Source organism: Oenanthe melanoleuca, chromosome 2 (assembly GCF_029582105.1).
Source record: "Oenanthe melanoleuca isolate GR-GAL-2019-014 chromosome 2, OMel1.0, whole genome shotgun sequence".
Lineage (NCBI taxonomy): Eukaryota > Metazoa > Chordata > Aves > Passeriformes > Muscicapidae > Oenanthe > Oenanthe melanoleuca.
This window is the reverse complement of record NC_079335.1, coordinates 133,765,591-133,908,997: the sequence shown is the minus strand read 5'-3', so window position 1 is coordinate 133,908,997 and position 143,407 is coordinate 133,765,591. Positions and strand designations below refer to the sequence as shown.

At 45.4% G+C, this 143,407-nt stretch overlaps 2 protein-coding genes across 6 annotated transcripts; one reads left to right on the top strand and one right to left on the bottom strand.

Annotated features, from left to right (window-relative positions):
* Nucleotides 1-35,259: 35,259 nt before the first annotated feature.
* On the top strand, nt 35,260-43,452 carry LOC130249363 (serine/arginine-rich splicing factor 4-like). 3 transcript variants are annotated; one of them, XM_056484080.1, is made up of 5 exons: nt 35,274-35,405; nt 36,017-37,302; nt 39,173-39,232; nt 41,436-41,546; nt 41,713-43,452. In XM_056484080.1, the coding sequence occupies exon 5, from the start codon at nt 41,797-41,799 to the stop codon at nt 42,661-42,663; it is 867 nt and encodes a 288-aa protein (XP_056340055.1). In that variant the 5' UTR covers nt 35,274-35,405; nt 36,017-37,302; nt 39,173-39,232; nt 41,436-41,546; nt 41,713-41,796; the 3' UTR covers nt 42,664-43,452. The 3 variants fall into 3 exon arrangements, 2 of the variants coding, with proteins under 2 accessions (XP_056340056.1, XP_056340055.1); XM_056484081.1 differs by lacking the exon at nt 36,017-37,302 and having other exon boundaries at nt 35,260-35,405; XR_008839783.1 differs by lacking the exons at nt 39,173-39,232; nt 41,436-41,546; nt 41,713-43,452 and having other exon boundaries at nt 35,271-35,712; nt 36,017-36,361.
* Nucleotides 43,453-43,922: 470 nt separating this feature from the next.
* Nucleotides 43,923-102,834, bottom strand: JCAD (junctional cadherin 5 associated). 3 transcript variants are annotated; one of them, XM_056484079.1, is made up of 4 exons: nt 72,064-72,316; nt 59,720-60,081; nt 49,799-53,454; nt 43,923-45,826 (listed from the first exon to the last, which is right to left on the bottom strand). In XM_056484079.1, the coding sequence occupies exons 2-4, from the start codon at nt 60,019-60,021 to the stop codon at nt 45,792-45,794; spliced, it is 3,993 nt and encodes a 1,330-aa protein (XP_056340054.1). In that variant the 5' UTR covers nt 60,022-60,081; nt 72,064-72,316; the 3' UTR covers nt 43,923-45,791. The 3 variants fall into 3 exon arrangements, with proteins under 3 accessions (XP_056340054.1, XP_056340053.1, XP_056340052.1); XM_056484078.1 differs by lacking the exons at nt 43,923-45,826; nt 72,064-72,316 and adding an exon at nt 102,684-102,834 and having other exon boundaries at nt 49,704-53,454; XM_056484077.1 differs by lacking the exon at nt 43,923-45,826 and having other exon boundaries at nt 49,704-53,454.
* Nucleotides 102,835-143,407: the final 40,573 nt, after the last annotated feature.

Genomic DNA, 143,407 nt, shown 5'->3' with positions numbered 1-143,407 from the left:
TGAACAGGGTTTTGTCCTTCTTAAAACTGCAGGCTGGCATTTCCAAACCTCCTCTTAGATGCCAAAAAAGGTAGCTACAGGCTCATCAGAGCTTAGATCCTGTGTGCTGTCCATGTGTAAGGATCATGATGGGAAAATGCTCCTTGCCAGTTTCTGAATAACGATCTTATTTCTATTGCTACTTTTGAATGTTTCACCCACACAAATACATGGTCAGAAGAAAGAGGAAATGGGAGGTGGAGGGAGGTGCGAAGAGGAGAGAAAAGATTAATTTCTTCTCCCTAACACAATTCTTTGATCTCTGAATATGGGTTCTTACCTCAGCATCAGGATTTGGATTGAAGGTTTGCAGGAAAGTAATGTTCAACCCTTCCCCTGTTCTGAGGAAACACTGCATGAGTGGAAATAAAAACAAATATTCAACTGGGACATAAGATGCTTACCAAGGCCACCCAGTGAGTTGGCCTTTATTCTGGACCAGCTCTCTGCTCTGTATTTGTGAATGTCTTTCGTTGTGGGATCCTTGGCTCCAAGAGATACCACAACCCACCACTGCTAACTGGTGGCAAATTAAGGCCTCCTGTGCTTCATGTGCTGAGCTGTGCTGCACTCCCCTAACCAAGCCTCCTCCACAAACAGGAGGCACCTCAGGGTGGAAAACATAGGGCAGGAGAGTTCTTTGGCAGGACTGATTCCTGAACGCAGCTGATGGACTTCGTCTCACTCAGCACAAGCTCCTGGAAATAACTGCTGGGGAACAAGTCCTTCTCATTTCTATTGTCACTAGAGCAAGTGAAGGAAAATGGAAGTGCCCAGGGTCTTCATGTCCTGGAAGGTGAAACGAATTCCACTTTCTGGAGTTTTGCAGGTTTTGGTCTTGTTTGCTGAGAGCAGGAATTCGCTGCCACCCTTTGTCTCTCAATTTGTTCTTCAAACCTGGACTTGCCTTTTGGGAGCTCCCCAAGCTAACATCATCTGGGTTTTACTCTCAAAATGGGAGTCAGTACAGGAGGGCTGGTTATTCCTAATTCCTGGTGGTTTGAGACCAGCTGGCCCAGCTTTACAGGAGCAAGTGCTGAGTGCCCTCCCAGGATCACTGTGCGAGACATGCAGCTCCCCAGTTCAGGTGCAGACATGGAGCTCCCCAGTTCAGCTGCAGACATGGAGCTCCCAGTTCAGCTGCAGACATGGAGCTCCCAGTTCAGCTGCAGACACATGGAGCTCCCAGTGCAGCTGCAGACATGGAGCTCCCAGTGCAGCTGCAGACACATGGAGCTCCCAGTTCAGCTGCAGACATGGAGCTCCCAGTGCAGCTGCAGACACATGGAGCTCCCAGTTCAGCTGCAGACATGGAGCTCCCAGTTCAGCTGCAGACATGGAGCTCCCAGTTCAGCTGCAGACACATGGAGCTCCCAGTTCAGCTGCAGACATGGAGCTCCCAGTTCAGCTGCAGACACATGGAGCTCCCAGTGCAGCTGCAGACATGGAGCTCCCAGTTCAGCTGCAGACACATGGAGCTCCCAGTTCAGCTGCAGACACATGGAGCTCCCAGTTCAGCTGCAGACACATGGAGCTCCCAGTTCAGCTGCAGACACATGGAGCTCCCACTTCAGCTGCAGACATGGAGCTCCCAGTTCAGCTGCAGACACATGGAGCTCCCAGTGCAGCTGCAGACATGGAGCTCCCACTTCAGCTGCAGACACATGGAGCTCCCAGTGCAGCTGCAGACACATGGAGCTCCCAGTGCAGCTGGAGACATGGAGCTCCCAGTTCAGCTGCAGACACATGGAGCTCCCAGTGCAGCTGCAGACATGGAGCTCCCAGTGCAGCTGCAGACACATGGAGCTCCCAGTTCAGCTGCAGACACATGGAGCTCCCAGTTCAGCTGCAGACACATGGAGCTCCCAGTGCAGCTGGAGACATGGAGCTCCCAGTTCAGCTGCAGGCACATGGAGCTCCCAGTTCAGCTGCAGACACATGGAGCTCCCAGTGCAGCTGCAGACATGGAGCTCCCAGTGCAGCTGCAGACACATGGAGCTCCCAGTTCAGCTGCAGACACATGGAGCTCCCAGTGCAGCTGCAGAGACATGGAGCTCCCAGTGCAGCTGCAGACACATGGAGCTCCCAGTTCAGCTGCAGACATGGAGCTCCCAGTGCAGCTGCAGACACATGGAGCTCCCAGTTCAGCTGCAGACACATGGAGCTCCCAGTTCAGCTGCAGACACATGGAGCTCCCAGTGCAGCTGGAGACATGGAGCTCCCAGTTCAGCTGCAGGCACATGGAGCTCCCAGTTCAGCTGCAGACACATGGAGCTCCCAGTGCAGCTGCAGACATGGAGCTCCCAGTTCAGCTGCAGACACATGGAGCTCCCAGTTCAGCTGCAGGCACATGGAGCTCCCAGTTCAGCTGCAGACACATGGAGCTCCCAGTGCAGCTGGAGACATGGAGCTCCCAGTTCAGCTGCAGGCACATGGAGCTCCCAGTGCAGCTGGAGACATGGAGCTCCCAGTTCAGCTGCAGACACATGGAGCTCCCAGTGCAGCTGCAGGCACATGGAGCTCCCAGTGCAGCTGCAGACATGGAGCTCCCCAGTTCAGCTGCAGACACATGGAGCTCCCAGTTCAGCTGCAGACATGGAGCTCCCAGTGCAGCTGCAGACACATGGAGCTCCCAGTTCAGCTGCAGACATGGAGCTCCCAGTGCAGCTGCAGAGACATGGAGAGGCAGGAGCACTCCTAGTGCTGCACAGAGTAGATGCAAGTTACAGGACAGTTTCTGTCTGCAGGAACTCACAGTCCATACTGAGAGGTGTCATGACCACTGGGGACAGGGAGAAAGGAGGCTGGCAAACAGGAACTTTCCTTCCATGCTGGCCTTTTAGCACACTGTCCTTTGTTTAAAGCAAACTTTCCTTTTTTCTGTAGTGATCTCCCAGCACATCCCACTTCACTCCTGTTTATCTCTGTCAATATCTGGTGCTTATATTGCATTTCTAGATACATAATTCATCAGCTTCACATGTGGCTTTAATAAGCAGTGGGTATCTGCACAGAGTGGTTGCAAGAGCATCTGACTGATTGCATTGCAGAAGGATGCCTGGAACTGGGGTTGTTTTCCCAGATCAACATAGGCAGGACATATTTGAGACAATTTTTTTCTCCACTCCTTCTCATCACATGCATATTTTCAGGACTCAAAGTCTGGACAAGCAGAACATCACAATGTCAACCAAGGGAAGATGTAAATCTCCTTAAGTAATTTTTAATGAAAAAAAATATTGAGTTTCTCTGAGTGCCATAGTTTCTGGGTGGCTGGTTTTAACTTTAGCAACCCACACTTAAAGGGAAATTTTACAGTCTTAATATATTCCAGATGCTCTCCTAGTCCCAGATGAAGGCTCTGTCATCGTTTACTGCTAATATTTTTGTCAGCAGTAGAATTTTATTGTAATACCCTATCTTATTTGTAGTCACTATTAGTCATGAGAGAAACTTCCTCTACAAGTAATCCTTGGGTCACTCCTTGAGTGTCCTGTCTCACTCTATTTAATTAAAAAACATTAACTGCTTGTTGTGTCCAGGACCTGTCTATATAATGCTGTATACTATGACTTTTTACCTGATGAAAACCATTTGCTTCTAGTAGTTGGACTAAAAAAATAAAGTTATACTCTGCAATAACATTAGCTGGCTTTATAACAGCTCTCTGGTGAAAGGAAAACAAGAGATTTGCTTTGAAAATAAACCTCCCTGAACTTGGATGGACAACAAGGGACATGCAGGTTTACTGCAAAAACAAGAAACGTATTTCATGCTGTTAATCTTTGATCAGATGGTAGTTTCTCACAAGAAGAATAGTATTTAAATGTGGCAATTTTGATCCTTTGTAGTGACTGATGGTCTGATTACAAAGGGAAGGAGATTTGGGGAAACAGTAGGGCAGATTATCAAAACACAAGTCTTCTGGATGGAAATCTGAGGACCTTCATTATTAGATGAGGAGCAGCTAGAGTAAAAAAATGTCACTACATGATGAGCTCCACATGATATTTAGTTTTATGCAAGTTGGAAGCCATTTTGCTATTTTTTTCTTACTGCCTCTGAAGATTACCCTGGATTTTGAGAAATCAAGTCCTGTTGCTCCTGCTCTCACTCCCTTCCTTCCCTGAAGGCTGAGGTGCCATGGGGGTGCATGCTCTTCCCAGCTCCTGGGCCAGCAGCTCAGCACCAGCAGCAGGGATCTGCTCTTTGGAAAAGGAGTCTTGTGCAGTCTGTTGGCAGCTCAGGGTGCCTTTTTTAACAGAAGTTTCTTTTCAAGTTTACAAACATGGTGACAGCAAGATTAAAGTGCAAGCTAAAACATTATCAGGAGATAATTATTATCCAGAGACAGCAACTCAAATGACACCAATAATGAGATAAGGATTTGTCATGTTTCTTCTGTCCTGTAGCTGCAGTTGTGGTTGTATCCTCATGAAGTGGTGAGCAAAAAATCAGTCTCAGTGCAGCTGAGCTCTTCCCTGTGTGAAGCTCTTCACAAAAGCACAATGGAAAAGATGGGAAGAGGTGATGTTCTGTAGCTGTAGTGGATGTAATGAGCCTGAATATCATAGAGGCTAGAAGAGGTCACCACTCATGTGACTGTCATTGAGACACCCATGCACTGCTTCTGAATTTCCTTTGTACAGTGGTACTGAGCACTGCTGGCAATGTCAGTGACCACATCTAATTACAGACAGTGTGGCTGCATCTGCAGGTGTTCAGCAGCTGAGTGAATTTCACAGACTTATACTGGAAGGAAATAGACCTCATTAAGTGGATTATACCTTGTATAGATCTCCTCCTTTCACTTTGGCATCGTTACCATCACCCATGGGCTCTTATCACACGAGCACAAAATCTCCTGCAATGCCTGCGCTGAGAGATGAATGATAGCCAACAACACCTAACAGGCATGGCAGTCATTTATGAAGCTCTGCTGCACTGAAATTGCACATCAGTGTTGCTACTGACTTAAAATCCAGCAGACCACTGAGCTATCCTCTGACAATGAACAGGTGACATCACTGGATATTATGTACTGAACCATCTTTGGACCCTCCATGGCTTGAGTAGCTCTGGTATTTTTGAAGAGAGAAGCATTCTAGGTAGTTGAAACCTGTATGCTAACCTGTCTTTTCTTTGTTCCTTTTGGCAAGCCCCATGTCTGTGAGCCACAGGCTGATAGCCACGATGTGCTTGGCACTGCAGCTGTCACACATTGTGGGCTGCACTGTATCAGGAGTGAGCCAGGAGAAATATCAGATTTTGCTGGATGCAGTTCAGCTAATGGGCTGAATTGCACATGATCTGGTGGTTAGCATCACCTCATGGTACATTCAGGGACCATTACTCAGCAACCCATATACCATATTTCTCTTGTGGTCTCAATTCATTTTTATTCCCTCATATTTCCCTTTTTGAATTTTATTCTTTCTACCATGCCAGCCACCAACCTGCAGACCACCACCCCAAGCCCCTCACTTTTTACTTGTGTTCCCCATATTCAGGCTGGGGTGATGGAGTCTTTCAGCAAGTAAATAAGTTTTGTATCTTCTGTAGGAATTCCCATTTGGCAACAACGCAGTGGTTAGTACCACAGCCTGTATTGGTTGGATATAAGGCACAAATGTGGAACAACTCTTTGTTCAATGGGATAGTCAGAGGCACTATATCTCCATTAGAGATGATTCATTTCCTTCTTAAGTATACACTGCTACTGCCCTTCAATATAATTCAGGTTTTTTGAAGACATTACTTATAGACAATTTTAGTCTCTGATGGATTTTTTTCCTATTCATAAAACTCTGTCTTTAGAGCTCTGTTGCAGCTTGTTTATACAAAGAAAATATTATTTCTGTTTCTGCACATGAAGAGAGAAAGGGCATAAAAAACTCAAAATATTTTAATAAATTGAAGAATATGACTGAAAATAGAGCTTAGACCAGTCTTTAGTACAATTTTCCTTAAACATGGACAAGCTGCTTGGTAATTTGCTTTCAATCTTTTCTCAGTAATTTTTCCATGAAAGTGGTTGAAATTATTAATGAAATTTTGTTTGCTGCAATAAAAATGTGAAGACAGGCATTTAAAAACTATTATATATGTGGAATGATGCTGCTTTACACCTTTCCTGCCTTGCCATTATAATTTTAAAGTACAACTGGAAGACTAAACAATTTGCTATTTTTGTTCTCTCTTCCTTCTACAAGTTGTGTGAAATGTGCAAGTTCACTAAGAGCTCTCCAAGAGCCTCTCCTGTAATGTTTACAGTAAGCCAAATAACAATTGTTACTACCCTCAATTATCCACACAAAATGTTTTTTTTCTCTTGCTTTCAGCAGTGCAAAGTTCTTTTGTCTATCTTTGAGGGTGTATCTCTTGACAGGACAAGAATGTTATCCCAGCATCCACTGTCATAAAAGCAATTTACCTGAGAGGTAACTTGAGTGACCCAAAGTGCTCAGACCTGGTTTTAGCTGTGCAGCTCTTTCCTCTGCACTGCCTGGGTGGCATCACAGGCCCAGGTGCCTGCTCCAGACTCCCTTTGGCTTTGGAGTTTGGGACACCAAGATGTTCCCATGCTGCCCACAGTGAAAAGAAATCCCCCTCCATATAGGACTAATTGAACCTTTGCAAGAAAATCTCTCATCAAATACAGGAGGTAATATTTGCTTTTTATATACCCAGCTAGAAATTTTCTTCCATGAATGCCATTCTTCTACCTGCCTTCTCTCTAAAAACAAAGGTCTGCAATTATAATCATGTTGTAACTAGCAGAGCCTCAAGCCCCAGTGATTCTCATTTCAGGTGTGAAAAATGTGATGAAAAATGGAGATCCTCATTTTGTGTTTTATTTGCTCTGCAATCAAATGTAAAAATGCTGTGATTTTCTCTCTGTTGAACTCTAACACAGAAAATCCAGCTTAATCAGCAGTTGAGCAGCCTGGTGTCACCATGTGAATTCTTCCTTTCCTTCTCATGACCCATGAATGAAAGAAATGTTTTCTGGTGTCCCCCTGCACAGATAGTCATGAACTGCTCTGCCAGTAAGTGATCTAACTGGGCTGGGTCACAGCTGAACACCCACTGGGGGCTTTTCCCCAGGGCAGGCACTGACCTGGCTCTTAGTCCTTTGAGCAGCCACCAGGTCTCATGTGACAGGGACCCTCATCCTGTTCCAACCCATCTGAGCTGGCACACAAGCTGGAAAGGTGCTGGCTGGAGGACAGGAAGGGAGTCTGACAGAGTGCAACCTCACCAGCATCATTTCCTTTGGAGAGCAGGCTTGTCAAAAAGTGTGCAAGCCTTCTTTTTCTAGAAGGATTTCTTTCTGCAGCTGCTAGAAGCCTCAGGAAATCTTCATCCTCTTGGATTCTTTCATTTTACCATATGGGCAGTATGTGGCCTTTATTTGTCCTGTTATGCATTGGCATAAGTCATGGGCTGCACTGGGAGCTGGGACACACGTGTGGGACTGTGCAGTGCCAGGAGAGCTGTGCAGATCTGTGTGCAGCAGTGGGCTCCCTCCTCATGACTGCAGCAGCCTCTGGGCACCCCAGCCTGGGCTGTGCTCAGGGGCCAGCCAGCCCTCCTGCCATGGAGAAACACTCCTGCTCCAAGAGAAAACTGAGGGTGGCTGCCACAAGGGTAAGGCACACTGCTGGCAAAAGCCCCTGCCAGAGAAGCCAGGGAGAGGGGACCATGTAGTGCTTTTAATTCAAAATTATTTTTATTCATATGTGTGCAAGAAGAAGACAGAAACTTGCTGTTATTTTTAACCCAGGTCGACTTTAAGCTGTACAGAGTGGGTACAGCACACACAGCACAAGCCCACAGGCCATGTAACACTTAGGTAATTAAGGCTGTGGGACTGAATCAGAGGTGCAGAGAGGTGGTGCCACTGCAGATGGGGTGAGCAGTGAGCCTTGGTGGGCTCAGAGCTGAAGCTGCCTGAGGAGCTGCACAGATTTCACATCCAGCAGGGCTGCCCACCCAGCTCTGCCAAGCAGCACAGCAAAGGGTCCAGGTGGACTCTGCAGAACTTCTCTCATTTTTCCCTTGCCCAGTAGACCCATTCTATTTCTGTGCCAACCACAGACAATGTGGAGTTTCAGCACAAGCTTTTTGGTGAAATGAAGCCAATCACCTCGAGTTTGTGGCATGCAGTACACTCTCCCTGCCAAAGTGGAACACAGCTTTGGAAGGGCAGAACCTTATCACAAAACAAGCTATTGTCTTCTGTGTTTGAGTACAAGCAGATTAGTGATGAATCAGCTTTTTATGAATGCCCCTTTTCATCCCTTCTCTATCTCTCACCTGTGTCTGGCTTTCAAGACAGATGGTGCAACTTGCTTTGCAGCTTCAGTTCCCATTGCTCACTTCTCATCTTGCCACTGGGGAGCACTCCCAGGTAGGGCAGCTCGTAAATAAGATTTTTCTTACAATTTCTCAGTGACTTGTGCAGCCTATAAACAATCTTGCCATGTTGAATAAGGGCCTAATTCAAGCTGGTGACCCTTAAGCATGAACAGAATATGCTGAATAAAAACAGCTGGGTTATAGGTTCTGCTAATTTTGTAAAACATGCTTTATATTAAAATAAATATACTAAATATGAACTTAGATATGATCCAAAACAAAACCAATGCAAAGTACAAGTATGAATTGCCAGACACACAAAACTATCAGCCAGCTGTATAAATGGGTAAGTAAATCAATGTGCAATTGTCATTTCAAGTTTAAAATGTACAGTGTAATGAAACTAGATGCATTACAGAAGATTCTGCTTCAGTCTTACTCTGTTTCAAATTCATTGTTCTGAAATAGTTCAAAGTTTCTTTATCTGAAAGTAAAGACTAGTGTGATTAGCAATATGTTTCTGCAAAGGGCATATGCAGTTCCTCAGCAGTTGCATCATTAGGGTTGTGTTAAAAAAGCCTGGATACTGCAGAGTAAGGACTTTTTTTTTACAGAATGGAACCCTATTAAAAGACAAATATTTTTCCCCCCTGAAGGTCATGGGAACTGTTTCCCATAGAGCTTTGCCCAGGAGTTTCTAGTTAAATGACAGCCATTTTATTAAAATGTCTGTTTTCTGTCAAGGAAACTTAGCACATCTTTAACTGTCAGAAAAGGCTATACTGTAGCAAAACACAGAATCCATATACATTTGATAATAGCATGCTCTGAATTCACTGATAAAGACAAGTTTATCAAGTCCTGCAGTTACCCACTGACACCATTAAGAAGCCTTGCACTTGCCCAGAGCTGAAGACCAGGAAGAAATACTGCAGGAATAATGTTATCTCTACCCTCACCTTGGGGCTGAACTGTGGCAAATGACATTGTGATATTGTTAATGTCTTATTTTGAATAGTGCCTGTTATGGTAGGAAGAAAGGGAGTTTCTTAATTGCAAAAACTGATCAAGCAAAGAGCCTGGAGTCAGACCTTGTGAGTCAGCCCCTTCCTACATCAGTACAGTCACTTCTTCATCCTGGCAAGCCACTCAGCTGCTCCATCCTTCCCACACTGAAACTCATACACTCCATCAACACATGGAGCTCCTTCCTGAGCTCCCCACTGGGATTAGCTGCTCACCTGCTTGCTCTCTTTTACTCTTGCTTCCAGAATATACAATTATTTGAATTTTCTAACAACACACACATGGTATTATATGTTTAAAAGAAGGTAACATCAAAGAAACAGAGTTTATACTGAGGGCAGAAGGTGATGAGGTATTTCCTGGGGAAGTTCATGCTACGGTCTTAGAGCTGTAAGATATTGTTGTTTTGGGGAGTTAAATCTTTGGTAACCTTAGTGGTTTATGTAAGTTCATGTAATGTGTGATGTTCTTTAACCAGTGCTTAGTATGCAGTTTGAGTTATTTGGCTGGGATTTGTATGGCAACACAGTGACAGGAGAGCAGAACACAGGCTGCAAATTTATGGTACACACAAGTTTTTCAAGTTCCCACTTGAAAAGACAGGTTTCTTCAGCACAGCAGAGACACCCTTTGATACACCTGCCTGAGGCACTGCTGAACCCACCTTCAGCAGCTTTTGCTGTCTGGCCAAAGATTGCTTCCCTTTGAGCTTGTGCAATAACTCAGTAATAACTGAATACCAGTTAAAATGCTGATACAATATAAATATTTACTGCTGTTACTGGGTTTGAGAGACACGTATTGAATTCACAGCTATGGATAGCTGGAACAGGAAGATGTTCTGTGACTGCTGAGAGGTCCAAGAAGTGGCAGAAGAGAAGGCAGGAAAGATAGGAGAGATCTGGTCTTCAGCAGAGGTCTGGAGAGAAGGAAGTCACTTGGTTTGTACAAACTGCCAAGAGCCAGGACCTGGCCAAGAGACACAGGATTAATGAACAGGCAGAGGAAGGGAGGTCAGGCTCAAAGCATGGAAAATACTGTGGAGAAGAGAAAGAGAGGAAGGAGTAGGTAGAAGCAAAGCTGATGCAATACTGAAGCAAAGAGCACTCAAGCATTGTCCTATAAATGGACAGTTTCCAGGTACTTCCTTTATTCCAGGATGAAGGCATCTGTGAGGAGGGATATGCAGAGGTGTACAGCTTGAGGTGGAGTGAGTAGTTTAACACCACAGCAGGGAGAGCTTTGTAATCCTGCAAGAAATTTCATATATAAGGGCCATATAACACTCCCTTTCTTGTTATTGCAAACAATAAGAGAGCTGTGCAGTGCCTGTATGCTCCTACCTGCACACTGTGAGGGACGCACGGGGAAAGCATGAAACAGAATTAGCACTAGAAGGAGCCAGAGGGAGCTGCCTTGTTAGAGAGCAGAAAGAAGGAGCCCTAAGAATAACACAGGGAGAAAGCAAAAGGAAGCAGAAAGCCAGGAGGAGTTGGAGGTCCCATCCAAACTGGGATGCAGAGAGCTTGGAGAGCAAGCAGAGTGCTGGTAGCTGCCATGTAGCTGAATGACTCATCACCAGGTCTGGGATATTTCCATGTTCCCATTATTTCTTCTGGGGGGGACCAAGGAGCTGCTGCTCTGGATCACACTCACAGCCAACACCTCCTGTGGAATGACAGCTCTGGACTGAGGAAGGAGCAGTGGGGAAGGGGACATTAGGGAAAAGGTGTTGCAAGGAAAGGTTTCCCCAGGAGAGAGGTGCCATGCTGCTCTATGGCCTCAAAGTTTAGATCCATTCCATTGTTCAACCCTAGAATATAAGTGGCCATTACTTGTTTTCAAACATTGGTTTGAAAAATACCTTTGAAAAGGTAGTTTTGAAACATCTTTAATAGAGCATTCCCTCTAATCTCTAATTCCAAAATATAGAAACTACTAAGTATTTTTTCTGTGCCAGGAATTCTTACTTTCCCCCTGGTTTCTCATTGCAAAGTTGTATTGTTTTAGCTGAAGAAGAAGTTATTTAAGGATTAGCTGTGAGAAATATCTGAGATGATCCCTGATTGAGCCATAACCCAGTCCTGTTTACACAGAATTTCCTACTGACTTTACATGTCATGCTTTCCTTTTATTATTTAAAATATTTTCTTTTTCTAGAAAAAGAAAGAAGAAACATTCTTACATTTTATGCTGAAATTCAGTTTTCCTGGAGATACTTTGCTAATGCTCTGCATGGAGATTTTTGATTCTTCTAATTCTCTAGGATGATTTTAATCTGTAGTTATTATTTTTGTTTTATTTGACATCTACATTTGGGAAAGAGCCAAGAGAGGAAGTGACAAATCCATCAACTTAAGACGGGAAACACTGATTTCAGGGCTGTGCATATCTCCTTAGAAGCTCCTTTTCCCTTTGGCTATTTTTTATTAACATCCTTTCATGGGATAGTTTCTGCATTCACATCATTAAAATGTACCATCACAATATTTATTCATCAAAAACTGACTGGAATAAGTCTAATCTTGCCTGTTTTATATCTCACCATGTTTACACATCACCCAAGACAGCCAGCCTGCATGGGACATGGGGCATGACTGTGGATTAAACACGACACAGTAATACAGCCTTACAAAAAGAATGAATCATTTGTTTAATTGCTATCCTGCTTATAAACTATTTTGCCTGGAAGACACTAAGTCATTCACAAATACCACCTTGTCTGTGTGTGTTTCTAATATATTTCTGTAGGATCCTTCCTCTTTTGCCTGAGGCACAGTGGAAACAAACAGCAGTCACTCACTCCAGCACCATCCTCGTGAAAAACCTATTTCAGCATTGGAGAAGGGGAAGTTTTCAGTTTGCTTCCCTTAGTAGCAACTGTCAGTGTCTCAAGAGCCTTATTACAGAAGAAAATCAAGTGAGAATAACAGCATTAAGTTATTAAGTTGTGCCTAGCAAAACGGAGACTCAGAATAACAATAAAAGCATTGCAAAACAATATAAATACCAGTGTGATTAAAAAGTCTCCCTCTAAAGCAAACAAGTCAGAGCACACAGGAGGAGTGTCACATCTAAGAGCTGCCCTGAGTTGCACAATCTCTAACATCTCTGCCTAGAGCTCTCACCATGCCCCAAACAGCTCCCACCAGCACAGGCGTTTTGGTCCCAGTGAGGGTCCCAGGAGGGCTCCGTGTGTGTCTCCTGAGCCTTCCTGCTGCTTTGCAGCCCTGGCAGGGCAGCCACAGGGCTGGGGGTGCTCAGCAGCAAAGCCTGGAGCGAGGCTGTCAGAAAGAAGAGGAAGATTAGGAGGAGAGCTGCCTTGAACCAGAGCCAGCAGTCCAACCATGGTCCTCAGGCAGTAAATAACCGCGATGACAACTTTGCTCACCTTTCAGCACTTGCCCCTTTTAAACAATTCTGTAATATCTTCTGCCCCACTATTAACAACGTATCATTGTGGGTGTTGACATTTAACCTGTTTGTCAACAGATCCATTTACATCTCATTTTGCTGGCACCCCATGCAAGAGGCAGTAAGTGAAGAGCATTTTAGCACAAGTGATGAAAGATGTCATTGCTGGTGCCCTTTTGGGCTGCCTGCACTGCCGTGAAGTATGGCAACCATTAGTAACAGGGATTTGAGTGTAATGTCTACTTTCACCCAGCAAGGTCAAAAATTTATGGTTCTGACCTTTTCTCTCTCCTCTGATGCTGGAGTGGGCTTGGGTCATGTTTACAAGAAATGACATAAAATCAAATGGAGTTGATGCAGGTTCAGTGTGAAGTGATGCAGAGAAAGGATTCCACCTTTCCCTCACGAAAATGACTTCAATACCTTTAATAATGAGGGCCATGAAGTTCCAGGAAATTTACAGAAAAGTTTGTAAGGGTGTTAAGTGTTTCAAAGGTGCACACAAGGTAATTATTCCAAGGAAATCTACATTTATTCTTACTCTATAGTTTCTCAGATGTTTTGCTCAAGGTCTCAAATATTTGTTTCAAGAAAAGCAAGTTTTGTTATGGCATAAAGATCTGCGTTAATTAAACCAGCCTGACTTCTGAGCAGGCTATAAACCACTTTGATTTGTTTGGGTTGGTCACTTCACACACACAAGCTAGAGAGACCCAGGAGCCCTCCTGCTGCATTCCCCTGATCTGAGCAAGCTGGCTCGGCCAGATGCTGCCTCTTGAACCTTGGGGGTTCAATGGACTTCTCGTGCTTTTCCCTCATTCTTATTTTCAAGGCCAACCAGAGTTGACTAGTCAGTAGAGTCCCTGTCCAGCTCCAGAGTGCTGTGATGGGCACAGCTGCTGAACAGCCCCCAGCACTCTCCTCTCACCCTGGCACCAGCAGCCCGGCATGCGAGGAGCAGGAGCGCTGCTCACACAGCTCACAGCTGCCCGGCCAGGGGAGAAAAGGGAGTTTAGGGACTCCTGGCTCCTGTCTCACTGAGCATGACAGACAGGAGTCACAAAGTTCAGCCAAGATCAATCCTGCTAGTGCTTATGACTGGGGATTAGCTCAGCCCATTGCAGACACAGCGGCTCAGTGAGAAACCGACTTCCAAACAACGAGTTGCTCTGCGGTCTCGTTATCTGGAATGGGCTTTTTCCTTCCCCTCTCCCCCCTCCTTTGGTGAGCTTTTTGGTTGGTTTTGGTTTTTTTTTTTTTTTTTTCTGCAAAGAAGGTCAATGCCAGTCCAGCTGCTTCAGACACACACATCACAGCTATGCAGAGATTCAAACTGTAGTACAGCTGACAATTAATTTTGGTACAGCTTGGTTTACTCATCATTTATTTTCTAGCTCTTCTCCACAACACTGAGACTCCACTTTGACAAGTAACGATTTAAAGCAGTTCTGGACACTCATAAAACACATTTATATGAGAGAGCTGCAGATTTCCTGAAATTTTGTGTGCTGGTAGTTATATGGCTTTGGATCTGTAGATGCTCCCCCTGGCTGCAGTACCGATAGCCAAAGCAAAAGTAGCCTTCCTTGAAGATAATCTTTCCCAAACTTTCTGCTAAGGATGCATAACTCCACCAATTTCCCAAGTTTTAGATCTGAGTTTGGGACTTCTGTTAGAAAATATAATGTCTATTTAGGTACAAGCTATCCATTTAAATGTGCATACCAGCTGTCCTTGCTGTCAGAGACTCCAGCAAGCACTGTTGTTTAACAGTGTCTTTGGAAATATCAAGTCATACGTAAGCTATGAAATAGATTGTTATAGTTATATAAATATTTCTAACACATTTGAGCACTAAGCAATTAATACAAACACATTCTGTCTCCTGTTAGCTAAATCCCTTGGTATCCCATGTTCCCTCTGTGATTCTTGTAGTCTGACACAAGATACAATTTGTACCAGCCTGCCCAGGGCAAGGAAGCAAGAAATAAGTTCAACGTTGCATATCTTTCCTTGTTGCTGGTTACTTCTACAGAGATCTTTCTCCCTGCTGTGCAATTTCACATCCAAATTTCCTCCCCAACACCACAGGATGCTGCAAGAGCTAGCTAAAAGAAATGCAGGGATAAACACAAAGAGAGGAGATAAATAGGGGTTAGCAAGGATAACAAGACAAATGGGAAGAGATGTTACAACAGGGGCTCTAAGACCACTAGGAAACGATATTATATCCAGTAATGTTCCTTGTCAAATCTAATGGATTATACCTACCTCAGCTTCTCCTTATATAGATACTTCAAATTCACTTTGTGCAGCCAAGAGACAGATACACTGAACACCTACCCCGGCCATCTGACCGTCCTTGCTGAGCTCGTGACCTGCCGTGCATTCCGCTGGGATCCTCTGTGTCCATACTCAGCCCTTCCTCTCTGGCCAGGAATGCAGAGGCATGGAAACCCTCCTAACTATGGGGCACATTCAGCTCTGCAGGTACACCCCCAGGACTGGCTCACCAGCATGTTCTTTTTGTTGCTATAGGTGGCCAACATTTTTCCAGGCAGTCTAACTCCTCTGTGAAAACTGCATTTTTAGTGCCACTCAGTTTTCAGAGTGTTGGCTTTATATGGACTCCTAGAAACCATAAGAAACCAGAATCTTTTAAGTTTTACCATTCCTAAATTACCACTGGATTGAGCTCCATGTTTCTCTTCCTCCTTGGGCTTAGGGGACACCTGGGACACCATGTGAGGCTTAGTCTGGCATGGGAGCTGCACCCCAGCAGTGGAATGAGCCTGTGAACCACTGCTGTGAAATATATTTACTCCAATACCTGGCTTTCAGCAAAAGTAAGGATCAATTTTGGTTAGTTTTTCATGAATTTCTATTCCATGTAAAAAAAAAAAAAAAAAAAAAAAAAAAAAAAAAAAAAAAAAAAGTAGTTTTTACATCATTCTGTAGTTCTTTACCTGCCTGCTGGATATCAGCATGGCAAACCTCAGCACTACAGGAGCTGCAGGACATTACCACTCATTTCAGAATGTTACACAATGCTCAAAAATACAATATTTAAAGCATGGGTTACCCCACTGAATATTTGATGCTTTTTGTTTTGCTTTTTGCTTAGAAATTAGAAAGTGCCCTTTGTTTGTGTTTCAACAGAATTATTGTAGTAAGACATGCTACCAAAAAAGGCAAGAAAGGAGCTTTAATGCTAGTCAAGGGTTCTCTTTTTAATTTTCTAACTATGACAGAGTCACAAAATAGGACTATTTCAGAGGCAGGCAGTCTGGAGTTTGGTTAATCAGGAATGAACAAAAAATCTACAAGTGATAACTTGTTTTTGTAACAAAGATTACCTCAAAGCCAGGAAATATTACACAGTAAACTTCTCCTTGTTTGCATTTCAGAACATTTGCTAAAGTATTGCTTCTCTGTACTTGAAAATAACCAGGGCATGTCTTCCTCTCCTCCATCCTCAGCATGGCTTCAACAACAGATCAGTTTCCCTGGCTTAGACCTGAGCTGCCATGCATGTTTGTCAGTGTTGTTGGTCTGGAAAGGAAAGGTGGGAGAGCTGGGAGAAGCCAGCTCCCTCCCACTGCCCCAGCAGAGCCCCAGGGCAGGCCACTTTCTCGTCACTGCATGACTAATACAACCACAGGCTCTTGAAGTGCATGGGAAATTTTCCAGCCAGTGCTCAGAGCAACCTTTCTTCTGGGGAGGGTGTTATGATGTATTTTCTATTTTTTTTTCCTTTCAGTGAAGAGCTGGCTGACACCATCGGTGCAGCACGACGGGCCCCAAATCTGGCACCAGTGGAAAATGACTCTTCTTGAATCTACCTTGAATTTCCCACCAAACAGGCTACATTAATGACAGTGACAGTCCATGCATTTCTGCATTTTCTCAGACATGTTCTCTAGTCAAGCTTTGCCAAAAATGGGAGGACTGATCATTTCAGGGTTGCTGCACAAGAGCTCCCAAGACAGACAGAAGCCTTGCTAGGCTGTGCAACACATGCCACAGCACAGTACCAGCAGCATGTGGTGGCAGCCTACGAGGTTGGAAAGAGCCATTTTAACTTTTACATGTGCTGACACTGCATTTTCAGGTTCTCCTCTGGTTAGCCAGGAGCCTGCAAGCCCCTGAGCAGGGTTAACTAGCTCCCTGCTGGGACCCTCATTAGGAGCAGATGAGGCATTGCTGTTTCTTCTGTGCCTCTTTTTACATCTGTTTCTATGTTTCTGAGAAGCCTTGCCAAGAACCCCCCAATTTATTTAGCTCTCACATCTGATTTGATTTGAAGCTTCTCAGCCCCTCACTCTTGGGTCTGGCCAGATCACTGGAGCAGAAGTCACAAGATTTCTTAAAAAGAAAACAGTGATAAAAAAGCTGATTAGACAAAACTGCTGAAAATCTTCAAGAATTAATTTACAGACTGTATGTGATTGCTTCCCAGAATGGCATCATTCCAACTGCAGTGTCCCTATCACTCCAGTCAATGATGGGACAGATTAGGCACTGAATTCCTGACAGCTGATACATTGGAGCATTTATATTTATGAGAAATGTTGCCATTTGGTAGGTTTTGACCATTCCTTAGAAGTTTGGAACTTCATATTACCTGTCAAGTTTGCACCTCAGTGAACAGCTGGGTGCTGTTCAAGATCTACATGACCCCAGCAATGAGACCTTTTATTTATAAATGTGACCCATGTGTGCTTCAACAACACAAGCTTGATAAAAATCCTATCCCAACCACAAAAACTGAACAGTGAATTAATTACTAACGTTGTCTCAAATGAGTTCTAAATAAAGGACACTGTGGTTGTCTTCAAGGCTGGTATTTTTGGTGTGAAATTCAGTTTCATGTTGGACATCCTCCACTCTGTGGGGCCAGACAGGCTGCTGGCACACAGCCTTGCCAGCCAGTGGGAATTCAATTCTGCAGATACCTCTGAATGATGCTACCAGCACCAGCCCACAGCTGATGTCTGCATGCAGGGAGCATCACTGGCTGCTCTGTAGGATAAATATGTCAGTGAGCTTTACAGAAACACTGCAAAGTATCAGCAGGATAGAGTGGCAGCGTGTGGCTACAAACCCAGTACTGGTTGGTAAGGACATGGGCCAAAATCAGTCCTTATACTTTTGAAATAAGGGGAATTTGTATTTAAGCTTTGAGGCCTAATTCCTGCAGACTTATTTTCTAACTAGCTCCACAATGTCCAGTCCATGTTAGGAAAAAAAGAAAAGGTATTCGATGACTGAGGAAAAAAATTCTTGTGCCTGACTCTCCAAGTTTTGCAGAACAACTTAGGAAAATTACAGTCAGTAATTGTTCAGATTGTAAACTGAACCTTTGATTCAGTTTGTAAGTGGATCCCTGGTATTAAAATACAGACTTAGGACCAAACTTGCAATAGAAGAGATTGTTTTGTTTGACTTGTTTCCTACAGAGGTCAAAGACGGGTGGCTATTTTTCATGCAAATCTAAATATGTATCGAGCGATGGTTAAAACAGGAAAACAGCCCAGGATCTCTGACCTCTCTGCAAAGGTGCAAATCTGTGATTCACCTCACTCACAGCGGAGCTATATTAACCTGAGCGCAGGTCAGCAGGCGGCAGCAAGGGCAGAGCGGGGCAGGAGCAGAGTCGGGTTAAACCCGGGCTTGGACCGGGGTCTCTGCCCGCCGCTGTTCAAAGCTGCGCTCTCTAAACCAGGGCCTTGCGCATCGATTTATTTTGGAAAGTCCAGGGCACAGTCACTGGGCAGCCTAAATATAGCCCCACCGAAACGGGAGAACGATCCGAGCGCAGTCGCAGCCGCTCGGGGCGGCTCGGGGCAGCGGGACGGACAGACCGACAGCAGCCGCAGACACACCTACAGCCTGCAAAGCGAGCTGCTCCTACGGCAGCACCGTAAAGACAGAAATAAAAAAATAAATCTGTAGATAAAGCAAATGGTAATTGCATGTTTCTAGAGCTCCCATTCTCCAAAAAACTCGCTCTGAAGCAAGATGAGGAGGAAATATGGTTTTTACTTGTGTAAGCAGTTCTTAGGCAAATGTTTTCTCTTCCCTCCCCCTTCACTACTTCGCTACAAATCCCTTTCCTTACTCCACACAAACAAGGCTGTTGCCATAGAAGTCGTCTTGACTCGGCTAAAAAGCGATTCAAGAGGATCACCCGGCGGCTGAGCGGGCTTGTGCTGGGAGCAAGGCAGGAGGGAGCAGGATCTCGGGCTCTCACCTTACAGCTTGCCAATCCTGCTCTCTGCTTTTGCTCAAAAAGCGAAGCTGAACAGGAAATTATTGTGCTGCATGACACAGAGAAGTACATTATGGAGTATTAGGAAGATTATGTTTATAAAACATTATTTTTCCACTTTAACAGTTAAAACCTTTGGACTTGTTTTCTTAACATCATTTTCATTTTCTGCAGTTATTTATGCTTTAATGCTCTCTTCCTCCAAGGGAGAGGATCCCCTCCTCTTCACTAATGCATAACCTGTGTCTCCAGCAGCCCTGGGGCTGAGGGAGGGGAAGGCAGGTCCTGACACAGGCCAGGCATGTGGGGGAACCATCCCCCTGTTCCTCTTCCCTCCTGAACCCATGCCAGAGCAGAGAGGCTTCGTGGACCCAGCACAAGGAGCAGGTGGGGAGGTTGTAAAGCAAGGGGCCAAGTGAGCCCTTCCTCCAGTGGGTGCAAATGTGCTCTCACCTCCTTCATCTTCCAGAAATGATCTGTGGCAAAGTGCTGGTATTATACGAGGCCCTGTGACACTGAGAGTGCAGTTTAAAGCAGTTCATTCATTTCCAAGAGTAAGGCTGAAATAAAATACACATTGCCCAGCCCACAGTAAATATTAACAGCCTCCTTTGTAGCCTCTGATGAGCCTCCTCCAGCTACCCCTGTGCTGCAGCAGTGGTTTGGCTTTGCCATTACAGAGAACATTCCCTGAGTGAAGGGCCGCTCTTGCCTCAGAGAACTTGCACTTCCCACGTGCTTTACAGAGACAGAAGCTGCCCAGCTCTCAGGTGCCCCAGCAGTGAGCTGGCCCCACTGCCCTTTGTTCTGCATGGCACTGGCCCAGACATGTGCCACCAGAAGCCACGTTCCTGCTGCTGCAGGCACTGAGCAGCTCTGGGCTGCCCCAGGGTCCCCCTGTGCTGGGCACACGCTCCCTCACGGGGCCCCAAATGTCCCTTTGCCAACAGAGTGACAAGGGACAGGGTTCAGCATCCTGCCTTTAGCTGGAACTAAAGGACAGAGGAGCCAGAGGGGTCTGCCCAAAGGGAGAAGGGAAGGATGACAAAGAGGAAGGAGCTGTTCTGTTGGGGTGGATGGGATATCTGGAGAAGGCAGAGGACACACAGCTCTGCTGGGTGCTGACAACTGCTGAGCTCCAGCTGTGGGGCCTGGGCCTGAGCTCTGACCCTGCCCTAGCCACAGGAGCCAAGGTCTGGATTACCTATGAGGAACAGGATGAAACCCACCTCTTGATTAGCTGTTGGTTAATTAGGCTGCTGTACCCCGGGTGGGACAGAGGTCCTACAGGAGATGGAGCACCTGGCTGTGAAGGATGTGACACAAGGCACACAGGAGGGGTGGGTACTGGCCTCTCCTAGCCCAGGGGCTTCATTTGGTAGCTTCAATACTTAGCTGACATATTTTTGTGTTATTTAAAAACACACCCTGAAGTTCAGCATAAACCACTGTCACAGGCCTGGAGCTGAAAGGCAAGGCAGGGCTCATGGTGTATCCTGTGTGCATGTGGATCTAATTATCGGGGAGGCATTAACAAAATAATCTTTGCCAAGGCTTATAGAACACCCAAGACATCATCTGAGAGAAAATCTGACATTTTTAGAGTGTTAAGGCTATGGATTTTCATATTTTTTAGGGCTAAACATGTGGAATGCATACAATATATTTCTCCATCCTAATTAGCATTTTCATTGGCTAAACTGTGCCTGGCCCTAATAGTTCTGAGACCCACTGATTCCACACTCCAGAAGGGCCCAAGGAAAACAGATACACAAATACAATGCAGTTATGCAGGATTTTAAGCAGCTTCCACCATTGAGTGGTGTAATACTAGTGTAAAAGCATAACCAGCCTTTGAAGTAGAATTTGACTGCTGAAAAAGGGAGACAGAGAGAGGAAGAGGGAGAAGAAAAAGCCCAGAACAGACTGTACAGACTGGGACTGCATTAAAAACTGCTGATCAAACATTAGTTGAGTGCCATAATTTGAACTGAAGGAGAGCTGAACCTCTGTTGGAAAGCTGTTTCCTTCCCAGATGCAAACTCAAAAGATCACCTATCTGCTTGGTATTTAATTTGCAATATTGATGTGCCAAGCTGCTCCCACACAGAGTAAATCAAGGAGCAAGGAGCTGAAGATAACTGCCAGCCCACACAGACAGTGACCTGCTTCATTTATTTATTACCCAAGGAAGTGTGTCCATTTTGCAAACAGAAATGGCATTTTCCTTGCTCAGTGGCACTAGGCATCTTATTACAGCAGGACTGTCAGGGTCAGAGATCTATTTGACAGCTTGGGATAAAAGTTCCCAGTGCCCCATGGTTCTAACTCAGTGAAAGCCAGACTGATGCAGATGTGGACATTCATAAAGACATAAAGAACAGAATATACTGCAGTGATGCCAGAAGTTCTTAGATGCTATTTATCTTTGAAACAATGTGTCTGAAAGTGAAAAGAAAATAATTTTGACATGCTGCCCATGCCAAATGTGAAGTGTTTTGCTGCCTTTTGGAAGTAAGCAGGGTAGTCCTGAGGATGGGCACCTTCCCAGGCCTGCTGAGATACAGCTGGGTTGTCATACCCAGCCTTTGCCTCTGCTAAGACAGGCCAGAAGCTCAAGAGCTGAAGAGCAGGAGATACCTGCTCCATCACCCACAGCAGCACTTCCCCACCAGCAGCTGTTGAACAGCTAAGTGGAAAAAGCAAGAACAAACTGCTCTAACACTTGAAACTGCTTTCATGTGTCACTGTCATCCATCCTCTCATGCTCCGGTGCCTGCAGTCTTATTTTCATGTAAGGCACTGGAAAAATTATTGTCTGTGAAGCTGAGCAGGGCATCATGTGATGAGGTAGCCCTGCAGTGCAGCACTGATTTTCTCAGGCCAGAAGCCTTGCACTGGATTTCAAAATACTCAGGACTGAGATTTTCAGGCTCTGCTCTCTCTGAACTCTTCTTGATCTGCTTGCAGGTTTGTTTCACTTTGTTTTGCTTCATTTAGATGTGGCAGTAAGTTCTTGACGTGACCACATGTACAAAGTTAGTTTGTTTTACTTTTGCACATCTTCGCCTGTTATGGCCATAGTTTTACAGAGACTGTACTTATTCTATGCAGAGTAAGCTATTTTTGCTCAGTACAATAATGCAGTGTAGGGGTGGACAGTCAGCCACAACATCTATGGAGAAGTGGATATACAGGATGCAGCACAGAGGAGCACAGGCATGGGATGGCAGAGATGTGGCACGGGCAGGCACTGCTGATCCCACAGCTAGAAATATCTCTCCCTCCAATAAAATTCAAGTCGAGTTAGTTCAATGAAGTGTGGAACTGGACAAACCTGGTTTTAGAGTAAAATAATAATAAGAAATAGTATTAAATGTATGTAAAAGGCACTACATATAGTAAAGTCCAGAACAACATGGAGCTGCGGACCAGTGCAGAAAGAGAAAGGTGTGAAAAAAGCTAGTGTGAAAACTTATGAAAACGACTCCAAGGGGATCCTAGATCAAGAAAGGGAACACCAACCTCCTTGCAAAACATTCTGGATATCCCTGACTCGCTGCAATGCCCCAGCCCTACCAGACTGAGACCACCCAGCTCAGGGCATGGAGGAGCAGCCTGACACCAGGAAAAGGGGCAGAAACCAGGTGTGTGTGAAAGAATTTTAACTGCACTATTATTCTTTCTTTCTCTCTAACAATCAAATCTAGACTAGCAGTAATTTTCAAATTACTGTTCAGGTTTTCAATAGTATATAGTGAGTTTCTCCTTCACCTGTAAATGAGATTTTTAACAAAAGAATTTCTGGAATTAATTAAATGTGGAAACATTAAAATGATAGAGAGGCCATGGATAGGGAAGGGTCTACTGATCTCTGACCTTCTGTGGGTTTTCTCTGGCTGTCAAAATTCCCATGACTGAGATGTGGTATGGGGTGATTACTGGAGGTCAGAGGAGGCATGGGTGGGAGCTGCACAGCACAGCATGTTCCTGGGTGGGGAGACTATTTCAGCAGAGAGTGGCAAGCTTTCATTCACCACTAGGAAGTTATTGCCTTTCCCAGGAAGGGGAACATGAATTTCCTCAGATCCCACAGAGGAAACAAAAATCCTGGGATAGATAAACTGCAACACACATTATTAGTGTTAGAGACTGAAGACCAGGCCAGAAAATGCTATGGCCAAATTGATTTGTAAGGGCTAAGCTGGATTCATGAGAGGGAGGCCAGCAGAGGAGGGCATGTGTACAATTTGTAGCTTAATCCAGTGAGAAAAAGACACTAGCTGTCAAATCCTTTGTGGATGCATAGAAAATATTTAACATTATTTAACAGGACTTTTTGAATTAAGTAATCTTGAAGTTTATTTTTCACAAGACCTTTACTGATAGTGTTTTCTTTATGGACCTTCCCATGTCAAATTGTTGCCAAAACTCAGCAGGATGCAATTTCTTCTCCATGTTCCCTGGAAAATGAAAACCACTGCAGTTCCGTGGGTCTAATCTAATATTAGCAGGTATCTAACAGTCTTTAATCAAGTCCCTGTAAATGAGGAAAGAGGTATTTGCAGTTTCTGAGTTAAGGCACTTAGGAAACAGCAAGTGCAAAAACCCCAGAGGCTTGGGAGATGTGGGGGCCAGTTATGATACAAACTGTACTGACTACAAATTCTGTAATCAGAGCTTTTATGAGCTCCAGGAGCTGCAGTGTGCTTTTAAAACCTAGTTTCTGGATAGATATACCTGGATGCCAGATCCAAGTTAGCCTAACCAGCTCAGGGGAATTAAACATATGGATATCATCCAGCTTCAATAGAAGCACAAGTCTGTGGCAACTCTTCAAATGTGCAAACATTTTTGAAGGCCATTGCCAGTTTTTCAATTCATAGTTTTTAGTCTAATGCTCAGACCTATTCCACCTGCTTTACAGATACACAGAAACTTTGGTCTTGGCTCCAAAGACTTTATCTTCTGTACATGTGGATATCATGTAGGCAAGTCTGATGCTAGAACTAATAGTCTACTAATCATGTTAGCTTTTACTTTTCAGCATATGCTGATGCCATATTTCTGCAGCCAAGTTATCCATAACATGATGGATAATTTTGTCTGCTTTTAGTTTTCAAGTAATACTGGGAACATTTTAGATTTAATCAAAATAACCTGACATTATTCTATGGTTTTGTTCTTGGCATTGCTTTCGTAGTTCAAAAACATTCCCAGTGCCCAGCTTTCAAACTCTTAATAGAGATTGGTTTGGGTTTGGGTGTACCCAAAATTTCCTCTCCATCATTATGTGTCAGCCTCACTCAAGGGATGAGCTGGTTTCCCATTATTTGCTGCAGAGCTGGACCTTCTGTGCTGCCAACCCAGCACCAGGGTTGCTCTCACATTGTCCAAAACTGCTGCCCTGGACAGGGGCTACTGGGGATGAGAGAGGAAGAGGGAATATCCCTCAGTGAGTCTTTCTGGGAAGCAGACTAACTGTAGGAGGCACTGCATTGCTGAACTGCCCTCCCACAGCAGCTGTGTTGAGGAGGGCAGGCAGAGCAGCTGGCAGGTGCAGCATCCTGTGGCACTGCCATGGTCCTTGTACAAGTTGGACTGTGTGCTGCCAAAGGAAAGTGCTGCAGGATGATTTGTGGTGGTATGTTCCCCCTCCCATCCTGGCCATGCAAGTCACAGAGCAGGGGGAGTTTATAAAGTTCCATCTTTGTTGATCCAAGCAAGACAGAATCAACTAAGAATGGTTTTATTTGACTGGAAAGGGCTGAACAGCAGCTAATATTAAACATCACTCATGTGAAGCAGGGACATTGGTACTGAAAGAATTATAATTTAATGTGAACAGTAATAAAGTGTTCATGAATAATACATTTTAAATTATTACCTAGATATTGGCTAGCTGGAGCTCCAACCTTAGCCCATATTTCTCTGGCAGTATTTAACCTTGTCACTAATTTAGGGAATTAGAGGCACTTGAAATCCTAGCTGGAGGGGAAATATGGGTAGACTTCAAATACAATCCTTGTCCCATTCACTCACTGTTTTCCTTTAACTCATATAAAGAAGAGCAGCAGATAAAATGAGATCTCTGAAAGAAGTCCATAAAATTAAGTCTGGACTGAGTCTATGGACTCTCCACACATTGAGATGGGCCTTCCACCAGCCCAGGCTGTGCTGTGCCCACAGGAGCTCATCAGAAGTGCAGGAGCTGCTTTCCTGTGATGCTGCAAGTACCTACAGCAGCATTTCTGCACTTCATTGTGTCCAATGCAGCAGACAGAAAATTCAGCCCATGTCCTTTTAACTGTGAGAGTTTAGATTGGGATCCACATAGAAAACATCCCAATATCCAGAATTTTCCAGGAAATGGATAGAGGAGGCAGATAACACTGTAATACATAGGCATATCCCTTTTCCCATTGACAGCACAAATAGCTGTATCTATTTCCAGCACCCTGTGCACTTCCCAGGTACATCCTGCAAAGCTGCTTCTTGCAACACTGCATCTCTAACAAGTGCTTTAGTAACACAGGGCACAGCTACAGATATTTCTGAATGAAGTGGAGGTGTGGATTTACAGTGTCAGTGTAGCTGCTCACGGCAACTTCTTCCTCTTGCCTTGAAGCAAATTTCTCTTTATGGTTAGGGAGCTTTCACTTACCATAGGCTGTGAATGGGATCTTGCTGTGGAAAACTTGATGTGATGTACATGCATGTCCCCACAGTCACTTGTTTGTATAGCTGTACCTTTAGAAATAAGAGCTGCAACCCTAGAAGGGTTTGAAAAGAGTCCTGCTGCTGCCCAAACAATATTTTCAAAGGACTTTCAAACAGTGTGTCATGAGGGATTTGTAATTTGTTTTGCCATACAAACTGCTGTGGCACCCCTTTCAGCCTGGGTTTGAAGCAGAGTTTGTAGTTAAAAACACTGTGCAGCTGTAGTACAATAACAAAGCAGTTCCTCTGACTAAAACTGGCCACAGTCCTAGGGTCTTTTCTCTTGCTTTCTCAGCCACACCCTTCCCTGCAATCTCCTTCTGGGCTATGCAGCTGACCCCAAGTCCATGGGGTTAGTCTATACCAGAAAAATTATTTTCCAGAACATGTACAGTTTGATATCTAGATAAGGAGTGACTCATTTTTGACTCATGAGTAATGCCTGACCTTACTGATGTGCCCCCAGCTGGTTTTCAGAAACTGTGCTATCAGGGGAAATACTCATCCTCAAATTCTCAAGCACCATAGATGTCACTTGGCTGTCACCAGAATGACAAAAGCACACCCACACATCCCTCCTCTGCCATACCCCAACATGCTGTGGCCCTTCAGGAGCTGAAACATCTGCAGCCTTTCTCCTGAGCTTGGGTACACACACAGGTGACAGCTGTTATCTTTCTTCCAGCAGCTGTACACTGTTTTTTTAATAAGAAAACCACAAATTCTGCAGCTAAATATTCCCCAACATTTTTGACATTTCTCCCAAACTGAAACTGCTCTACAAACCAGGCACTTTCACAGAAACAAAAGCAATAGCAAAGTTGGATCATTAGCCTTTTGCAGAAGCCCAGTTTCAAATGAATTTGTTGTAAATGTTCATACTTTCAATATCTTTTCCTCCTTAATAATAAGGAATAAACCATGTAACTTAAGGAAAGAAGATGGAACAACAGATGGTACAATATGGAAAATTTTTGATAGTTCTCCTCACTCTCAGAGATCTCTTTAGCAAACTTGCAGTCCACCTTGCAGTCCACAAGAATGCCTATGTGCTGCAGTATGTCTACTAGATCAGCATCCACTCCAAGTGATGGAAATCCACAGAAACAGGTGTCTCTTGGCCAAGCATTCATGTACGTAAAATTTATTGTTTTAATATTCCCTTCTCCCATTTCTCAACCAAGGGATCTTCCATCACTAAATCAACATGACCCAGACTGATGCAGGAGGACAGAGAACAGGAAAAGTGCAGACTTTCAAATATTAAAATGGAGTCAAAGAGGTCCTCTGCAATACTGAGTTTTGCTGTGGTACCAAGACTCGAGAGAGCTGCCCTGGGAGAACAGCAGAAGGAGGTAGCAAGAAAAGCTTGCTACTGGTATCAATATGACAAGAACAGATGAAAATCTTCCTAGACCTGAGGCAATCTGATCCCTCCTCCCCATGCCTTTATCATCACACTGGTCACAGATGAAGGTAGGAGGGTTTGAGGGTGAGCACTTGTTTTGTGCTTTGCTGCTTTCTCTGTTCCCAAGGCCAGAAGGATTAGAGCATCACCTATCATGTGTCAGTCCACTGGCAATTTCTCAATGGTAAATAAAAAACTGAGCTTGGCAACACCTTCTCTTATGGATGGCCCAAATTTATTTCCCAAGGGAGAGGATAGAAATAGCACCTTTATCCTTCCCACATCACCTGTGAGAGCCACTAGATCTGCCCCTCTCTGTAAGCGACCCATCCAACTCCTACAGGATACCTGAAAGTGCTTTATTCCCACTAATGTTGAAGGACAGTAGCATCTTATGGTATGCACTGCACAGAAATGGCGTAAAAAAAAAAGATCCAGAGGGTTTACAATTAATTAAAGGGTTTAATTCTTTACATACACTGTAAAACTGAAAATCCAGGCTAGGTGCACTTGAAAACAAAGCAAACCAGATAAATGTGAGCTGTTTCACACTAGACTATGGGTGTATTTATTGAAAGACTGAACAAATAAATTCATGGGTTTTTTCTTATAATGTAAATACTCCCAAGAACACTGGAGATCCCAGCAAAGTCATCTGGATGGGGATATAATGCAGTGCAGATGTGAAAGTGCTTGAAGGGAAAGAGGGACCATCCAAGCCTTTCCCAAGACTCTCCTAACACCCTTATGACAGTGATCTGCCTCAGTGTTGTTGTTGGCATGGCTCACTCAGCAGACTTCACATCCCAGATTCATAATTGAAGCTACAGGCCCAATTCATTAAAACAAGATTTACTGGTGTTTGGAGGGTTTTGTCACAGATCTTGTTTTCATAAATGAGGCTCTATAGTGCATGTGATTTACAGAGGAAAGAAAAATCTGAATTATGGGGAGAAGTGCATGTGAGCAAGGTTCTTGGAATGAGAATAGTTTAGTATGGAAATGCAACAGAGATCTGGAGAAGGAATTCAATCCCCCCTCTTACCTGCTGACATCCCAGGAGATGTCTCAGCAAGACGAAACCACACTGGGGTTGTTGTGGTCCTATGTACATCACTCTGCTCCTACTCTCCTGAGTTCTCCAGCAGCTCTAGGGGAGTTGCAAGGAACGAGGGAGCCCCAGGTCCCACTGCTCACTGCCTCCCCAGTGCAGCTCTCCTGTCTCAGAGAAACACACAGATAAATGCTGAGGCCCTGTAGACATCTTTTACACTTGGAGTGACTTCCCAGCCAGACTTGCAAGTACAGCCCAGCAAGATTAGAAAGGAGCTGCAGCTCGGGTGTGAGTGGCTGTGTGAGCTACAGTGCAAGAGACATGCACAACATCTGGGTATGGCATAATAAATAATAATGGCAATAATAAATAATGGCATCATAAATAATAATACAAGCAGGGACCTGGTCAGTGTGAGCAGTGGAGACTTGAGCATGTGTCATCCTAAATGTGTGTCTAAACCAACAGGTTCTCCAACAACCCCCATCTTTTCATTGCCTACCAAAGGAGCCAGGGTGCTGATTGGACCCAGATGAGGTGAAGAGTCTCCACAGGTCCTGATTCAAGCCTACTTGCAACCTTCAAGTCACAGCTACCCACGAGGCAGAATACAAACAGCACAGCTATGTACAGTGCTGTCTGTATTGGCAGAAGCAAAACAACGACTGGATGCAGATGGGGAAATCCTGAGGATAGACCAAAACTCTTCTAGTCTCCTTCCCTCTTCCCTCTCCTCTAAAAACAGTTTATGCCTGTTAGCCTTTATGTCTAGAGTGCGAAACAATTGAGTAAACCTTCATGTCCTTTCACTGAACCCTTTATATTTGTTATTTAAAAAAATTATTTCATCCAAAAAATGGGGAAGTTTCTAATTTTTTATGAGATTTTTCTCTCAAAATTCATGAAAGGCTATAATGTATTTAACAAAGCCAATGAGTAGTGTACAGCTTAGTATCAGACATGTTTGAGCTGGTCAAAATCCATGACAGCCAGGAGTTAACAGACCATAGAAGTGAACAAGAGAAACTGTTACTTGTTTTGATTATGATGTGATGTTATAAGTATTTTGCTCTTGCAGATTTAATATGCTGCAGTGACCTACATGTGACACACAGCTCTTCCAGAGGATGTCCTGTATACAACCAAGCAATTTCCCTGGCCACATCTTGTATGTACAAATGATTTTCTGGAAACATTCTTTCACATCTTTACTTAGGGATATCATATAGGCCAAAAAAGTTTATTGGCTTTTTAATAAAAAGGAAGTGTGAAGTGAAGCATTTACTGCCTTTAAGTTGTTCATACTTGTCCAGCAATCAGGAGCTGTTTTCCAGAGGCCCTGCAGGTGTCCGAGTGCACATTGAATTTGACAGCATCTATTGTTTATGCCAAGCAGTAGATTTTTAAGGAACATTTGGTAACATTCACAGAAAAGGGAAATTATGGACTTGTGCAGTGGGAGTGATCTTGCACAAAACCTGAAGCTAAATTTTACTTGCCCAATGGTAGAACAAGATGCAAAACCACCCTTATGAGTCATTAATTCATTCAACTCACTCAGTGTCTAAATAGTGCATATTAGATATAGGTTGCTCTTAAATTGCTTTTGACCAGGAGTAATCCTGGGTAATTTTGATTAAGCAAAAATGTTGTAAATAGTCATAACTTGCTTGTGGTCAATTCAAACACACACACACACACACACACACACACACACACACACAAAGTTAAACTGCCCAAAGATTATCTTTATTCCAAAAAGCTTATTCTGTTCTAATCACATGGCAACATTCAGATGTGTCTAGTTAAACCCCACTGGCAAGCCATCAGCAATAGAACACCAGGAAAATCAGCCTTGATTCTTCAAATCCATGTTTTTAATTTGCAAAGCAAGGAGCGTGTAGTAGAGGGGAGGAACCTGGATTTCAAATGCAAGCTAACTGACAACAAGCAGTTACCTTGGACAAACTCCACTGCAGTTGTTCCAGGGATCTGATGACTGAAAACTGTAGTTTTAGATCAATCATATTTCATAACCCAGTCTCAGGCTGGGCTTTTTCTGTCTTGGAACAGTAAAACTAGAAAGAGATTAAGAAGCCTGCCTAATAATTAGCATTCCAGCCTGTAGGAGTCATATTATGGCACATAAAACTTCGATTAGATGAACAATCCAAAGGTTGCCAAGATAAGGATTCAAAAGCCAGGCAATACCAGAAATAAGGTCATTATGCTCAGTTTCAGAACTTTGAATGGGGGAGTCATCACTGTCCTCCACAGAAAACACATGGTCTGTGCAATTAGTATCTCCATGAATGAAGATCCCATCTGTACTCACCAATATAAATCAAGACAGCTGGAGCCTGCCAGAAAATTGATTTTTTTGTTTGTCCCTGATTTTTCAGGATTTTTAAGCCTGGCACCTCACCTGCCCAAAGTAGAGCTACCACTGGATTTCAGTGGTACCACCCCCTCTTCAAAGACTGTGTGAATGAAGTGCCCTGCATCACCTGGGACAGAGGGACAGAGACAGTCCCTTTTTTGGGCAATACTATCCTTTCTATTCCTGTCCTTCCTGGCTGCAATATGTGCTTCCCTTCTGCTTGTGCTCAGAGAAGATGGACTCTGTGAGGTTCTAAAATCACAGTCTAAATGTTCCTTGAAAACTGCTCTGGTCTTTAAAAGGCTGCTCTTTTTCTCCATGCTCTGCACTATAGTCAGTTTTTTTGCCACATTGTGAGCTCTTTCCAAAGAATGGAAGACCTGTCAGTCATCCCACTGCCCATACGAGAAAGACCACTCAAGAATTTCAGGCCATGAAAAAACAGCATTTTTTGATCCTTAACTTGGATCTTGAAAGTAGCTTAAGCTGGATGTCATGGAAAATCTCCTGCTGAAACATTTTTAAAAGTTTAAAAAGTTTTAAAAGTTTGTGTTTGTCAAAACCACAAACACAAAGACTGGAGATTTATAAAAGAGAAAACTCTTCAACCAAAATAATGAGTGGGCTTGCTAGATCTCTCCAAAATATCACTTCATGTAAGACCTCAAAAGCATTTCTCCACATAGGGTTCAAAGCTAATAAGCTAAGGACTGGTGTATTTCAAAGACGTGGAAGGATTGCAGCGAATGCTCTACGTCTTCCTCTAGACATTCACTGAGATTAGACTGACACCAAGAGTTGTACTGAACTAAATCCACAGCCAAAAAGTGATAGTGTCTCTTGCTTAATGTGAGTAGCAAGTCTCTTCAGACTGAATTGCTAGATTTCTGTTCTACACTAACAACCTGTAGGACTAATTCACAGACCATAACTGATCACTTATTAGATCAAGGTGAAAACAAATACTTGTATAAATCACCTTCTTTCTTCCTACAGATGATTTCTTCAAAATGTTACTGTTAATTTGTAGAAAGCCCTGTTTGGAAGAGAAAGGAAAAGCATTATTTTGACACTGTCTGTATGAGCGTTGCCTCTCAGTACCTATTTTCCTGTGGGCTAAAATGTGGGCATGAAACAGGAACTCCAAAAAGGTTCTGATTTAGATACCTAATGTAAGATATACTTGAATATTTATCATTCCAATTTATGTTTCAGGATTTTGGCTTTATGCTCATGTCTATTATTTCAAATTTACTTTTCACTGATACATGTTTTCCCTAAAGCCTCTTGCACTGCAGGAAAGAAGAGTCCCCCAAAGCTGGTTTGTGTAGATTTTTAAAACTGGCTTGCATGCTAAGCAACACACACACCTGCAATAAAGGGCACCAGGCTTTTGATCTTAAAAAAACCAAAAAAGTATCTGAGTTTAAAGAACACTCATTTTATGCAAATAAAACTGTGCAGAAAAACAGTGTGAGAAAAATCTGTGCCCTTTAGAGACCCGAGAAAGCAGCTGGCTCGGCTCTGCAGGAAGCAGCCTGCAGGTGCTGGGAAGTGGCCAGAGGGTCAGATTTGCAGCTGCTGGACTCAGACCTGGCCCTTAGTACAGTGGGAGCAGGAAGATGAGCCTGAGGAAGCAGTGGTTGTTCCTGAAAAGGTTTCATCCCTTCCTGACTCCAAGCAGAAGGGGGCTGCTTGACTCTTTCCATCACATGCAGATTTCTATCAGGCTGGATTTTGTGTTTTTCCTGTAAAAAAAGGGACTTAATTTGGCAAATATTTATTTGGAAGTTGTGTCTGGCAGGCACTTCCCTCTAGCCTGTGCTGTGATTTTGGTCAGTTCAATAGAAAAAGTCTGATAAATGCTTCTGGCGATCTGCAGAGGAGAGACTGATACATTACTCATTTGAAACAAGAGTGGCTTCTTTTCGCAGGACTTGTCATTTTCCTGTTTGTTTTTTTGTTTTTTTTCTCTGCTATCATGACTGTGGATTTCCTCCCTCTTCAGTATCTTTCATAAGAATATCCTACCTTATCAAAGGCAGTATTAGAAGCTGAGGGGAGAAGGGGAGACAAAAGAAGTGAAGTTGCCATGTGTTTCTTCCCACCCAGGTAGATCTGGCTTGCTTGCACTTCATTGTTTTATTCCATAACTCCAAAGGGATCAGCATAGATAAAAAATTTTATACCATGCTGTGTGACTTGCTGTATGAATTCCAAGGACTTTGTATCAAGCCAAGGCTGACACAGTGCAGACAATGTGATGGCACTGCCTGCCTTTTGTGTCACTACAGAGAAGGAGGTGGAGCAAGGCATTTGCACATCTCCCAGGAAAGTGAAGATGGGTAGACAGCTGGAAAAGCAAACATTTTAAGAAAACCAGATGAGAAACAACAAAGAACACAGTCATAAATATGTAGTGCTAGTACAATATTTTTTCACCTTCAGATCTCAAAATGCTTCACCACTTTATAAGATGGGAAGAACACAAAACCCATTGCCATGTTCACCAAAAATGTTTATATGAGAATCAAGGGTGAAAAATTACCTCCATGCTACTGCACTCTTGAAATATTAATTTTTCTTTGTCCCAACTCATCCTGTGACATGTTTCAACATAAATGTTCCTGTCCTCATAACTGAGGTTCTCTGAGTTCAAAGGTGGAGAAAAATCTAAGTTAGACTTGGAATTGAGATGGATTTCAGGAAAAAATGGTGTTGATCTGGCAACAGCTCTTTCAAACTTTGAGAAAAAATGTGTAAGTGATGTGTGAGCTTAATGAGCAGCTGAACATTAATTATTCCATTCAGTGGGTGTTCCCAGCCACCCTGGAATGCAACTACCCATGAAAGAAATGCCAAGACACAGCTTTCCTCATCCAGCATGAAGCTAACATGCCTATTCCCTTCCCAATCATTCTTCAGCCATCTCCACCCAATCAACAATGAAGAACAACGCCAACCTCCACAGACTTTTTAGCCTTCAAGCTATTTTCCATACAAATGTGAAATGTCAAATTTGCCTTTGCTGAGTCTGAAACCACAGGATTGGGATGGGACAATTCAGTTGTGGTATCAAAGTTAAATGAGTTACATGTTTGAGACTGGAATATAGGATGGTTGGCATGAAAAGAGCTATGGAACTCTGGTTGCTAGGGTTTGGCAAGTGGGAAGAAACTGTGCTTAATGCAGTTTTGAAAAGAGTATCATATTGCTCTGCTTCCATGAAAACCATCATTGGAATAAACCCCATGTCTTTTGAAATATTCATTAAAAATAAAGATTCTCCCTTGCCAGAAGAGTGCAGTAGCCTGGAGTACCTAAGTCCAACCTTATAATTTGGTTTTGTACCAGACAGAGAAGAGTGTGGCTCCCATGCATTGGCTTTTATTCCTTTTAATTAAAATTTCAGGGAATGTCTCTGTCTTTCCCTCTAGAAGAATCCAATTTTGTATTTTAAAAATTGATATTCAGTAAGACTAGGACAGTGTGTCAGTATAGACTATTAGTTGGTGTAGATGGATGACTGATTACTGGCATTCCAGTTTAAAAAGAGGAAAGAGTTTAAAACCAAGGGTTTTGGCCAGAGTGCAAGGTGTAAATGAGATCAAGCCAGGCATGACACCAAGGGCAGGGAGGATGGCTATGGGAGGGATGGCAGGTAGGATGCTCTTAAGGGGTTTACTGAAGAGTCAAATGTTGGTGATGTGGTTTTGGCAGAAGTGAGAGTAGAGGTGTTTTGTTCAGAACCAAGAGCACACGCCAGCGAAGCAGACAGAAAAGTTTTCAAAGTGCAGTGGTAGCTGGTGAATGTGGTGGCACTGCTGAGTAATTTCATCCATGTTGTGATCAATTCCTAATCCTGGGAAACCCTCTTACAGCGAAGTTGCAGGTGCCCCTGCCTTTGGGGAATCTGCTGAAGCACAGCCCGTGTGTCTCAGGGATGCTGAGGGTGATTTGGCTGGTGGCAGTGATTGGGCTGGGCACCTAGAAGCACAACAAGGGGCTGTAATGGGTGCCTGCAGTCAGGAACGTCACCCCAGGCAGTCCTACCCCAAGGAGGGTTAAAATGGAAGTGCTTCAGGACAGGCATGGCTCATGGTGTGCTGCTTGGGGTGGTCCTGTGCAAGGCCAGGAGACAGACTGCAACGATTCCTGTGAGTCCCTTACAACTCAGGGTGTATTCTACGATTCTATGACACATGCCTTGCAGGTAAACCCAAGGAAGTGTGAGCTCGATTGAAAGGTTTCTGAATGTTTTGTCCTCATCCAGGTCTGTCAAGCAATGCTTCTAACAGTGTGTCACAGCTGGACCAACAAGACAGCACACCTTACATGCCTCCCTCCATACCCGCCCCTCAGCTCACCAGCTTTTTCTGCCCTTTCCAAGCTCCAGTCCAACAGGGCTTGGACCCAACAGCTCCTGCCTTTCCCACCTGGCTGCCACCCTTCCCACGCTATCCCTGAAAGCTAAACTCTCCTGTCTCAGCCTGTTTCGGTGCCAGCTGTCCCCTCGGCCCGTGTCCCCTCTCCGGCCGCTCCCTGAGGGCCGCGGGCCGCGCCCCCGGCTCCATTTCCCATTTCCCGGCCCGCAGGTGGCGCTGCCGCGCCGGGCCCGAGCGGCCTGAGGGGCGAGAGCCGCTCGCCTTTTGCTGGGAGAGAGCGCCAATATGAGCAAAACAAAAGCGAAGTAACTTTCCAGTGACTTTTTCTGCGGAAAAGAAGCAAGCAGGTAGGCAGGCGCGGTGGCAACCTTCCCCCAGAGGAGCGGGCGGCACCGCCGGCTGCGGGACACACGGGCTTTTCCCCCGGGCTGTGGCTTAGGGTCCGGGTCAGCGGCCCATGACAAAGATGAGACGAAGTTAAGACAGACAGACATCACAGCCGTGACTTTTGTCGCTGCTAACGTGGGGAGGATGGAAGAAGGAGGAGGACGTGGGGAAGGAGATGTGCTGTTTCTGCTGAGGAGCCCCGTCGCACCCGGCTCCATAGGGACAGTCTCAGTGCGAGGGGGACACACAAGCAACAGCCACACTCGGGTGGGTTTGATGGCAGACCCGAGCTCAGCTGCAGCCAAGGTGCTCTCCTGAAAGCCTTTTTTTTTTTTTTTTTTTTTTTTTTTTTTTAACTACCCTGCCTGCACATAATTGAGGTTTTTTACTCCCATCTCAGCTCGATCTCTTTGCATCTCCACCCCACAGCTATTATGAACTTCTTCATTATTTATATGATTCAAGTATACCGACACTGCCTAAAATAATCCTCAGGGCAGAGTTTTAGGAAATTGGTCAGAAATCTTAGAAACTGAGTCATGTGGCTGAACTCTGCTTTTTTCCCCTCCAGCTGCCTGCTGTGTGTTTGTCAGATAGGGATGGAGCTGAGAAAGGGTCCTGGAGTTCAAACGCCTTCCCCGCTGCAGCGAGGTGGAGCACGGCACAGGATGCAGCTTATCACCGACACAACAGCTGTGTGTTCCAGGGGATCGCTTCCCTCTCCCATGCTGTTTGCTCGGCTCCCCGCCTCTCCCGTGCCCGCTGTGGGACAGGGAATGGATTTCAGACCCATTAACAGCTTCCAGCCAGCTGAAATCAGTGTCATGGGGTTCATCCTGCTGATTCAGCAGCAGAGGGCAGTTCCTATCTCAGGGGGAGGGAGAATAAAAAAGAAATAAATCTCCTTTGCCTCAGGAGCCGTGAGTTGCACCTTTCAACCCTGTCTGGGTGAAATGTGGACTTACATTACAAAACTATATTGCTTCACTTGCATAGCTAAAGCAGTGTAATTTCTAAGCCATTAACATACTGTACAGATATAAATGCAGTCCCTAATATTTACCAACCACTGAACTTTAGCTGGAATAGACACTCCATAGGGCTGTGGTCCACACCAGGATTTGGTGGTTTGAAAGGCTGAGGGTGGGGGAATATTCAGGTACTCAGATCAAAGCCATTAATAACTACTTTTGGGGTAGAGGGAAAAGGGGGTGTGCAAAGACCATTTCTAAAGGTTTGCAATCAATCCACCACTGTTTTTTTATTTCTGCTCCTCTCCAATACTCTTTCTAAATCTTTCCAAAAACATTATCCCAGGATTATTTAAACACCAGTGAAATAGCCAATAATATTTTGATATTAAAACTGCAGTAAAAGGCACAATGTTCTCAATGAACATCCTCTTACTGCATGACTTGACAAAATTCCTGAATTCTGTTTTTAACTTCTCCAGGAGAACAAAGAATGAGTTTTACATAAATACTGTTTCTGTTTAAAATCTGTCCCAGGAACCTGGTGGCCTCTGACTGTCCTGACTCACCTCCCTGCTGTGCCTGTGACTCTTGGTAGCAGGGGAAAGGGCTCTGTATTTTTGGCACGGTGCTGATATCCTTCAGGGGACTGTTGGCTGAAGTGTCAGAATTGTAAGGAGGAGATTGCAGGAACATGGAGGCGTGTCTGCAGTGAGAGGGAAAATGAGCTGAAAAGTAAAGCAGAAGGCAAAAAATGGTTTGTGGATACTTTTCAACTCCAGGCACTCAGGAGGAGGCTGAGAAGGGAAGGAAATAAGAAAAGCAGCATATCATGAACTGAAGAAAGCGGTGACATTTTACAGCAGCCGAAGATCTCCTCCACAGTGTTTGTACTCCTTTCATGTGGTGTTATCAGAGCTCTTTGCAAGAGTTTATTATCTGTTCCCCCAGACAGCAAGCAGACAGCCATCCTGTGACCCACATCCTGAGTTTTACAGCCCTCCTTGTCCTGTGCCGTCTGGGGTATTTATAGTGTGACCCACCACTGGGAGAGCAGAGGACTTCCTTTATACTCTAAACATTACACTACAATAATAATGAGAAAATGGGACAAATGACAGGCTTTCCTGCCCAAAAAATGTCATAACCCTCTGCCACTTCAGGTGACACGAGCTGGCCAGGTCACCCCGCTCATGGCTTTGTGGGTTTCAAGGTGGTGTTGTTACTATGCTGAAAGAGTAAAGGCTGTACCTTGGGCAGTACATAGAAGGAAAGTCTAAACACAGACTAAACACTGCAGACTAAATCATGCAGGGAAGGGATAAGAGGAGAAGCTGAAGCTCCCTGGTTAGGACAACATCTGCCCACCCCTTCCCAAGGATGGCAAAGTCCAAAGGAGCTACAGCAGGCCTGTAAATACACTGCTACAGAGCACAGTATAGCACCTCCAGATTTTAAGGTTTTTTCCTTTTTTTTCCCCCCAGGAATTTTCCTTGATCTTAATATTGTTACAATAATTGATCTTCTTTTAAGGTTTAGAAGGAAGGAGTTGGCTTCCTTCCTTACTGCATCATCTGCTGAGATATCACACTTATTCAGGCTGGTGTTAGCACTCACTGCATAAATGGTGCAAAGGGATTCCCCAGGGGGGCTGTTTTTCTTTTCCCCAAGAAAGGGATGATTTTGAGAGATAAAACAGCTTTAATTGAACATGGTAACATACTATTGTTGCCCAGAAAGGTCAAACAAAGGGGCTGTGAGAGCTCAGTGGGAAAGATAAAGAAGATGAGATGTGTGTAGAGTAAGATAAGAGCTGAGAGTCTTATGGATTATCAAGGGTCAGGCATGTGTGGGCTAGAGTGGCAAAGGATGAGTGACCTGGTTGCTCTCACAATCAATGCTGGAGAGGGGGAGAAGGGACACTCTGCATCTGGAAGGGTTTTTGATTAACTTAGCAAGGAAACTTCTGGGTGAGAGCTGAGCAACCTCTGCTCATCCTTATCCAACACTACACTTTCCCACTGATGTGCTTTGCAGGCCAGGGTGGCCTGAGCACTGACAGATTTGCTTGGGGGGAGCACAGACTGTTGGCCAGCCCCAGTCCCTGTCTGGTAGCTGCCAGCAGAACCTGTGCCCCCTGAAGCATGGCATGAGAATGCTGGCCAGGTGACATCCAAGAGCAAAAGTGAGAGATGCTCCCTGCTGGAGAGGCTGGCACCAGCCTTGGTACAGCAGGGAGGGTGGGTGGTAGTGTCAGAAAGGTCTCTGTTCTTATTCTTTCACCTCTCCTATGGGGCTGTGTGTGGGTTCCCCAATATATGGCCAGCTCCTTTCTTCAAAACGTTGGGTCTTAATGTAACAGGAGAGTTTGGACCCAGGGGACTTCTGCCTTTTGTAGCTGATAGTAAATGGGCCCATTCTGTTATGTGTTTCTGCAAAAAGTAATGAACAACATGCTTGAATTGATTCAGGGATCAAAACTAGGTAAAGAGTAGAAACAAAACCCCCCACATATCAGCAATTGAAAAGAACTGAATGCCTGCATACTCCTACGTGCAGAAAAAAATTGGTATCTAGTCTCAAATTTGGGTGAAAGGTGGGATTATGCTGGACTAGAGATTTTTATACTTCAAGCAGGTGAGGAAAGAGAGGGTATAGTGAGATCAGGTTGACTGAATGATGAAGAGGAGAGCAAAACTGCCACAATGATTTCTATCTTCAGCCTCCCCAGATCTGTTGGGTCTTTTGTTCCACAGGTTTGTTGGTGACACGTGAGAGGTCCTGGATGAATCCACTGCTTCTACACAGCAATACATGTGAGTGTGACAGTAACGTCTAACCTGCTTGTGAGCCAGTGACAAAAGACAGAGCTGCACGTTCTAGCCATGAGCAACCTACACTTTTGCCTGGGGGGAAAAGAAATTGTATTAACTTGATAACTTAGCTCTCTTGAAGTCCTATCAGCACAGATACAGAACATGCCATTCTTTGCTGCAACACAGCCAAAGTAAACTATCCCAGTGCCATATCAACTTTTGCAAAGGGAGGGGAAAGCACTGACAAGAGTGGAAAATGCTCTGGCAATGTAGATTTGGCCGGTGCACATGGCTGGTTGCCAGGCAGTAAAGGAGGAATCCTTTACTTGAACAGAGGCAGAACACACCCTGCAGGTAGCAAACAATCAGAACACAACCTCGAAATGGCTGTCTGTGCTGGTCTGAGACGTGTGGATGTGGAAAGAAATTCTTTAAAGTAAAAAAAAATTCTGTACCTCATGCTGCAGACACCAGGTTTGGAAGCAGAAGACCCCTGGAGAATACTGCAGCCTTTTAACACTTCACCAATACATTTACCTTTCTTGAAGGCAGTGCAAAAATCAGAGCACATGCTCCATTTTAGCTCATGATAACAACATCAACAACATCATTGAGTAGCATACTCATGCAAAAATCTTTATTTGTAAAATGTCTTGTCTTGAATAACAGCACCCCTCTGGTTTACATGTAAGCCTAGAAACAGTATTTGCATTGTGCAGGAAAAAAATACAAAGAAAACTGTTAAAACACATTCATCTTCTGATACCATATAAATAGTATTATAATTGATTACGTCTATTTCCTCTATTTTTATCCTACTAAATCTGCCTGTGGACTAGTGAGAGAAGAGAACCAAGGCAATGACATAGTATTAGTTTTGGAGAAAGGCCACAGTATCTTAAAAGTCAGTGTGGAAAATTAGCTGTATTGTATAAAGACAAAGACACATGGATAATGATTCACTGTCTAGTATATATATCTCCTTGTTTTCTTTCCAGGTCAGGAATGGCTTTCGGAATGGTTCTGATTATTTTCTCTGCTAGTTCAGAGCTCTAAAGAAAGCTGAGATTATGGCTGTTAAGGGTAGAAAGTTCCTCCTTCATTTTATAATATGTATGTTATTGTGGTTTCTCTTGGCTGGGAAATTTCATTTCTATTTCTAATCTCAGCCATGTGTCGGTCAATTCTGATTTAAGTTCCCTTCACCCTCTCCCTGCTGTACAGCTCTGCATGCCATATTGCAAACATATTTTTCAGCATGGGTGGGAGGTAACATTGTAGCTTGGGCTTTGCTATTGATATCAGGATTTCCCTTTTTCTCTGTTAAAATATATTTTTTTCTTTGAAAATAGAATTGAGGGTAAACAGGTTTCATTTAGTCCACAGGGGAGGGACAGTAAACATTTTCATGCAAATTTGAATAAGAAATCACAATTTTCCAACTTTTCTAATTAATTCAGTGATATACTTGTCATCACATGAAATCTTCAGCTTGAACCTGTATTTGGATTATGCAGAAGAAAAGAAGTTTAAATTTTGTAGACTCCACTTGTAATTAAAACCCACTCCAGTAAATTAGGGCTGCAGCACCGTGGCTTATTGCCAGTGGAGGGAAATTAGGGGATTGTTTGATCCTCAACCAAGAAAATACCAATGTCTTCCAAAAGGACAGCTTTACACAAAACATTCAAAAGTCTGACAAGCTGTCACTTCTCTCCATTCCTTTTAGCACTGTTTTGTCTATCTTCTTTCAGCTGAAGGCTCCTGCCAAGTAGAGATTCATTTCTCACATATACTTGCCTCTATCAGATTTTGAAGCTGGACAAAAGGACCCACTTTGCAATTGCAAGAACTTTTGTCATTCAAAATGCAAGAACATTTGATTTCTGCATTTTTCCCAATCACTCCACTGTTGTTTTTTTTTCCTTTGAAAGGAGGCAGTGAAGAAGATATCAACATTTTAACCCAAAGAGAAAGTTGAGCACTATAAAGCTAACATTCCACTGGCTATGTGGCAAAGGCAATAGAATGTTGACTCTAGATATTTATTTTGATTTGTGATACTAAACAGAAATATTTTACAAAATTTCGATATTTATCCTTAAATAAGCTGATTAAATAAGGACTGATTATTTTCTAAGGGTGAGAGGTTAGTTCTGTGACTTTACCATTTTAAGCATTGATGTCCTTCCTTTTTTCGCAGAGTCATTGGATATTTCAGTACAAAGACGCGCTCCCATATCAGGAGCTGAGTCACGGAAACTTGATGGCTTTGATACACGATGCTGGTGTTTTCGATAAAGACAAACCTGTGGTATGAAACACAACAGCCCTTCTTATGCCTGGGGAAGGCTTCCTGAGTGAATATCTGACGAGCAATGCTTGGTCAGGTGTATTGTGTCACTGGGCATTTCTGTCACTGGAGCTCTCAAGTCATTCAGAGGCATTTTCCTCCTTTGCCTTCCCATCCCCTCCTTTAGCTGGGCTGCTGGTGGCATTGCAAACACTCAAGAGCTCTGCTCAGACCGCACTTTGACTAGTTCCAGACGACTCTAGCAAGGAGGATGGCGTGGGGCCCGCAAACAGCGGTTCTTCAGGGAAACCAACCTCCTGCTGGCGCTCGGGAGCCGCAGGAGGGAGCGCGCTGCCCTGCCCAGATGCCCAGAGCCGCCCGCTCCCAGTCCGGACCCCGCTCCCAGCCCCGCTCCCAGTCCGGATCCCGCTCCCAGCCCCGATCCCAGTCCCGCTCCCGCTCCCAGCCCCGATCCCGCTCCCAGTCCGGACCCCGCTCCCAGCCCCGCTCCCAGTCCGGACCCCGCTCCCAGCTCCGCTCCCAGTCCGGATCCCGCTCCCAGTCCCGCTCCCGCTCCCAGTCCCGCTCCCGCTCCCAGCCCCGATCCCGCTCCCAGTCCGGACCCCGCTCCCAGTCCGGATCCCGCTCCCAGTCCGGATCCCGCTCCCAGTCCCGCTCCCGCTCCCAGTCCCGCTCCCGCTCCCAGTCCCGCTCCCGCTCCCAGCCCCGATCCCGCTCCCAGTCCGGACCCCGCTCCCAGCCCCGCTCCCAGTCCGGATCCCGCTCCCAGTCCGGATCCCGCTCCCAGTACCGATCCCGCTCCCAGCCCCGCTCCCAGTCCGGATCCCGCTCCCAGTCCCGATCCTGCTCCCAGCCCCGCTCCCAGTCCGGATCCCGCTCCCAGTCCGGATCCCGCTCCCAGTCCCGATCCCGCTCCCAGCCCCGCTCCCGCTGCCCGCCTCTGCCGCACCGGGAGAGGCCGTCCTGCCCTGCCCGCGGGGCTCGGGCCGTTCAGCAGCCCCGGAGTTCACGGGTGGCTTCTCTTCCTCAGATAGGAGATAGCAGCCTGGAATGTCGTGTTCGTTTTTATCTCCCTGCCACCACCCGCTGTTACTGGCACCAGCCCCTCAGGATGTGACTGTCCCTTCTGGATTTCAACAGGGTAAAGGGAAGGAGATGGCAGGTCTCCTCTTTAGCCATCCAGGTCCCGAGTATTCCCATTAAACATCTTTTAAAATGTATGAATCAGTGAAGTTTGTGGGGTTTTTGCATGAATTTCTGAGAACGCCTATGAAATCAGTATCTTCCACCGACCTCACCTTCCCCAGCTACAACAGCTTTAGCAGCAGCATGAGCTGGATCCACAGCACGTTGCTCACTTTTCACTGTGCTTGCATTGCAAGAGGCACTGGAAGCAGCCTGCTGCATCGTCCACCTCTGCACCCGCTCAGCCCTGAGCTCCTGCTGTTGCCATTACCAGTGACAGCTGTTGCCAAGGCAGTTTTATGTACCCATTGAGACAGGCACTGGCAGGCACCATTTTCTGGTTTTTAACCATGTCTGGTGAAAAAGGGGCTCCCTGTTGACTGCAAACTGGCAAAAGGTTTCTGGAAAGCTAGTTCAGCTACAATACCATCCAGTCCGTTCCAAGAGCTGATCCATGGCATCGACACTGTAGAAACACTGAGGCAAAATTGTTCAGAAAACTATGGATTTCTCAGTTGTCTGTACCATAGTATCAAATGAAACTACTAGTGCTGTTAGAGGAACACACCATTTCTAAAAGAGTACTAACTCTGCTCCTTCATCCACTAGTCAGTCACATACTACTGCAAAACAAAGCTTATCCACTATTAAGGTTTTAAATTTTTTGGTTTTGGCCAATAAAACTTTCCCTGCAATATTGTTGCCTTTTTTTTTTTTCTTTTTTTTTTTTTTTTTGTTAGCTCTTGGCTGTTTATGTGCTTTGGAAAAGTAATTACTTGAAATGACTGATGAAACAGACACGCTGCAGAATCAATTAACCTATTCCTATCAGAAGAAAATAGCATGCACAGAAAAGTTTTGTTCCATGGAGACCTAAACAGAAGGCAACACAGGAATGTTTATATGGGACAATTTAAAGTTCTTCAGCAAACAAGTTTAAATTAAAACTTTCAATTAATTGCTACACATCTCAGCTTCACTGGTAAGTGGGAAGATGAGAGTTGATGAAGTTCTTTAAGAACTGTTTTTTATGGGCAGGATTCAGGTGGAGAGGCACTGGTGGGGGGGGATCATGTTTTGTAGCTATTTACAAGTCCCCAGATATCCTAAATGGTGATGAAGAGAGGTGAATATAGTAAGAGTGGTAGGAACAGTTTGTCAACAAGTATTGCTACACAGCATGCACAAGAGTTAATAAAATAAATTATACACCACATTTTCTTTTCAAGCAAGCTTTAAATAGTCCATATGTAACAGAATCATGTGTTACAGACAAGAAAGTCTTGCTGCCAAAACACAGGATGAGTGTTTTTCCCGATTGTTCTTTCCAAATTACAGACTTCAGAAAAATATTTCAAGAAATTACAAGATTTTAAAAAATAAAATTATGCTAAAACCCAGAAAAGGCCAATAGAACAGACTGGTGAAGTAAATGAACAAGTCATCAGAAGATTGTTAGTACACAGGTACTTACAAAAAACATACAAGAATGGACATAAAGGCTTTTAAGCCACAGATACTAAGCAGGCTAATTCAGGATCAAAGGGCAGAATGCATAGGCTTTATTATAAATTCTGTAATTCATGCATTTGTGTGTGCAGATAAAATATATTTAAAGCCATGTATTTAAATGCCATCAAAAAGACACCTGAACTTCTCCGAGAAACAGCTGGTGACTTCAGGGAAGAGTCCAGTTTTGCTTATTTTTGTGCACTGGCCTAATCCAAACTCATAATCTGCAAAAATGAACAAAGTATAAGAAAGCAAGCAGGTATTTTATCTGAGCCACTCAGCAACACTGGGACAAAGATCCAAACCCATTTTTTGGTAATCAGCGTCCCTGGAATGAAATGGCAGCAGCACCAGCCTGGAGAATTCTCAGTGTGTTTCAGAAAGTGGCTCCAAGGGTTGAGTGGAAAAAATTAGAAATTAATCCTATAGTAGATAGATAGATAGATAGATAGATAGATAGATAGATAGATAGATAGATAGATAGATAAAGGGTTTGTTGTTTTTTTTTCAGAGCAAAATAAGGTAGCACTACTGAGTTAAGTGGCAATATGGTATGTGCATTAAGATATACAAGTGAAATCTGCTTGGGGCACCTTTACTCGGAGGAATAAGTCTTCTTAAAATATAATAATAATTATAATAATAATAATAATACTTCTTTATACTTGCCACTTGTTAGCAATTGTTTACATCGTAGAAAAATAGATAGTATTCTGTAACAAGAAATATAGTTACTTTGTTAAAACGGGCTATTTTAAACCAGCTACTATTCTTTCATATAAAGAATTTCTAAACAGCAAAACAAAAATAGGTAATACTGAGTGCAAAACAGCCAGTGGTATACTTTGCATTGGTTTGAAACATAGTTGCCAGCTACTATAATTACATGTTCTGTACACTGTACTACAAAAGTCTTCCATCTTTTAGAAGCTTTGGGTTTTGTTTTTCTTCTTTCTAGGTGGCAAGTAAGTATTTAATCCAAGTAAATTCAAACTCTGGAAGTCAGAGATTATTTCACAATCAGTCTCTGCTACCATTCTTTCACATTCCTTTCCCCACACAGTGCAGCAGCACTTTCTACTTATGGCAAAAAATCCCTTAAGTTAAACAAAGTTTAGAATGTAGATACTTAGAAGTTTAGCTTATAGATTCACATTCTTTTAAAAATAATTTCACTCATTTCCCACGTTTACATTTACACCAATGTAACACCTCACTTGATGCATTTCATCATCCTTGCTAAAGACTGAAATAAAGTTCAGAAGAAAATTCTTTGCAAATGGTAGGTATTGTCTTAAACACTAGAAAGCCAGACGGTTCCAACGTAGAAATCAGATTTTTCTGTGGTCTCCACAACAGCTTCAGACATGAAAAGCTAATTCCTAGTGGCAGTGGTAAAGGCATTATCAGTACATCATGAACATCACAAATGGAGACAATTTCCAAACATTAAAGAACAAAAACCAAACAAAAAGCACCCAGAAAATAAAAAATCAGTGAAACATTCTTAGTAGAGCAGAAATTTCTCTATTCTTCTCTTCATTAATCTCACACCTTTTCAACTTTGGTGGGGTCATATGTATCTGGAAAAAACAAGAAAACACTATTAATAATGTATTGTGAAATCTATTCAATATTGCTAGCTGTGGAAATGACACATATTTTCCTAGTTTTTATTTAAAAAAAGAAAAGCTGATAATGGACTTGCTGCATTAAAGATACATATCGCATTCCTAACACAAATTCTGTATTTTTACCAGTATAATTCAGGAACAACTGTGATCAAATGCATGAAGATAGAATTTGGGAAGGCCTTGGGTAGGTAGGAACAAGCACACTGAACGCTAAGTGATTACTTCCAGTTTTCAGGTGCTTTGACAGGAAGAAAAAGACATGAGATTTGTTCCCCTTGATACTGAACACGAAGGATCAGTAAAAGCTTTAAACATTCTAGCAGGGTGTGTAAGGCTAGCTGAAGGAGTGGTTATGCCATGAAGCCATCAGGGACTTTTCATTTGATTGCAAATCCTTCATTTCAGATTAATTCAACAGAAAAGAGGAAAGCACAGCTGTGTTACATCACTATGGTTAGCCTGTCTCGCTTCAGTCTGCAAATTGCAGCTCATGTTTCAGCCTTTTTCACTAAAGCACTGGACTGGATTATTAACACTCTTCTTCACTTCTAGCCTCCCTCCTGCCAGTTCACAGGATGCACCACAGGTTGGTTTTCCCTCTCCCAAATCCCTGAGGACACTCTTCTATGAGATTTTTTAATTGGACGATCCCACTGCTGGCCATGAAGTGAGCAGACATGAGCCTTTTCCTTCACCCTGGTCACTGTGGGACAGGATTGCCATGGAAAGGGTTTGCCCTGTGAGGTCTGCCTGCCCAGTGCCATCATGCAGACACCTGGCTCGCCCTTGGGGTGCACTGTCCTGGTGCAGGGCTGCCTAGGGAGGAGCGTGCAGGCGCAGAGGGGCCCGGCCAAAGCGGCTCTGCAGCCGCGCTGCCGCGTGCTGCTCCTGCTCTTACGCAAGCTGAGGATCTGCGCTAACCTCAAACGTCCCTCCGTGGGCTGCACTCCCACAGCTCGCCTTCCAACAGCTCAGCATGAAAATAGCTCCACACAGAAATATCACACTTTGGAGTAAAACCTTCATCCGCAGGACTTTCGCGCTGATGTGAGTGAATGTCTTCATTCAAACATAAAAAGCATAAAAATCCTCCAGGGAGATTTTTGCTCCTACGTGCAAGTGTCCATCTGCGACATCCACACTCACGTCAAGGGGGAACTGGCTAACAAAGGACTTCTGGATTTGGCCCCAGTGGGTGGATCTGTGGTGCAGAATCTTTTATCACTTCTCTTGCCCACCCTCCCCAAGCTGCTAGTCCAGCCAAGAAAGGAGTCTGTGCCAGCAACACCTATGATTTCTGCTAAGCCTTTTCTTGTATTTCCAAATAGACACCACATGAATGTAAAAAACCAACAGGAATAAAGTTTTTGAGGGCTAGTGTGCTTTAGGATAATGCAGCACCTTTTTAAGCTTAATGCACTGATGGTGTATGAAGATGCCTCTAAAGCAGTAACGTTTTTTTGATTGTAAATATTTTGCCATGTAAACTGTTAGAACATAAAATTCTGAAGTATTCTGTGTTAGGCTGACCTAAGAATAAAAATTGATTTGCATTTCAGAAACCTGATTTTCCTAAGGCCAGACACATTAACAGAATTCCCCACAAAATTTCAGGTGCTCACTGTTTCAGGGAGTGGCAGGACAGGGTGGGGAGGATGGGAGAAAACCAGGCCACAAGACAGGGAACCTCTGCATGGCTCAATGTATTTCCCTGACAGCTTACCCATGCCCTCAGCACCTAAACCAAGGACACAAAAGTGCCAGACTGACAGGCCAGGTCACCCTTTTGAGGGGGACAGACATTGGAGCTCTAACACTGATACAGAAATGTTTATTCAACATCTGGTTAAGCTCGTTCAAAATGCTCTCTACAGAAACAAAGCCAGATTAGCAGCCTCATCTCTTCAACAGCAAAGGAGAAAAGACATCCAATGCATTTGGGAACACTTGGAGATGTTCTCCTAATGGCAGTATTTGCATAGTAAGATGAGCTTCTTGCACTCAGTTTTGGCAAGGCTCTTACTCTGAGATGACTGTTCGTCTGCCAAGCTACATTATACATGTGAAAGCCTGTTTCTGCTAAGGGCTGCAGCCTCTGTGACAGGCCCAGCCTGCAATTATAAGACTAACATCACCCTACCTTGCTCCAAATAAAGTGGCCTTTTAGAATGGAATATTTGCTCTTTGAAAGCAACAAATACAATGTTTTCCCAGGATTAATTCTCAGTTGGGCTTTCAGTGGTAGCAATGAGCTATTGTGAAAATTGGAGTGAGACTTAACAGAGGAAGACACAACATCAGGCCTTTTTACAAACATGAATCTACAGTCCCTCTGTAATTTGAAGCTTTTGGGGCCATCAACAAATCAGGGTCTCTTTGGATAGGAAAAGCCCAGTGGAGGAGCCACCTGCCCAGCCCATGTGTGTCACCCTGCGGTGCTGGACAGTGCAGCAGGAAGGGACGTTCATGCCACCCAGACATGGGGAGGGCTGTTATGGCTGAGAGGGAACTGCTGCAGTGGGAACACGCTGCAGAATACAAGGCTGGCATTGTCAGCAAGAGGGATAAATTTAGACCTAATTTACTGCAGAATAACTCTCCAATAAAATGCACACAATCTGTTTTGATACATCCCTGAAGTCATGTCACCACAACAGTTATTTTCTTCACTCCAGCAGAAACCCCAAGGGAGGAAAGCATATGAAATGCATGTGGGACATACGAGACCTGATGGGTACAAGAAAGCTGAGTCAGCCTGTTTGAAAAATCTGGTCTGGAGAAATACAGTTCAGAGCAGAAAGAGACAAATATGTGGGATACAGAAAAAGACATGGAGAAAAAGGCTGCAAGGCTGCAGGAGTCAATACTTAGAACTCATACAAGCATTTCTTTTCAGTTGGAAATGCATAAATCCAGTTTAAAGTGTCCTCCATTTAATTTCAGTCCCTCTGTACTGAAAAACTGTGAACAGATTTATATCAATCAGGTAAATGAATAACCTGTGCAGATTTCAAGATAAAGTGTCAACTGTAACAGAAAGGATGGAAAAAGGAAGGAGATTAATACTAATTTAACAACTTTCACACTGTATGTTTGCTCACTCCAATCTATTTAATGGACTAGGCAGGTAGCCTGAGAGATTTATCCCTTTAAACAGGTCTGTAGGAACAACTGATTTTCAGTTGTTCAACAAAATGCTAAATGAAAAATGTTTTAGAGAGGGAACAGCTCATGTTACTTTAGGGATGCATATGGACTACACAAGTTTATATGTTTTAGACAGATCAGAAATACCAAAAAATAGGAAAAAAAAAAAAAGGTGTTCACTGAAAAAGTCAACTTTCCATTTGTCCTGGGGTTAACAGTTATTCTCAACATCTGATCTGGAAAATATTCATGAGAGAGAGAGAAAGAGAATTTCCAGGCCCCTATATGCAGCCATTTCCCAGAAGCTTCACAGAAGAACATTAGATATTTATTTTTAGTTTCTTCTGAACTATGATATAGTATGTGTCTACTTAAGTATTAGAGAAGGAAAAAAATTGGCATTCAAGGAACAGCTATGATTCAATCACCACATGTTCCCAAACACTGGCATTAGAGTGACTGTCTTTGAACTCCACTGTTTTAGCCTGGCCATTCCCTGAAACAATTAGACAGAGATAAGACCTAAGGGAGCACTCCAGTCTCTGTGAATGAATCTCCATATCACAAGTGAGTTTTACAGTAACTATTCCTAAAATGGGACCAGAGAACACTCATCTTTTCCACAAGGAGAGCATAGTGGGTGGCTCCCAGATGAGGATAGTACCACCTACAGCCTGTTACTATTTGAGCAGCATTACGTGGGCATAAGCAAACTGATCATGCCATTACATAAGGAATGAGTACCCATCTGAATCTCCCATAACAGGATCTTACCTAAAGAAAAATCTCTGTCGATCTTCTTCTTGTCCATTCCTCCTAAACATCCATTTTCACTGAGAGAGATAACACGCTTGGAAACAGCCCCTGAGCTTGCCAGTTTGCTTCCTCTCTCCTCTGGTACCTTTGACAGCTTCTCCTCATCCACCTCCTCCCCCGAGTCTGCGCTCTTAATGCTCAGACGCCTCATCCGCGACACGGAGTCAACTTCCTTCATCCGCACCAGGCGATCCATGGCAGTCCGGCTGGGGGGAGACGTGAGCTTGCCTTGGAGGGTCTCTATCACTTTCGAGGTGCTCCTCACTCTCTTTTCTGAATGCTGATAAGCAGCTGACTTGCAAACCGAGTTTTGGTCCTCACCTTGGCTGGGACTTGCAGGTTGTTCAAGAATTTGCTCGGTTACCAGTGGTTTAGCTCTGGCTTCCTGGGGAGTGGCCTGGCACTCATCAGGGTATAAAGATCGTCCTGCTGCTCTGACAAAGAGAGCACTCTCTGTCCAGCCACACTTTCGTCTGCCTTCATAAGAATCTTCTTTTTTTCCTTCTTTGTTACTTACTGTGCTCCCTATCGTTGATGACTCAAAGTCCTGAGCACCATTGGAAGGGCTGGTGCCTGGGTGGGGCCCAGCATGGTCATCTGGAAGGAGAGACTCCACTGCTATATCTATACCTAAAATTCTTGCAGCTCTTGCCTGCAATGACTCATTCACAGGGATTTCCACTGCATTTGCATCTGAAGAGTGATCAGAGTTGTTAGCACCAAGTTCTGGGGCCACATCAAGTCCCACTGACCTCAAATCTGGCTCAGAACACCTTTGGTTCCTCTTGGTTAGTGACAAGCGTACTACTGACCCTCTCTCCAATACACTATCATTTGTGGGAGTTGCACATTTGCTCAGTTTAACAAAGTCTAGGTAATTTTGGTCTTCGCTCATCTCCTGCAAGACAGGGTTATTAAAAGGATTACTGTGACATGAACTACTTGGGCTACTGGACAAAACTCTTTTGACAGGGCCCACATGAACTGGCTGTTTGCTTGTTCTGCTCTTGGCTTCCCCCATCCCCATTTCTGCTATCAGATTTCCACCTGCTGGCCTGACTCCTTCACTGCTCCCTCCTGGCTTTGAGGAGCCTTGGGAGCCAACACATCTTGGCTCGCCACCATGCTCTGTCCCCATGCTCCAACTTTCAGACTTACTTTTAACCCTTCCTGACCTAAATACAGGCACCTCTGGCACAACCATTTCTGATTTCCCACCATGTTTTGGCTCCTGGCTTGCTTTCTCATTTCTGAACTCCCTCCTCTGCATAAAGACACCTGCCTGCAGAGGAGCTGCAGCACTTTCCAAATCTTCTTCACTGCTTGTGCTCTCCTCCTGCCCTTGCAGCTCCTTGTTAAAACTTTCTAGCTCACTTATTGCATCCCAGGGACGGCGACTTACAGGTTTCAACAGGAACTGCCCAAATGGTTCTTTACTGTTGCAGGAAGCACCTGCTTCTCCCTTAACTACATCTCCTTTGGAAAGAAGGCCGTTTTCCCTCTCTTGGACAGGCACAGGCTGGCTCTGGTGGGCTTTTGGGGAGGGAGACTGAAGGACTGAGGTTCCAGTCCTGGAAAATGCACTGTTGCTAGACTGGCTGAGGTGTGTCTGGCCCTTCATACCATAAGCACTCTGCCTGTAGCCTGTCTCATCAGAAGGAGACCCTGTCTGCTTTGCCCCCATCGTGGATGCTGTACATCCTGGGAGTTTTGGAGATAGTGGTTTACTATTATAAGGCTTCCCAGGCTTTGTACCATGGAAAAACTCTGGGCTCTCAGGTTCTTCAGAGAAACTGGTCTGTGTCTGCTGGTCTTTGTACTGATCACCTGGCCAGGAGCCAGAATATTTGAGCTCTCTGTGTTTTGTAGGCTGAATAAATCTGAGGTCATTCATTTGTTTGAACTCTTCTGGTCTCCACAGCTCTTGTTTTTGTAACTCATTTTTATTGGTCATGCTTCCTGTAAGCGCTTGTAACTCCAAGTCTGTTGAAGACATACTTAAGAGACTTTGTTCTTGTAAAGCCCCATTGTTATCAAACCTATTCTTATCAGGGCTCTGAGTTATGTTGTTGTTCCTATCTGTATCTGGCAGATTGGATTCTGATTTAACTGGGATGGAGACCAAACAAAATATAGTTTCATTCATTTTTTTCTTTGAACTCTTTTTGCTCTGCATCCCAGTTCCAGGTTCAAACTTTTTCACTTTTGTAACAGTCTCACAGGTGTTGTCCATATGTGAATTTCTAACAGAAAGTTTGCCTTTCGTGTACTCTGTGCTGGCTTTGTTGCGGGGGCTGTGATTAGTTGCACTACAATTGTCTCTTTGGTCCGTCAAGGCACAATTTTCCTGATCTCGGATGGATGGTGCCAACCATCTGTTGCTATGGGTGGAGCTGTCGGAAGTTCTTTCTCCCTTTGCAGAACAGGACAAGTTTGATGCATCCACAAAGGCACTGTTGTACTGTACTTCAAGATTTCTCTCTTGCAAAGCACCAGAACTGGGACTACGTGCATTTTCAGTGTGGTTAGAGCTGCCCTGCAGACCTTCCAGTGGTGCAATTTTAATATGTCGTATGCGAGGGTCATCAAAGGGAATGTACTGAACGGAACGCAGGTGGTCAGCAGGGCGCCTTGCATGGCTTTGCTTCCCATGAGGAAAATGGTTGTCTTTGCAAGGGTCACCCCCCACTTCAAAAGTACTCATGGCTGGTCGCTGGCAGGGGACAGCCCGCTCTGCAGGACCCTGCGGATCGCTGCTGGCGCACGTGTTGGTGTTAGGCACTTCACTGGGGGAATGTGGGGCCACGTGTTGGTGAGGTGGGGATTTGTAAGAAGGAGGAGGTACGTACACTGGGGGCTCCAAACCAGAGTCTGGAATGCCAGCATCTTGCCTGGGCTCACTGACTTTGGCTAAGTAGGAGACAGGCTCTTCTTTCTGGTAGTGGTCCTGGAAGCCCACATTTTCTGCAGGTGCCCTGGTCTGCCGCTGCAGTTCATAGGATGGAGGCTTGAGAGGTCTCCCGTACTTGGGCTTCACCAGGGGAAGGACATGGCCTCCCGTTCCCTGGTGCTTGGCTGGTTCCACACTCAGTCTGTGTGGGGGATAGGAGGGGGTTTTGGTGGCGCTGAGCGAGTTGTTACTGTTGGTCAGGGAGGGCATTTCCACGCACCTCATGCTCTCGGGGGAAAGGACCCTCGGCAACGACTGCGACTTGCCCCTGCTGTGGGTGCTGAGTGCGTTGTCTCCCATGGTCAGCGAATACAGCTCTTGAAGCAGCTTCTCCCTGTCACCCTCAGACATTTGCCTGCCAACCTTTTTTGGCTGGCTCCAGCTTTCTACCTCCAGGCTTCGCCATTTGCAGTCGCTGGGCACTTCACAGCTTTCCTGCAATCCGCTTCTTCTGACAAACCCTGCACCTGTCCCCACCTTCAGCTGACTCTCCTTGGGGTGCCGGGGTGCCCCTGGGGCTGCAGCCAGGCCTTTCATCTCCACACTGGCCTTCTGGGAATAGCCCAGCAGCACACTGAAGTCCTGCCCCCGTCTTCTCCAGTAGGCGAGATCTTTGTCAGTCTTGGGCTGGGAAGACCATGCTAAATGAGGCCTGTCATAAGCCCTGGAAGAAAAAGCAGTGTCAGAGGCAATGTGCACAGGTGCTTGTTTTTTCCACCATGGATAAGGTCATTAGGAGATCAAATGATGAGTTATGCCAATGGGGTTTTGTGTAATCAGATGACAATTTTAATGATAGGATTTAAAAGTTAGTAAATTAACAAGGGTAAAGGAAGGGACAGAAGAACTTTTGACATGTTGTTAGCTATGCAGAGATGTTAGAAAGAGAGACAAATGCACACAGTTACCTGCTGTGCAAACATGCACAGCTCTCCTTGATGGACATTAGAAAACTCCCTGCTCACAGCAGGGGGCTTGGAACTAGAAGATCTTAAAGGTCTCTTCTAACCCAGACCACCCTCTGATTTTAAGATGCCATTCTAAAACCAGAAATGACTGCCTTGAATTACTTCTGTATCCTGCTAAACCAAAATCTATAGATGCCAAGGAGACTACTGCAGTATTCAAGTATAATAGGATTCCAAGAAGCAGAGGTAGGGAGAACAGGTAGATGTCTATATCATAAGATTTCATAAGATATAGTCTGTAAGAAACATGATTTGCATTCTGGTAAAAGTGCTGAAATTAAACATGTCAGTTTCAGAACTGATTCTTGTTCATCTTTCTGAGGGAACAAATTTCTTCAGGGTGCTTTGGAATAAATGACACATGTCACAACAATGGTGATGTATAAACACAGTTCTGAATAAGATGGAACCAATATTTAAAATGTAAAATACTTCAAAAGAAGTGTAAAATTCTAAAATAAAAGAATATATTAGTGAAATATGAAAGACATTAGACATTGCAGATCAGAAACTCAGAACACAGATTTACATTAACAGAATAGGCTCTCTGTCTGTTCTGAGCAGTGTAAACTGTTTTATACATTCCTGCAGAACAAAATTGGTATCCTTCTATATAAAAAATTAATTTTCTACTTGACTTGCATTCTTCCATTCTAGTACCTAAGGTGTCCAACAATATAACTGCTTTTACACTATGTGGCTGCCACCAGCATAAGACTGGAAAGAAAGATCAAAATTGACAGAAATAGGACAAGTATGTAGATAGAACCCAATAATTTCTTCCTCTTCCCTCCACCCCAAGGTATATAAACAGCGTCATCGGGCTCTTTTTTACTAAAAACAATGATCTGTTTAAATAGGACTTCGTGAAGACATAATACAAGTCAAAATTCAGAATGAAAATTAAGCCATCCAGATCCACAGCAATTTTATTTTATGTATATTACCTTCATCCTATGAGACTAAAAGTTTAAAAACCAGACTGGGATATGGAGCATCTCGTTCATATTAATTCAATTGGATTAAGATTGAACTTCTGAACAAAATGTTCTGCCTCTGAAGCATGAATAGAGTTTGATTGCTGAAGCCCAGGAAGGAACAGATGTCTTCATTAATCAATGAAACATAACAGGACACCTCCTATATCAGAATCTGATTGTAGCAACAACCAACACTTCCACATGGAAACACACAGCTGAACAAATGCTGTCTTCTACCTTTTCGTCTAATCCCCATACTGCTGTGGCACCATTTGTATCTGTGCTTACAAAATGAGGTAGGAAACAGGGTACAGCAAGAATGAGGAGGAAATGGACAGGTTGTTCTTTCTGACTGATTTTATCCATCACTGTAAAAGGGCGTACAGAAATTGCAGGAAGTACATTCGTAGATTCCAAGATCAGAAGAGACTATTACAATTATTTAGTTTGACATCTTGCTCAGCAGCACAGACCATCAGACATCTTTGTGATGATTCCTGCCTAAGTGGTTGCACATCTTAGAAAAGCACCTAAAATTCTGATTTTTAAATTTCCAGTGATATTGCAAAGCTTAATTCACCATTTAAAAAACCCTACAAAGTAACCCAAAACTCTTCTCAAAAGAAAGACCCTGCATTTATTAAAAGCTGTTTAAAAGATTATATTTATTTTTAAAGGTTAATACCTAGCTTCCAGTAATGAACTTTAGAACATGATATAATCCACCATGTAAACTATACTATGTGATCATTGCAACAAGAGTGTAAAAAAGACATTTAAAAGGAGGCATTTAGAGCATTTTAAACCTGATCCTTTCTAAGATCTGCTCATAGGACAGACAGTATCTGTCTCTCTAAGTCCTGGCTAAGGCACTAGAAGTGGTTATGCAGCCAGCTTCTATCAGAGACCCTGTAGACTTCTGAAGATGACAGTGCACTGTGCAGTGGGAAGAGGATGCCCCAAGGACCCTCCAGTACAGCTCCATCCTGCAGTCTCCTCTGCTGTCACTGATGGAGAGCAGCTCCTGCACACCTGCATGCAGGCGTGGCAGGCAGCAGGCAGTGGGGCAGCACAGCACAGCCACACTGCCTGTGGACACAGCTGCAGCAGTGTGCCTCCTTCCAGGGCATGTGGCACTTCTGGCTCTTGCAGTCAATAAAGTGGTGCAAGGGGAAACTTCCAAGAGCCACTCCAAGTTTAAAATGCTTCACTGCAGCCTCAGCAATGCTAGATCTCTGAATGATGAGTACCAGCCATGGTGCAATCTTTCATGCCCAAGACATCACCAAAGGGAATTCACAGCCCCTCTGTGCAGCCACTCATCTCTGACTAACATAACTCTGTGTCTCTCCACGATGTGCTGGTGCTGATGCACAAAGAAATGCACACCTGGACACAAGTGCCTGACAGCTGGGAGGAGGATGGAGCCAAGGATGGAGCAGTACCATGGGACCAACTGTGGAGATTTAAGTTCCAGGGGCAGAGTGGTCCCAAGGGATCAAGGAGGGGGATTTTAACATTATGAACTCTTTTCGAACAGGCCTGCTTCTCACGACTATCACTCATAAAGTGCTCTGAATTGATTCTATATAAAGCTAACTTAATTTAAATGGTTTTAAACCCCTAAAACTATTTCTAGCTTTCTGTGAATCTTAAGCCTTTACCAGAAATGAGGCCATCAGTCTACCCTCCCCTGGCAGCACGACCACATTTCACTGGGCTGTCTTGCTCAGAGCTGTGGGTTGAAGCTGCCCATTTCCCCTAGGGTGACACTGGACCAGCAGGACCTCACATGGTGCAGATAATGGGGCCAAAAGCTAAGGAGTGTGGCAAAGGCATTGAAGTCCAAACCCTGCAGAATTAGGCCACTGCAGAGCTGTGTAGGGAATGTCTGTCCCTGTTGCCAGCATGCAAGTGGAAGGTGTTGGGCACTCAGTAGCTCATCCTGCATGAGGTGCAGGCACTGCCACAGACTATGTGCCCCACAGAAAGCACTTTTAAGAAAGTCAGCAATGTGGAAAAATTTTCTGATGACTGTTCTGGATTCTGGCAGCTTCTGTTCTATTTTGAGATCCTATCTTCACACACACTCTTCTGAGACCCAGCACTGGAAAACACCAGTATACTTTTCTAATTGTTCCAGCAGGTGATCTCATTATTATAGTATCTATTTATCACTAACTTTGCTAGCTACTAACATAGTTCCTCCCACACAAACAACTAAGCAAAATGCCTCTTCTCTCTACTTAGAACAGAATCAGGAGGGAGTTCTCCTGCAAAGAGAGAACTCTCATCTATACCCATAGGATCAGCTTTCCCATTTTCTTTGACTTTTCTCCTCTTCCAAACCTTTACTGTGTGGCCTCCAAATGCTCAGTTAAGCAGGACAGGCAGGACAGCCCTCCCACCATCTGCTCCCTCACACTTTGCCTGAAGAACAACAGGATGGAGCCAAACACCACTTCCCCATTCCACCAGGGAATCACTCTCCCCTCACAAGCAGCAGGAGCAGTGCTATGAAGTCTCTACCCTTCACAGCAAGGTTTGATTAGCAGCACAACCTTAATAAGCAGAGACAACAGTGTCATCCTCTGGTCATCATCCCCTTGGTCATCACAAAACGCCACAAGCCCTGCAAACCTCCCTGCAAAGGCAGCTATGAGGCTGGCAACATCACTCACTTCCATGGTGTATGGGAGGTGATTAGTTCTTCTACATCAGTTGTGTATAAACAAGAGTATGGTGCAGATAATTCCCTGGACAAGGAGCCTAAGCCATGCTCTGAGTTGCTGTGGAGCTGTCACCATCTGTGAAGGGCACATGGCCTGTTCATGCCCTCTCCTGCTCTGTGCTGACTGGGAAAGAAGCCCTAGGAAATGGTGGCAGGAAGCCTGTGATGCCCAGAGAGTATCTTGCTGGATGATCATCTTCTCTTTGGGCTCAAATTATCCTCAGGTCTCTGCAGAGTGCAGTACTTTCCCAGCCTAGGAACCAGCAGCTGGTTTCCCATAGCAGTCCAGAATCCAAGCAGAGATATCAAAATGTCTGGGGGAGTTCACCACAGCTCACCTGGCCCAAGCACTCCCAGCTGGGCCAACACAGGTATCTGCTGTTCAGTTTTAGAGCAGCTCACACACAGCAGCCTCATGGCTTGGGAGTGGCTCTGGAGGGGGACTGTCACCTGGGCTCAGGAGCTGACACAGGTGCTGCAGTGCAGCAGCTGCAGCTGTCCCAGATCCAGCCTGGAGAGCTCCCTCCTCCCCTCCTGGACCAGCCAGGCCGTGCTCCACACCAGAGGCACTCCACACTGCCAGGTGTGGCAAGGAAGGGATGACACAAAGGTTTTCCCAGCTGCTAGTGCCTTGTGAGAGCTCCCAGTAGGCTCACTGGGAATCAGAGTTTGCTGAAACAGTAATAGCATGAAAATATTTCTATTTTTATGAAAGTGTGACAAAACCATTTCCAGGGTTGTATTCCCTATTTTATGTGGAAAAGCCACTTTTAAAAACCAGGATATAATATTTAACTATGCTGTAGACTGGCAGGTCCCACCCTTTGCACTTAGAAAGAGATGTTTAAACTGTTAGAGAGCATTATTTGGTATTTAGCCAAGGCCAGCAATTACAGGTATCTCTGCCATATCCAAGATGTGAGCCCCTGCAGATGCACCCAGAGGGATGGGAAGCAAGGAGGCAGCAGCTCTCCCAAGCCCCTGTGAATCTACACAGGCTCTGACTAACAGGGTGCAGGAGCAGCGGCACTGTGGTAGCTTCCAGCCTTGCACAGCCAGACTTTCTCCACAACAGTATTTCTATTTCTCCACACTGTTAACTCAGCACCACTCCCTTGCTTCAAAACCTTTTTCTCTTTCTTTGTTTTTCAGTATCTTTCCTCACTTCTTTTGTTGTCCAGTTTACTTCATCCAAAACACACCAGAAAGGATCCTCCCAATTCTATCCTTCCTTCTCTAGAATGAACAGTTCCACCTGGAGACCTTCACTAGCACTTGCTGTCCTGTGACTGCTTTAGAGGGCTCACATCTCTTCCTGCCCATTATCCTAACTGGCAACCTGCAGCCACTCCTGCTCCAGGCAGACTTGCAAGGGGAAAAGACGTGAAGGGAAAGAGCAGATGAGCCCAGGAGTAAGGGGACACATGGCTTTGGCACGTGTTACTGAAGGTCTTTGCAAGAGGACAAGCTCCCAAGGCGATGTGTTCTGCCCTGCTTTCAGTTTCAAGCCCGCTCAGCCAGAGGAAGGGGCTTTTCCTTGCAAACCATCGTCATTCTTGGGCTGGCTTCCAGTCCTGCTCGAGCCCCTTCCTTTGTTCGTCGGCAGCACTCAAATAGCAGCAGAACAATGGCCAAGCCCCGGTGTGTACACACAGCTCTTCCTGCCCCGCCGCGCACGTACGCGGGGCTGGGCCGGCCTGGCTCTGCCAGCACAGCCACCAAGCAGCTCCCACTGCCCTGCGGCCGCGCTGAAAGAGAGCAGGCTCCTTCTCGTGCTCACTCCTCTTGTCAGGAGAACAAGCAAGCCCTCAGGGCATGTAGGAGCACCCACCAAGAGCTGCACGGGGCTGAACCCACAGTAGAACCCAGGTGTGTAAGTGGTAGAAAAAATGGGTGCAGTTTTAAAACTGAAGAAAAGGAAGACCTTTTTCCCCCTTATTTTTCCCCTGTGCTAGAGCTAAGCTTTCCTAAGTCCATCAGAAAGGCCTTTCTCATACAGACCACATTAATAAAACATACTTTCCCACACTCTGCCGCTTCCCATTATCCCAGGACTCCCAGAGGCCTTTCTCCAGCAGAAGCTGAATGGATGTGTCACTGGACATGGACATCCAGAGAACGGAAACGTTACTAGGATGGGAGCAGGAAAGGATCACAGGAAGATGGTGTTAAGGGTTAGAGTCATGATTAGTTATCTGTCAAGACCAAAAGAAAGAGAAAGCAAAGCCATGGCATGATGCTGAAACTTACCCCCCTTCTGAAGTATGAAAAGTGGACAAACCCTGAAGGTCATGGTGGTAACCAGGACCTGCTTGCCTCCCTTGGCTCCCGTGGCTGCTTTCAGTGCTGCTTGAGCTGGTTTTCACCAGAGGTCTCTTGCTGAAGGCCCCAGCTCTGGATTCTGTTTCAATCCCGTTCAGTGCTGTTCTCTGAGCAGATCTGTCCCCCGCGATCTCGTGCCGGTATCCATCATACCTGCTCTCGTATGGAACAGGGGGATTTTTTGACAATTTGTATCCATGAGAAATCAGGAGGTCTTCGACACTGAACATGTTGTGCTGGTTTCACTCACAGCTGTGCCATCAGAAAGCTCCTCCCAGATGGACCCATCACTACAAAACACAACCAAGACCAAGCAGAAGGCCACGTTAGACAAGGAAAGATACCTTTGATCAGCCAGTAAACCACTGAAGCTAAAAGCCTCATCTCCTGTACTCAGTTTTTCACCCTCTTAATAAAATAGATGAAGCAAAGTACACGCAGATGCTGATGAATCATGTGGTGTCCTTCCCTAGACAATACACCTCCCTGCATTCAGCCAAGCAGCAGATGCTGTGCTGCTGCTGCTGACTCAGTCCCTTTCACTCAAGAATTCACTGGTGATTGCAGCTTTCAGATTTCACTAAGGCAATCTCAAAAACTTTGCACTGGAGGTAAGCCCACAACTTGAGCAGGCCCTTCCTTAGAAAACTATTTTTCTTCAGTCATGGAAAGGTGTGCTCTGTATTATGCTTTAAGCTGCTACAGGAGGAGGGGGTGGATTACAGAGCAATAAGCCTCTCCCTACAGCTCTGCATATTCCAATTAAAAAAATGTTCACATGAACAAGGACAAAATATGCATAAGAACAAAAATGAATTATGCAACCACATGAGAAACCCAGGTAATATCATGCAATACCCCAGCTACAGAGTCCTTTTTACAGATTATTTTCTTTTCTCCTTGCATTAGCCTGCTGCAATCCTCACCTAGAATAACACAAAAACTAATATTTCAAGCATGCTGTTTTTACAGCACACTTCCATTGTGTAACATGACTGGAAACAACACGTGATGCCCATGTGTATTGCATCTCAAGAATCTGCAAGACACAGGATGGAAGATTTTTTTTCCCCATGACAGCCCTCAATTCTGCACTGACTGAAGCAAAGATCCAGCAAACTGAAAACAGTCTCTACTATCTATATCACTCTTACAGCTTATAATGGCAATTAGAGAATGCCCATTCTTCCAGAGTTTTAAAATGTTTGGAAGGTAATGTTCTGTTATGAAGGTTGTAGCAAACAATGGACCCATCTTCATATATTCCTCCCTGTTTGAACTGTGTTACCAAAAGAAATTTTTAAAAGATGGATAAAAGGTAAAGCACACAGAAATAGATTTATGTAAAATATAAACCATAAGATTATTATCCCTGATTTAACACACCTAGTGAGTACTGCAAGTCCTTAGTAGTAGCAGGTCCACCTGAGGATCATGAACCCTGTACAGGCAGCTGCTTAAAAGGAGGCTGTCTCTGCAAAGATCATGACAAAAAAGTGCATTTTTTAAACTGGTCTCTACTGCTCTTCTTGGGCATGAAGGAAGAGAGAGGTCTGTTCACTACTGTTCAGGATTTACTTCAAGTGGAGCAACTACTGAGATGGTTGTTGCATGTTTGTTAGTACTAAATCTCTCAGCTACACATACACAGAGGTGGATGGCTTGGCATGCTATATAAACCAGTTTCTGTGCTGCAGCACCCTATGTGTTATGGCCACCTTTTGCCTATCCAGTGCCCCATCCATTTTCTGTCCTGCCTTGACTCCAGGCTGCTGTGCCAGCTGTGGAGCCAGTCTGGCCAGCTGCTCTGGTGTGCAGCCCCCAGGCATCCAGGGACCCTCCAGCTGCCTCCACCTGCACTGCCCACAGTGGCCATGACACTTGCCTGAGGAGAGCTCACAGTGTAGAAAAACAGGCATGATTTCTATGCCACAATTTATCCTGCAACACCACAAAAGTGGATTTCCAGCCTGAGAGCCTCCTGAACGCCTAAACCGGTTTGTCCCTAGAGCTTAATGAATCTCCTCCCTCTTCACACATGTAACACTACACATCCTTTAAAAACACAGAAATAAAGTTCTGTGCTGAAGATATTAGCCCCTGATAGAACAGAACTCCAAATTCCCAGTAAGAGCTCTGAGTCGGTGAGCCAGCAGACAGCAGGGAGGAGAGGGACCCTTCCCTCATGGAAGGAAGGGAAGGCTTTGTGGGTTATTTTTGAATGCTGACCTAAAAAGCTGATTTTCCATCCACCCCCTGCCCAGACTGTGCAAGGAGCCAGGTATGAGCAGAGCAAAGGGAACAGCTGGCTGCTAGAACTGCTCAGCTTCTAACAGGAGAAAGATCCAATGCGACTACCATAACAGCAGAAAGCCCATCGAAGCGCTCACAGGTGCAAGGAAGAAATGTGCTTTTCCTGCTATTATCAGGCTGGCTTGGAGAAGAGTTTAACCCTCTCTCTGCCACCCACTGCAGCCATCAGAGAGGCAAAGGTGCGTGGGTGAGAAACCTCCAGCCCATGGGCTTTACTCTGATCCTTCTTTTGGCACCAGTGGTGAGGAGCAACAAGTGGAAGTGTGCCATGAGGAACTGGTACAACTGTCTCTACCTGCTCTGCAAACTCACCATGTGCACAAGGGGAAACCCCATGGTGTTATGTGTGGTGGGAGAAGGATGCTATCATTATGCCCATCACAACTCTAATAGGAACAACTGAGGGGGAGAATCCTGCTCCATGCTCATGGCACAAGCTCCAAGGAGCCAGCAGCAATGGTGGCAGATGGCCACTAGTCAGGACATTGTCAGGACACAGCCTCAAAGGGCAGTGCAGAGGTCGTGGGGAAGTAGCATCTCCTGCCCTGGACCTGAACAGGGGCAGGGAAGCTGAAAGTCCTGCCTGATCAAAGCTTGCAGGACATCAACCATGTCAGCACCCATCATCTGCAAGGCTGCTGGCCAGCTTTCTAAATCTGGCTAGAGTTCTGGGACACTCATCCCACCCTCCCTTAAATAAATAAACCTAAAAAAAAAAAAAAAAAAAATCAAAGTAATTGGATTGGCAGGAGTAACAAAACCATTGCCATGTAAATAATCTGTCAGACTGGACTGCAGAGTAAAGGCTGTGCAGAGCTTCTAACTTGAGGGAAGATCAACGGTGCTGCAAAACAGTTTGTTTTTTCAGCACTCATTTGTTTTGTTTGCAATGACATCAGTGCTTTCTGATAGGGTTTGCTTCCTGAGGATGCCTGCTATCTTGCCAGTGTTTCCGACTTGTCCCCGGTACAACTCCGCACTACCCTGGAAACAGGGGCCAAGCTTTTCTCTGGAAACTTCTCAACAGCACTGTCAGATGCAGAGAAACAGGCGTGAACAGCGGAAATCAGCATCAGCCCCATGTAGACAGACACAATGGAGACCCAGAGCCTGGGCAAGCAGGACACAATGGGATCAGCAGATGGAAACGTCATCAGAGCACCTCAGCTTGGGGTGCTCTGCTCACGAGCACACATCTCACCTCCGGCCTGAGGAAAGCCCAAAGCTCTCCTGAAAAACACTGAAGAAATTTGGTGCTAGTTTCCTCTGAGCTGCTTCTGGAACTCATTCTCAGTGGGGGAAACACATTGTTCTCTATTTATGATCTGCCTTTGTCTATAGCTTTTTTCAGTGGCAGGGGTTCCCAAGCCTTGTTGTTTTGGGGGGGCACCACCACCATCTGTATGATGACCAGTACCAGAGAGGATGAATGCCAGCACTTGCAGCAGTGGCAGAAGCAGGTCCTACCTCCATGCTCTGAAATGACTTGCATGGCATTGATGATCCCTTCATGGTGCTCTGAGCAGCCCCTTGGCAGGCTCCTTCCTTTAGCCCAAGTTCCAGAGAGTGTCCTGGCACATACTGGGTGGGAGACCAGAAATGACAGAGGATTTGGTTCTGGCTGCCCTCTGTAACACCTCTCCTGCCCTCCACTATTTGAAATGTAGGGGAGGTGGTAACCCTTTAACTGGCTGAATACAACCCCTGAAGTCCTTCCTGGGCATGATTTTCCCTGCCCACCTCTGCAGAACTATTTATAACCATAATGTAAATCATTTTGTACAACTTTCAAGAAAAGAAAACATCGAAGGAACATGATTCAAACTGCAAAATGAAGCACACAACATCAAGAATTGCCAAAATCAAGGCGCCCTGCATGGACACACAATTTGCCGCAGTTTCTAATTACATGACTTGAGGCTACTGAATTCTGCAGGACTCTGGCCTCAATTGGTGTGCAGGCTAGGTGATGGTAGCTCTTCCTGGGCTGTATCTACAGCAGCTATTCAAACACTGCTCTGAAGATATAGTTACTAACAGATATTTGAATTACAAAGTGTATTATCTAGATGGGTCACACATTAAACTAGCTTATCTTCACTCATGTCTGGGTGACATTATTCCCATTTCATATCAGACATGTGCCAGACAGAATATTTATGCAGACAGACTAAAGTGAAAACAGCCCTCTCCACTCTAGGCACCCAGTCTGAAGTGCTTACAACCTGATTTTTTGAGGGACTCAGCTTTAAAAGTGAACTAGGTACATTCAAAGCAACTGCTGCAAGAATCTAGTGCCTCTGCAAATGAACCTAAGTGTGGCAAATAGCTGTTCCCATCCTTCCTCCTGCACCCCTCACAGCTTCTTCTGGCCAGTCCTCAGTTGGTATCCATCACCCCAATTTCTCCCTTCCCCTCCTGATGAACACCTACTCTCCTGTCTACACTTCCAGCAGAAGCACCTCTGTGCCTGCTCTCTGCTCCCAGACTTGAGACCCCATCTCACCTATACCTGGAGGAAGCAGGAGCTGTCATTACAGGGATGATGCCACTCCAGCAGCACAGCCCTGGGCTGGGATTACACAGGCATGCTCTGCTGGCACATCCCTGGAGCAGAGAGGGAATGAGCACAGGGCTGGGTCACCAGTGGGCTGCTCAGCACCAGAGGCTGGGGTGTGCTGATGGATGGGGAGAAAAGTCTTCAGAAAATGGAATAACTCAAAACAGAGATGAGTATGCCAAGAACATGCACAGATGTCTCCAAGCCTTGTCACCATCGATCATGTTCCTGAGCATGATGGCACCACAGCTCTCAATCAAAAAGCTGGAGGATTTATTTTCTTTCCCTTTTCTAATGTGGGCAAAACGACATTCTTTCTCTCCTTCCCCCTAGTTCTTCTTGGAAATGGTTGGTTTAGCTGACAGTATTAAAATAAACCTAGCCTGAGAGAGAGACACAACCTGAAAGTCTCAGATCAAGTGATAAAAGCCTGACAGACTAGAGCAATGGAAAACAGGTTCTTATGGTTTTAATACTAGATGGTGCTACTTGTTCCATCTAAATATAACCCTGAGCTACATCCCAGGAGAATATCTAAGGCTTTGGACATTTTAATTGCTCCTGTTTTCTCACTCTGGCTTTGCATGTGTGCGTATAAAACAGCCTATCAAAAGCACATTAAACAAGGCTTTTACCTTGCTAATTTCATCTTTTGCAGGACAATAAAGTCAGATAACCAGCAGGCTGCAGTGGTGCTGTGCAGGCAGCCACCCCAGAATGCCATGCCCCTGCCCTCTGCTATGGAAACAATCAGCACCACATCCACTCTCTTGTAGACACACGCTCCATCGGGAAAGATAACATTAGTGTGTTTGAAGAGCCTTCCACAATAATGTTCTCTATCAAATGTTAGCTATTCATGCAAAGATACATGGGAGAAAGAGATGGGAGAACATTAATGCAAGTTGGATGTATCCAACTCAGTGGGGCTTAGGAGTAAGGAAAGAGTAGGGAACTAATCAGGGCTGCCTCCAAGCCATGAGTAAATACTTTCTAGAAATTCTCAAAGGAAGAGTGAAGGGCAAATATATTATCTAACTTCAAACAAAAGGGAGAAGGAGACAGATCTGGGGTATCATAGACCAAACAGCCTTGCTTTGATATCAAATCAGACAAATTATCATTCAATTCCCTTGTAAATACTTATAACAAGTGGTGATTTATCGTGGAGCAGGAGGGAGCAAGTGTGTGATCCAAGAAGTTTCCATCTCCCTGCTTGCCGCCTTGTACTGCAGCTGCATCCACTCCCACATGATAAAGCCATGAGAAAACAGAAAATACAGACTTGTCAAGAACAAATTAAGCCTAATCTATTTAATTTTCTTCTTTGACAGAGCTGGGAGCATAGTGACTAGGGAGGAAAAAACAGTAGAAGTCACACATTGGAATGAGGAAAGCTTTGATGAATGCATGTGATAGTCCTATATGCAAACCAGGTGAATACAATTGAGGTATAATTTACTGTGGGCAGGCATACAAATGCTTCAAATCTGTACTCAAGGAACAGTTGCAAGTCCAATGTCAACCTGAAAAGATACACAAGGGCTGTGCCTGGGGTCTTGTTCTATTCGGTATTTCCATTAATGACTTGTAAATTAGGAGGAAGATTACAATTACAAATCTCTGGGGAATGCTGTAAGCATTTTCAGGGATTAAAATTAGAATAAAATCTTAATAAATCAAAGACTCAGTCTGAAATGAATGATTGAGATTCAATGCAGGCAGGTGTAAAAAAACATGTTGAAGAAGAAGGATGTCATGCAAAACAAAATGGAGCAGTACAGAAAAGAGTCTCTGGGGCTAGAGTCACAAAGAGGGAAGACATAATTTGATCCAGTGATCTTAGAAACCTTTCCCAAGTTCAACAATTCTGTGGTTTCAGGATAAGAGCAGTATAGGGCTTGGTACACACAAGTTCTTTGAGACACATCAAGAGGAGCATCACACATCAGGCTCTTTACTCCTCTCAGCCCTCTACCCAGTTTGGGTCCCACCTCAAGCAAGATGCTCACAGCAATGATAAAAAACTGAGCCAAGTGTGACCCCTACAGAAGAGGGTACAAGAAGTGGGCTTGTTTATTTTGAAGAAAAGTGTGGAAGAATGAGGGTGAGAGAACAAGAGATGATGACAAGTTTTAAATATGTCAGGCTGCTAAAAGGCTGTGATAACCTTGTCCTGCTCCCTGCAGATGTGGATAACCAAAGGGACTGACTCAGGAGGCAGCAAGGGTGATTTAGATTAGATATTAAGAGGAACTGTCTAGCCATAATGATAGTTATCCTCTGTTGATGCTGGCAGGCTGTGAATCAATACAGGTTTTCAAGAACAGACAGAATGAACATCTATCAGAAGTGGTGCAGATGAAGCAGTCCTGCCTCAGAAATACGGGATGTGGGATAGAAGTGAAACTTTTTAATATTCTTCCTCTACCTTTCCCTCCCCAAAATTACTGTTTTGTTGGCATGCTCCACACATTTCCAAGAAAATCAAAACTCTTTTGTCCAAATCTCTGTGTTACAAATGGCCACTCACCTCAAACACAATGTGACCTTTCCCTCTATCCCCAGCCCTCCTTTCCTGACATCTCTGCATTGCAGGAAGAGTGAGGGGGGCTAAGGGGAAGCAGGTCTGGCACAGGGGTAGAAAAAGAAACTTTGCTTCTCCTTCAGGGATGGGAGGGACAGGGAGGCTGAGACACACTGTGGGCTGAAGGCTCCTGAGCAGAGAAGAGGCAGCAGATGAGAGGAGGCACAGAATGGGGTCCTGACCAAAGGACTCTTATCAGATCATGGATATGCACCAGGCAAAGCTTCGAGAAAGTTCCCATTGCAGTCCATGCTGCTCTGAAGGCTTCAAAGCCACCAGTGCTACATGCATAATCATCTCTGCAGACTACACGAGGAAGATGTGCCAAAGCCATTGCTGGAAGATAAACCAACTTTATGTTGGCTCTGCATGTCTTCCCAGGCCAGTCCCTCCCATTCACCTCAAAGAAATTAAAAAGAAATACGTGAATTTTTGTGTTCAACTCTCATTACCTGCAGGCAGGAGAGTTCACGTTTTTTCCGTAACACAAAGATTCACAGACAGTGAAAATTACAGCTCACATCCTCTTTGCATTCTTTGAGCAAAAAAGACCTCACTGAAATCCTGGAGGAACTGTGCCAGAGAACAATTTAATGATACAATATGTCTCCAATAAAATTAGGAAGTGGGGAGGATGAGAGGAGCAATCTTAAAGAGTTTATTTAACTATGAGAAGGTAGTTATTCCTGTCCTGTATCTGCAAACCCACCATGGCATGAGAGAGTGCACAGCATCTCCTGGGGCAGATCCCAACGAGTGACAGCTGCTCTGCAGGTGTTGCAGTTTGTTAGGAGGTTTCAGATACTGCTTTCTCACATTTGTCAAGAAAAAATGGTAGGGAAAGGGATTTTTATTTTTTTTTAAGTAATGTGAGTGTTTGAGTATTGGGTTCACACAATGCTGAAAAACATTCTGACTGTGCATGGATGGGAGATGGTATCTGAAATAGGTTTGATCTTTAAATTTGCCAGTCCAGGACCAATCCAGGCCTGACTGAGCATTGATAGGCTGCGGCTCTTAAGCATCCAAATAGATGTAAATGCATAACAGGGAGAGAGGATTTGTCCAAGCATGCACAGATACCATTGTTTGTATTAGCTGGTTTTCAAAATGTCAACAGCTTGCTTTCACTGATGATAGCACATTAGTCCACTGAAATTGGCCCAGATTTTTTTCAGAGAAGGAGCAATTGTTAGAGAGGACTCACTGATACTCTGGGCTCCAGATATAACCAGTCCTTACACCAATTGGCAGCATATGGTGTATTTCCTCAAATGACAGCTTTTGTCTGTCACAACAGGAGAGCAAAATAGTACATTTATTACACAAAGCATAATTAGTCAATTCTTTGCCACCCAAAAAGGAACTGCAGAAGAGGATATTTTTTAGGACTCAGATGAACATTTCCATGCTGTTTACAGTTTTGTATGGAGCAGTCCACTCTGTTGGAACAAAGCACAGGGAATCACATTTGTTGCTCACATCTTAAAACCAAGATATTACAGGCTAATCATCCCACCTAAAATATCTATGGACAAAGTCCTAATAAGCTACTCCCACATTAGGACTTCAGAAATAAGTATTATTTTTTGTATTTTTTTAATAGAAAAGCTTTCCATCTGCACAAGACAAAAGAAAAGAAAAAGGAAACAAGGGTCTCAATAATAACTTTCTTTATTAAATCTTTCAAAGCAGAAATTTTTAATAAGGGATCTATCACATGGCTGAACTTCTTTGAGGTGACAGTGACATGACTTATAGAGCCTGGGTTCTGTGATCAAAAGGATTACACACATTAGCATCCTACTAATCACAGCAGGACAGGCCAGCCCATCAGGCCAGGACTCAAGGAGGAGGGATCCATAAACAAACACTTTCTCCTGCTCACAAATGTGGCTAGGAGCAGAAGCCTTCCAAGGTTGGTGTGGTCTTCTCTTCTTTCAAAGAGATAAGGATTGTGTGTTCTGGAGTAAATAAATTCCCAGCATAGCCTTACACATCTGTTTGTTTACTCATTTTGGACACTGCCATCCTCTCCTGTGTGTTATCCCTTGTATATTACCCTTGTACATATAATCAAATGCCCTCTCTTCCTGACTGACCCTCTGCTTCTTCCTGTATTACAGATGCCTTTGATCTTTCCTCCTTGGATCTGTGTGTCCTGACTGGTAGTCTCAGCAGGATTTCCCCCCGACCCCTTGCTCTACCAGAAAATAAATGCCTAAGTAGCATTTTTATGCATTAGCATAAAAAAAAAACAAAACCAAACTAGACAGATGCCCAAGAAGGCTACACACAATCAATGCTGTGCTGCTGAGGAGCTGTGTGTGCTGGGCAGGGCTGCCCACCAGCAAGGCAAGCCCAGGCTGGTGAAGGATGGCCCACTCCCTGAGCATAGATAAGCCCTGGACCAGCAAGGTGAGCAGTTATCATCACAAGGGAGATGGGTCACCCTGCAATTTCAGAAACAGCTATTCATTCTCCCCCCTTCATCAGCTGCAGGGTGCTATGGGCATTTTCAAAAAGCAGAACCCAACCTTTATCTTTTTTTTCCTTTTTTTATCTATCTCTGATTTTTTCCCTTGCCTCACCATTTGAGACAGTCCAAGTTATGGCTGACAAATTCCATTAATATCCTAACTGTAATACTCTTGGGCAAAGAGGCTCCTGCAGCTTTTTGCTCCCTGCAGGCACTGCCAGTACCAGAAGAACTGAGGGTTATTTCTAGGTAGATGTGAAAAGAAGCCATCAGTTCACATGGAGACCTTAACAATCGTATCAGGACTGCTGAAAGGCTGAGCAGCCCCTTCCCTGACAGCTGGAACTGGTGAGTAAGTTTCCCCAGCAAACCCAAGTCCACTGGCTCTTGCAACAAAGCACAATAGCAAGGTTGCAGAAAGCAAGATAACCCTTCCACCCAAGGATTAGAAAACAACATCTGTTAAAAAACAAATAAACTGGTGTAATGGCTTCAGCAAGAGACCCAGAGGATTTTAGAGATGCAGCCTGTGGCTTGGTCAACACATTGTGAACGGCAAATTACAAGAGAACAATTGTTTCATACCAAGCTCTCCCACCCCTGAACTCCCACAAGGTTAATTAGGATGGCCTCTGGCCAAATTAATTAGAGGAGAAGATTGGGCAGGACTTTGCTATGCACTCGCAACTAGTTCCAAGGTGACCAAGAAGTTCAGAAATGCCTCACCTTCCAAGTAGAGCTTGCTTGGCAAAAAATAAGCTCACATGTGCCATGTCATTCTTCTGACAATCAGGAGAAACACTTAAAAGTAATGTTTCCCTAACAGCTAACATAGAAGAACTTTCTGCATCCTTCCCACTGAACAATATGCCCTTGTTTATTTTCTGTGTGCTTTTTAGGTCATAAGAGGCCAATGAAGTTATGCATCTAAAGAACAATATAGTACTGTAATATGCCAGTTGGTACACACAGCCTGGCAGACCCTGAAAGATCTGTCTTTTCCAAGAGCTGGCAAATGCATGTGGCAGCGTGGAGAAATACTGAACATCAGCATAGGAAGAGAGGATGCAGAAGAGCCCAGCCTGTGAAATGACAGACTAAATTGGTATTTTAGTTGGTATTCTAATGTGCCCTGGTGGTACAGCTTAGAGATGACCCTGCCTTGAGGGGCACAGCCATGCCCAGCTTCTCTACCCCACAGCCTCAACTTCCTCCTGCAGCCCAAAGCATCCTCGGAAAAGGGAACAGCTGTCAGGACCACAGAGTTTCCTCCAAGTGGTACCATGGTGAGTGGTAGAAGGGCACAGCATAGCAGGGTAGGGCAGATCTAGCCTCTGTGATTACAAACCAAGTGCTGGCACAAATTAAGGCCCTGGCAGTGGCTGCATCTCTGATCTGTAGAGCCCTTCTCTGTCATTAATCTGATACTGTTTAGTTTGAAGCCGGAAGGTTGCTATTTTCCATGTGTCTGTTACCCACAAAGAGCAACAGCCGTTCTGGGCAGAATCGGAACTTCTGAAGTAACAATGAGAAACTGCTCCAGCTCACGCAAAGAAGTGCAGTTGAATACTTTTCAGCAGGACACAATTCTCATTGTCACTAGCCAAGATTTAATGTCTCGACTCTGTGAATCAGACTGACTACTTAGAACAGTTACATCGTGTGTTCCCTTAAAGACATGGGCTGGAGTAACTTAACGTGTAGAGTCCATGCTAATAAAAAGCCATTATTCTTAACACTTGACCAAAAGAAAAAAAAAAAAAGGGAAAAGAAAAAGAGAAAAGAACCCAAACAACCACTCATCCTAAATAGATGCAAGAGTCCTTTGGCACAGATCCAGTGGCAGACTAAGGCCATGATTTGCAATTCTGAGGCAATTATGAAATGACATAACAGCACAGATCTCCATCTGACAGAACAGCTGGGGTTTTGTCTCCTTTGCGACAGGACATGGTTTAAAACAACCACCAGAAAGTAAAATAACCCAAAGAGCCATTTGACTACTGTGTAAATATCGGAGTGCAGACGAACACCAAGAGGGACGGCACTCGGTGTTTCAGACCCCGGTGCCACATCCCCTCGGGTGGGTGAGAGCCGGCACCGGGCGGCAGCCGGAGCCCCGGTCCGGGACCGAGCACAGCGGGCGGAGCGGCGGCAGCGAGCGGCACCCACCAACTTCCCCGGGACCTGCCGGGACTGGGCTCGGGGCAGAGGGGAACGAGCAGGTGCCGAGGATGGGAGCCCGAGGGATGTGCCCAGCGCCGCGATCGCTCCGGGACGCTCGGAGAGCCCTGCCCTGCCCTCCCTCCCGCAGCTCCCGGCCGCGCACTCACCGCTCGGACCGCAGGACCGGGACCGGGACCGGGATCGGGAGCGGGAGCGGGATCGGCGCCGCGGCTGCGGGAGGCGCCGGCCCGCGGCGGGCGGGGCTGCAGGGACGGAGGGAGGGATGAGGGAGGGATGAGGGAGGGATGGAGGGAGGGAAGGATGGAGGGAGGGACGGGCCCGGGCCGCCCGTCCCCCCGCGCCCCGGCCCGCCGCGCTCCGCGGGACGCAGGGCGCGCTCCGGGAAGTTGGGATGCAGCTCCTGCCTCGCTCCCTCCCACAGCTGAGCACAGCTCATGGCTCGGCTGAGAGGGGCGGCGTCAGCCTTCTCAGCACAAGGGAGCACGGGTCTGTCAAGGATGGGGAGGGACACGAGCAGACCTTTCCAAAATTTGCTGTTCCTGCCGGCACCCGGCCCTGCACCCAAAGGGTTTATCACCAGCCTGGTTTCCAAGCGTTTTGGAAGCATTGCTGGTTGCTCGCTTCCCCACCTCTCCCCTCCCGATTATCTAGAAACAGGTGAATAATTTGCAAATCTCTTTTGGTTTAATGACACTCTCAAAAAAAAAGTATGTTTGTGAATCATTTACTTTAGTAATTGGCTGCGCCCATCAGCTGCTCTCCCCGTCTTAATTGACTTTTACCCCAGGCTATCAAAGCGCTTTTACACATGTTCATAAATTGAATCCTATTCAATATGTGCTGTAGTTAATAGTGAGGAAACAAGGGCAGTAAAGTTACGTGATGAGTCCAAGGTCACGGCAGAAGCCTGCAGGAGAGCCCAGAACCGAACACAGGTTTCCTGGTGGCCCGGTTTCACAGGGCTCTGGGACTAATCGTCATTGACCTGCTTTTCTGTGTGCATCTCCTTTTGTCTTCAGCAGTGGTGAGAGCCTGCAGCTGCTGACACACCGTGCAGCCACCAAGGACAATGCCACCAGCAGCAGGGGGACCTTGAGCAAGACCCCTTGCACCCTGCCTCTGTATAGTACATGCAAAGTTCTTTGTGGCTTTGCTGGTTGGGAAACCCCTGTATTTTCTCATGGTAAAGCCTGGTAGCTGACACAGTAGTCAATCAATCAGAAGAAAGTTTAGGTTTTGCCACAGAGCAGCTTCATGTGGGTGTGACAATAGCAAGGGTGTCCATCAAGGAAGCTATGCTGCCAGAACTTACAGGGTTTTTTTATTTAAATATCTCGACTCTGACAGGCAAATTTGGAGTTCTGGGTTTTTTAAATACTTGTCTCCTCTGTGTTGTAAGAAAAAATTTCCAGAATGATTTTCTTTTCAGCATGGCTGCAGCTCTGAGCTGTTTGTTCTCCTCAGTTGTAGGAGACAGTCCTGTTTATATCCCTTCTTCCCAAGACAAAGCTTTTGCTCTGGTGGGGTAGTCATGGTGTGCCACACAGAGCAGGTCCTTGCTCCTGGAGTTCATGGCTCTCTGTTGGGAAAGCTGCTTTGGCCCTGGATTTAGGGGATAGAAAGAAGTGAGAGGGGGGAGAACAGGCTGGACCATTCCAGTGTCAAAGTGAAGGGACATCTTTTTGTCATCATGATGTCACAGCCTGTAAAGAGCATTAAGAAAGCACAGAGGACAGCAATCTCAGAGCTGCCTCTCTGCACCTGAGGCTAACTTTTGCTACATCTCTTCTGAGAACACTTTGTGGGCTGCAAATGGGGTTGCAGTCCTTGGAAAGAAGCACTCCTGCAGATTTGTCTGGAGTTCTGCAGTCAATGAAGATTTCCCCCAAGTAAAGTCAAAGGACCTTGAAGTTAAAAAAAACAGAGGAAAAGTTCCTATAAAAAGAAAACAGTGCCCATGCTCCTAGGCCTCCTGTTACAGAGAAAAACCTGAAAACGTGAGAGGAACGTGCTCCACAGTCAGACACTAGAAAGCAAAGATGATTTTTGAGACAATAGGAGGGATGCCTTGGGCTGGGTTCACAATTAACAACAAATGATGTCTGGCAGCCCCAATCCATGTCCAAGGCAGATTGCCCAGAGGGTTGTAACATGTGAAGCCATTAGTCTGTGATTTGGGAAGTCTGAGGGCTGAGCTTCCCATCCTCAGTGCAGCTTCCAGGGAGTCCCTTTGCTCCTGCAGCATCTTGCCCTCTGCCTGTTAGAGAACAAGCTCCTTGGAGATATTTCTTCTTGTTTTGTCTTTGCCCAGTGCTCAGATCAGTGGGGTTGTGGTCTCAGGTTGCTACTGCAGTGCCAGCTGTGACTGCCAGAAGGACAAAGATGAAGGGGAGCAGAGGAGGCAGGAAAGCAATTCTGCCTTTTGATGGTCAATGTGCAGAGCTGTTGGAGCATTGCTCCCCTGCAAAGCCCACAGTCCTGCAGCTGCCTGAGGAGATCTCCCTCTCCTGGCTCTTTCCAGAGAAGGGCACCACAGTCAGATATTCTTGAGGTTAGAGCTTCATCCTTAGAAAGGCTGAAAGAGCTAAATGTGACTGAGAGAGAAGCATACAAATGGAGTTTGTGGAAGAGAAAAGAGCACTAAAGCCATGTAGGACTCCTGAGATGGGTAAAAATCAGTGTGATGGGGCAGGGTGGCTCAGTGGGGCAACAGAGGAGAGAACCTTATTGTCCCCCTCCCTGCAAGGAGGAGGGCAAAGAAACCATGGATCAAAAGCTGATGGTGGCTGTGTGCACAAGGCTGGACAGGAGCACAGTGGGGCTGCATGAACCCAGCAAGCAGCAGAGCAGGCCATGTGTCACAGCAGGCAGGCTCAGATCAGGATCCTGTGGGACATGGCAGGGCAGGTCTGCGTGCCTGGGCAAGCAGGGAGCACCAGGACTTGGCTCCTCAGGACAGGAGGAGCAGCGCCTGCAAGTCTGGCCTGCAAGTGGCCATTATGGACAGAAATTGTGGAAAACAGAAACACACAAACATGAGCAAGACAGCCAGATGGGGAAAATACAGATGAATTAATTTACAGGGAAGGGAGAAGAAAAAACACAGAGAGTGCTGCACCAGCCAACTCTTCAGCAGCAGCCCTGCAGCGTGTCATCACTGCAACAAGTGAATGGGAAGTCAATGCAAGTTATTGCTGCTCTATGCCTTTATAATTCTCTCTGGCCTCAGAACCTCCCTGGTTTGGAACCCTCTGTTTGTGTTTTATGTCCCATCAGCAGTGCTGCTGCTCAGGGCCAGAACTTTCCTGCCATTCCTACAGAACTTGTCGTGGGCTTGGAGCCTCATTTCTGGAGGTGATCATTCATCAGTGCTTTTTATAGTGAAATCAAGCAGACTTTTTCATTATGTGGTGGGGTTTGAAGTGATTAGGTACATTAATTATTCCCCAAAAGACTGTAACAGGTCTTGTCTTAGATCCAGTTGCTGGGAAAATATTTAGGAACATATGCTGAAATCACCACATACCTGAAGTTTACCATAACTAACTAGGCACAGATGTGCTGTTAAACCCCTGGTTATTTTTTCCTCTTGTCCCTCCTATATGGCATGTTACAGCCATAAGATAATAAACTTACTTAGAACAGCTGCTTGTCAAAACCAAAATAGCTATTACTTTTTGCAAGAAAAAATTCACATTGCCCATCCTGACAGTAATCACTTGTTTATACAATTGGCACCTGTTCTTAGCTTGGAACAGAGAAACTTCAGATATTTTATTGCTACGTCAAGGGAAACACTAAGCATTGCTGTGGAGAAGGGAAGTTTTCATTTGCCAGTGCTCTGGTGCTTCTTTAGCTGTATTGTGACTTGGTTTCATATAAGGTATGGCACATGAAAGTGTGCTGGAAGGAGGAAAAAATGGGGGAAAAAAGCCAAAAATAAAAGACTAGTTAACACAGAGGAAGCTTACACCCATATCGTGTGAGTTGCTGAACATTGTGGAGGCTGACAAAAAGGCTGAGAGGTGTGGCACACAAATTACCCTGCAGAATTTAGCTGGCTTACATTTGGGAAAATTAGGTAGTGCTTCCAAAACTTTTGAAGTGCTAAATATTGTTAAAACAATCCTCAAAGCTCTTTCACTCAAGGACTTGGCTCAGGGTACTCAGAAAATAACTAATGAGTTTCTCATCATGACACCCAAGAGAGAGGGGAAGTTATCACAGTAATTACCCCTGCCACCCAGCTGAGGAACAGAAAAGCTAAGCCTTGTTTTTCAGGGGTGTTTGTTGACTGAAATATTTATACAGTCATTCAGCTGAGAAGGATCAGAAGCTCCAGCTGGCCCCTCAGCAAGGTGTTGAGGGGAGGAAGAGTCGCCCCTAAAGGTAGGGGAAGATAAAAGGAGAAAAGTTATGGAATAGCAAGGCATGTTGGTATTGGATCTATCCTACTTCTCTTAGTTTAAAATTTGAATGCTTTCTACTTCAGAGAAGACTAATTCCTGCATTCCCTTAATAATGTACTATAGATTTGACAGTACAAGCATTATGTACCAAGGTACAGAGTGGCACTGTCCAGATGTTGTGGCAGCTCCATCCATCTCCATCAGGCTCAGCTGGGACTGCCACACTGGCATTCCTGCAAGAGGTGTGAGCTTCACTTGCTAAGGAGGGAAGACTCACACACTGAGAAGTGAGACATGCAGCTGGGAAAAGGTCTTTTTCCAAGTACAGGTTTTAGCTTGATTTCTGTAATAAGGAGAAATTAGTAGGAGCTGTGGATTCCATTAACATCATTGTGTGACCAGTGCATGAGGAAAACAGACTTCAAACAAGATGAAAGAAGAGCAGCCTTTGATCAGATCTCAGGAGCTGCCATAATGTGTTGATGATGTCTGTGGAAATAAATGCCCACCTCACATTTAGTTGTGAGTGCTCAGCAGCCACCATGCCCCATGTCCAGTGTAAGTCCAGTCAAGCAGTGGGTTCCACCCTGTTCTCCCATCAGATATCTGGTACAGCTCTGCACCATCCACTGTGCCTCCAGATTACTGTGCCAAGTTCAGATACTGACCTCTTGGAGTTACAGTGAAGACTGAAAACAAACTTAGGTGACCCACAGGCATTAGCTAAAAATTCTTTGCCTTTTTCATCAAATATATTTCAAATTTACATGCGGGAAAAATAAAGAATCAACTTAATCTTTGAAACAGCTGCAATCATATTCTTACTAATACAGATAATTTAACTTTCAAATACATAATGGATGCTGAGCAGGTCTTTATTTGGGAGAGTAGACTCTGAAATAGTGGAGAACCTGGGGAGGAGAAACACAAAGGCCACAGTGATAAAGGTATGTGAAGTAATGTAGAAACCAGAGAGATCTTTTGGGAATGTCTCCTCCCTTTCCTGAACATATATGTACAAACAATAAGCTGGAAGATGGCAAATACAATACAGATAAAATCATTCTTATTTATTTACACTGACACATCTAGGCTGTGAAATCACTGCTATTAAGAGGCAACTGAAGCCTCAGGATTTATTAGGAACAAGAGAAAATATATACTGATGGCAGAAGAACCTGTAGCTACAGCAGTAAATATCAAAAAATAGACTCTGGAAGGGTTTTACTCTTCAAAACTTTGGTCAGACTGTAGTTATTGGAAAGGTAAAGGAACTCTGGAGCAGGTTATCCCCTTCTCCCAAGCCCAGTCACTGCCATGCAGAGAGGCTGAGAGGGGCTGAGGCACCTGTGTGCAGCTGGCAGGGCACGCAGCAGGAGGGGCAGCTGGATCCCTGGCTGTGGCTCTGGGCCTGCCATTGCCATGGGAGTCCTCCTGTTTGCCCTCAGGGGGCTGGAGATGAACCTGGAGTGACTGTCCTTCCCCCAGAACTTGCCATGCTCTGCAGCGAGCCCTTCCCTGGGGAGTGCAGATTCCCCCAGGAGAGAAGAGGAGAGCACCGCTGAAACTGTGTTTTAATGCACAATAAAAAATCTCTTTTAATAAATGCTTTGTGTGGTAGTTTCTATTAGGTCCATAAGGACTGAATTAATAGCTATTTAACCAGTTACAGCTTTTACCTGCGGTAATATAAGTTTTCAAACCTTAAGTTTCAAAAGGCAGCACTGTCCTTTCTGAAATACTGCCTCCCTCCAGTGGATCTACATGAGCTGGTTTTATGAGATCAAGAGGAGAAAGCTATCTACAGTAGGTTGTTTGGGTTTTTTAAATAAGAGAATTTGAGCACAGTGGCAAGGGCAGAGAGTGAAGAAAGGCTTGTTTGTAATGGGAGCACTCAAAAAGTTCAACAAGAGTTTGCAAGACCCCTTCGTGTCAGCGCATTCCCACAGAGAACCTCACCCAAAAAGCTGAAATTACAGTCTTTCCTAGTTAAACAAAAAATAGGAGAGTGGCTTGTAATTTCTGAACCAGGAAAGCTGTCTTTATCTTCCAAAAAAGAGCCCCTTGAAGACGTGACTGTCATGCAGGGTTAAGGAGCAGGCAGAAAGCCCCAAGCCTTGGCTGCTCAGCACCAGCACCAGGCATCAGGGGATGCTCCTTTATCTATCTGATACAGAGCAGTGTCACAGTTTCCGTATCCAAACACATCTTGACACTGGAGATTGCACAGATCCCGGCTCTGGAGGGAGGCCAGGGCTGGGCACCCTCCCCAGGCAGCTCAGGGAGGGCAGGGGTGGTTTGGGGAATCCTTATCAGGAGCAGGGACGTGTCACGGCCGTCTCCAACGGGCTGCGGGGTCAAGGGATTATGACTCAAATCCATCCTTCACAGAAAACCTCTGAATGCCTGACTGCCCTATGGAATCATACAGGGAGTGTGCTGTTATCTGTGGGGGTGGTACAGACCCACCTCTGCTTCATGCAGAAAACCAGAAAAAGAAAAATACAGCTGTGAGAGCATCCCTGCTGTACAGAGGAACAGCTTTCCAAGCTGCTTTCCTTCCTGCCTGCCTGCCTGTAGAGTGGGGCTGTGTTTCAGCCCCACAGTAATAAACTTGCCCTGTGCATGTATATTTTAGTCTTGAAAAAAACTCTTATTATTAAACCCTCTTATTCTTTTACATGCACTTTTGCAGATACTGTTGTCTTCCCCATTTTTTATGTACTCTCCATGGGAATTGCTTTTTGAAGAGATAGAAGAGGAGATACATTTTTGGAAAAGTACTGGTACCAAGAACTTATCTGAGCAGTGTTATGGGAACACACACAGTTTTGCTTGACAACCTTTTAAGTTACAGCAACTGTGCAAGGGATTGCAGCACCAACACCAGAATGTCAGTTTGCACTGGACTTCATTTCAATTTGGAAGTCATTGAAATCTATTAGCTATGTTGTAGAAGTTTATACTGGTATTACAAAGAAATTCTACTTGGAAAACAAAGAAATGCAAACTCTCTTGCCAGAAGATCTTCCTAATCAAGCTGAATTTTTCTATTTTTCTTCTTCCTTCATTCCTTCTTCCTTCGTCTCTTCTTCCTTCCTTCCTTCCTGGACCAGAGAGAAAATGGAACCAAGAACCAAAATAATAGAAGTTTGGGTTTTTTTAGGCAAAGCCTCATTCAGATTAATCAAAAGGCATCCATGTGCATTTTACTAGGTGGGTTTACTCTGAGGTCACCTTCTGCACAATTTATGCAGCCCCCAATCCACTAAAGGACTTCCAGATCATCTGTGGAACTTACACCTCTTCCTCACCATATTTTCTCTACTTCAGATGAGAAACAGACACCACTGAAGGCCTTACTTGTCAAACCCTTTCCCCCCCTGGATCAAGCTGCACCCCTGCCATTTGGGCATACTGCAGCAGTGATACAGAAGCATCATGCAGGCATCCCTTAGAGACAGGCTGTTTAAAGACAGGGTGCTGTGGGACATTTACACCACAGACACTCTTTAATTGCATCTCCACTGTGCCCAAACCCAGTCATCCCCTCAGGCAAGTCCCTGTTCTGGGGGTCCCACATTCCCCTGCCTACATGTGAGACCTCATAAGTTCTGCCTCCACCTGACAAGGATCTGAACCTAGAAGGAGATCCTTTTTTCAGGCTCTTCAGAGTGCTCTGGGAGAAAAGCAGCCAGCAGCCTCTGAATGAACGGCTGTTTGAGAGGAGATTAAACCTGCCCTGGATGTGCAACTCCCAGCCAGGCAGCCTACATCAGAGAAGTCAGGCTGCATCCACTCCAAGGGGAAAGTTAAAATAGAACTGAATCTTCCTACTTCAGCTCCATCTTTTGTTGTGCCCTGCAGGCAGCGTTCACCTGAGCGTGTATCCTCCAAAGTCAGAGTGTGCTTGCCTAAAGTGAAAAATGGCAGTCACATTTTTGCTCCTATCTTTTTTTATTCCCATCAGCCTCTGTTGTCCTCTATTTTGCATGGATTTAGTGGCCATGAGCAGCACCACTAACCATGTAGGTACTTAATAAATTTCAGAGGGGAAGCTGAAGAGTGAGTTGCAAAAATTGTTGGGTCCTTACAAGTGGCCACTCCATATTTGAAAATAGAGGCAAACAATCCTTACTGAACTAACAATACTGCTTTAAGATGCTGTTCTCTACCTGCCAGGATCCACCTTCCCCTCTAACAGAGTCAGATGTGTGGATAATGGGACCTGCTTGCCCATTTCAACACCAAGCAGTGTTTCTAGCCTGGTTGGATTTCTGGACTGCACTGGGATGAAGTTTTGCAGTGAAGGAAGTTCTGCTGAGGGGTGTTTCCTTGTACAAGTGAAGGAAACAGCTTGGGGCAATGGCACAATAACCCAGTACAGCTGTTTCTGCAGTGATCATTATTTTGCATTCTAGGATGCATTAAAATAGCAGCTTGGAGCATTTCTGTTGCTGCTTATCCTCTGACTGGGCTGTTGTTAATGCAACACTCACTCAATGAAGTGTTTGGGATGAAATCCAAAAAAGCACTTAGGTGCCTAAATCTAAGACAGTGATTCACAGCTGCCTGAGGACTTAGGTTCCCCCTTTTGTATGCCCCTTCCCTGAACCTCTTTAAAAACCTGGACTTCTGCAGTAGGTGTTGTCACCTTGACTGGGCTTGGCCACCAGAGCCTGCCTGCTGTGTCTGTGCTGTCCTGCAGATGAGGTGTCTGTGTTTGGGATACTGACACTCTGTGCATGTGCCAGAGCTCTGAAGCCAGCAGCCACAGCTGCTCTTGCTCAAACTGTGGCCAGTGCTGGCCTTTCCAGCTGGTATAGCCACCGTGGGGCCCTTTGCAGCCAGAGGGTCATGGAGAAAGCAGCACAAAGGTGATTTTATGCTGGTGAGGGAGGAGGCAGCCACTGGCCTGGCTTGAGTATGTTTTTCCCATGTAACACTCTCCTTCTCCCTCTCTCTAGCAGGGCTCCACAGTAGAGCTGATGGAGATGCCTTTCACAGAAAATGGGTGATTTCTCCTCCACTGCTCTTGCTGCTGCTGGCCTGATAAGGAATGGAGTCGGGTCTGGATCTGCTGCTTGTGTAGAAACTGGATGGGTCATGGGATTCCAGGCTCAAATCCACTCACACTGCCACCCCTCAATAGAAATCTATACAAGAACAGCTTAAAGGCATTCCTAACAAGGTACAAAATTCCTCCAATAACCAGCTCTTCTATTACATAGCAGAGTATATCTGCCCAAGTGCCTCTTTTCTCAAGATAGAGCTTGAAATAGTTACAGAAATCTATCAAATTGCAGTGACAGGGAGTGAGAAAGAGCATAGCTGCTCTTCTACTACAGCTTATTCACCTTGCTCCTGAAAAAGCCACTTATGTCCAAGAAAGCTCTGAGTAGATGACAAATGGAGGCACAGAGTTCCCAGTGCTGGGAAGTGGTTATTTGGGATGGCAGCATCCCTTGCTGCACTATGTTTGGGTGCTCTGACATCCTGACCACATTCACATGTCTTGCCATGAGAGCACTGTGCTTTTCCAGGTTTCTCCTCTTGTCTGATAAAGCAGTTAGGGCTCTGTGTGACAGACACTTGCACTTTTCAAATCTCAGGTAGGGCTCTACATGCACAGGCTGTTTTCCTCATTAAGCCCTTCAGTTACTGCCCTTACCTAAATCCAAGCTGGGCTGTAAAAGGCTTAATTGATGCAGCACATTCACTCCTGATGATGTCAGGGAGCCCCTACATCCATCTAACAGATGAGCTGATCTGCCAGCCAGTAAATTTGGGATGACAAGCAAAGTTCATCATGTTAAACCAGATGCCATCAGCACCCTCCAGTTCTGCAAAAATGCTCTAGTTCTTCAAAAAACTATTACTGAGATGTGTAAGGAAAACATGAGATCTGAGCCACTTCCTGCTCCAGCCTTCTGCAGTTGGCACATCTTCCCACAATCAGGAGAAGAGCCCAATGTGGAAGCATGGCTCTGAAATTATTTCAAGGATGAGATTTGGTGTCTTCTCTGCCCACATGTGTCCTCAGCAGGAAAACTGCAGAGCAGCAGAAGAGGGAAGGTGAGAGCTACTGTGGGACAGCAAATGACTCTCCTGTAGATCTGTCCATCCGTGTGTGTCTGTCTGGGCCCCATCCTCCAGCCCTGCTGTGATCCATATTTCAAAGGGGCCATGATTCCTTCTCAAGTTACTGCTGCTGGCAGAACAGCAGAGCTGGCAAGCAAGCTCTCAGGAATGTCTTTATCCTTCACGATCCGTATGAAATAGGTCCAAGCAGTAATATTTCTGGAGAGCCAGATACATGGACTTTGCAAAGGTTGGGAGCAGCAAAGCACACTATTAATAAAACAGTCACACTGCTCTTGGCTTTGGTCTTGTTGTGATAATTATAAGCAGAAGTTTTCTTTTGTCTGGTCAAAGATTCTGCTGCTTCAAATGCAGAGCTGTCAGAGACACTGAGCACGAGGGCTTCATTCAATGGATGGCATTATCTGCTTCAGCAAGTGCCATCATTCTACTCTGGCAAGATCAGTGGAAGAATAAAGAGGAGCTTGTCTGAGGACCCACTCTTCCATCCACTGTTAACTCTACTGTAGCTTAGAGTAGTCTACCAATTGTGTCTTGGCTTAGAGAAAAAACTGATTTTATTTATATATATATATATAAGCATATTCATCGCTGTATACAATGATGAAAGCTAGAACTACTTTAATTGTCTTTTTTTTTTTTTTTTTTAATTAATGCTGACTTATTTTAACTTGGTATCTTCAACAGAGAGGAAAAAAAAGGATTCTCAAAATACTGGGAATTAGATACAAAGAAGAAGCTGCTCATAATTTTCTTTTTTTATGCTCAGGCAAACATGAAAAGAAGTGCCTTCTGGCAGCATGAACCTGCCCAGGAGTGGGGATTTTGTTCTGATAGTCAATAATTTTCTCTTCACATTTTCAACTCGTAGGTCTCAACAGCTACCATTAAGAATTGAAGTCTTGATGCTCCAGAGACCAAAGCACCCACCATTTCACCTCATTTGTAATTTAACAGGTTTATCATTTACACTATGATGTCTCTTTTAAAGGAAATCCCAGTGGAATTAACCAATACTCAATTTCAGGTGCAGGAGGAAAATGTGCAGTGGAGCATATTTCTGCTAGAGACAGACTTTTGTGCCTGGGTAGGCTGCAGTGGATATTGCTGAAAAGGGCAGCTTTTCTGCAAAGTTCTGCTATATCCCCTCAGCAGGAAACAATTATCTGTAATACCAATTTCCTGCAGAATTTTGCAAATCCTTCCCTTCAGGGATTTCACCTTTCTTTGTTTCCCCTGCACAGCACAGAAAGTCTGACTGCAGTGATACAAAATCAGATCTGACTCATTTTTATTTTCAGCCTCTGGCAGCTGAAGGGAATAATCTCATTTTTGACTAGAAGGAGATGAGCAAACAGGGTAAGAGCTGGTGATCTGAATCCCAGGGGCACCTTCAGCAGTGCCTTCCCACTGTGTCCATTTGGTGGTGAGATGTCCAGGAGGAGGGTGGAGGATGCTCTAGGGGCACTCATGCCTTGGAAGAGAAGGGGCCCAAATCCAGGCATGCCAGGACCCCAAAACATGTGTGGGAAGGAGCACTGTCATAACCAGTGCCTGCCTGAGATGCCCCTTGCCACACCTGCTGTCACCCCATGTGTTGTCTGAACACCACAAAATGCCCATGGCAGAGCTGGGGCTGCCTTCAGCTGCTTCTCTTTCAGCTGCAGCACGGTGTTGTGAGGAGGGTTACAGCCATGCTAACCAGCAGCCACATTTTCAGCAGTTTTCTGCATTTTTTGTCTTTGTCCCTGTCCCCTCTTCCCAAGCAGGGTATCTCCCTGCTCTCTCCTGGCAGTGTGGGCACAGCCCTGCCTGTGCCAGCAGCCCTAGAACCAGCCCATGGCACATGGCAGGCTCTGTCCTTGTCTCCCACCCTGGAGGCACTCTGGGCTCAGTGTGGGGTGCTCAGGCTCCATGCTGGGCAGGACAGGCCCAGGGGAAGAGGATGATCACTCTCCTTGGGCAGAGCTACTCTTTAGGAAGGTTTCCTTGCATAATGCACTTTGCTCCACCTCTGTGGGCATTTTTAGAGGGCCATGTGGTTAGGGATGCAGGACATTTTCCTGTCCCACAGTCTGGAAGCCCAGCAGCAGTGGGGCTGGCCACTGGCTGCCAGGACAAGGAACAAGCTGGATTATTGAGCTGCATTTCCCACTGGGAGGAGGCTCGTGCTGTGCTGTCAGCCCATCTGCAGCAGGCAGGCTGTGGCTCTGCCATGGCCAGGGGGGCTCCCAGTCCCGTGGGTTTGGGACACAGAGGAGCTGGCTCTGTCCCAGCAGGGCACAGGGGCTCAAGGCAGCACCTGCAGGAAACCAAGCTGGCAGACAGGCTCCTCCATCACTGTCCCTTTCCATCCCCAGCTGTTCATTAACTCCAGCACAGCTGACCTGACATTCAGGTAAGCCAAATCTGATTTTCCAGCTGAGGGAGCCCTCAGATCTTTACTGTTTCCAAACAGATTTCATCAAGGAGAGCAGCATGGCCAGCTGCTGGCTGGAGGGAGCTCTGGCTGAGGATCAGGGAGGAGGAGGAGCACAGGACAGCCCTGGATACAGCACATGGCTGAGGGATGCCCCATCAGGGCTGTGGTGCAGCCCTGCCCTGCACAGGGGTGTTCACCTCCCCAAAATGCAGAGTGCACCAGGGTGATGCTGGTGCTGAGCTCCTGGGGCCACTCTGGTGAATTTGGTGAGGCAGGAAAGGCAGCAATGGCTCAGCCTTTGGGAGTACAAGAGAGATGGACAAACAGGGTGAAGAGACCCTTAAAATAAAAGAACACCTTTTGATATTTTTTGAATTGTTATGTATCTGGCACTAAAGATGGACAAATGAAATTCAGATTTCTTAAGGTATTTTGTTTTTCAAAAGCTGGGTCTAAATTACAGCTGCCTTTTAAAAATACACTGCGAAATACTTGTTTAAAAGCAACCTTTTTGTGCAAAGAGTGACAAAGAAAAGCAGTGACAAAATTATACTTTTGGAAGAAAATTTTTAAGTCACAAAAGTCTAAGTAGCTCTGCTCTCCACTGCAGGTGCTTCCAGACCTGCTCAAAGCATGTGCCTGTGGAGCTGTGATTTGCCATTCTTTGGGATGTCTCTGCTGTTGGCCCTGAAGCTGCTTTGTTTCCACAGCAGAAATGAGAACAGAGTAGGCTGCCATTGTCCAAGAAGTGTGAGTGCTTCTGTGGAGACACAAACCCACAGCTCAGAAATTTAAAACTATGGATTTAATATGGATTTTTATGTAGCAATCTGCAGGGCTCTTAATATAATTCAGCCCTGATTATCCATTTGAATTCATGGTCTTTTTACTTGTTAGACCTCTCTAACAATCTTTAATAAGGAAAAAAAAATCTCCTTTCCCTCTTGAGATCTCAGATGAATGAGGTAAAAATGTCATTTGCATGATAATCAAGGTCTCCTTCAAGGAAAGGGTAGGATCTGGATAAATTAGCTACAATTTGGCAAACATGGGAACATCCATCAAAATTTTGTCTTCTTAATTCCTGAGTCCAGGTGATCACAGTGTCAATTTTGGAGAGCAACAGCCAAGTGAAGATGTCCCACCTTGCTCTTGTTGCCCTCTCTCTGCTGATGTCTCTAAAAGGGGTTGGTGGCACCAGATCTCAGTGTCTTTGTAAAGAATTCCTATTTTTCAGTCTCAGGGTTTAGTTGTTACTTGAGTTTGAACATTTCTCATTCAGTTATAGTATGGTTGTGATGCCCCATGATGTGCCAAAACATCTACAAAAATCAACAGTCCAGGTGCTGTGTTGGCTCAGAGCACTCCTGGCTATTTCTGAGAGCCATGGAGAGGCAGGGATCACAGCCTCCCTCCACAGCACATCTTGAGGAGGGTGTAAGGACTGAATTTGGGTTTCTGACTGGCAGCCAGAGCCAGCCCAACCTATGACAACTTCTTAATAGTGAAAGCTTATCTTCCAGCAGTGCCAATGAAAATAAATCACCTACTTGCCTTATGCTGTGAGTAGATGGAAACAGAGTCATCAATGGTCTTGTGTACTTCTACACTAACTCAACGCCCACAGCATTCCTTTTTTAAAACCAAATTGCAGGATTTTGAGAAGGTTACTCTGTACTGGAGTACAGAGAGCCAAGGTTCAGTGCTTATGAATTATGAGGTTACAAAACATTCATTGTTTGTTTAAATACTGTTTTTTCAAATTAGGTTTGCATGTATGAGTGTAATGTTCTCATTGACTGGAGCAGTGCACAATAGACCACCCACAGTCTGGGAGGGTGCCACGAGTTTGTCCCTCTGTGGGCAGACACCACATAGTTTTTCATCCCCATTCTGTCAATATATCTTCAGCCTGGCCTTACTTGTTCCTTCTAGATCAGCTGGAAGCATATGTGGATCACATAATTTTCTGTAGTGACCTCATATACAATAAAAGGATGATTTTAAATTGAAAGTTCTCAAAGCCTGTAGAGCTGAGACCTGTACCACTGATCCAAAATTCAGCTTCAGCATTTCCCCACTCATTCCATGTGGGAGTAAATCAAACTGTATTCCTCTGAAGTCAGAGATTTACATAATTTTAAGGCAGGGATGAGTGAACATACCTCATCTGTCAAGGGGGAGCCACACAGCAGGTTAAGTTTTTTATGATATACTGGGATCTCAGCTGCTTTGCTGTAGTTTTGTCATCATCCCTATTACCAGTCCTCCTACATTCATAAAAAAGTAAGTGAGCAGGCAGCCAAATACCATGCACTGTGTGGAGGGATCACTTCCTCTCAGGCTGCATTGAGATAAAGTTACATAACTCAAAGCCACCAAGGGCACAACCCCTGGTTGTATTTCCATCTGGAACATATGTCCTTGCCCCTTCCCCCAGCACTTGTAGGGGAGATGCTTGGACAGGTTGTTATTTATGTCAGCACACTCTGGTGGTACCAGGCACGTCTCTGTGGTGGTGGAGGATAGTATGAGCTCCAGCATCATTGTGGAGCATGTGTATGTGATGAGATAATAGACATCTGGCAGTGAGTAGCTACTGGAGCTCTGTAAATCCCTTGGCTTGTGGTTTTGTGCAGAAAAGCCACCTCCAGCACAGTATATGACTGTATAGGCTGGAGTAACAGATGAAAGGTTGTGTTGGTCCTTACAAAGCACGGAGCTGTGTGATGCTGCTTTTGGATCCCCAGCCTGGCCCCTGTGCCCAGATGCCCCAAGATGCCCCTGTTGCCTGAAGAGAGAGACAGGGAGCCCTCAGGTGTCTCAGGACCTGCTAGTAAACCCCTAGGGTTGCTTTGCTGCTTCACATCCCAGGATTTTAGCTGGACCCAGCAGCTCAGTGTCTGCCCCTGTGCTGTGTATCCCAGCTGAGACCCTGCAGGTGATGTGTGCTGCCTGCAGGACGTTCCTGTTCCCCCAGGAGAGCCCCCACACAGCCCAGACACCCCCAGCACAGCCCCACCACACATCACTGCCAGCTCCCCACTGCCCAGGATGAGCCCACCACGTTTTGGGGCTGAACAGATGTGGATGCCACATTTCCCACATCTGGGACAGGAGAGATGAGTGTTCAGGTCCCTGCTCCAGGTGCAGGCTGTGCACTGCATCCAGCTGCTGCTTAGGATATCCACCCTAAACCCCTGTGTTATTAACTCAAGGTCAACATATAGCTACTCTTATTCCAAATCAGGAGATTACAAATATCATTAATATCCACCACCACTGAGAAGCCTGAGAGAGGCAAACCTGCTGTGGAGCACACAGCACATTCAATTCTGTGATGGGTCACTGCCAGCACAGGATCCCTTGGGATGGGTGCCCAACAAAATTCAACTCTCTTGCACTGCCCTACAGCTGAACCAACTTCAGCTTGCATCCCCATGGCTTTATGTGGTAAATTGGTGGGATATTTGATCTCCAGTACCAAGAATAGGAATGAAGTGTCTGATTCCAGTGCATGATATTCTGCAAATATCTATTTGAGTAGCCAGGCCTGAGTAAAAGAAAAGAAATCAAACAGAGGGATATGGAAAAATCTTTTTATGCCTATAAAAGGATCACTTCAAAACCACAGGATTTTGTATAGGAACCTTTTTCCTTAAATAGTAGAAACAGTCACTGGGTGCATTCCATCAGTGTAAAAAATGGGGGTTAGATGAGAGCTGCTGTGTATAGCAGCAGTTTCCTCTCCTTCCATCTCTTCCTTTCCTCCCCCCACCACACATGTACCTTGTCTTAGCCCCTGAAACTGTGCTTGTAAGAAACATGAAAACAGTATAATTGCTATACATATATATTTATACACAGAGATATAATCAAACCCATACCCACATATTTATATATGTATATGCTGTGTAGTTAAAGAGGAACTGCACTGTAGGATTTTTCTGCATTCTTCATGGAACACCTTTCCCACAAAGATGAGCAAAACTTGGCAGTAAATTTTGCTGGTATCTAAAATGCCAGCTCAGGCTCCTCCTGCAGGCTCACACCTGCAGCCTCCTCCAGAGGCAGCACTGTAAAACCCAGAGCTCTTTGGCCATGAGCCAAACCCTGCCAGGCAAAGCCCACTGACATCACGGGGATTAGAGGGGTGGCTAATCAGGACAGAGGGATTTGTGTCAATCTTCTGCTTAGGAAGCAAAGTGAGTCCCCCAGGGGTCAGTGGGGTGGTCTGGGGCTGTGAGGGCACCTGGAGTTCTATGGGGTGAGCAGCTGTGGAGGTGGCACTGGGCTTGGGGTATCCTGTGTGTGCTGCTGTGGGAAGGAGCAGGAATGTGGGAATGGCTCTCCCAGGGCACAGGACTCCAGTGCCACTTGGAAAAAGGGTCCTTCCCCTTCCCTGTCCACCTCAGGGGTTCCAGGCTAGCAGAGGACAGGAGGGGAGAGATTTCTGTGACTCTGGGGTCCCTTTGTCTCAGAGTGGGTTGGGGAAAGGGGGCAAAACATTTCCATCTCCAGACTGGAGTCAGGCTCAGTCGAGACTGAAACCTTTTCAGAGGGATTTTTGAAAATCCAAGGTGGTGTCCTTAGTAGCTTATAAGAAGAGTCTTGTGTTCACATTAATGTGATGAAAATTTCGTGCAAAGGATCCCCAGGGACTCAGGCTGGCTCCAGTCCATCATTCCATCCCATGCCTAGGTGAATCCTTACAGATGTCTGGATAATTTGTTCTGAAAAACCTTTAATAACAGAACCTCCACAGTCTCCTGAGACAAAGTATTTCAGTGTTTTACTACACCTACTATTAAAAACATTCCTTAAATCTGTATTAAGTCTTTCTTAACTCCCTCCCAGCCAGACCAAGTACACACCCTGACTGAAATTTTAGCATGTGGCTGATATCTACAGCAGGGACAGGGACCAGTTTATTTCGTTTTCTTGATGATCAGTCCTTTATGTGCTCTCTTTAGATTTCTGTTCTTCAATCAAACCCAGTTTCTTTTTACCCTCCTGCACATACCTGTATGCACCTTTTTTGAGGAATACCATCTCCTTCCATAACAAAAAAATTTATAGGAGAGGTCTCAGACTAGCAAGGCGAGCTGAACTGAGGGAAGAGAGATGTCTTACAGGCTGCATTTCTGTCTGTGCAGCTTACAGTGATGTTTGGGGTTTTGTTTGGACCAGCATGACACTGTGGGTACACATGTGCACGTTAGAGGCAGCCCATGACCCAGCACAGCCTTTGGCCCTTGTAGTGCCAGCCTGTCCCAGGGGCTCTGCACAGCTGTGCAGCCATCCCTCCCACACTGCAGCTTTGGGGTTTTCCATCCCTATCTCCAGCTCCCCATTCCAGCAGCCTACAATCAGCACAACACCTGCCATAGCTGCAGCAAGCTTATTGCTAATTTTCATATTGCCTAAGCTGCCACTGAGAATGTTGGTCATTTCTGTTGTGAGTTCTGGGATGAAGGGAGACCCCCACAGTCCCATTCTAGGCACTCCCTTGGTCAGCAGGGAATATTGACACCTTTACATACAACAGTTTACTGGCTTCACCCTCCCCACAACAGTTCCACTCAAAATTCTCATTTCTGCTCATTTCTGCTGTTTCCTGGTGAAAGGGTTGGCACTGTCCTGGTTGCTAGAAACCAGGAGGGAAGTGTGCTGTGCTGAGAGTGCACACACTTACTCCTGCTCCCTGTACTGATCTAGAAAACACCTCCTGAACATTTTTTAATGTGACCTGGCAGCAGACCAGGGGAAATGGCATGTTCTTTTTCCAGTGCTTTGGCCCAAAGTGTGTTTCAGAGACTTAAAAGAATAGTCAGTCAATTAAATGTGATAAACGAGGCCATTTGTCACCAGCATTTTCGCTTTTCTTTAAAGTATAAAACGAGATAATGAGCAGGGCTTGAAGAAATCCTTTATGGAGTTGGAAGCCAAGGTCACATGATATACAGAAGGGATTTTCTGCCTCTCCCATCATGAGAATGCGATCTGACAATGCTCCCCCTCATGACACAGAAATCAGAGACAATGTTAAGAGAGAGGGGGGAAAATCACTAATGGTTGAAAAAACAGTGACATGAAGATAGGAAAAGAAATGCACTTATTTAAGGGCAAATTTGCCCCCACTGCAAACTTCCTGTGGTAGGTGCTGGTCAACAGGAGCACTAACAGAGAGCAGCTGCAGAATACCTTCCCTTGCAGCAAAGGCTCCAGCAGCACTGCCAGCACAGCACCCCTCAGGGACAGCAGAGCACCTTCCAGGGCTGGCACTGTGATGAGCAGATGGATCACCCATTGCCCCTCTGTAGAGGGAAGGGACAGAGCTGAGATGGGCTGTGGGAGCTGTGGGCTCCTGCCGAGTGTGGGTGGGTGCCAGGGCCTTGGGGCTCCAGTGGTGGGAGGACATTCCTCCTGAAATGCCCACAGCTGCATCCAGCACATGGGACACCCCAGCAATGCCACACAGGTGTGCATGCAGCCCACAGCAGGGTGGCTCTGTGCTGGTGTCTGCTTTAGCAGCTTTGTCTTTGTGGCTGGGCTAGAGCTCGATATGAGTCCAGAGCTGGAGTGTCTCCAGCTCTCTTTTCAAAAATAACACCTTTCCTTCTGGCAGGTTACCAGAATGTGCTTCCTTCTGCGTGCTGCTCCTTTCTATCATGTGTATCTAGGAATTAGGAAACATTTACTCCAATGTGTGAAACCTCTCTGCACCTGTGGGACATGAACATATTGATTGTATTGACAGCATTTCACCCTGCCCTGTTTGCCACCAGGTAGGTGTTACCTCTGCATCCTTTTCCCATCTCCCCTCACATGCACCCACCTGGGTAAGAAATAGCTTTTTTTTCTTTTCCTTAACCTGTTTCCTCAACCAATCATCAGTTTATACTGAATATATTGAGGCACCAGTAAATATGCTTGTGCACAAACAGGAATGGATATTTAAGGAGTTGAGAACCACTGACAGTTGGTCTCCAGAACCTATGTTTTATTTATGTCTGCACTGTGCTGTCTTGGCAGCATTTGATTTAGCTCTGGGATGAAACCCCTGACTTTTTGCAAACATGGGCAGCCTCACACATGCCTCTGACATTAAATAAGTGCAAGGAAACACAGATTTTAATAAAACTACCCAGAGGCACCAGCAATGGGAGGTGTTGAAGAATCTCAAAAGACTAAGAATTAAAATCTTGTTAGAAAAAATGCAGGCCAGGAGGTGCCAGTCAGGTACCAAACAAGTAAATGCCAAACACAGCTGAGTCACTGATTCAGCACCAGCTTAGACTCGAGTCCCTGAGTTTTCCTCTGATATTCCAGGCTTTGTGCCTGGCCTTTGGCAGGGGCTGTGGGGAGGGAGGGGTGCCGTCCTCAGCACCCAGTGACAACAGCAGCAGCCTACAGCCAGCTTCACCCAGATGAAGCTTTCCTGCATCACAGTGGCTGCACAGTTGGGCTCAGTGGTCTTTGGGGGTCCCTCCAGCTCAGGATATTCTATGATTCTGTGCTTCACAGTGAGGTCTGTGCCCGAGGGGATTTTTCAGATGGGGTTTCAAGCGACATGACTGGATCCTGTGCTGTATTAAATGCTGCTGGGAGCAGCTTGCCTGTCCCTACCCCCACCAGAAGCAGGCTCAGCCCCAGCTCATGAGCTGCCCTGGCTGAAAGGGTGGGATAATCCTGCTGGAGCCCTTGGTGGGCTGCCCGCTTCCTCTCCTTCCAACTCACTTGCTTCCAAAACAAATTCCTGTTGCAAAAACTCAGCTCCTTTCAACTCCACATTCCTGCATGTAACACAATCCCTTTGAAAAGGAGGTGAATTGGTACAACTCAGTGAACTCGAAAGGAAAAAGATCCCAAATAATTGATGGAAATGGCTGGAAACAAACATCTCATGGAACAACATGTTTCTGATAGCAGCACACAGCCATGGTCTGTTTCCAAAGGCACAGACTCTCCATGGGCAGGCAATGGAGCTCAGTGCCAGCACCACTCCCCTCCTGATGGCCAAAGCTCCTGGGATGGCTGCCTGCAAGGAGAGGTGGTTGTGTGGAGGTGCCACCACCCATTCCACCAACAGTGAGGAAATCCCCCTGTATTCCAGCTATGGCCCAAGGAGTGGACCCTCAGCCCCTTCTGCAGCAGAGGCTTTCTGGCATCCACTTCATTTGTTTGGGTTTAAAGAGGAGAACATGGACAAGGAGGGGGAGGGTCTGACTCCCACAAGTTCAAATTTACTGCTCTGGGAAGACAGTTTCTGTGCACCTCTTTCAACAATTTTCTTCTTGTTATCTCCACAGAAGGTTGAGCATCTTTAAAACTGCATAAGCTTCCCTTAGGGAGGCTTGTTTTCAGATCCCTTCTCAGCCCAGTTTGGAGCAGGGATATCAAAGGCAAGGCAAATATGGTCCCCTGCTAACTTGGATCCATTTGGAGCTGGTCTGGGCAGTTCCAGCTTGCCATGAAGCTCACAGTCTTTCGAAATATTTACTTATCTGACCGACAAGAGAGTTATTTAATAAGTTATGATGTCTGCAGTTTTGTGTAAACAATTTACAGTGCTTTGATTGATGCTGGATGCTGTTTGGAGAGAGGCAAGATGGACTGTATATACTGGGCTTCATTTTGGAGAGTTCAGGCTCAGGACTGGGCAGTATCCTACCTAATAAATAACAATAGTTAAAGATTGGGACTCTCGCTGCTTCAGTGCTCACAAAGCCACACAGACAAGGCTGAATGAAACCAGAGCAGACATTGGCCATGCAAACATCTGAGACCTTTGCAGGGGTGCCTGGTACAGTGGCCACAGTTCCTGGTTTTGCTTTTGCCCCATGCCTAACCCTCCAGCCCTCACTGAAGGAAACAGCTGGTTTTGTGGGTAGGACAGCCAGAACAGATGTGGAACATCACACTTCAGCTGCTTCTCCAGATCTGGGAGGGTGGAAGCTGGGAAGTATCACCATGTCCAAGAGGCAGCTCCAGTCCTTGCAAGAGTACAGTGAAATAAGTGGGCTTGCTTCTTTTGGCACAGCCTCAGGTTGTGCTACATGGCTGCTTTCCTCAGCCTTGCATTGTTCAGGCTCCCAGGGGCTTCCAGGACAAATGAGATTCTTTGGGTTACACTGCCCAAGTGCCTTTTCTGGGTGAATACCTTCCATTACAGGTGTGGACTATCATGAGGAAATTGGTGGAAGGGATGTTCCCATCTCCAGGGGAGACACTGGAGTGTGATTGCTGTGAGCAGGCGTGTGAGCAGCTCAGCTGGTGAGACACAGCTGGAGGCAAGCAGGAGCCCTGAGACAGCACAGCAGGAAAGACAGGGCTTGGGCTAATATCAGACTGAGAGGAAGTCAGAGATTTCATTCAGCTCAAACTAGAAACAAGTTGTTCAGTTCTGAACCATCAAAGTGATTTGTTTCTGGAATTAAGTAACCTGGACAAGTCTGAAACAACAGTTTCAGGACCATGCAGTTCCTAAAATTTTCTGTAATTTGACTTTCTGCCCTGATTGTGGACAAAGGCATGATTCTCAGAAGATCCCCTGAAGTGGAGCAGCCAGGCCCAGTGGTTATGCAAGAGCTGAAGGGCAAAAGTGTGGAAGAAGAGGAAAAAAAACCCTTTCTAGCTACCAAGTAGCTGTTCAGATTGGCTGTTCCAGGCAAAAAAATTAAAAAAAAAAAAAAAAAAGAAAAAAGAAAAAAAAAAAAGAAAAATTAAAAACCAGGTTTTTTTTGAAATCCCATTTCGGACACATTCACTGTCAAAGGTCTACTGCAGTTGCTGTGAGTAATAATGGCAGGAAATAAACAAGGAATTAACCCTAAAACTGGCACAAGATGTCTGGGTGGATGAGAGCTGGATAAAGGCTCTATGTACCCTTGGAGAGAAAGATGTGCTTCCTCTGAACAGAGAAAAGTAATGAAGTATTGATTTGAAATTATTGAACTGTGATACTTCATCCATGTTGCTGGCCATGGCCTTGCCTAATGGAGAGGAAAGTACAAGAGAACTTTCCCATTCAGACTGGAAAAAGGAAAAGGATGTCTGAGGCACACGTTCCACATATTGCATTCACCAGGGGAGAAAAGTAATGCTCAATACCCTCCTGATGTTCAAAACTGTTTCTGCAATCATCTTCAGCTGAGAAAAGGCTGATTGATCTCCCAGCTTCACCTCTGGTGTTAGCACTAAAAAGGCTGTATCTTTTCATTTAGCCTGCTGAAATCTGCACTCAGAACAAGAAGGATCTCAAGCAAAATGCAGCCTGCCTCTTCCTCCCAAGAGACCTTCCATACACTGCACTTAGCAAAGAAGTGAAGGTTTTGGGGGGACCTGAGGGACAGCAGGCTGATGGCAGCACTCTTTGTCTCCTTGGAGATATGTCTTGATGTAATTAATGGTAAAGAACAGGGGCAAGAATAAAAATGATTCAGAGAAGCTTTGGTATTTTTCCCCAGTTCAGCTCTATGATTAAACCCACACAGAGCCTCAAATGAGGAGATGAGCCTCAATTATGAGCTAAGGAGCATCATAATGAATTATCTTCTTTGCACTTACTTTAGCTGGTGAGTAATTCAATTTCCACCCGAATCCATGTTGGCTATGAAGATTTAGCCAATAACTGATTCACAAAGATGCAGGAAGAATGTAGATTTAGAAATGCAGAGGAAGGGCTGTAGCTCTTCTCCATTTAAACATTGCTAATCTAGTGCAAAATTTTTAAGAGATAACATTAATACTACCAACATTTCTTTGCAAGTCTACCTTTAATGAAAGTTAAATACAAAAAAAAAAAAAATGGCCTGCTAAATGAACAGTTTGAATCCTCTCTTTTATATACAATAAAAAAAATATTTTTATTTGGGATAGTGAGTCCCTTCTTAGATTTGCAGGCTCCAGTCAAATAGCAGAGACTATGTTGTGTATTTTATGTATTTTAGGGTGTTCTGCTCAGGAAATTCCCAGAGCTGCAGGTTATGAAGTTATAATTTAAATACTATTGAAAATATCAGCAGCCTCAGTTTCCTCCTGCTCCCCAGCAGTTGTGAGCTGCATGGGGTTGGCATTGTTGTGTTTCCAGCCTCAGCCATGGTGTGTGGGTACCAGTGGGAAGAGAAAGCTCTCAGAGCAGTTTTCCTGCATCCTATTCCTGTAAGTTACAGGATTTTTGGGTTCCTGGGGCAAAAACAATATGACTTCTGAAACTCTGGTCTGTGACTCTGCAGCTGCTGGAACAATTTGAGGGCTGGGTCCATAAATCCTGTGGAGCAGAAACTGGCTTCCAGAGCTGCAGGATCTTCAGCCCTGGCAGAAAGAGGTGCTGGCCCACAGCACTGTGCTCAGGCAGAAAACCAGTTTAACTAAATTTTTTAAATAGTGTTTGGGGTCAGTTTTGTACAGCAATTTACAAAGAGCTCAAGGGATGTTATTGTTTAAATAAATATTTAAGGGGGATTGCTCTCAATTTAAACACAGTGAACTGTAGCATGTGAAAAGCAGCAGCATTTATTTACACATATGCAAGAGGCCAAAACAATCCATTATGAACAAAGGTGTTGGATAACATCATTTTGTTTGATTCTGTTTTTCTGTGGGAAGTTATTGACAAGGGAATTTCTGCCTCATTCCAGTGTGCAGCAGGGGTGCAGACCCTGGCAGTCCCAGCCAGGGGATGCACAGTGCAAGAAAGCCACCCTGCAGCCCCACTGACATTTTGCTGAGGTGGCTGGGGTGGAAATGCAAGGTTGAACTCCTCAGGTTGCTGCTACCCAGCACAGCAGCAGGACCCTGTGCCTGATGGGGGTGGGAAGAGGTGGGTGTGGGTGGTTGTGCACAGCCCATCCCAGGTGTTGGCCAGGCTCTGATGGACACACAGTCACAGCCATGATGGCAGAAGGCTGCTCACTGCAACCTGGGCTTGCTTTACAGCCCTTCTTGGTTTGGCTGAGGGTCAGGGATGGCGACTCAAGAGAGTTTATTGTGCGTGGTGGCTGCAGAGCTGGAGCCACTTCTGTGGTGGGACACAAGGAGCTGCTGTCTGCCCTCCACAGACAATGCCAAGGGCATGAACACCCAGCTGGCAGCAGAAGAAAAGAAAAGAAAAGAAAAGAAAAGAAAAGAAAAGAAAAGAAAAGAAAAGAAAAGAAAAGAAAAGAAAAGAAAAGAAAAGAAAAGAAAAGAAAAGAAAAGAAAAGAAAAGAAAAGAAAAGAAAAGAAAAGAAAAGAAAAGAAAAGAAAAGAAAAGGTTCACTGCAGAGGGGCAAGACATCTAAATAAAAGTGAGAAGATACTAAAAGGCCGTAAGCAGTTAAAAGTGCTCAGTGAGTCTGAGGTTGTTAGAAACCTTTGTGTGCCATAATTCTCATGCACAGATTTGGATTATGGGACTCACAAGGGTCTTATAATTGATACAAAAAGGATGTGGGGGAATCACATTTGTCTCACTGGGGAAAACCTGAATTTATGTCTGGGTAGGAGTTTCCTAAATTCATCAGTGCAAAAGGCTGAAATGCTCATCTTCCTCACCCTGTGCTTAGCCTCCTTCTTCTGAAAAAGGTAAAGCCTTTTTGCCTTATCAGAAATGAGTATTTCTTTCCTGATATGACTGTGTATTCACTCCCCTTCTGCATCTGAGTTGCAAGACAATAGAGCACATAATAAGTCACTTATCCAGAGTGTCCCTGAAATTGGAGGATTCTGTAAAGGTCACTCAGCCCAAGTGACATGTGTTTCATGGATGCATTTGAAGACATGGCAGATGCCCTGTATTAAGCATGATTGATTTATATAGGATAACACTGTTTGGATTACCAAGATGATCTCTACAAGAGTACTCTGAAAGGGCTATGCCTTGGTAGGAGACAAAATTTGTACATCCATTCATAAGAAAATTTATTGATGTTTCACCCTAACACACATTGCTGGACAGCAGAATAACTTGAAGACATATTTATATCTGAATTGCAATTGCAGGAAAATAGCAACCTCCTGTCTTCTTGGATCAATTTGATTCTCTCAAGCCACAGGTTCTGGAGACAACATTACTCTGCAATTGCATTCAGAAACCCAAGTTTCTGGCATGGATCAGGACAGAAGACTTGGCCCACACAATCTGTGGAAACATCGGGGTATGCAAAGTAGGTAAAAAAATAGCATTAATTTCTGAGACAAAACAATTCATGGTCATGACTAATTGGAAACAAATGAGTAATAGTATTACACAAAAGCCCCATTTTGTCCATTGAGGAACCGCAGAATTAATTGCATGTACTTTAGTTTCCAGCAGAGGCAGAGTCCCAAGGCACAGTGTTGTGATTGTTGAACTAGTCATGTTGTACATACTGGTTTAATTCAGACCAAAACTGTAGGAAGAGCATGGGATTCTCTGACTGGAGTCTGAGCCTCAAGTAGGTCAAGCAATTCATCAAGCAGTGAAGGTTTTGGGTTAGCCTCATGAGGTGACCTGACTCTTGCCCTGGGCTGTGTGCAGTGCAAGGAGCTGGCTGGACCAGCTGGGATGGCAGATGAGAAGGCAGCAGCTCTTTCAGAGCTGTGCAAGAAACCTTATGCACAGACCTGACTGCTTCACTCATGGTGCTGCTCCCTACTTGTAATCATCTCATCAAAGCTGTAAGAGCATCATCCTCCTGGGTTTATTTATTTTGTGGCAACTTCCACAAGAGCATCCCCAATAAATGTCTCTGGTCCTTCAACTATCAGTCTCCACTCCTCTGTAGTCATTCAGCATCAAACTTTAGGGATGTCCATTTTCTACCTGAGGGATGTCCATTTTCTACCTTGACCCTTGGAGCACAAGCCCATAAGTATCCACCACTCCTTTCCTTTTCAGTTTCAGTTCTTCTGCAAATCCCTGCTTAAAACTCCTGGTTGTGACATCCTTGACTAAGGCAAGGCTGTTAGTGTGCAGCAAGCACTGCCTGCAGCACTGGCCAACACTGTCTCACAGCTTCTTGGTGCTCCTTCCTCTCTCTGTAGCTGCCTGTAGGCAGCTCTGATCTTCTCTCACTGCTCTCACAGCTCCTGGCCTGGTTCTTTGTTTCTACACAGTCTCACAGAGCTGGCTCCTGATGTGCACATGGTGCTCCCAGGAGCTGATGAGGATGATGAAACTTCACAGTCTCTGTGGAAGGAGGGTGTGTCCAAGGTTGCTCCATAGTCTATAGCCATAAAATAAATTAATTAAACCACCTCTCCCTGCCAATCCAGCAGGAGTGGAACAAGCAGACTGCAGCTCCCTACCTGTTGATGTGGAAATCACGTCACAATGAACACTGAGATTTTGCCATCTGTCTCCAACATTGCATATGCAAAGCATACAAAAATAGGCTATAAGAATAGTGTTAAGACTGAAAAATCCACAAGGCAAGAGCTGCCAGAATTAGGCCTCCTTTGTGCTGTGTGTTATGGTACAATTGTTAATTCGATGAACACACAATATTTTTCCAGAGGTCTCAGCTTTATCCCATGGTACTGGATGGACTTTTTTTCACTGGAGATATTATACAGAATTTTTTTTCCCCCTTAGAGTTCAGTGTAGCCATGGGCTTTATTTTCCTCCCAAGTTCTCCTCAACAAAAATGACTGATTTTCCCAAAACTTGGAACTACAATGACACATTTCACTATAGTACTTGGGTTCTTCACATGTGTCCTTGAGCTCTAGTACCTCTGTCAAGGGTGGTGGTTCTTTAGCCATTTGAATAAAATGGAAACAGAGACAGACAGGTAAGCCACAGCTTGGCTGCATCAGGCACCAGTTTATCAGGATCTTGGTCACTCATCCCAGAGAGTGGCCAACAGACATGGGGCTGTGCAGAGTGTTCATCAGCAGGCACACTGGACACGCTCGAGGCAGGGCTCCCACCAGCTCCCACCCCAGAAAATGACATCAGGAGCAGACAGTGGGGCACCCCACAGCCACTGGCTGCAGACTGGGGAGACCCTCAGCAAGATCTGGCACAGAGGACCCTGCAGTGGGACTGAAGCCAGTTCTGAGGTCACACTCATTCTCAAAAGGGGACCAAGGATGGGGCAGCTGAGGTTTCATATCAAGCTCTGGTGCACCCAGACTCTCCCTATGGCTCACACCTTGATACCTCGATCTTCCTGACCTGCTCCAAGCCCCCTGACTCCTCATTTGTACCATGTACTCCTCATCCCATTCCCATTCCCCCCAGTTTTAGCATCTGAGTACCAGATCTCTGCTCAGCCCAGCATTGCTGGGGTGCCTGTCTGTCATCAGGCTGTGACATGAAAGAATCAAAATGTTGTTCCCTGCCTGCCTTTCCACTGACCATCAACTCTGTCCTGAGCAGCATTAGGTGAAGAGCTCATCCTCATTCCAGTCCTTGAGCTGGGTTGACTCTTGGATTGCAGAGAGAGGACCAGGGCCCCTGTGGTGCTGTGGGGAAGAACAGGGATCTGCAGGAGCTTGGTAGCACTGACTGTTTGCACAGGAGCACTGGGGTCATCACCAGGACCTGCTGGGACGCTGGGCTCAGCTCACTCACATGGGAAGGAATCATCTCAGCACATTTTGACTGCTCAGCCCTAGCACATCCCTAAGAAGTTGCTATTTTCTCTCTTCAAAGGCTATTACTAAGCCAAATTGGAGGAGATTTGCAAAGTTAAAAAAAAAAAATCACATTCCTAACAGAAAGCTGCCAAATTTCAGATCTCAACTCCAGAGCACAGAGGGATAAGCACTATCCAAAGAAAGGATCACCAGGTTCCCCCCTCCTGTTTCTTCCTTTCTTTTTTCTCCAATTGGACAACAATTCCTTTTTCCCTATGCTTATTCTTGGAATGGACAAAACTGGCTGGACAGTTTTGGCTGAAACTTTCCAGAAGAGAACTTAGCCCAAGGCAGACAATCAAGTTGGAAGAGCTCAGTCTAAACTTTTCAAGTCTGACAGAGTTACTAGCAGCAGGAAGGCAGTCCTGTGGCAGGACAGAGATGAGTAACCTTCATCACAGGAGCTGCACGAGATCCCACCTCTGACGCACTCAGAATCAGAATAGCTGGTGATGCTGCTCCATTCAGGTGCATCTGATCACAATTCAGATATGTCACCAGCAAAAAAGCTTTAAGTCAGTCATCCCACTGAGCCTTCCCACACCCCTTCCTACTCCAACAGCTCTTTCCATCCAACAGCTGATGATACAGAAAAACAGCTCCCTCGCCTCCAGTATCTGTGAGCTATGTATGTGAGGCTCAGCTTCTTGGATAGAGGCAGCTGATGCTAAAATGGGATTGCTCTCTGAACTAATGTATTCAAAATTAATAAAAGAAATAAAACAACACACTCCTCTGGCATGTTCCCATGCATATTTTCCATAAAAGTTAATTTTTCCACAAGAGCAAGTTGTGAGTTTGTGGGGGTTTTGCACTGAATCTTGATACGGAGCTTAGAATTCTTGGCACTGCTCAGGACGTTAAAATGACATCAGCTCCATTTCTATATTGGAATTTTATAGTTCCTGCCTGACCGCATTTCTTTGTTTTGCACATGTTCTCTCTCCTCCTTGCTGCCTCTGCCGAGGTGTGCTCAGGGCACAGGCAGAGCTCTGTGTTTGTGTTCCTTGCAGCCTGCTGTCCCTCCCTGTGCCCGGCACCCCAGGGATAAAGCTGCATTTCTCCCCAGGACAAAGCAGCACTGTTGGCTCAACCTTCTCCTGTCAGAGAGCTTCCCCACAGCGTGGCAGCTCTGTGCTGGGAGGACCTGGTGGTCCTCCTCTCTCCTCTGACCCAGCAGGAGTGAGAGCATCCTGCCAGGGGAGTGACATGGCTGTGGGACATGGGGACCGGGGAGGCCAGGGACTGCACACAGGACAGTGTGAAACCAGCCTGTCCTGCTCAGGGAAGGCAAAAAGGGGTAGAAAGCAGAGGAAGAGGAAAGTGAGCATCTCTCAAGGCTTTCTCCAGCACTGAAGGCAGCACCTGGAGCAGCATCACACAACGCAATCAAACTGCCCCATGCCTTGGGGCAAGGAGGGACAGCATTGTCCTAAATTTAGCAAAAACGTGAGTAAGGGTGTTTGCGTATTCCCCAGCAGTGCCAGCCTCTGAACATCGCGGGGCAGGAGGGCTGGTGTGCTGCTCAGCATCCCCTGTGAACAACAGCACGGGGCTGCGAGAGTTAACAGGCTCTGGCTCTGCGACTACAGTTCCACGGGCATTAGCACAGACATCACGCTTGTTTCCTGGATTTCACATAGAATAAGGATTCAAGGAAAGATGATGCTTTTCTGCATCCCCTGTGACTTGGAAAGCAGAAAGAGCAAATAAAGGCAGTTAATTATCTGGCACGCCGCATCCAAACATTCCCGAGAGCGGGGCTCCGCCGTTCCTGTAGAGTCACGCTGGAGCAGCGTTAGCATAGACTGTAAACAGAGCCAGAGCCATCCTCAGCACAGCCTCAGCCTCCCAAAGGGCGCCACAGCAGCTGGACAGACCCAGGAGGGGCTCTACCTGGCACTCAGCAAAACGCCAGTTCTGCTTTAGTCTGGCTACAACACACTGCTACCCGGGCTGGCTATCTTACATGCTCAGCTTCTCTGATGTGTGATGGAGAATCACTGCTCCTTGCTCCTCTGTGCAAGATTTATCATTTCATCATTTCACTGCCGACTGGAAATAGCCAGAAGACCAGGCTAACATTTCAAGACTGTGAATGCAAACGCTTCTTGCTCTATAACAGCAGCATTTTTACAATTGCTTTTGCAACAGCCTCTTTGCAATCGTGTCTATAAGCTCCTTTACAAGCACATGCAACCGTATACAGAATGCAGAAAATCTTTACCTTGCTTGCCCAGAGGAGAGAGCCTGGCTTCCTCTCATGGATCAAAAGTAGGATGGAAAACAAACCCGAGAAAGAGCCTTGAACAGACTCATCTGCTGAGAGTTGTTTAAATCCCGAGCCTGCTCCTGCTCGCAGCTCTAAGTTTGTGCTCTGAATAGAGGCTGTGTTATTTTAACCACAGGATTTCTAGTCATGGGGGAGGAGAGATGGATTAGGTACGTTTGCAATCTAATGCTTCACATTTACCTCAACTGAAATGAACCACTTTTAGCCTGATGTAAATAAGTACAGCTAAGATATAGATTTCAAGAGCCCACAACCAATTATGCTTAAACTAACATGCTAAATAACTGTGGAAAATTCCAGAGGAATAAGATAACATACTTTAGTGTTCTTTCCTAAATAAAAGGCATGTGTGGAATTTCATGCTAGATACTATGACAAGTGAGGGGTAGCAGATGAACTGCACAAACTAACCTATGCAAGGTGCTGTACCTCATAAAACAATATTCCTAACACCTGTTAGCATGGATTTCAGGAGGCATCCCAGATATTTGCATTTTCATGGCTTGTAAAAAGTACAGATATGAGGGATTTGAGTCTAATATTCCAAAAGAACAAGCAAATCTCTCTAAGTTAATAATGCATGATTTTGAAAGGTCACGGGGTCTGTAGTTCTGTGAGAGTACAAACATTAACCCACTGAACTGGTGCCACTTCCAACAGCAGTGTAAGCTGGATACCCTCCTGCAGCTCATGGCTTGCTACAGAGACTGTTAAATGCAGGCAAAATCTTGTGCCTAGGACAACTGGTTGTGGTTTTGTTGCTTAACCCAGCTCAAACTCTGCTTCCTTTCCTGGTTTATGGTACTTTAATGTCACAGCTGATGTGATTGCAAAGCTCAACACGGCCCAGGCTTCCATGGTCACCTCAGAGCTGATGGAAAAGATATTTCCTCACTTTCTGAGATGCATAATTTGAAAATAAAGCACATTCTTAAACTTTGGGATGAATTGAGAAAAACAATTTGAATGCAAAGCACTAGAGACTAATGGAAAAATTCCAATTTGTCTTTGACAGCAGAGGCTTCAGGAACACAAGTTTAATTCCATTTTGGATAAAACCTGGCTCTATAAATAACATTATCTTGCACTTACATAACGCTCTTCATCCCAAAGCGCTGCCGGGTGCTTTGCAGATGTAATCATCCTTTCTGAAAAACGCGGGCAGACCTCCCAGGCAGCCCTGCAGGGAGGGAGGAGGGGGGAATGGGGGAATGGGCAGGCCTGGAGGGTGGGGAGGGTGGGGAGGGTGGGAAGGATGGGGAGGGTGAAGAGAATGGGGAGGGTGAGGAGGATGGGGAGGGTGGGGAAGGTGGGGAGGATGGGAAGGATGGGGAGGAGGGGACGGGTGAGGAGGATGGGAAGGAGAGGGAGGATGGGGAGGGTGAGGAGGATGGGGAGGATGAGGAGGATGGGGAGGATGGGGAGGATGGAAGGATAGGGAGGATGGGGAGGATGGGGAGGATGCAGAGGATGGAAGGATGGGGAGGATGAGAGGATGGGAGAATGGGGAGGATGGGAAGGATGGAAGGATGGGGAGGGTCAGGGCCCGTGCTGTGCAGAAGGAAGGCAGCAGAGCACGCAGCAGCAGAGCACCCAGCAGCAGAGCACCCAGAAGCAAAGCACCCAGCAGCAGAGCACCCAGCAGCAGCCTGGCTGGCTCCTGTCCCTCAGGAGCAGCCCAGCTCGTGGGTGCTGGCTGGAATCATGGGGACCCAGCTTGCTGGGTCACCCAGACAGGGCTCAGGGAGCTCTTTCTGTGCAGGTCTGGTGCCTTCAGCAGACTGAGCTCTCTGAGCTTCCCCTGATGCATGGCTCAGCCTGGCTCCCCTGAGCTTGGGGCTTTGTGGGACAAATTGGTAATCTGTTGTGGTTTAGCCCCAACCAACAACTAAGTACTGAGCAGCTGCTCACTCCCTCCCCACAGGGATGGGGAGAAGATGCAGATAAGGGCAAAATCCGTGAATTGAGGTAAGGCCAGTCTAATAATTGAAATAAACTTTTATTTTAAAAAACAGTAATAAAAGGAAAAATGCCCAGTACAATTGCTCAGCACCTGCTGATGACTGACCCCTGCCAGCCAGCTCTGCAGTTTATACACTGAGCATGGCATCCCATGGTATGGAACATCCCTCTGGCCAGTTCAGGTCAGCCTGGCTCCTCCAGCTTCTCGTGCATGAGAAACTGAGAAGCCCTTGACTTAGCACAAGCACTGCTCAGCAGCCACTCTAACATCAGTGTGTTATCAACATTATTCTCATACTAAATCCAAAACATGGCACTGTACCCTCTATTAGGAGAAAACTAACTCTATCCCAGCTGAAACCAGAACAGATCCCAAGTATCTGTGCCACAGCAGAGATGTGAACCTGAGCTAGACACAGAATGTCCCCAGACCTCCCATCAGCTTACATCAGCTCATGAACCAACATCTCCTTCCACCACTCGAGCAGCTCACTCCACCCAAGCTGCTTTCCTTGGCTGTAATTGTCATGACACCAGTTCCACTGATGTTTTTCTCCCCCTGCATGGGACCCCAGAAGGAAAGGAGGCATGAGAAATGCCCACAGGCAGGGACAGGGAGGAAGCCCCAGTGGGAAGAGCCCAGGTCTCTCAGTTTGCAGATGCTGGTGTGTCAGGGAGCAGAGCACTGCACCCAATGCTGCAGAGGGGACTTCTCTTGTGGTCCCTGCTGCACCTGGATGGGGGATTCTGTGTGTACAAAGAAAGTTTCTGTGCTGCAGATGGGTTTATTTTTCATTTTCATTTAGCTGATTCAATAGGAAACAGCAGGAGGATGAGAGGCCAGCAGACTTTGCTCTGCAGGTTGACCTGAAAAGAGTCCATTTTTCCAGAGAAACCAAAACCACAAAACTGTGAGGAGGGAAAGCAAAAATAATTTTGAATTAAGTGAAAGCTTTTGATCCTAATGCATGGTTTGGTTTTTCTAGCTTACCTCTTAGGTCAGCCTGTGCTCAACTTACAAAGAAACAGCACTTTAAAAACAAACTTAGAAATTTAGAGTTTCATTTCTGAAATGTCAAGGCAAGATATTTCAGCATTCCACATAACTCCTATTTCTCTGGGATGTGGACAAAAGTACTAACAGAGGGATGGGTTTAGTGTTTGTTTCCTTTGCTGCCCTAGACAAGTCAACAAGCTGAACACAAATTCACCACCAGCTCCTGCAAGTTCACAGTATTTTGCAAAAAAAACCCCAATATTTCAGAGTTAGACTCCAATACAGCATCCAGCATTTGGGAGTCAAACACCTGCTTATTGATGAAGTTTTGCATTTCCCCCCTGCCTGATGTGTCTGCTGCAGTACAGACCATGAACACACTGCCTCCAAAGCAAAGGCAGCTCCACAATCCCCCTCCTCTCTTCACTGTGGATCCAAGCTGGAATGGCTGTTCCCAAGAGTGAACAGCAACAAGTCATTCCTGGCCTGTGAGGGAGTGTTGCCTTTCAGCAGCCCCATGCAGTGCTGGATATTTCTGCACTGCTCACACTGGCTGAGCTCTGGAGCTGCAGTGCTCACCTGCCTCCCATTAAAGCCTGCAGAATAAAACACAGCCCAGTCAGACTTACTGAGGGATTCAGTTTTGCACTTCAGTCAGCATTTGTATGAATTGAGAACAAATGAAAGGAAATGTGAAGCAAAATGAACTGCACAATGAAGTACAATTTTGCAGCATCAAGAACTCCTACACTGGCCACTCCTGAGATAATGGGAGGAAGAATTCATAATGGACATTGTCAGTGGGAAATTACATGTTAAAGAAACTGGAGTAGCTGCTCATCTATTTTGCATGTTTTCTCCTTTTTTTATAGTGAACTGAAAACTGGAAATGAAAAGTTTCAATTTCTTTTGAATTGGGGAACTGCTTCTAGAAGTTATACTGTCAATCCACACCACTAAGAGATCTTCCATTAGGATTCATGCAAAACTTCCTGTTTGCTCCAGAAAACATAAGCTTTTGGGAAAAGGAGCCCATTGGGAATGGTAACAGACCACATTTTCACACTTCTCTACAGTTTTGACAACTGGTACTTCTGTTGTAAAAGAAAGAAAATGTTTTCTTTAGCACTCCATGAACTGAGGCCCTGAACCAGCCCCTCACCCTATAAAGCACAATAAGCAACAAAACAGTGATAGTTGTCAAAACAAAAAAAAAACCAAAATAAACAAAAAAAAAAAAAGGGAAGAAAGTGAATTTAAGTTCATGCATCTGAATTATTTTCTTTCTAGATTACAGTGCTTGCTTCTGTTCTGTTCCATTTCTAAAATTACATCAATCATGACCATCAGTAAACATAAAACACCAAATGGTGTGACAAGCTAAAATCAAACAAATTTACAGTTAATTGCAGGTTAACCCAGGCAACTCCACCAAAGAGCTTCGTGTTTGTTTTCCACAAGAAAAGTTACATGACATGACAAGACTTGAGGTAAGATGCTGCACAGAGCTGCTCACAGACATTCTCCAAGCCTTCATCTCACCTAGCAGCCCCAAGGAATTTGCTCAGGAATTATGAAATGCTCATGGAAGTTCCAAAACTGAGCCCCAAAGCCTTTTGCACGGCCAGGGTGGGCAGAGGGACGTGGGGCTGTCCCTGCCTTGGTGCAGCCACACCAGCCCTGACATCTCCTCTTGGGGAGAATCACAGAACCACAGACTGGGTTGGGCAGTCACACCCATCACTAGCCCAGGTTGCCCAGAGCCCCATCCAGCCTGGTCACAAAGGATCTGCACAATCTGCCTTGAGCTCCTCTGTTTTTTTTTTTTAACTAAGCCAAAGCTAAACCTTGTCCTTCCCAAACAAGAGGCCTGAATAATTTACTTTGCTTCATACATGAGGATTTGATCCCCAGATGTATCACAAACTCCCTGCATCTCTTTTGGCAAATCACCTTTGATGGATTTTCATACACTCTGCAGTAAAGCCAAGTCATTATAGTTACTGTATGAGGCAAGATCCCCAAAAGATCTCATTTCCCCTTGTCCAGAGTTCTCTGGATAAACTAGCCCATTATTTTACTTACTAATGGAAGCTGAGCTCTTCTGAAAACCTGCCTGCACTTGGCAGCCTCAAGTTCTGAGGAAATTTTGTTTCCACACCTCTCTGTCTCCATTCCCATCCACATACTGAAATAAACCATCTTTCCTTGAAGCCTTTGTCTGAATTTTCTGTTCCAATCACAAAGGCAGATGGTCAGACCTCCCTCATGTAAGGTGTCCTAACCTGTCTTTCATGGCAGGGCACAAACCTCTGGCACACATCTGGCTGCCCTCTTACACAAATACACACTGTTTGCAACAGGAATTGAACTAAAAAAAAGTAAACTGCACAGAGGAGGGACACTGGAAAGGGAAAAAAGCATCATGTCAGATTCCTCTTTGATGCACTTTAATCAGTTTTCTCTTGTAAGATCCTGAGTGTTTGGGACCTATTTCTGCTGTGTACACTTGGAGGATTAGAAGGCACATTTCTTGCAAAAGGTAGTGTAAAGCTTTGAGTTTTTAACAGTGAATATGAATAAGGATGACCATGCTTTCTCTAGGGTAAGCATCAGAAGGAGCAAAACACCAGGAGTTCCCAGGAAGTAGAGAGAAACTGCACTTAAGGTCAGAGCAAACAGACCTTTTCTCAATTTTACGGCCATAGCAAATTTTTTTTTTAAAACTCATGTTTACCATAGGATTTCTCAGGTGCTGGAACTGCTCCTTTGAGCTGTGGAAACTTACTCACAACCTAAGGTGCAAAGGTCATTGTACTCAAATTATGCACTGCCTCTAGCAGACAAACTCATTCCTTCCTGTTTGCATCCTAGAGAGTCAAGGCTCACACTGGATGTGCAAAGGAGAAAAACAAGGCAAAGAACTTTTTGGCAAAGCTCTGATAATCAGACTCAGATATTTACTAAGACCAGCAAGCTCATAGTAACCATTCCTAACAAAAATTACAAGAGAGCAAGTTTATGCAATGGCTGGCAGTGGAGTTCCCAGCTCCATCCTTCAGAGACACAGCAGGCCTGACAGGGTGGTGTTTTGGAAATTCTGAGTGCATTGTAGAAAGTTGTAAGTGCCAGTAGCTTCTTCTAAAGCCAGGGCATTTGGCACTGTCTGGGCCAAAGCCTGCTCTGAGGCTGTGCTGGGGATGGACTGGCACTGCCTGCCAGGGAGCTCATCCCAAGGCAGCTGCTGATGGAACTGGGGTCAGCCCTGTGCCATGGTCTGCTCTGCTTTCACCTGCCTGCTGCAAGTCAGAAAACTCACAGAATGCCACAAGTCTTAATCTGGGCACTCCTACTTCATACTGGCCTGTTCAGTATGAAGAAAGCATCCCAAAAAGGTTGACAACTGCATCCATGTTCCATGTTTGTGTCCAGTCTCCACACTGCACAGAGCCACACTCCTGTGCTTGCCACTGCAATCCCAGTTTTTGGTGCCAAATCATCATCCAGACTAGCCAGGGAGGACCCTGCACAAGGACAGTGATGCAGTGACATTTCCCATCACACTGAAGTGTCCATGAAGACAGAAGTGTGAACATTTAGCTGAGCAAAACCAAGGTGCAAATTTCTTAGTTTCATGTGTTGGTCCTTTGTAGGGATGCTCCTGAGTTTGGAGCTGGATTTTTTAAACTGTAAGTAACAATCCATGTGGATTTCATTCCTTACCAGCCCCTTTGCAGTACATTTCTCTACAGGTCTCTACAAAAAAACTCTGTCAGGCTGTTCTGGGCTGCATGCAGGGAGTAGCCTGGATATAAAGTCTTTTGCTTTCAGCAAATCTCTTCAAATCAATTTAAGACAGGAGCAGTTTGAAGCTCTTACCCTCTGAGAACTACTTGGCAGCTCAAATGAGATGAATTAGGCCAGGCTCCAGAAGATGTGACGTTGTCACAGCAGGGTCAGCAGCAGCCTTAGCCAGCATCCTGATCCCTGTTTGCAGATGGGGAGAAAAAACCCACTGCCCCTGTCCTCAGCCACGAGAGATGAGTGAGATAACCATTGGTGATTCCCATGCATCTGTGTGTGCTGGTATTCCAGAACAACCCATAAACGGCAGAGAAGAAATTGCATGAATTAGACACTCACAGTCCCAATTTACATTTTACTGCCCCTTCGTGCCTCTTAAGGAAAAGAAACAGAGTGTTGCCTGCATCAATCTGAAGATAAAATAATTTCTGAATTTAGGAAACTGAAGATCACAATTCCTTTTTAGTTTAATTTCCAGAGCATCCACAGATAAGGGATTAATCATAGAATTGCTTTACAATATGTCACCCAAACTTGAATTTCAGGCTTTTTAACTTAAATACTTTGTTTGCTTCATTTTAAAGGAACAGAAACCTGTGAGGTTTTAAATTGCTGTCTTCAGGACACACTGAATGTCACTGTCAGATTGATGACTCAAAGAGCAGCTCTTGACCTGTGCCTGATTCATCTGCCTCTGCTCCCTCAGAAGTTCACAGCACAGTGAGGAGGGTGATATGGCTGGTGCTGGTGGTTTTACCAACACCTGCTCAAAACCATTGGCAAATCCAAGTTCATAGATTATAGCACAAACTACAGAGAATCCCTGCCACAGGATCCAAGCACTGTCCTTTCAGTGACCTGCTCTTTTCACAGCTTCTCTTCTCCATCTGCTGCAGTCTTGTGCTGCCATGGTGTGATCTCCTCCTCCTCCACTGCTCTCCCACCACTGGTGCCCTGAGGCTCTGATAAAATTCGGGAGGGGCTGCTAAATGTTCAGCAGGCTAACTGGATCAAAATGTGAATCTTAAAAATGAAGGATAATCCTCCCCCTGCAAAATCTGCCTCTCATCTATCCAAGTGACAGCACCCTGATGCTCAGGGGATTCTGTGTTTGCACCTCGTGTAACAGGCTCTGGCTTTCCTCTAATACTCCAGCTCCTGGAATAATCTGATTATGTGAAAATGCCTTATGTGAAAGTTTATTTGAGGAAAATATTAGTAGCTCTCTTGTTTGAGGAGAAAAGCTCAAACATATGAAACTAAGGGGATCAAAAATCCAGGAGGCAAATTAAAGAGTTGTTGGATGATTTTTCTCAGTTCCCCCTCAGCATGTGAGGTGCTCTCTCACTTGTGAGACCTTCATCTGCCTGTTAGGAAGCTCTCTAGCCCACAGGGCATGTGTGAACTACAATTAGCACCCTGTATCCATCACAAGCCAGCATCAGGCTGGACTGGCTGTGCTGGCAGCCCAGGCTGAGCCCAGGGCAGAGGCTGCTCCAGCAGTGGAGGGGTGCAGTGAGCACTGCTGAGCACTTGGCAGGAGCCCCCTTGGAGGGCAGTGCACAGAGCAGCTGTGAGAGGAAGCACAGGTCACCCAGCAGGGACAGAGAGGTTAAACTCACCCAAATAACCTGTGGAGGAGTCTCCTGAAAGTCAGTCCTGCCTTAGACAAAGCTCAAGTGCCATCCTCTCACCAGGAGCACGTGTGCTGGATGCTCTTTTATCCCATTTCAGTCAGACAAAACCAAATTGCTCTTTCATTTCTCCCAAGCATTTTCTCCTGCATGTTCAGCTGGTGGTCACTCAGAGAAGAGCTGGCAGTAGATGTGGTGTGAGCAGATGTTGCCAGTAATGTGCTGTTCATCCTTGGAGCAGCGTGGTGCTCATGGTGCACGGTGCCAGGGGGTGTTTCTGAGTGGTGCCTGCTGGCTCCCAGCCCCTGGTGTGAAGGCAAGGCCACCCTGTGAGCTGCTGGCCATGCTGGGAGTCTGTGCTGCAGCAGGGAGGGCTCAGGAAGGTGCACGAAGGGCTCACACCAAGGCTCCCACTCAGCCTGCACTGCAGAGGGGACTTTGCTGCATCACTCTTCAGCATCCCCAGCAAGACTGGTCTCTCCAGGCAGCAAGAAGTGATCACTGCAGAGAAGACAAAACCCCTTAATCATTTCCTTGAGCAGATGATTTTTTTGCATGAGGTTTCCTGGTTTGTAGCTCAGCCATCTGCTCTGGTCCTGCAGGCAGGCTTAGCTGACCCTCAGGGCACACTGCAAGGCAATTTGCTTCCAGGGCTTTTCCTGGGGCTGCAGGGAGAGCCAAAGCAGCTGCAACCTGCAGCGTGCCCAGCTGGGGAATGCAGCACTAATACACAGCACTAATTAGTTGCTGTGGTAGTGCTGGAGGCTGTGGATGGAGAGAGCTGCTGTCATGCAGCACCTTCTCTGTGCCTCTTCCTGGCCAAGGGCTGAAACCCAAATCCAGCCACGGTGTAATGGCCCCAGGGAGCTCCTGGAGGCAGGGAGGGCTGGGAAATGCCCTGAGAGCCAGAACTGGGAAGTGAGATGTCCTTTCTCAGCCTCCACTCACTCTGAGTGTTCATGACCCCAACTTCTGAGCATTCCCAAACATGCCTGAGCACTCAGCAGGTGTGAGAGAGAGCAATCTCCTGGGCTGTGCCTGTTCCCTGGCTGAGCTGGGAACCCCAGCAAGGCAGAAAAGCTGCTCTTGCTCTCTCCTGTACACCTGGAACATTATCCATGTTAATTCTTCCATTCTTCTATCTCCTAGAGAAGTCATTTAGCAGTGATATTAAAAAAAAAACCCAAAAACCAGAAACTGAACCCAAGAAGTTCAGCCAGTTTAGAAGCAGGTGTGGCCAGGCTGATCAGCTGAGGAAGAAGGCCACTGGTCCCACTGGTCACATCTGATGAACAAAATGGAGTTAGGCACTGCAGGAGCATCCTTCCTGTGGATCCCCAGCCCCTTGAGGAGTGTGTCCTGGCTGCTGCAGCTGTACTGCAGGGTTTGTTTTGATGGTTATTGTCCTGTACTGATGAACAGAAGTGTTTCCTTCAATATTTTATTTATTGATCTTCCAGAATAACATTCATAGTTTTGAAAAATATAATTAATCTTATAAAGGTCAGCTTTTTAAACTACCATGTATTTCAACATAGTATTGAAAAGCGTCAATATAATGAAAATACTGTGTTTGAAAGCTTATAACCATCACAACTTTGGTGAAAGAATAGCAGCCAGGTACTTTTGGCCTGGCAGTCACATTCCTGGGAGTGCCTTGCAGTTCTGTATCTCAGATGTGCAGTGTGACAGTACCTTTATAGGCAAGGTACTGCTGCCAGAATGGTGAAGGGACTAATCTCCAACAAACATAGCTTCTACTCATTCATACTGGAGGACTGACAGCAAAGCAAAGCAAAGCAAGAAATATTTTCTTTCCCTTTTCTTTCTCCTTCTAATTTAAACAGGAGGAAGCCGTCTTAAAATGACTTCACTTCAATGTGAGATGGGAAATTGCTTAAATGACTGCTGTGGGGAAAAAATAGCAAAATAACAGAGAGAGGACGCCAGGGGAAAATGGTGCAGAAAGCAAGCAACATTTTCTTTTTGCTTGGTGTAATTACACAGGTGTGTGCTGTTTGTAGGGCTCCATCCAGCCAGGCTGCTAATCTCACCCCTGGAGAGTGGTTCTGGAAGGGGGCCTGGCCACAGAGGCAGGGGCACCCACTTCTCCATGACACCCCAGGAATGCAGGACATACTGAAAGGATCTTTCTAGTGTGCTTTATGGAACTCCTTCCCACTCTGAGGAGATCATGTCTGAGAGATGACAGACACTCCCCCAAAAATAACATGGAGTCCTGCTTTGAAGGACAGGTGTCTGCCAATAAAGGCAGAAGCTTCTCTTTGAAATGGAAAATGTAAACCCCCTCCCTCCAAATTATTATTATAATTTTGAAAATAAGGGGCTCTCAGGCAAAGATAGGGGAACTAGGAATAACAAATCTTTACTAGGAAAATTAAAATAGAAATACAGTATTATAAAGAACAATCCCAACCCTGAGAGAGTCAGAATACAACCTGACACCCTGTCAGTCAGGGTGTTGGTAGCAGTCCCATTCAATGGTGGCTGCATCCTCCTGCAGTGGCAGATGTGGTTCATCTGAAGCAGTGCTCCTGTAGAAGGTGCAGTTTTCCTCTGAAGGTCCAGAGATGATGTGGGAAGGTCTGGTGTTCCTCTGGAATCCAGTGGAAAGATGGATAACTTGCTGTCCAAAATCTCAGTTTTTATCTAGGTAGGAAAGGCTTGGCTCCTCCCCCTGGGTGGAACATCTCCTAGTGGGATGATGTAATTTTATCAGTCATGCAGTGGGACTGACTGGCCCATCAACAGATGATATCTCCTGAGGATGGGTTGTGGAAAAGATAAAGATGATTGCCCCCCCTGGTTTTAAAGATGGCCCATTAGCAGATGGTATGTGAGATAAGGAATCACTGCCCCACCCAGCTTTAACAGGTGGTGATAGAATTCACATTTCAGCCCCATCAACCCAACACACGTGGGCTCATGCATTGTTACTCCACAGCTGGAGGACAGCACTGGACTGCAGCTGCCTTAGGGCTCCTCTCTCCAGAGGTGCCTCAGCTCTGCTGGTATCTGAGTCCTGGCAGCAGCAGCTGGTGATGGTCCCTGGCTGCTCTGGCTCAGCTCTGTCACCTCCCTGTGCCAGGGAGGGGTGGGAGGCACCTGGCTGCTGTCAGGAAGCCAATCCTGCAGGACCAGGAGCCATTCCCCCAGGGCATGGCCTCCTTTGGGTGGACACCAGATGGTGCCAAAGGCTGCAGGGCTGGAAGGTGGGTCGGATGCTCGGTCATGCCAGAAGTGCTGCCAGCCCCATGCCATCCTGCCTCCCCTGGTTCCTCCCAAATGTGTCACCCTGCAGAGCCTTCTCTGCCTGCCCATGAGCAGGAGCACAGAGAGCCATGCAATGGGCCCCTTGATTCAGCTGGGAGCTGGGAGTTTTACCAGGATAAGGACTGAAGTGAAGGGGCTGTTTTGGCAGGAGTGGTATTTAACAGCTGTCAAGTGTGCTGACTTGGAGCAGGAAAAGCTATTTATGTTAAGCCATTACAAAAATTGAAAACGATTTAGCACTAATGCCCACATTTCACTTCACTTTCAGAGGAAGATGTAGGAAAAAACTCTGTGCTCTCAGCTTTCTTTTGAAATGGGCAAGTTTCTGTAGGAAAAACCTCTGGCCTGCTAATAGCTAATACAGAAATTACTCCACTTTCTCCCAGCTGTTCTCCAGCTCTCCTTTCTAGTAAGATATGCAAGGGGAATCAAGGAATATCCAGCTACAAAATGATTGCTTAAACTTGTTGTATTTCAGGATTACAGCCTTGTCTGAAAGAGATTTTGCAAAAATTTTGGTTCTGGCAAAAAGATAAGTGGAAGCTCACTCATTGATAGAGAGGATACAAGTATTATTTCACTTAAATGAAAATTAGTTTTATTTCCCTCTACAACACAATTCATCTAATCAAATCTGAGAAATACAGGAAATCTCAGCTTGAAAGAATACACAAATATACCTTTAAAGTTAATCATCCTTGATTCCCAGTGGTCTTGATATCATTACACAAAAGCCCATAATACCCATGTCAGGGACAGTGATGTTGAGTGCTGCAGAGATGGTTTGACAAGTGTCTTGGGTTTTACAAGTGGATAGAAAAGTGCTGTTCCATAAAGGCCCCCTCTGCTCCTGGCCTTGAGATGAACATGAACACCAACTGCAGAGCACACACCTGAGGATACACAGCAAATTCAAACAAAAGAGCCAGAGAAAGAGTGAAGAGGCTGCAAAAACAAAGTAGATCTTAAAATAAAATGTGTGGTTGGAGTAGGGGGTATCAAGGCTACCACAGCATAAGGGAACATGAAAGAAAAAAAATGTGTTTTGTGTTTGGGTAGTGGCATAGGGCATACATGAGTAAAGGAAAAGACCTGAAATTCATTTCAGAATAGAAAACATGTCCTTGGAGGGCCTGCAAATCATCCAGAAAGCAGGGCTTGCTCTGCTCACTGCCATGAGACACTCTACCAGCTCCCCTGGAGAAAATCCTTATCAAATAGCTCATTTTCAGTGTGACCTTCAACTGAAGTGTGTTAACCCTGGCCCAGAAGTGGTTTCCTTCAGTTTCTGGAAGTGCTGCAATGGGAAAGTCATTGAAGCAGTCACAACCACTTAGAAAACCCCATCGGGGGATCTGGCATCTCCAGGCTGGACCAAGACTAGGAAAACAGATTTTATTTCTAGATCTGAGAGTAAACTGAAGTGTGACATTGAAGAAGGCATTTCACCCATCTCTGCTTCACTTTCACCATATGTAAAACAAGCTTAATTAACATTTCTGTGTTGTACTTTGTGTTCTACTAATATAAATAATTAATATGAGTCTAGTATTAATTATAATTGTTGCTATTAAATATAAAATTAATTGGATAGCAGGCCAGATCATTCAGAGCTTTATACCAAAGGTACTGACTGTTTTCCCCATGTGCTACATGCATGTGATGTTGCAGAAATCCTGCTCTCACTGCCAGTGTGGCCACAGGGCTCATGGACCCCCTGCCTGTGAGCTGCTGGTCACATCAGGCAGGGGATCTCTCAAGGAATATGCCACTGTTGGTCACCAAGCCTCAAGCCCTAATGAAGGGCCAATATCTGAGTTCTACCCAACCCACTGATTGCAGGGACAGAGTAATGGTGTGTTTTTGCACCCTCCCTGCTGATAGGATTTCTGTATCATCCCTTTAGCATGAAAATCCTTCCTCACAAACCAGCATGCATTGTCACCTACATCTACCTTAGGTACAGCTGTATTATTTCATGAAGGACTTATAAGGACAATCACAAACTGAAGTAACATCACTGACCTGACTCTGCTCTCAGAGCTGAGGCTGCTGCACTATATTAGCTTGGGTTATCTGAAAAGAAAATGCCTTTGACAACTGGGGTGGATTTGAAAGGCCCTTCAATATCTGCAGTTCAGTGGAAATGTGAAAGAGTGTCCTTCCCCTCTGTGGGCTGCCTTAGAGACAGGCAAAGGAACATTGTGCATGTCAATATTTGGGGCTGGCTCTTAGCTCCCTTGGCCCACCCTCTTCTGTCTGTGCCTCTCTTCACTCCTCACCCAAACCATCTGCCCTTCTCCACGTCCTGCTCCCTGCAGTGAGCATGTTCAGGCTCTGCACAGGCATTGCAGCAAAGGTGGGCCTTTTAAAATGGGCTGTCTTGTAGTAACAGCTTCACTCTCAACATTGTCCCCAGTTATTGGAGGTGTGATGTCTTTATATAAACATACTGCTGCCCAGCAGCTGCAGCTGTCCCCAGGGCAGGAGCAGTGCACTGGTGTCCCTGCAGCTGCAGAGCCACCTGCCTCTGCCCCAGGACACAGAGGGAGCCAGATGTGCACCTGCTGTGCAACTGGTGCTTCCCTGCAGAAACCATCCTTCCCAGACACTACTCTCTGCTCAGGGCTTGCCAGCCAAACCAAGAAACTTCCCCTTCAGTGAGACTTTTCTCTCTGAGAGAGGAAGAAACTCCCTTCTGGCCTTGACTCAAAGTATCTCCCTTTTAATTTCCTGCCTTGGTGCAAAGCTGTCTTGGGAGGGATGGTGAGATGTGCCATCCCCTAGGAGCAGGTCCTGTTTGTTTAGGTGTCAGCTTCATTGCAAGCATGGAGCTGCTAAACAGGCCCTGGAGCTCTCACACAATAAAAACATCCCCTGGAAAGACAGCAATGCCACTCCCTTGTCATGGGCAGGGAGCTCACTCAGACTGCTGGGCTGGTGGGAAGGGGTGGGATCTTGTGAATCATAGCAGCAGCCACTGCAGGAAGGGCTTGGGAAGCTGTGAGGATTGAGGAAGTGTGATGGGCATAACTGCAAGGAGTGATGACTGTTCTTTGTAAAGCATCATTTGAGGTTCCCAGAGTGGTTCTGGAGTTTGTCAGAGATGGATTCACTGCCTGCTTGGGTGGTTCTCATCTGACTAAGCTCAGATATTATTCAAACTTATCCTTTAGGTTCCCTTTGAAGCCAACACAGAGAAAATAAGCACTTTAGGGGTGCAATTCTCCTTCAAAAGGAGAGGTCTAAAACCGGTGACAAAAATGTATCCTCAAAGTACCTGTTTCCCTCAGCTGAGGACAAAGAGCCTGTGGTGACTTGCTCTGCTGGAGACATCCTCTCTGCAGCTCCCCAAAGGAAGGCACTGTAAATTAATCTAAAGAGAATAAAAATGCAATGAGAGAGCTCATCAATCTGGAATACAAAGAGCAGCAAAATCTAGAGCTGGATGTCAGAGGATGGGAGTTGTAGATCAAAGGGAAGGTGTTTTAGGAATGACATTAACCAAACATGGGAGAGGTTTAGCATAGACTGGGATGGATTTTCAAACCCCAGAAATTTTCCTACAACGCATTTTTAAACAGAAATATTCCAGTTCAAAGGCAAATTAATTCAGGGAACCTCTGGCCTGAGCTGCCTGGGAAGTCAGAGCAAATGTGTATGAGTGTCTTCTGATTCTGTATTTGGCAAATCTAAATGGTAAACTGAAGACAGGTTTCACCAGCTTTAGTACATTTTAAAATTTGCAAGTTGCTGCAATACAGTGATGAGAACTGGATCTGATGGGCATTAGCAATGCTGAGCTCACAGGGCTCCATTTGCTGTATCTGCCACTCCTTCACCAGGGCTGCTGGAAAGAAAAACACTTCTTTGCTTGGACTGTCCAAAGCTGCATCAGGAAAGCAATTATTTTGAAAGGGAAATGACTGAAATCATTCAGGGTTTTGCTCCACAGAACAAAAAAAGGGACACAATTGAAATTGGAATGGTGTGGAAAGACTGGGGAAGGCTTATTTTCTTGACTGAGCCACCCCCACCTTTTTCCCACGTAGGTACTTACTGTTCCTTCAGACACAAAAATGGCACAGAGCTGTGCTTGGGAAAAAGGGTTGAAATCAATTTCACAGAAAGTCAGGCAAGCATGTTTTCCCAGGCCAGACACTGGGACAAATAAATGCATTGTTTAGGAGAGGCTGAAGTGAAAAGGGGCTTGAGGCAGGGCAGCAGTGAAGTGCAGGGTCCCCACAGCTCTGCCCAGGTCTGGCTGCTCCCTACACAGCAGGGCTCTGAGCAGAGCCTGGTGCTGCTGACACAGTTAAACTGTCCCAGAGAAACAAACATTTACAGAAAAAAAAGGCTCTGACATGACCTGTCTTCATCTCATGGTTTTCTTGCTTAAAAGAAGAAAAAGAGAAGGGTTTGTGGCAGCATGGGCATCCCTCTCTTTTAACCCTTCATTTTATCAAACTGTGTGTGTTGTGATTTTCCCTTTCTTCTCATATAGGGATGGAATTCCTCTGCCTTGTGGAAAGGCTTTGAGAACTGGGGTTGTCCAGCTGGAGAAGGCTCCAAGAAGATCTTATTGTGGCATTTCAGTACTTGAAGGAGGTCTATAAAAAAGATGGGGAGACACATTTAAGCAGGGGCTGTTGCAATAGGACAAGGGGCAGTGTTTTTAAACATTGGAAGGAAGAAATTTTTTATTAGGAGGTTGGTGAAACACTGGAACAAGCTGTCCAGATGGGTGGTAGATGCCCCAACCCTGGAAACATTCAAGACCAGGTTGAGACAGGGTGCTGAGCTACCTGAAAAACTTGAAGATGTCCCTGCCCAGAGGGGATGACCATTTAAAGGTCCTTTCCTACCCAAACCATACTATGATTCTGCCTTTGAAAATATTTTTGGTCTGCCTGATAAAAGCATTTCACAAATTATTTTTTTTTCTTAATATGCATGCATTTGTGTATATAAATATACATACCTATGGCATGATATCTCCTGCTTGAACTATCTGGGGCAGGAGGGACTCCTCAGAGTGCTTTGGGAAGATCCTGAGATTCCTTGTTCACAGAGATACCACAGCAGGATGTGCTGTCCACTTGATGGCCAGATGGGAATCTGTGAGGCTCCACACCTGGATGTTACACAACCCTTCCTCATGCACATGGTCACTCTTTGCTGCCCCACCCCTTTTGGCTGCCAGGATTTCTCCTCCCAGGTCTCTCTGTGTCTCCCCCAGTGACACCCTGAAAATGGCACAGCTTCCCCTGTAGACCTGGGTTCTGTCCCTAATGTCTGATCACTCTGCCTAATCCCCCACAAGGAAATTCTTGAGTCACCACAGATTGCATTGTTATTTTGAGTAACTGAAGCTGGATGTTAAAAAGATCTGTTTAATCTTTAAGTCTCATCCCTTTTTTCATATGTAAAGATCAAATCCCTTTTGAGAGGCTACACTAAATATTTAATGTTATATTGCACTTGATCTTCACCAGAAGCCTCTCAGAAGGTATTTGTGAAATCCTAGGCTTAATTAATAGTTGTTATTCTTAAATTCTTCTTTTTTACTTTTTTTTGTTTTCCTTTTACTTCCCTGTAAGAAAGAGCAGTCTCTTCTTAAGAGAAAACGAATAATGGGAAGCTTCCTGGTGTAGGAAGGATGGAAATATCCCCCAGGGCATGTTGGCTGTAGGGGAGGTGCTGCTGCCCATCACCTCTGAGCTCTGTGATGTGTGATGGAGCAGCACTGGCACCAGGGTGAGGGTCCCAGCAGAGCCCCTGCTGTGGGTGGCCAGGGGACATCAAAAAGGTCAGCAAGGAGACTAAAAAATGGACCAACAGGACAAACAGGGCTCAGCCCCTGGCTGGAAAGCAGAGCAAACATGAGGATGTGCTGGGAACAGCCCTGTCCCAGAGATGGGACACAGCCTGTGCTGGCAGCTGGGACAAGGTCTGTGCTGACCTCAGCCTCATTCCTCATCTTGCTGCTGGGACAGGGATAGAGCAGGATCCTGTGCTGCTGGGACAGGGATAGAACAGGATCCCTGTGCTGCTGCTGGGACAGGGATAGAGCAGGATCCCTGTGCTGCTGGGACAGGGATAGAGCAGGATCCCTGTGCTGCTGCTGGACAGGGATAGAGCAGGATCCCTGTGCTGCTGCTGGACAGGGATAGAGCAGGATCCCTGTGCTGCTGGGACAGGGATAGAGCAGGATCCCTGTGCTGCTGCTGGGACAGGGATAGAGCAGGATCCTGTGCTGCTGCTGGGGACAGGGATAGAGCAGGATCCCTGTGCTGCTGGGACAGGGATAGAGCAGGATCCTGTGCTGCTGGGACAGGGATAGAGCAGGATCCCTGTGCTGCTGCTGGGACAGGGATAGAGCAGGATCCCTGTGCTGCTGCTGGGACAGGGATAGAGCAGGATCCCTGTGCTGCTGCTGGGACAGGGATAGAGCAGGATCCCTGAGCTGCTGATGGACAGGGATAGAGCAGGATCCCTGTGCTGCTGCTGGGACAGGGATAGAGCAGGATCCCTGTGCTGCTGCTCCCTCTCCTGCCACTGCTATCCTGCAAAGAGGGTGATGTCTGGGCTGGGACACTGGGAAGGGCTCTGCAGGCAGAGGAGTCACTGCCCCTCCACAGGGCACAGACTGTGCTGCTGCCAAGGGCCTGGAAGGCATTGCCACGATGGAAGAACACCCCAGAGCCCCTGTGCTCCCACACACATCAGTAAGAGCTCCACTGCCAGCCTGTGAGAGGCAGCTCCACCATCCAAAGGAGCAGCAGATATTAAATGGTAGTTCATGGCTATGTGCTTAGAGAACTTGCCTCACTAAAAATTGAGTTTGACCAGTCTACATAAAAAAGAAGATATCAACTAAGGGAGAATTTTATATGTGAATTCTGTAGGTCTGGTCCCAGTTTCCTTGGTTTCATCTTTCTTAGGGAAAAGAGGTGATTTTGCTTCTTCATGGACTGCAGCCCCAGCCAACACAGAAGGATAACATGGAAGATTTTGCTCTATGTTCTGTTCTGGGTGAACAAAAGCATAAAAATACTTTCTAACCCCTAATGAGAAACACAGCAATCCTTGTAGTCAATGAACCATTGAGGTTATGGATGAGAAAGATCTGTAAAATTAGGTCAGGTTGAGCATCCCTGTGCCAGTGCCAGAAAACCTTACAGCTTAAAAGGCAAATTTTAAAGCAGGGCAGGTATACACATTTTAAAATGCACAGAGGCTATGCAAGGGGTTTAAGTCATGCCTGGGCATCCTGGTCCTAGCAGTCCTGCTGAGTTCTTTGGTGAGACACCAGTTTGCTGCAAACATTCATTTGACCTTGGTCAGTCTCTTGTCCTTATGATTTTTTCGTTCAGGTCTGTAAGGGAGAATCATTTTCAGCATTGTGAGGTGCTCCAGTGACTACCTGAGTAGTAAAGATACCTGCTCTACTGACCAGGTGCAGATCAGCAAAACTAGAACTTTGTGTGAGGCAGGCTTGGGATATGACTTCTCAGATTCTTGGATATTTTAATATTTAACTCATGGTAAAAGTTGGCTGAACTGGAGAAGCTCATCTTTGGGGAAAAAATGCTTCCAGGGATTCTGGAGAAGACAAGGATTTGAGGCTGTGGGCATAGGGAATAAAAAGGGAATGAATCCTTCACTGTTTCTCTCTGCTGTTTCAAGTGCTGCAGGAAGCAGGACTGTGAGTAAAGCAAACATTTTCCAGCTTGCCAACCTCTTCACCTCAAACTCCAGGGTTTCACAGTTTCCAAGCCTGTTCCATGCAGAAGGAAGCAGATTCCTTAATGCTCTTGCTCCTGTGACAGCCCAGTACCCTGCTGAAAGAGAGAAGCTCAGCAGGGATCGGTGTGGCACCAAATTCAGGAGAGCATTTCTGGGACTCACAGCAGCCTGCCTGCAATCACCATCCCAACAGCTTTAGAGGAACAAATTCAGAAAGCAGGATAGCTCACAGGTGTAGCACAGCCCCAAACAGCTGTGAGGAGGCACTTTCAGCCCTCCTGATCTCCTGACTTTGACGAGTTTTAGGTAATTTTCAGATTTTGGTTTGTTTTTTTAGGAAGTAAGATCCCAGATGCTCTGAGAAATGACAAAGGAAGGAAAGGTCTGGGTTTATTATCCCTGTGCTGCTGCACTGTTGCACCAGGCTCAGATCCAGCAGCTTCCTTGCAGCTGTGTGCTAGAGAGAGAATTGATGCCTCCAGAGATGAATAGAGTCATTTGGATGTGCTGCTGCCTTTTCATATGTACAGGGTATCTCTCTGTTCCCTGTGGGGCAAGGACACAGTGTTTAGGAGAGGAAATTTCCCTCCTTGCACTTGCACTGAAAAGAACCCATGCAGCATCCCTGAGGCACAAACCAGTTGTTGTTCATGGCCCTGTGCTGTGAGATGCTGAAGGATGGGCCAAGCCCAAATTCCTCACAAATTCCCTCCTGACCTTCCTCCTGCATCACTACCTGTTCAGTGTATCTAGAGTGAAGCCACAAAGAGAAGTCACAGGATTTTGTTCACTTTTTTAGAGCTTTCCTTCTACAGTCCTTTCCTTTTCTTCCACCTTCTGCCAGGTCTCCACGTGCTAGAAAAGCTCCAGACTGTCCAAGGATGATGCTGTCCCTGCACAGAACTGGCAGATGCTTCTGGTGGTGGCAGTCCAGCCTTCCTCCTCTCCCAGAGCTCTTGAGGGACACATTCACCATCTGCTCCCTCCAAAGTGCAGGTTTCCACACAGCACTGGTGCTGATGAGAAACATCAGCATAACTCCTGCAGAAATTATAATTATCCCCTGCAACTGGGTGATGATTTTAGTACCTTCCCAGTGGGAAATGTGTCACTGAAGAGCAGACCTAACAAGCAATAAAAAAACATCATCTGAGCCAATGTCCTCAGGTACTAATGGGGAAGGAATTTCCTTGCCAGGTTTCCTCTTGTATGAATGAGGAGCTGTGTAAAGGCCATGTATGGTCCCTGGTCTTCCAGGGACAGCTTCAGAAAAGCATTCACCTGGAGAGTGTGTGTGCCTCCTCCTGCCTGGCTGTTGTGGGGCTCAGCACCCCCCAAGGGGCACATATGGGCCCAGTCCCTTTGATGCACTCACCCACACTCAGTGCAAGGCAGAGCAGAGAAGTGAGTGCCTTGCAAGAGGATTAGTCTGTCCAACACAGCACAAGCAGGAAAAACACTACATCTCCATCAAATAAACAGAAGGAGTTGTTAGGCTCAAACTTGCCAATGATTGCCACTCTTACAGGAACAGAAATGTTAATGCCATACCAGTCTGCTACTCAAGGGTGAAAAAATGCAATTTTATTTTGTATGACAACATACAAAAAGCCCAAAGCAAAACAAACAGGCCAAAAGAAATATCACAGAGTGTAAAAAAACCTTGTTGGGCTGTTTCCTTCAGATTTAACACACATGCCCATCATGTGTATTTAGATACCTGCCCTGCAGATATTTCAGATCCTTCCTGTGCTCACAGCTCAACGTGTGGCCAGGTGTGAGCTGTGATTTCCCAGGCCATGTGCAGCCTCCCACTGCCCTGCACACACCCAGCAGGCTGGGATGGCCCTGCCAGCCCTGCTCTCCATCACAGGCTGGTGGCAGCCAGCACAGCACTGCTGTCACCAAAGGGGCTCTGCTTACAGAGAACTGTGGCTTTCAGCAGCAGGGCTGGTTGTGCCTCATGCCTACCAAAGCAGACAGTCTGGTATGGGGTTTTTTGCTGGTGCTAGGGCTAGCAGATGCTGGGTGTGATGTACAAGTGTCCTCTAGGCAGGAAAGGCCATAAGGAAGGTCACTTTGCAGGAGCAAAGCCCAGGTCTGGGTCTCTGGTTGAAATCTGGCTTCACTCCCAGTCAAAAGCCCAGGGACAGAGTGACCACATGGACCTGCAGAAAGAAAAGGAAGGGGCAGATCAGCCCAGCTGGTTTCCCCTGTCTGCACCACGTGCCAGTGCTCTCTGCTCTGGTGGTGTCTGTGCTCTGCAAAGCACCTGGCTGCCACAGGCAAGCATGGCCTTTGTGCTGCTAAAGGTGGAATTGCTTCAGGATGCCCTGGTTAACAAAGGAAAGCTAGCAGGAGGAGGCTTTTCCCATCTGGGAGGGAGTGTGGGAGGAAGTGTGGTGGGTGACTCACACAATGCCAGCCCAACAATTGCAGGAACTTGCTGGAGGAAATGACTAAAATAGCCACGTGGGGCAGCCCTGGAGAGCAGGCTTAGATAAATAACACAACATGAAAGATGAGCTGCACTAGGTGAGGGAAAGCAAGCAGGGAGGGGAAGAGAGGAGATCTCAGAGAAGGATGGTGGAGAAGTTGGCTGCCATCATCAGTGGCAAAGGACCCTCCATGGCCATGGCTTGAAGGTCAGCACCAGTGCCAAGGGTTGCAGAAGGACCCTGGACTTTCACAGGTTCTCTAGAACAGGCATTTCAGCCCATCCTTGGCTACTCTTGATCTGGACTAGGCAGCAACTAGATGTGCCAAAAAAAAAAAAAAAAAAAAGCCAAGCAAAGGCTTCTTTCCCTTTCTTCACTTTTGGGAAAACATGGCCAGAGGCAAGTTACCCCAGCCTGACTGCACCAGGAGGAAGGTGTTTCCCATGTAACTGAGAGGAGAGAAGCAGCCCCATCCCTCCCTGGCCAGGCAGGCAGAGCTGCTGCCCTGGCACCACGAGAGCCCAGCTCTGCCCCTGCACATCCCTTGTTCTCAGCCTCAGGGGCACCAGGGGCTGCCTGCAAAGCACACAAAGCCTTTGCAGAGTTAGCTTAAAATGGGAGCTCTAATAATCAATCTTCCTGCTAAACAAGTAAACAGAGGGATGACACAGCAGCAGCCTTTGTTTTCAAAGAGTTCTCCCTGTTGGCTATTACTGAGACAAATGTATTTCTTCATCATAGATATTTCCTATACAAAATATATAGTTTAATAGCTTTGATCTCTCCACATCCAGTACTTGAAGCTGATTCCAAGTTTTATACAGTTAAATACTACCACATGCTTCAAGAACTCAGTTCAGCCTTCCATGTAAACTAGTGTAAATCAGAGTAAGAATGTGAACTGCTTCTTGCCAAAAGAGAGGGTGTGCCTCTTGCCCACGCTGAATTCCTTTCTTCATCTCTGCTCTGCTCACAGCTAACCTGCAGTGTAGCAGCCTGGGTTTATGTGACACTCTTGCACCCCACACAGGAGCCCTGCAGCCTTCCAGTGACTCAGAGAAATGCAGACCAAAGATTAACAGTCCAAATCACCAAGTTAATAAAGTCTTTTCAGTACTGGTTAATCCCTTCAGCATCCTGGTTACATCTGTTTGTCAAAACACATGAAATCTTGGGAAAAAATAGGAAAGGGGGGGAATCCTCTGCACGACATACAGGACAGCAAGCTCTGGAAACTCATCCAGTCCTTCTCCATCTCACTATCCCCAAGGCCATTTTAAGCACAAGGGTATAATTCATTACCATGACAGCCCAGTTCAGTCTCACAGCATCAGACATCCCTGTCTTTGTAGGGAAGTTCATCCTTCAGCATCCTGATGAGGAGAGGAAGCTGAGGGCTGGCATGGGTCTCATTGCTGCTGAAGGCAGCCAGTCTGGCAAAAATCACATTGAAGCAGAGCCCAGTTTGGCCTTTGAGTACTTAGAGATTTGTTTCTGAATGTGGGGCTAACATTTCTGCATGTTAGGGCTAAAATAAATAGCACATATCCAGGAGGGCAAGGAGAGAGAGTTAAAATCCCACACAAGGGGAAACTCCTGGGTAGCCTGGGGTGGCAGAAAGATGTGCAAACATGTGGGCAGCCAGGGGCTTGGACTGTGGCTTTACTGGGGATAAGAGCTTGTTCCAAAGTGGTTGATGCTTTCCATGGTACTCAGCTGCTGCAGGCTCTGATGTGTAGTGCACAGCTGAGTGATTTTCCTCCATCCAAACATCCTCATAAAGCCTGGTCAGCATCAGGACCAGCACACAAGGAGCATGGCTGATGCTGAAAATCAAGTGATTTTTGGAAAAAACTCTGCTCTTCTGGAATTTACAGCATAGGAGACCACAGGTTCCCAGGGCAAACACAAAACACAAACCCATTGGGAACACGGTGCCAGGAGCTTGTGTGTTCCCCAGAGGGCTGGTTTTCACATGAGAGTGCTTTTCTCCTGCAGAGCCCTGGGCTGTGGTCCCTTGATGCTGGTGGCAGCTGTGAGGGCAGGGCTCAGCTTGCAGGGCTGATCATTGCCCTGCTGCTCTCAGAAGGTGACCCAGTAGGGTTTGCAGGCATTTCTCTAGTCCTGTCCCAGTTTGGGTCTGGATGACACCATTTTGGTCCACTGAGAAGTGGGATTTTTGCAGGTCTGTCCTGTGCAGAGCCTGCAGCACTGGAGGAACTTGTCCCTGCCCTGGATCAATGACAAGAAAAGCAAGCACCTCAAGGTGGGAGGAGTACATGGATTGATTGATTTGATTTCAGTCTGTGCTGCTTGCACACACTGAGGGCTCTTCACAGCTGTCTGAAAAATCCACTTGATTAGAAGATGCAGAAACAATTAAGCACTTACTGCTGTTTACTTTTGCAATAGAAACAATTGATCTTTCTTCCTTCTGACTTCCACCTCTTACCCTAATTCCTTGCTCTGCACACAGCCAACCACAGTCCAGACAGGGGAAACAGTAAGAGAGATTAAGATTCTGGACTTCAGTTAGAAACATAAATCAGCTTTGAAACAGTCACATTTTCTGGCCTAACTAAAGGAAGTCATCTGTACAAAACAGGCTATGGCCACTTTCTTTGTTGTAGCTAGAAACATGCCAACTTCCTGGCTGCTGGAAAATACTTCTTTTTGTTCTTTTTTTTCATGACAGTGGGATCATGTAGCTGGCAATGCTTGAAGAGAATCTTAGATCAGGGGAAGAAGGACACTAAGCACTATGAAGGCACTGCTGTGGCAGTGGCTGACAGCTTGGCCAGGCACAGAACCCCTTGGTGACACACAGGGAAGGAGCTGGGTGGAGGATACAGCACAGGGTTGGTAAATGGGGCACATTGGAAGCATCAAAAATGCCCCATAATGCCCCTGCTCCTTTGGGCCATTTATTTTCATGGCTGTGTTCTGTATTTGCCTGGCTGGGGATGACACCTTTCCCAGCAGTGTGTTACTGGTGGATTTTCTGGAGCTGCTGACTCCCAGCTCATCCTTGTTAGCTGGCAGGTGGGTCCTGGCACGTCCTGGGGCTCATTACCACACCAGCAGAACAGTCCCTGTCCCAAGACCTGCCTGGGGGTCTCAGAGCTGTCTCCCTGTGCCCTGGGGCTGCACAGCCAGCCCAGTGTCTCACCTCACTTGCCAGCAGAATGTTACTGAACTTCTGAAAATGGGTAAGAAAAGTAAACTACTTGCTCTGCTTGAGCATATATTAAACAGATGCAGCTTCCCCCCTTTGGCTTGTTGCTTCTTAACCCAAATCACATCCCCAATTTAGCTTATGCTACAGTCCTCTGAAAGAGCTGCATTGACTCAACTGAAGTGGACAGTGGGAATGACCATGATTTCTGCTGGAACAAAAAAATTCAGCACCAAGCCTCCACCTCATGCATGACCAAGACCAAGAGAGACATCAGAACAGCCTTTGGGATAATTACTGTCAGAGGCAGTAATATATTTTCTTTTTCCAGTGAAGTTACAAAGTTATGATTTAAATACTTCAGGACTATAGCAATGGGAAGGGAAATGCATTGGGGTATAAAACATATGAAATGTCTCATGGCAAAGAATAGATGAGAAATGTGCAGGAATAACACAACTTCAGCTTCACATCTGTTCTTAAACATGTAAAACAGCTAAAACTCCACTTGACACTTTCTACTGACAAGTCTGGACAGGCTGGACCTTATATTAAAATTATATTCTCTCTGTAACCAGCTACAGAAACTTCAAAGCAAAATGTGGTGTCCTTCACTTGGGTGTCCCTCTGTCCTTTTGGTGCTTAGTGTCCCACATGACAGTGATGTTGGATGAGAGGTCATTACTCTAAAAGCTTTCTTCCCTAAAGAGGGAACATCTCAAACACAGTGGCTACACAGCTCAGTGGCTCTGAAGACAGGGAAATGCCATCTTTTTTTCTGGAATACAACCACCTTCCCCCTGGCCACTCAACGTGGCTGCTGCTGGCTGAGGCTCTGCAAAGGGAGCTCAGAGAGGTGGGGACTGCCAGCCAGTGCAGTGACATCCCCTTGCTGGGTTACCTCAGCCAGGACTGCAGCACAAGCGGCACAGGGGCTGTCCACAGCTCCTTCACAAACTGCTCAAACACACACAGACTCTCTGATTTCACAGCTCTTTGTGGGCTGCTGTGTTTTTATTGCCTTTCTGAATGGTGGTGATTTCCCACTGAGCTCCAGAAAAATGTTGTGTGGTTATGGGTGTGACCATGGTTTGCATCATTTGCTGTATCATTAGGTCAGTGAAGGGATTGCACAGGGAGAAGATCAGGGTGATGTGAGATACCAGGGAGCAGTTTGGCTCTGGTGGCATTTAGAGTGTGACACAGATCTGAAGAGAGATTGTTCCATGGAGTAAACACAGTATGACCTGGTTCCTGGTGCAGTTAAGTAAGGTGTCCACTCTGACCTTCCCTCCCCAAAGCAAATGACCAATCTCTCCATCTACTCGGAGAAATACAGATAAATATACTGATATATATGTCTGTGCATCCACATAAACATTCTGCTGATCCAGGCATCTTCCAATTCTTATTCCTCCTGTATACCAGCGAGGATCTTCAGGGACAAAAGCCTCCCAGACAGGGCTGCAAGAGGGAGCCTGTACCACCATGTCTCTGCCCTTCTCCCTCCAACACCCACCATGGAAAAGGACAGCAGTCGTGCAAGTGTCGCTGCTCATCAGCATCCCAGCCCTGGAGAGACACAAAGAGCACCAGAATCTACTCCAATCATCTCTGTCCATTGAGTGTGGTTGCAGAAAGTCAGATGAGATCAACCTCAGAGCACAAGAGATTGCTGCAGTGCTCCTCCTTTGTCACGTCAGAGGCAAAGCAGAGGCTGTGTGCACCAGTCTGTTCCCTGGAAGCAGGGACACGGAGCAGCCTGGCTCAGCATGCTGAGGCTCCTCCAGCTAAAGATTTCCTTCGGTTCCTACCCCATCAGTGGAGGCACAGCAGTTTCTGGTGACTCATTTAACAGGTGTTTTGCAGGGTGTGCCTTGGCAATGGGATTATCCCACTGGGTTGTGCAGAAATCACTCACTGGTCGTATGCAAATTAATAGAGAAGGACACCAGTAATTAATTTTCTGTTATGTGCACAAAATGAAAGTGCTTTATGGGATGCATCTCATTTTCTAACCAAGCCTATGGCTAGGATTTCCCTCCCTCCAAGTTCATGCTCTAGAATGTGGAACTGCAATCTTTTCAGAGGAACCCCAAACTGGCAGGGGCATGGGTTGAAGCTGGAGACTCTTTCTGTTTAGGGGCTCAGTGTGCCCACCGTGTACTTGGCTTTAAACATCTGGTTTATGCCAAATGCAACCTGCCCTGGACTTGCAAACACGATCTGGGTGTGCAGGAACAAGCTGGAGATGCAGCCTGTAACTCTCTGTAAACAGGTCTCCCACAGTGGGAGTATAAGCTGCTACATTTTTTCTCCTTTTTTTTGTCCTGTAGCATGGGTAATATTTTCTTGGACAGAAGATCTTCTCAGCTAGCAGCGTCCAAAATCCAACTGCCACACCATGGCAGAAACTGCAGAAGGATCCTGTCTCACTGAAAGAGCTAAGAAGGAAAACAGTGTCAGTGTGGGGCAAAGAGGCAGATTTTAGCATCCAGAGCAGACAGGAAGATGGGGAGCAGGCTGGGGCCGAGGGGTTGCTGGGGTGACGTGGCACACACAGAAAGAAATGGAGAGGGGCTCATCCTTTCCACAAGCCCACAGATGGACAGGCAGAGGCCAGGCCAACATTTCTGAAAAGGCTGCAGTGGTGTATTAATGCAGAGAGTGTTCTTCTGCTTGAGGAGGCAAACATAACAGACAGACAAGCACTTTGGAAGAAAAGCTGTCATTTCAGGGCCCCCTGCTCTCTGGAAGTGTGAGGACCAGCACACTTGACAGCAGCCACCAGGAGCTCTTCCCCAGCCTGCCCAGGGCTTGTCAATGCACAGTCACTCAGGCCAGGCTCAGTGGTGGGGCAGGTGGCTGCCATGCCATGCTGTGCTATCCCATACCTGGGCAGCCAGGAGAGGGGCCCAGGGAGCAGCTCCACAGCCTGAACCAGCCTGATGGACCTTAGTGCTGCCATTAGCACATTTTAACATCATCAGTCTTTCAGGGAAATTCTGCAGTGTTCTAAAGCACACCCTGGGTAGCAAGTTAAATTTGTATGTTTAAACAGTCTTTTCACCTTTTCACTGTGAAGATGCAGCAACAGTACAGCTTGCTGGGGATGTGATGATGTCAGTGCTGGGGATGGGATGAGGTAAATGGAAAATCTTCACCAGAGCTCAACTCCTCTACAAAATGAAGCTGAAATTATCAAGCATACACCACAAGGGTTTAAGCATGCAACTCTTGTGCCCCTCAGAGCATCAGTGTGAGTCCATGGACATGCTGCACTGCCCTTGTTCTCTCATAGGTACTGAGGGAGGAGGAGGATTTAGAAATGAGGTGCTGGAGGTGAGTGGGAGGAAAAGGGAGGGAAGGAAGGTATATACAGAGGTTATAATTACATGAAAACCTGCTGTTGAAGTAATTTTTTTTCCTGGAGAATACTGCAGAACTGAACAAGGGAAAAACCTCAACATGCTGTGAGCACTGCAGAGAATTAAGAGAAAATTGCACCCTTACTGTACAATGCTATAATTACCCTGAGATCACAGCAAGAAAGACTTACTTTCAGTGGTCATGTTAGGGAACATTTAAGCAAACTGGACATATGCAGGCTCACAAGACTTCATGGGATGTGCCCATGAATGCTGAGGGGCTAGCCAATGTCATTGCCAGGTCACTCTGTAACCCTGGTGATCAGGAGAGATACCTGAAGACTAGAAGGAAGAAAATACTCCTCCTTTTTCAGGAGATCCAAAAATAAGATCTAGGAAACTTTGGCAGAGAAGACCAATGGTGTCATGGGCTGCATGAGACAAAGCTTTGCCAGCAGGTCCCCTCTCATGCCTGAGTGCTTTGTCCAGTTCAGGGTTCACTGGTACAAGATTCCATGGACACACTGCAGAGAGTCCAATGAAGGATCATGGAGTTGATTGCAGGACTGGAGGGGGAAGTTGAGAGAGCTGGGACTGTTCAGCCTGAGAAGACTAAGGGAGGATCTCACCCTTATGCATAAATACCTGAAGAAAGGGTTTACAGGAGATGGAGTCAATGTTTTTCAGTGATGCCCAGTGATAGGACAAGAGGCAATGAGCAGAAGCTGAAATGCAAGAAATTCTATTTAAACACAAGAAAAACATGCTCTACATGTGAGGGTGGTCAAGCACTGCAGCAGGCTGCCCAGAGGGGTAAATGGAAAACACTGCCTCCATCCTTGGAGACACTCAACATCAACTGCACATGACCCTGGGCAACCTGCTCTAGCTGACCTGCTTTGAGCAGCAGTTGGATGAGATGATCTCCAGAGGTCCCCTCCAGCCTTATCCAGCCTTATCAGTCTGTGATTCCAATAATAATTTGTTATTATTTTCATCTCTCATTCATTGATTGATAGAATGACTTTTTTAGTGATTTACAGTTTTTTGTTGGCAAGAAGCATCTGATACACCAGACTTTGTCAGCTCTCAGCCCAAACAGAGAAGTTTACAGCTCTTCACAGGGATTAAACACTGCAGCTACTACACATACCCAACAGGTCTTGAAAGAATTACCCTGTAATAATGAGAAATTTGTAGGAAAATGTCACAGAACAAATGGTAACATTATTCTGGTTCATGCCTACAGGACTGTGAACAAACCTTCTGGGAAGACTTTTTCAAATTCAGTTTCCTTACCAAAAAGATTCACTTAAGGCAAACCCAGGACACAGAGAAATCCATGGAGGGATGGGAAAGATTTCCCAGTTCACCTGGGATGTCAGCAAAGCCCTTTCTAATCAGTGGCCTCATGCTCCACCCTCAGGAGAGAAGTCCAAGCAGGTTGGTTCAGAGCTTGCAAGGAGTGCTTTGGCTCTTTGAAGTGTGCTCCTGCAGAAGCAGCTATTTCATGCTAAAACTATGTATTTTTAGCACAGCAGCTTGCAGCCTCATGCTGTGAGAAGGAAGCTGAGCCAAGGGAGGGAGGGCTGATGCTGCAAGGTCTGTGGCAGCAGAACAGATGCATAATTTCATGCTGAAAGAAATCACCTCCTTGTACAAGCTGCCTCCTTTATCCCTCCCACCACTATTGGTGGCATTTATCTTTCTAGAAAGCAAACCTACCACATAGAAAAAACAATTTATCTTCTCCTTTTAGGAGATGTTTTTGCTGGCAGAGCCAGAGATCTTCTTTGCTTTTCATGTGCCCCAGAGCAGGACAGCCTCACCCTGTGGTGCCACAGGGAATCCACAGAGCAGCCACCAGGAGCCTGGGCTGTGGTTCAGCTAAGCAGTAAATGGTTTTTGACAAGCAACACCAGTGTGAAGTTTAGTCTTCTGTGCTGCACTGAAGTCATCCAAAATCATGATCTACAGCACCACCCCACCCACTGAGCTGCTGTCCTGGGAGCAGACCACCCAAACTCTCTCCCAGTGCATTACAGGCTGCTGCAAGGCTGTGTCCATGCTGTCCCTGCACACTATGGGATGGAGAGCTTCCCAACAGACTATTTGCCATCACCAAGGACTGCTCATGTTTAAACTCCACACAGATAGAAGTTTGTTCCATTAATGCTGAGGATAAACTCAAAATCTAAACAGGAGAAGGTGCTTTGCTGCCTTCTGACTGTCAGGATTTGCCTATGTCCCAGTTGTTCAATGTGCAGAGGAGAGACAACATTTATCCAGAGTGTGGGCTTAGCACCAGGAAGGTGTAAATGGTGCAGCTGTCCAGCACCAACTCAGCTGGCAGGTGAGAAAGAAAGTATACAGATAGCAGGAATTATTTATCTCAATAAAGGACCTGCCCAGGGCTTTCCCCAGCTCAAGGGAGAGGAAAGTAAGTTCTATAGGTGTGATCAGGCCAGAAGTGGGGGGATGGCACATGGCCCAGGCCCTGACTTGAGTGATTTTAACATGATGAAAAGTGTGAATCAACAGGCACAGGAGGTCACAAGGCAGCACCTGCCCTGGGCTGTGGCTGGGCTCCTGAGTTCCAGGGGCTCTGCAGAGGGCTCACAGTGGGATGCTCTGTCCCCAGCTGCAGAGGAAGCCATGGGTGCACCTCATTTGGTGTATCCCTGCTCCCCTGCTGGGCTCCCAGGAATGCAGGGGTCTGGGGCTTGCAGTGGCAGTGCCAGCTGAGCCTGGGTGACAGAGGTGATGGGGCAGTGACCTGCTGGCATGGGCAGTCCCTCAGCACACATCACACAGGAACAGATGCAGCAGCTGCTTGCAAGGGCACAGCACCTGCACATGCACGTGGGGCAGAGCAAACCCCTGAGAACCCAGAGATCCCCACCCAGAGGAAAAGGGGGCTCCAGGTCATAATGCACTGGTGTTTCAGATGGGTGATGGGCAAAAGGCCTGTGTCTATCCAACGTGAAGCTAATTGCTTACAAATATTAAGCTTCAGTCTCACAAACTGTCCCCAGTATCAAAAAAGTGTCACTCTGAAAGGTAGAGGGGGTTTCTGTTGTGGACTTCCCCATTAAAGAAGCAACCATTTATAACAGAAAAAGTTATCCTGTTTTGAAGTGGATGATGAGAAACCTAACTCACTGGTACCTGTTCTGTAATCCAGCTGTTTGTGGCAGGCTGTTTCCCACCCAAAGTCCATCAGCAGTGCCTGCTCTCAGGCTTGGTGCAGAACAGAGCCACTCACGTGCTGACAGCAACCATCTGCCTGCCTCTGCTCTCTGGTTGTAAAACTCAAGCACTATTTCTTCAGTCTGTAATGCCTTAATGTAAATGCCTTAAAAGGGAGAAAACAGAATTAACACAGTTTCTCTGGTAGGGTTGAGCAGCACACAAACACTCCCATGGACCTTGAGCACAAGACAGGCAAAGGATGGAATTGGGCCCTTTCCATGTTAACAGATTTATTAACTTCCTTCAGCTGGAACTTCCATTTCCATAAAGAAATAGAGCACTTTGCCCAAGGTTTCAGAATTGCAGCAAAACCCAGGAGTGTCACAGGAATCAGGGTTTTCTCTCTCCTTTGTGGAAGGTTGGGGGTGATTTTCTCTGCCAACAGAAAGCAGAGCAGCCATCACTCCCATCCCTAGGGACTGCAGATGATGTGGGGAGTGCATCTTCCCAGGGAACCCCCGAGGAGGGGCAGTGGGGGAGGATGCTGAGGTCTCTCTGAGACACAGTGTACCCTAAAACTTCCCCAGTTAGAGCTGTGGCTTGTTCAAGAGTAATTACTCTCCAAAACCATGTTGGATGAGGATAAAACTTCCCATGTTGCCTCTTCCTCAGCTTGAGAAGTGAAAGCTGCGGGGTCCTGCTCCTGCACTACCTCCACTGATTACCTGTGCAAAAACAAAATGTATTTTATGTAGATCTGTATAAAATGCTTCAGAACTGTGAGGGAGGAACAAGAAAACTTTCATGAGCAGCTGAAAAATCCAGCTTTGAACACTGTCAGGATTTTGAGCATCTTCTCAGCAGCACCTTTCTGGCCAAAGGGGAAAATCAAGGTGGACTCAATTTCTCTTTTATAGGAATTGGACCAAATCTAGCACTTATTAAAAGTAGCTTTATTTAGATTAGTGCATTTAATAAATGCATATAAAAATAGCCTAATATAACAGCAATTATTTCCCCATCCAAATCTAAATATAATCTTTATGCCAGGCAGCCAAAATGTGTGTGATAATGATTCAGCAAAAGATGTTTTTTTATCCTATTATGCTACTTCTTATTCTGGTTTTACAGCTATTTATATGGAAAAATGAGTGTAGCACATGATCTATACTCATTTTTTTTTACTTATTTCAGCAACAAACAGTAATGGCAGTGTTAAAGAAGGCTATAATAATTTATTTAATTAAAAATATCACCATTATATAAACATTTGAAATAGCCATCCTATGCTTTTATCACAGCAACAACTGAGCCATTTGTTGGATCAGTTGGATCAAGTTTCCAGACAACTTCCCGTTCTTGCAGATATACACAGGCTCATTTACAGGAACAAAGACAAACTGGAACAGACAACTGGCTCACCAGAGCCACTGGCCATTCATCACAGCGTGATGCTTCAGCAGAGGACATGCTCCGTTTCCTCTTCCCAGCACAAACTAGCCTGTAATTGATTTTTTTAGTGAATTTTCAAAGTTGCTGAAAAGATTTGGGACTCAACACTGGAGCCCTTTGAAAACTCACATTCATTTACATACACATGCTTCTCTGTATCAGGATGTGGTGCTCTGCTCTGTGCTGGCATGCATTTCACATAAGAGTGCAGCAGAAATCAAGATCCCCTTCCATAATTATTTATGTCTTTCTTCATAACCAAGAATAATCAAGATCCTCAGCTAGAGACTACTGTGGAAAGGCATTAAGCTACAGATACTTCCACAAACACTGTCTAGGGCTTTAACCCTCCTAGAAGAGAAATCTCACAGTGTACCTGTGGGCAGGTACACACAGCTTCCCTGATAGGTTGGTTTTTGCACTGTTTTTTATTTTAAAATGAGCTTCACCAGCAATAAGAAAATAGATTAAATTGAATTCTTTTGATAAGGCTGAAATAAAAATATCAGTTACCACCCACTTCCCTTCTGAAATGTGCTGCAACCTCAAATCATTGCTCATAATGTTATTTCAGACTTATTATCACCTGACTGAGCATTCTTCCTGTATGAGGCAGATTTTCATAAGATAACCAACAGAACCCCAGAGAAAGTAATTGTTATAAATGCTTAAGACTGATAGAGGGAGGAGAACAGTTTCATTAAGTCCACATTGTGCTAATAAGCATGTCAAGACAAAGAATGATCACAGGCAACATTACATCCAGCCATCAGGATTTATTTCCTTCTTTCAAGAAGAAAAAAAGAAAAGGTACATGATCTGATCTCTGATCTTGGAACACTTTCTCCAACTGCTTCAAAAATCTATTCAGCTCTCAAGACATGTGACAAAGAGAGAAAGTTTTCCCTTGAATGTGTGTGGTGTGGAACCTAAGAAAAAAAAAGTAGGGTTTTGGCTGTAATGTTTGTCACAACATATATTTGAGCAATGTTGTAAGGTATTGCATGTTTCTCCCACTGGTATGAGAAGAAGCTGACAATTTAAAGGAGATGCATCATTTGGGAAAGAGTTGTTCTCCCCAAAATAGGAAGATGCCTCAGCTAGCTGTAGAGCAGAATTAGCAGTAAGGCTGCTGTTTATGTAGATGATGAGCACAGAGGATCAGAGGGACAAATCTGGAAGTGAGAGCATGAGGTGGTTGCAAAGGCACAAGCCAGGGGTCCAAAGAGTGCATGACACTACCCAAACATACCACACAAAAGCAGTCCCAGGACCCTCCACTGGAGCACTCAATAGGGAAAGTGAAAAGCTTTGTTCTTCATCTTCAATAGCAGAGGCTTTCCTAGAAGGAACAGACATCAGGGAGAGCTGCTAGACTCCCATAAAAAGACATGTAGTTTTCATGCATGATGTGCAATGGGGTTTGCAGCAAAATGTTTTAATGTGTTACAAAAAATTACCTTCCCAAAGCCAGTTCTGACTGAACAAGCAAAACCCAAACTGACTGCTGAACAAGTTTCTGAAGCACAGACATTAAAAGGCACAAGGCTGCAAGAAAAGTCCTGAGCTAACCAAGTTAGCTGTCAATTTCCTCTGATTTTTAGGTACATCATGTACATGTACATCAGCTACTGGAAGGAGCTCATACTGGAGCAGCAAGACTGAGTATTTCTAAGGGCCTTGGCACAGAGACAGACTTTAATTGCAGAGCTTGAGTAAAGAGTAAATGAACTGTTTAATGTGAAAAATTAAACATCCTCATATATAGACAATGTCCAGCTCTGCCAGCCAGACAGCAAGTATTTGACAGCAAACTGTTCAGCAGAACAATTTAAGTTATATCAAAATATGTTTTTTGCTGCCATGCTTCCCATTCCCAGACATCTTTGTAAAGTCTGTGAACAGAGGTGCCAGCATATCCCATTCTGACCTACATAGCAAACAATTGGACTTGTGTTTCTACTGTGTTATCACCAAAATGAATCACTGTCATGTCTCCTCAAAGGCCTGGCAAGATGGAAACTTTTCTGCTGGGAAGTGTCAGCTGAATCCTGCACCTACTGCTCTCATGACACCAACTGCATACTTAGTGTTTATCACAGAAAAGAAAAACATCCAGCAGAAAAAGGCTCAGCTTTGAATTTTACTCTTTGCCAGAAAAAACATGGGAACAAGTGAAGCACAGCTCTGAATGCTCTAGCTTATTAAACTCCAGGGACAACAAAAACAACCCAAAAAAAATTCATCAATCTTTTCTGAAAAACAGAATAAAGATGCTAGATAAAAATGTGTGCACACACACGCAAACCCATACATTGCACAATTCTGAGGAGTAGAAATGGCCATGCTATAGCATCATTGTTCACTATTCCTTTATCTGGAAAAATTTAGAGATATGTCCTGCTGTTACTAGACTCAGGAGGAAAAAGTCTTGCTAGGAATGGGGTATGAAGATGGCAAACCATTCTTTGCATTCTCAGGCTTCAGAAGTCCCTAGGTCAGCTTGACAACTAAAGGTCACTATAGACTTAGGAAGAATAACCCCAGGTGAAGCCATCCCTACCAAGAGTGAGCAGCTGGCAGTGGTTAATATTTATGGTGCAATGGTGGGTAGGACCTGAAAAGGTGTAGGAGATTTGGACTAGGTGTCTTTGAATCAAGCCTGCACTAACCTATGTGATCTGAAGCTTCTCTCTCACCAGCATTTGGAGCATAAAATTCTATCACTTCTGCCTAACTGCCACATACTTGTAACCCTATGCATGTGGGATAAAATTAAATCAAGACAAACAGAGATGCCTGTATTCCCCCTTTATAATTTATAAGGATAAAAAGCAAGTTTTTTGCCAGGGCAGGGTTCAGGAACTTTAGATATCTAGCTAGAAAAAAATTCTTCTCTTCCCATTAACAGATATCTCACAGAGTTTGTCAGACATCCAAAGTGTTATTTCTGCTCTCTTCATTAAAAACCATGTTTTGTAAGTGACAGAGACATAGTCTTCACAGACCACCATTTACTTAAACAAATTATTAATCATAAAGTGATTCTGGAAGGCAAGAAGTGCTCCATCTCCAACCATGACTTGACAGCATTTTGTTTGACCTTTGTTCTGTTTGGAAAACCCCCAAAGTTAAAAATGTTTGTTGGGTGAGTAGAAGCTGCCTGACAATGAGATTGTTTTTTTCAGTTTGTTTTCTTACTTCTGCAGTGATCTCTGTAGACTGGGTCATTTAGAGACCAACCCTTTCAAACCACTGCCCTTTGAAATGCATCCTCATTTCAGTAATCTCTGCATCTGAGGAAGGAAAGCACCAGATATGTTATTCCTTATCTTACCAAAGAATTCAACAGCACAATAAAACACTAACTTACTGAACAAATACAGAGGATATGTTTTATTTTATTATTTATCTCATAGAAGAAATGTAAAATTAATTGCTGCAACACAGTTCAAAGATTGAAAATACTGTCTACAGTAAAAAGGAGGACTAAAATCATAACAGCCTAAGTGGCAGAAGTGTTAGTCTGTTGCTAACTGTAAGCATTGATATTCTTAGGATAACTGAAAATTATAATATTCCAGATTGATAAACCAAGTGCAATGCAAACCCTCTTAAACATGGGGTTTAGAGCAGAACTGTAATCACTAAGGTCTTTAATGTCTCAACAAAACAGATCGTGGCCATTTCAAATGAGACCTTACTTTGCAAGCTCAGACATCCAGCAATTACAGCAAACCCTCTTTGATTGGTGTCCAAAGATAATTTTCAAAAGGAAGAACTGTGAATCACCTAAAGATTCACAGAACAATTCTATATATTTTACTTTTGGAGTAAAAAAGCCTCTGAATTTTATTTCATTATGCAGTTGATAATGCTTTTATTTATCTCCTGCAATGGCTAAAGTACTCACCCTCCCATGTATTGGATACTGTAGTTTCCATTCAGAATGCCCCCTGAAATCCCATCCCTCTATAAAAGTAGTGCACCACTGGACTGCAGAAAATTAAGGCAGGAAAGCTGGTTCAAAGAGACAAGGCAATGACACTTGATCTTGCTGGATTGTTACAAGTGTTCTCTTCCCCTATGTAATTATTTTTGATTATTAGTCTAATAGTAAGCACCATTTGTCTGATTGCCTGAACCACAAAGCCTCTATGTATTCTCCCAGTTCTTTCTCTCATCCTGAAAATCTCTGTAAATCACTCCTAGAGAAGGGCTTTAGAAAACCAAACTTCAGATAGAAATATTCAGAAAGAATCTTTACCCCAACAATCCAACTTCTTTCCTTCTCTGCAGGAAAGCAATGTCTTTCCTCCATCCAACATGAGAAAAAGCAATTCAGAATTATGGAAATTGTTCCATCTCATGGAGTCAGCACCACAAATGAGAGGCTATGCCTTAGCAATTTCTGGGGCTTTTACCTCCCCTCTTGGGCTGTGAGCATAATACCTACAAGACATATTCTGGGAGTTGTTCCATGCGAAATTCCTGTACAGGGCTGCACTGTTTACATTGACTACAAATCTGTATACACAAGAAAGCTCAGCATGGGAACAAAAACCTATCTCTGAAGTCATTCTGTGAAACAAATCAAACATGGTTTTCTTCATAACAAGGGGAAACAAAATGAATCCTGAACAGTAGAACGCTTCTCAAAAATTTGCAGGGAACTTCTGCTTTCTAATATAACAGACTGTGTTAAATAACTCTCTATATTCCCAAAAATACATGTTCAAAGGTGAGACCCACCAAGTCCAGCTAATCAATCCCTCTACAAGCCATGGGAAATGCACTATGGAGATTCAGTCTACAGAAGAAATGAAGCAGTAAAAACAAAAAAAAAATTACATTTCAATGTGTGAACTGCCTTTTGAAAACTGTTTCTTGAATTCAGCTGTATTTACTATTGCTTCAGAAAGTACTAGGGGAAGTGAAATACAATTTTTTTTACAGGTCAGATACGATGAAGACAATGGGATGGGTGAAAAGAAGCAGGGAGGTCCTGCAAAAGAAAGCAAACCAATCCTCTGCTTAAAGAAAGTATGAGAAACAAGTCTGCAAAAGCAGTAGATCAAGACTTTCAACTAAGAGGATTTATGGAGAAGGAGATTTTATCTCCAGGCACAGGTTAGCCTCAAATAAATCCTAACCCTTGTTTTAAACAAACTGACCCCAAGTTACCCATGATGTTTAGAAGAATTTAGTACTAGAAGAGAACCTTGGTGGTAATTTTGTGATAAGCAAGGGAAAGCATTTGGAAGAGAACTTTCCAGCGAACAGCATGACTTTACTTTGAAAAGCTTCCTGACTGTTGATTCATCATATCTCCAAAGCAGCCCAGTCTGAAAATCTTAAACTTTCATCAGCTGAACATGGCATGGATCTTAAACTAATTTATTTGCAAAATTATTTAAATAAAGTTTCTTTGTCAACCTTTTCTTTTTCCAAAGGTACAAAATTTTGTTAAGCATAAACATAGCCTGCACTTCTAGAAAATATAAAAAAATTGAACTTGCAAATTTGTTTCTACGAGGGAAGACTTGCTGTTCTAAAAACACAATTCCTCAATGACCAGAGACCCAGCACAAGCATGGAGCACAGTGAGGTTGTGGCTGAGAACCTGATGCTCTAGACTAGGAGTGACACAGCACCACAAACGTGTCAGATCCAAGTGGGACAAGCTCTGCTGGGCAGCAGCATCCTGGACCACACTCTGCACTTGTGGAAGAAACAAGACTGCAGAGACACTAAGGTGCCCTAAGGTGATTCTGCTCCTGCATCACCATCTCCACATGGCACTGTAGCTTCTGGGGCTTTTCTGCCAGTGCAATACACCAGTCTGGTACTCAAGGCCTCTAATTTTCTCACAGAGACTTTTAGAAATTAATTTTTAGTTAGGATTTGAGTGTCATGAGGACTTTGTAAGCTGGATATGCACAGTGGCCATATCAAAGCAATCAGCTAGAACAATGAAGAGGACAACTATACCCCACAGCTGCCAAGGCAGCTTGTGGACATGGATTGAGAGATAAGGATACAGGATATGGTGCCAGGAACAAAAGGGACCTCAAGAACAGTAAAACCTTATGAAGAGGTACCCACCTAAAATGTACAGAAACAAATGTGTGGCAGCCTGGGGAATAAGCAGGAGGAGCTAGAGCTCCTTGTGCTGTTACTACAACACTGGGAATAACAACTGTGGTACGAGGGCTTGCATGTGATGGGAGCACTGTGATGAATGATGTGAGTTCCTTTGGAAAGACAGGGAAAGAAGGGAAGACTCAAGGCTTTCTATGTGAAGGAGCAGCTTGAACACTTGTAGTAGTCAGCATTTTGATTGAGAGCATGTTTCAGGATCAGAAAAAAATCCACTAAGAGTGACAATGAGGGGGCAGCATATTTCAGCCCAGCCCACCACGGCGATGGGGACAGTCAAGCACTAGAACAGGCAGTCTCCATCCTTGGAGATTTTCAAGGCCTGATGAGATAAAATGTCCTGGTCTAATCTCACAGCTGATACCACAAAAGAAGGCAACTGGACTAGGTTCAGAGTTCTCTCCCAACCTGAAAAATACTGTGATTCCAAGTCTAAAGAATAGAATCCGAGACAGGAACTGTAGCAAGAAGTATTTTGTCACTGTGTCTTCACAAGCATGGCACTAGGATGCTCACCCAGGAGTCAACTGTAGGCCAAGGCTGCAGATTCCCAGGAAGTTATCAAGGAACAGTTGCAGCAGAACCTATTCCTGCAACACTTGTGAGCATCAAACATCTAGGGAAATAAAGATCCCCGGCAACAAATGTTAACTTTGAAGTTAATATCCCAAAGCATATTTTCTCAGGACAAGGAACTTCTGAATGTTTTCAGTTTCCCTAATGATTTAAGAGCCAGGAAATATGAGACTTGCACTAAAAACTATTTCCAGCAAGGGAAAGGGGCAGAGGGGCAAAACTGTGTTTAATTCACTGGTGTTCCTTACCTGTGACCTCACAAACAGCCCCATCACATACAATACAGCAGGTCAGCACCAAGTTTGAGAAGTAACTCTAACTTACTGCCTTGCTCTTGCAGAGATATTGTTTACATTTCTGGAGCATATGAATAAGCTCTCAAATCTAGATGGTAATCATAGTCCTTCCTTGACATACATCCAGCTCTTGTTTTCAGTGACAGAACCATATTGATGGTTTCTAAATCTAAGTATCTTCAGTGTAAGACTGCGGCCCTCAGGAAATGATAATCATACCATCTCCCTTGATTTCATAATTACACCCCCTCAAGTCATGGTTCTCCTCCCACAGGTGGCTTCAGTTTCACTCAGCTCTTCCCCAGACATAACTCATACCTTAGGGAAGCTCACGGTCAGCCCTCCACCTCCTCCAGCTACAGCCTCTTCTAGGAAAGCTGCCTGCTGAGCTTATTTCCATCACCAGTGAGAGCTGATCCTTGCAGCCTCTAGGATTCAGCTCCTGGTCAGCAGCCCCCTGGACTTGTAGATATAAGAAAAAATAACCTGTGCATTCCACTGCTACAACACTGCTTTTGGCTTCTTTCTCCTCTTTCCATAAATTGGCCTGCAGCCATGACAA

What these genes read in the sequence shown, in the direction of transcription:
- LOC130249363 (XM_056484081.1), top strand. Translation starts at nt 41,797, where the DNA reads ATGGCGTGGGGCCCGCAAACAGCGGTTCTTCAGGGAAACCAACCTCCT.
- JCAD (XM_056484078.1), bottom strand. Translation starts at nt 60,021, where the DNA reads ATGTTCAGTGTCGAAGACCTCCTGATTTCTCATGGATACAAATTGTCA. An exon ending in TTTCATACTTCAGAAGGGGG is followed by an intron (nt 53,455 to 59,719) that starts GTAAGTTTCAGC and finishes TTTTTCTTCCAG; the next exon opens with GGCTTATGACAGGCCTCATT.